The sequence below is a fragment of the Mytilus galloprovincialis genome, chromosome 4 (genome assembly GCF_965363235.1).
Source record: "Mytilus galloprovincialis chromosome 4, xbMytGall1.hap1.1, whole genome shotgun sequence".
Taxonomy (NCBI): Eukaryota; Metazoa; Mollusca; class Bivalvia; order Mytilida; family Mytilidae; genus Mytilus; species Mytilus galloprovincialis.
This window is the reverse complement of record NC_134841.1, coordinates 84,643,167-84,780,507: the sequence shown is the minus strand read 5'-3', so window position 1 is coordinate 84,780,507 and position 137,341 is coordinate 84,643,167. Positions and strand designations below refer to the sequence as shown.

General features: G+C 31.9%; 1 protein-coding gene and 1 long non-coding RNA gene across 6 annotated transcripts in view; both read right to left on the bottom strand.

Annotated features, from left to right (window-relative positions):
- Nucleotides 1-29,118: 29,118 nt before the first annotated feature.
- Nucleotides 29,119-121,711, bottom strand: LOC143073200 (thrombospondin type-1 domain-containing protein 4-like). 4 transcript variants are annotated; one of them, XM_076248555.1, is made up of 16 exons: nucleotides 121,539-121,711; nucleotides 104,199-104,265; nucleotides 103,809-103,909; nucleotides 103,075-103,126; nucleotides 99,729-99,831; nucleotides 97,204-97,337; nucleotides 63,841-64,045; nucleotides 48,820-48,995; nucleotides 44,731-45,478; nucleotides 38,894-39,023; nucleotides 36,653-36,857; nucleotides 36,062-36,232; nucleotides 33,500-33,670; nucleotides 32,952-33,137; nucleotides 32,470-32,623; nucleotides 29,119-31,126 (listed from the first exon to the last, which is right to left on the bottom strand). In XM_076248555.1, exons 1-16 carry the CDS (start codon nucleotides 121,541-121,543, stop codon nucleotides 30,978-30,980), a joined length of 2,757 nt encoding a protein of 918 aa, XP_076104670.1. In that variant the 5' UTR covers nucleotides 121,544-121,711; the 3' UTR covers nucleotides 29,119-30,977. The 4 variants fall into 4 exon arrangements, with proteins under 4 accessions (XP_076104670.1, XP_076104669.1, XP_076104671.1 ...); XM_076248554.1 differs by lacking the exon at nucleotides 121,539-121,711 and adding an exon at nucleotides 111,004-111,038; XM_076248556.1 differs by lacking the exons at nucleotides 97,204-97,337; nucleotides 99,729-99,831; nucleotides 103,075-103,126; ... (1 more) ...; nucleotides 104,199-104,265; nucleotides 121,539-121,711 and adding an exon at nucleotides 90,078-90,541.
- A 14,888-nt stretch (nucleotides 121,712-136,599) lies between these two features.
- LOC143073199 (uncharacterized) overlaps nucleotides 136,600-137,341 on the bottom strand; it is an 8,718-nt gene continuing 7,976 nt past the window's right edge. For both annotated transcript variants that reach the window (XR_012977427.1, XR_012977426.1), the window contains exon 3: nucleotides 136,600-137,341. This exon is cut by the window's right edge and continues 209 nt beyond it. This is a non-coding gene — a long non-coding RNA (uncharacterized LOC143073199).

Below are 137,341 nucleotides of genomic sequence, written 5' to 3'. Positions count from 1 at the left end.
TTGATAAATATTCCGTATCAACTTCACAAATAAAACACGATGGTCTTGAAGTATAGATTTTGCGAACTGACGTTGTTTATTATCTTAAGGGCATACGATACAGTTTTGAACCTGTATTTACAAGTTGATGAAAATTTGCATATAGACTATTTTTTACCTGATTAAATCAAATATGTCATAAAAAATATACCTTCATGTGCTACTTTTTGAGTAAAATGAGGTCGAAATTTTGTATATTTGCTCAAAATTCAGATTTGTGTCCGTATTTTCCTTTTCGAAAGAACGACGTAACTTTTTTGCTTTAAAAGATAAACACAAATTGTTTTTTGTTTAATAATCGGTAATTTCTGTATTTTATAAGTATCATTAAAAATTATGCAATTTTTATTCCGAAATAACTCTATATTTATCAAATGTTCATGAATAGAGGAAAAAACGTCATTTTTTGCTGCATGTTTATTAAAATTAAAAAAATTGCGCTATTTACAGTTTTATAAAGTTTGGGTCACATTATGTCCTTGCAAAATGAAACAAATTGCTGTTTTAAAAAATAGGGGTCCATGCACTCGTTTTCAAATTAAATCAGTTTGAATGATAAAAATCAGTCGAAAAATGCATCTTTTCCCGATATGTCATAGTTTGACGTCGCGAAAATAACATTTTACGTTAGCAACGTCATTACCTTCCCTGTAACTGTATCGTATGCCCTTAATAACGAGTTGTAGTATTCTTGTTTTTGTCTTTATTAATATTACTTTTACTGTTAAGTCTGTTTTTTGAGATATTCATTTGACGTGACTCTGTACTTATGTATACCATCATACTTTGAACGACTAGTATGAAATTCAAAACAGTGTAGCTGTGGCCATTGATTGACACATTAAAATCATTCATTGACTGGGACAATTTAGGTGAACGTTTGTATGTAACGACCAATGCTCACTATGTACTTTTAAAGACACTTAAACTATGGGGTCACCAAAGGTTCTCAACACCTAATTAAGTAATTCGAAAAATTAATCAGAAATAACACGATATTTTGATTTATATCAATTATATAAATCAAAACACAAAGGTTATTCCTGATTAATTTTTCGAATTATTTTATAATTAAAGGCGTTAAGAAACCTTTGGTGACCCCACAGTTTAAATGTCTATCGTAGGTACGTCATGAACAGTGGTTGTTACAGACAAACGTTCACGTAAATTGTCCCAGTCAATGGATGATTTTGATGGGTCAATCAATGGCCACAGCTACACTGTTTTGAATTTCATACTAAATGATTTTATTTATTAATTTTACTTTTACTTATGCATCTTGTCATACTTTGAATGACAAAACTATTTTATCTTTTAGTACTACTTTTACAGTTAAGTGTTTTTTTTTCTTTTTTTTTTCTTATCAATCCATATCCAGTCACGTCTCAGTCATTACAGCTGAACGGACGTGCTGGGCCAGCCCTCCTTTACCCGCTATCTTCGATGAGGGTTTACAGTTAGATGATCAACGACTTACTACTTTAGATGACAGTAACCAATCCAACGCCGTACAGTAAACGTAGTAGTTGGCCGTATTCCCGCGTTAACATGCACTCCAAAACCCATTGTATCATGGGGGAGTATTATGCCGATTAACGTCCGAGGGCTGTATCCTAGGTGTTAGATGATTGACCTTCATTTCACTGTTTCACGGCTTTGGTCCTGATAAAGCTTCCTGTCATCTTTAGAACTACGTCCATGACTCATCTACCAGTACTCCACCACCGAGGTTAGCGGGCTGCCAAGCTGACCAAACTGGCCCTGAAAGCAGCCGTTGTGAAGAAATAAGATCAAAATAGTCAACAAACCAAAACCAAAATGGCGACCTCCAAAATGGCGTCCTCTACTACCTGTTCCTGACCCACGACAGAAAATATTTAAACGTTTACCAATTGCCTTCGGGCATCGAGCCGACCGTGCGAGGGCTGAAAAGCCAGTCAAGGTCGTTAAACACTTCCATTTGTTTGAGTCTGTTTTTGTGATATACGTTTGATGTGACTCTGTACTTATGTATCCCGTCATACTTTGAACCACACAATTATTTTATTTATTAATATTACTTTTACTGTTAATTCTGTTTTTTGTTATATCTACTTTACGTGACTCTGTATTTATGTATCCCGTCATACTTTGAATGACAAAATTATTCTATGTCTACCTGTGCGAATTTCAAACGCGCAATTTTACACCAGTACTTAAAACCTTCCATCCTTTATGGGTGGATTTTACATAGATAATAAAATCATATAATATAAGCAAAATGAGGATGTTAAATTTAATGTATGCCTTTTGTGCTTCTTCGTTACATTTGTTGTTTTGTAGTGATTAAGATGATAACTTAATGTTGACTGCTGTACCCCTATTTTTGACATTTTTACCTATTGTGTTTATTTGTTTTGTTCACGCATCGTTGACAATATAATGGAATTTGATACGACTGTCATACAAGTTAGAGGTTTAGCTAGCTATAAAACCAGGTTCAATTCACCATTTTCTACATAAGAAAATGCCTGTACCAAGTCAGGAATATGACAGCTGCTATCCATTCGTTTGATGTGTTTAAACTTTTGATTTTGCCATTTGATTTGGGACTTTCCTTTTTGAATTTTCCTCGGAGTTCAGTATATTGTGTTTTTACTTTTTATGTTAACGGGATTCCAACCCTCCCCTCACCTGAGACAGTGGTGTAACCGTACATCATAATATGAACGATCTATAAAATCAGTTGAAAAAGGCTTAATTCATCAGATGGATACAAATAGAAAACATATAACAAAAACAGAGTGGACGTGACCGGGTACTTGTGTATCTCAACAACAAAAAGACACGAAGTACTGATCTGAGAATACTCGCAGTTTCTGATAGCTAGTTCAAAGCCACTAACAACTAATCATGCTTCTAAGGCAAAAATGTCAACCATAAAACCATATTGCAACCAGAAATATAGTCCCCTTAAATACATTAAAAACGTCATATTTTAATTGATTTGTTTTACATCTTACCTGTTTATGTATAAATTAAGAAACCCTATGGTTTGACCGAGGTTCAGAAATAAGGCCCCGCACGGATTTTGCCACGACAATAAAACTCATTCTTAAGAAGGATGTCCTTTTGACTGCAGGATGTACAAATACGGAGCAGTCGCGTCCGGTCAAAATTTAGAAATCATAACCCGATTATTTGTGTGTCGGGCTAATGTCATGCTCTCTACAAGTCAAATATTATCTGCCGCCTATCTATATTTCAAAGGGGTCAGTTGGAGACCTTATTTCAAGAAGGAATGTTTGAACACATTCAAGAAGTCCTCGTTTAGTATGCAGTCTACATTTCCGGTCGAATCATTTTGTAGATCTATATTGTATTTATTGTTGATTCACTTTCGTCTTAATGGAACATTTGCCTCTCGACAATAAGCTAACAACAATCGTTCAATTTGTAAATAATAACCTACAATCAACCTATTATAAACGTCAACACATACAATTTTCAAATTTTATCTGTTATACAAAGGGAGATAATTCTAACTAGATATTATTGATTATTATGTACAGATAATAGTTACCTTTCTTTACATATTACCTGACCACATTTCAGTTGATGTTTTTGATTTGAAAAATCATAGTCTGAAACTTGGACAAGAAACAGGCGTCTTGAACACGAACATAAATCATATGATTTTGCGTTCTTTCTCGTACAATATGTAAGGTTAACAACTAAATAAGGCTATTATTAATATATACGGTCATGTAAACCTTGAAATACAATTGTGTACGCATAAACATCAATAGATATAATCATGGATAGACGAGATAGTACCAAAAGTATGCATTCATGTTGCATTTGAATATTTGAATTTCATTTTTAACCTCTGTAAAAGCTTCTTATCCTCAGTTTGAGATTAACATAGTTCTGATCAATTAATACTTAAGATGCTTTTAGATTGGAGTCACCCTGGGTTAAGTGATAACATTAACGGTACCAATTTCACTGCCCCAGATGTGCATTTTGACTAAAACACATTTAATATATTAAAATTAAAATGTATCTAGGTAGGAAAACATGCGTTACTTTGTGCCTGTCTCAAGTCAGGAGCCTGTTATTCAGTGGTTGTCGTTTGTGTATATATGTGTTACATTTTTTTTCGTTCATTTTTTTGTACTTTAAGAAGGCGTTGGTTTTCTCGTTTGAATTGTTTAACATTGTCATTTCGGGGCATTTTGATAGCTGACTATGCGGCGTGGGCTTTGTTCATTGTTGAAGGCCGTACGTTGACCTATAGTTGTTAATTTTCTGTATCATTTTGGTTCTTTTGTGGAGAGTTGTCTCATTAGCAATCATACCTCATCTAGATATGGATATAAAACATATCAAAGTTGTTTACTTTTATAATCACAAGTAAGAGTTTGAGTACGGCTATATAAAAAAAAGTCCGCTATACTGTTCACATCTTTGTTATTTGAACTCGGTTGGATAGTTTGTTGTCCTATAACCACCTATTCTGCATCTCCTTATTTGTATATACGTGGTATTTTTTCTAACTAGACATCTTGACTTATAACATCAAAAGACTAGAATGTGAAAATCTAAAGATAATTATATTACTGGAGCTAAACTCTGATTTCCAGACTTAGCCATAACACTTTTCATTCCAAACAGGTTTACGAGTATACTATTAAGGAAACTGAAAAGTGCAAAAATATAATGAGCTTAGCTGAGGATCTTAGATAAGCCTATTCTCAACATATCTTTCACATGAATTTCATTAATTAAAATTGGGATTCTTCACAAAAAGGAGTAATTTGTAATATAAGACAGCTATAAATCAACACAACACATAATTAGCAAAGCGTATTTCAACGCTTACTGTAGGTACAGGAATTCTAAATTCCAAAAGCTAATGAATTATCTGATTGTTCCGGAAGTAGACTTCGCTTATCAAGCAGAGCAGCATTTACAAATTGGATTTTTCAAATTTTAATTTCCGGCCATTCTACTTAGTACAATAAGCAAGAGGTCAAGAAAACATAGAAGCAAAAGAGAAATTTTAGTAATCACTAAACGGTTGCTAAAAGATCAGATGCATCATAAATGAAGTGAATTGAATTGAGTTTTAGAAGAATAATATAACTACACCTTTACTGATAGTATCGTACACGTCTCTGTTTCCCAGTCACAATCAAACAATTCAACCAATAATATGAATTTCGTTAGAACTTATGGTCACTCGTATGCTTTCTGTTGCTTAAGGTCTTATTAACAATTTTCTTTTAAGTTTCGGTACTTATGCCCGAAAATGTGTGGTTTATAATTGCTTATTTCAAAATCAACTTTCTTCTTGTAAATGATAAATACTGAGCATCCACTTTAACATATATTGCTCGAAATAACATCATATGCTTTTTTTTTTATCAGAAACTATACCGTATTTTTTAAGGGTATGAATATGTACTTACACCCAAAGACGTATTAATAATAAGAATATGTGGTATGAGTGCCAATGAGACAACTCCATCCAAGTCACAATGTGTAAAAAGTAAACAATTATAGTTCAAAGTACGGTCTTTAATAAATTTTAATCATACCACATCTTCCTTTTAACATGTATTAATTACTATACAATATAAACATTATTTGATACCTTCTGATATTGATTCAGGTGTTTTTGATTCTAGTTTGGTCATGTAATAACATGTCAGAGATAACCAGCAACTGGCGATAGGTACCGACAAATTACAATATTTGACGTCTATCAAATTGAATGATAATTTATCACAACGGACATTGATTTGTTTTCGTGTATTTCATTTGAGAACATTTATATTGAAAAATATGTTTTCCTTATTTGTTGGGGTAACTATAGGAAAAACACATAGTGTTTTATTCTGCAACTACACGTTTATCAAATACTGTAGCCTTGTATAAGTCCTCGCATAACTTTGAGCGACATGTCGCTTAAGATAGTATAATCATATTTTATAAGCCTGGTAAGTTTAGTTTTTGAGTTCCTTATTCTCTGCACGGTCCTCAGGAAGACACACCACTTGATTCTGTCTCCTAGCTGACCCGTCCGACGTTGTTCCAACTTCTAAATTACCCTGCAAAAACAATGTTCATGTCTTTTGTTGGACCCGCCCTGTGATCGAACTCACGTTCCCCGAAAATCCGTACTCAAATTGATGCATGATACACAGATACTAGAGAAATAGCGACACATTTCAACAGGTAATCTCAGGACCAAACATTTTAAAGTCAATCACAGAAAAAGTTTGACAGCATTAAATGCAAACACATTCTTAAAAATTCCTTCCACAGGTGTCCCTGAGGTTATCATCCTATCCATAGTCAGTGCTTCGGCACTGGCATGATTTATGTCATATCTTTTATTAATTCTCTGTTGATAAGTTTAGACCATATATCAAGGAAATAAAAAGGAGCTGTGAGGTAAAAATAAATATAACCAAACGACACCAAGAGGGCAACACATATGCAGTCTTCAACAATAGACGTCTACACAGTATGCCAAAAATTAAACTATAACTCGAAAGTTATCTAACAATCGTGTGCTCCTAACGTATCTACTTATTTTACAACATTCATGGCTTTCAAAGGCTTATGTTTGATTGTTTCCGAAGAATATAAATCCAGAAAAGCGTCATGCATGGAATTTAAAAAGTTTATTTTCATTGAACAGCTCTAGATAAAAAAAAACACTACTGGTGGAGTGTTAGTCCGCGATGGTATCATCCGCTGGAGTAGCGCGTAATATATAACGTACATCTTTTTTTTTTATTTAAAGCCATCTTTGATGAAATAAGAAATTATTAAGAAACTTTAAAGTTAAAACTTTTTCAGACAAAATTGCCCTTATATTAATTTGTGTATAAAGATAAGATGCAACGGTGGTATGATTTCCAAGTTAAACAGAAATCGACTACAGGTCACCGTACGGTCTTCAAGAACGAATAAATCCCATACTGCATTTTTTAACTGTTAAGGCTTCGTATAGTCGTATAACGTTTCTATGAAACCATACATCCATGTCTTTTGAATGTCTTGGTTTGAGACTCCCTGATGATGTTAAATACACAAATGAGCTTCGGACGCACGGAATTTGTAAAGTTTTATATATATATGTCTGATATAGTTTTGAATTCATTCACTGAAAAATATATATTTTACAAGTTTACATGCAAACCAGTATCATTAAAGATAGACATAAAGGTATTTGCTAGTATTGTCATTGTATCTGATGGTTCATTAGTATAATGTTTATAAAGTGGAATGAATAGACTAATCGTTCGGAAGAAATTACTTGACTGTAAAATCTTATAAAGATACCGAAATCTTCTTGCTTTCACAGGGACACCTTTATTGTCTGTCCTAACGAAATTCATATTTGTTCAACGGTAATTAATGTTCACTGAAGATGAAAACTCTATTTATGGTGGAAAATCTATCGTGCTATCACTTTGGTATGCTACTACAAAAATATATATTCATGAGGAATAATTAACACCTTTATAAAGTCATTTAAAGAGTTGTTTCGCATTGTGCTTTTTTGATCAAAGACACCTGTTCTCTGCTTATATTGATATGGTTAGTTAACGATAATCTTGAAAGCGTGAAATATGTACATGATAATTTTACGTATTAATTTTGATAATACCTACTTATCTCCACTTTTTGATTTACTGGAGAACAGAATTTAAATATTTTAAGATAAATACGATATGATATCTATGAGCACAACAAAGAACAACCTTCATCAGGTATACTCGGAGCTTTACCAAACATTTGGAAATGTGAGATCGAGTATGCATATCCAATACAACGGCCAATCCTGTCATACATTACAGGTCATCTTTAAGTGTTATAGATGCAATGGTATTAGCACAATGACACGTACACTGTTTTGAAACCCATATTTTTTTGTATGAGGTAATCTTATGCAGAAATTGTGATTTCAGTTTTCATCTTTCCTTCAGAACCCATAAATTGTAACGACAACATTATTTTTGATTTTACATACTAACGCGATATTATATATATTTTCATGAATGAATTCACAGTCAATTGTTCAAGAGCTTGGAAAAACCACAATATCCGCTGTAGTTTTCCTTTTCTCACACGGAGTTTAAAATTAGACATTACACAATAAATGTGCCTTCATAAATAATGTAGAATTACATGTATTTGGCACGATACTTGGACCACAATCTTTCTTAATAATTATCGCTATTACGCCATGTCAATCCGAATCACATATTTGGTTCATCTTGTGGTTTTTCTGGATTTGAATGTTAAAGGTAAAATAAAAAGTATCCTAACTACCTGTACAAGTAGTTTTTTAAAATGTTTACACGAAAAACATCAAAGAAATTGTGCAAACTTTTTTGTTACAAGGTAAACTGATAATTAAATGTGAAGTACAGAAAAACGTCTTTGAAAGTTGACATTAATTAGAACGCGCGGTGTTTAAGTGGTTGTATTTGCGTTTATACCAACATTTACATTTTAAACCCTTGACTTGTTCTTACAATAAAACATCTAGCAGTAAGATTTGAACTTTTTTGCGTTAAAAATAAATTAAGTGCATAAAGGTATTTTTCGAATCCAGTATAATTTGAAGTCTTACCACTACTTTTCAAAATTCTACCAATTAAAAGGACAAGGTTCATTTTAAGCCAAATATGACCATGACTTTCAACGTTGATATCATAAAAGTTCAAATGGCGATGATTTGGTCCTTGAATGAATCTATTTCAAAATCCTTACTTCTAGGTTAAACAAATCTCTTCGTTATATTACATTTAGGTTTCAAAATCAGCACATTTTGGATTGTCAAAAACAATGATTTTGTGCATTTTAAATCCCTAGACATAAAAAACGTTCTGGATCTGGGTCGGCTTATAAAGTAAATTATGTTAAAACTGTTTCGAATTATTGAAATTTGACCAACATTTAAGTTAAAGGACAACCAATCCGTACTTGAGGGGTCATTTCTCCATCATTGGTAAACATGTGATGTGTCAAAAAGAATGTTTTTTTTTTTGTATTTAAAGTTATCTCAACTATTTTTATGTGAAATTTGCAGTATTAAAAAAAAAACCCAGCAAAGTCTTAAGAACAAATATTAGTCTTCGTGAACTTATTCCTTTGAAGTACTTTGCGCCTTGTTATGCACTTAAATTTGTGTTTTAAAATGTGTATAATGCCGAGTAAGTAGGATCCTAGTTATCCTTATCTATAGCAATATATATTTAGTAATGCATTAATTTATTCAAAACAAAATCAATGAGAGTTTGATGAAAAAAATATACAATATTTTACTTTGTGTTGCATTTATTACAATTAAGAATACGTTTATGCAAACGATCAATGAGTTTATATGAATCGTATCTTACTTTTGAGGCTCTATAAACAACATCAGCGTAAGATTTGTCACCGACACATAAATATCGAATATAATGGAATTTGATGCTAGTGTCATACAAGTGAGAGGTTTATAAAACCAGGTTCAATCTACCATTTTCTACATTTGAGAATGCCTGTACCAAGTCAGAAATTTGACGTTTTCGTTTGATGTGCTTTATCATTTGAATTTGCCATTCGAATATGGACTTTCCGTTTTGAATTTTACTCGGAGTTCAGTATTTTTGTTATTTTACTTTTTATTCTATACATAGTCGTTTGTTTGAAAAATCGAGGTTTGTTTTATATGCTCTTCACTCATATGTTACTTCTAAAAAGAGACATATAGCTTGTCTCACAAATTACAGGCTACATTTGATGTATCATATTTTGCCTATCTTGTGGACATTATCTTTACTGAAGGCGGAACACTTGTGAAACGATTTGAAAGAACTATGGTAATACACATCCTGAATGCATATAAAAATCGAATTATGATCCGTGTAAATGAAAGCGTTTATGGTTTTAAAGAGGTAAAAGTGTCAGCATGTGACACTTTAGTTTATGTATTAAAAAAAAACTAAGATTTACATGTAAAACAAATGAAGATATGTCGTTACTCTATTAAATCTCTGCCAAATATGTCGTGAAAAAAAACTGACAATTGCAGACGTTGTTGTATCTTAAATTTCCGAAGTCTCTGCACATAAATTCAAATATGAGACAAAGTAAGGCGATATTCTTTTGTTAAAGATTGCTATAATTGTATATATTTTTTTTGATAAATTATTTAATTTTTGTAAATACATAACTTTATATGATATTTAACATGATTGTCGGGAACACCCATGACAAACATATTAAGTAACAGAATTTGACATATCTGAAATTGAAAAAAAAGTGGAATGATGTATAAGGCAAGAATAAATTGCATAGCATACTGTATAGAAAAGAAAAAGAAGTAAAACATGTGGAAGTAAGAAAAAGGTAGCAAAACATCAAAGTAAAATAAATATGATCCTTGGACACCACTGACACATGTCCGTGTTTAGCGAAATTCGTAATCTTGACCAAACCATCATTTGGCATTTGTCAAAAAAATAACTTCAGATCATAATAGAAATTATGGGTGCAAAAATCCAAAAGAGAATCTGAACTGAATATGCCGATAGAAAAAAAATGTCCAAAAGACAAAACAGTATACAAAACAGAACAAGAATCTCAGCAGACATCTGGGTTGATCTCGGGTGCTACGGAAGGGTAGGCAGATTCAGCTCTATATGTGGTACCGTCGTGTTTCTTATGTTTATGTTACTTCAGCGTCATGATAAACTACCTTAAACAACAATGTTAACTATATTAAGGGTTTTTTACTAATGTATGCAAATCAGACGAAGAAGCATGACCAAACGTAGGAGCAAAAGTGTTGCTACTTATTGGTTATAATGTTTACCTCATATATTCATTCACCACAAAGAGGGCTAAGATAAAGAAACACATTGGAAAACGGTCGATGAGTAAGTTGTTGCTTGGTAGGAAAGATATTATAACATTTTCATAAAATATCGTTTAATTCAGACCAGGTTTTTTTTTCGTATAAATATACACCTAAAACGGACCGTTTTCCAATGTGTTTCTTTATCTTAGCCCTCTTTGTGGTAATCGAATACTTGAGGTAAACCTTATAGCCAATAAGTAGCAACACCTTTGGTCCTGTGTTTGGTCATGCTTCTTTGTCTGATTTGTATATATTAGTAAAAAAACCTTTAATATAGGTTAACATTGTTGTTTAAGGTAGTTTATCATGACGCTGAAGTAACATAAAACATAAGAAACACGGCGGGTACCACATGTAGAGCTGAATCTGCCTACCCTTCCACTGCTGATGAACGTTTCGTCCCCGAGGGTATCACCAGCCCAGTAGTCAACATTTCGGTGTTGACATGAATATCAATAATGTGGTATAAAAAACTTTGAATTTTTCGAAAAACTAAGGATTTTCTTATCCCAGGCATAGATTGCCTTAGCTGTTTTTGGGCACAACTTTTTAAAATTTTGGATTCTAAATGCTCTTGAACTTTGTACTTGTTTGGCTTTATATATTATTTGACATGAGCGTCACTGATGAGTCTTATATAGACGAAACGCGCGTCTGGCGTACTAAATTATAATCCTGGTACCTTTGATAACTATTGTCACCACTGGGTCGATGAAACTGCTGGTGGACGTTTCGTCCCCGAGGGTATCACCAGCCCAGTGGTCAACACGTCGGCGTTGATATGAATATCAATAATGTGGTCATTTTTATAAATTTCCTGTATACAAAACTTTGAAATTTTCGAACAACCGTAAGGATTTCCTTATCCCAGGTATAGATTACTTTAGCCGTTTTTGGACACAACTTTTTAGAATTTTGGATCCTCAATGCTCTTCGACTTTTTATTTGTTTGGCTTTAAATATTTTTTGACAAGAGCGTCACTGATGAGTCTTATGTAGACGAAACGTGCGTCTGGCGTACTAAATTATAATCCTGATACCTTTGATAACTAATTATGCCAAGAGCTCGAGAAAACAAGAAAAAACCAAAAACGACACTTGAACTAGTTTTAATCGACAGATCTTAAAAAATGACAATAACTCTACTTTAAATGAGTTGTCATCGTACTATCACCAGATAATTTGAATGTAATTGACTATTAAATCAGACCCAAACACTTAAATAACCAAACAATTGTAATGATAATCCTCATACATCTGTTAGTGTAACATAAACTTTAGTTTATTTCCGCACAGCTTTCTTGTTGGTAGGTAAATTTCACTTTCACCTTGTTTGATTCTGAGATTTATCATTATATTGTGTCCCTTGATTGATGGGCAATGTTCATGTCTTGTAAAAAATATAGTTAGCAACATAAGGATATCTATACTTAATGCTGTAAATTTAGATATGCCCATGTGCATAATACACTCTGAGGAAAAAGAAACAAGTATTGTCAAAAGAAGATTTCGAACAACCACAATGAGACGATGATCTAAAGCGATCTCCATGAAATCTATGAGATATACACTTTGATGAAAATGATACACATATAATCAAAAGCGACATAAACGACAATCATGGCAATCCCAATGATACAATGATACATGACATACAAATTTCAATAATATTGATCCATAACAAATCCATTTCCTTTAACTTTCATCAAGTAAAGTTCATCTCCAATGCTAGCAAAACAGTATTTCTTTTTTTCTTCTCTGAAATTGAATCAAGATTTAGTTACTTGCTTGATTACCGGTATGTGCATAAGAAGTATACTAAATTATGTAAATGGGTTAGCTAATTACTATAAAAAAAAATAGAGTTTTGTTTTGTCCTACTGAAGAAATTTATTATTCCAGATGTTCTATATACCGTCCCTAAACCAATGTTAAAACAAATGCATAAAACTACAAACAGAAAATGAGAGAATGTTTGGGATCTTTTGAAATTTTGCAGACATTGCGATGGAAAAATTACCAGAACTCTCATTGTATTTTTGGTACATTCTTTGTATTCATGATGTTAGTGAATAACATTAATTGATCTCACAATTGTGTCTGATCAGAAATAACATTAATGATGCTTCCAATAGTTTCTGTAATTCTAGTAGGTTATCGAATATCTGTTAATCAAATATATATGATTATTTTTATTCAAAATAATAAAGCTGCTGAAAGAATATAACTAAGGGAATTAAAATATGTATAACATGAACACTAGAAAACCGAAAAATAAACCCGAACAACACTTGAACTCGTTACAACTTTTAAAAATTACAATAATAATCTTTAATTGAGTTGTCATCATATTATCTTCATATAATTTGAGTTTAATCGACTATTAATTCAGACACAAACACTTAAATAACAAAACAATTGTAACGATTATCCTCATGCATCTGTTGGTGTAACATACATTTTATTCACAGAGTTGTCTTGTTGGTAGGTAAATTTCATTTTCACCTTGTTTAGTTTTGAGATTTATCATTATATTGTGTCCTCTGATTGATGGGTAATGTCCATGTCTTATAAAACATATAATTAGCTGCACAAGGATGTTTATACTTTTAAAATGCTATACATTTAGATATGTATGAGTTTTTTTTTTTTTGTTTTTTTTTTGTGTTTAAGGTGGAGGGGTGGTTTGATCCAGATCAGTTATATCAATTTATAATAATTAGATTATGGCATTCACTGTGCCTGATGTATATATGCGTTGTTATATCTGGTCAAAATTAGGACTTAATATGTTCTCTGCGTTTAAAGTGTAAATAACTGGATAGCAATACAAAGTCAAATAATATAAAACTTTAAAACATCTTTGTTGACCTACGTTTTATGGCTTTAAATTATGTTTAATCACAAATATTTAACAAATATAGATTCAATAATATCAACCTTTTAAAATATTTTTTCCCGATAATACATTTTTTTTTCATGAGAACAAAGAACTTTATTCCATCAATGGACCAATCGCCCATGAGGCAGACCAATTTTAACAGACTCGTTTTTGATGGACCTAACCGAAAGACATGTGTAAATAACACTTTATATCCAAATAATTACATATATTTATCTGTATTTAATAGATGTAAATTAGGTATGAACATCAATAGAAATTCAGCCCACCACGGTGGACCTACATGAAACCTGGTACATACCACATTAAATCAAATCGAGAACGAGGGTCTATCTTCTGGAATATAATGCATTTTTCATTTGTCCTTTCGCAGAAAGATTTTATTTCATTTAAATAAGAGGTACATATAATGTACTACATATTTAGATAAATTAAATCATTCAGCAAAATTATATAGTTATAGATATAAGGGACATGTAATTTACTCCGACAAAATCGGCTGAAAAAAAAAAGAAAACGGTTTCGCGCAAGGCTAGCTACCAAGCTACGGTATACACTATACTACAAAATCAGAGAAAACGAAATATTTTCAGCGTAGACATTATATAGTATGAAAGAAGAGACACAGGGGATTGGAAATGTTTAAAAGGGAAATGAAATTTTAAAACAATTGTATAAAGTATAATGATTGTAAACGAATTTTTGCAGAGGAATGTTACATTGATTAACAACATGTTGCTCACTAAAAACTTTTCAAAACAATTCAATAATGGTAATAGTTGGCAAACTGAGAAGCGTAAAAATTATTGAAGCCAAATAATTATATTAGATTTTTTTTTGTTCACTGTTCTTATCCTGATCTTTTTAGGCAAATTGATGATTCTTACAAAAAATCAAAACTACAAAAATACTGAACTCCGTGAAAAATTCAAAAAGGAAAGTCCCCAATCAAATGGCTAAATCAAAAGCTCAAACACATCAAACGAATGGATAACAACTGTCATATTCCTGACTTGGTACAGATATTTTCTTATGTTAAAAATGGTGGATTAAACCTGGTTTTATAGCTAGCTAAACATCTCACTTGTATGACAGTCGCATCAAATTCCATTATATTGACAACTATGCATGAACAAAACTATCAGACACAATAGGTAAAAATGTCATAAAGGGGTACAGCAGTCAACATTGTGGTATCATCTTATTCCCTACAACAAAGATGTAACAAAGAAGCACAAAAAGTCATACATCAAATTAAACAACCTCATTTTGCTTTTTAATTATACGGTTTTATTAATTTATGTAAAATCCACCCTTACAAAAGAGGGACAGTCAAACTCATAGATTGAAAATAAACTGACAACGCCATGGCTAAAAATAAAAAGACAAAACAATAGTACACAAGACAAAACATATAAAACTAAAGACTAAGCAACACGAACCCCGCAAAAAACTGGGTGTGACCTTAGGTACTCCGGAAGAGTAAGCAGATTCTGCTCCACATGTGGCACCCATCATGTTGCTTCTGTTATTACAAATCCGGTAAAAGGTCTAATTCGGTAGGTCACAATCTTGAAATTGGAAGGGTATTGTAGTTACGAGATAAGGAACATATCCGATATCATCTGTGAAACGGTTATTCCATAACGGTCAACCAACTCGTAATGGCGTCCGTAAAATTTACGAAGGGATGATTTCAATTTCACCATTCGGAACTCTTGGTTTAATAGCCTCCTTGTGAGCAACAATTCTCTATCAAGGAAATCTTGATAGGAAATACAAGCCCAGGAATAAATGTATTGATAAATTTAGGACATCAGTTTTTAGACAGGTTTTAGAGACGCAGTATTGTCTATCTGTAGAACGCAAAAAAATCCGACTTTCATTCATCGTCTTTTTACTTATCATCATGCATAGCACGACTTATACAAATGTGTTTACATGTCGTTAGTACTGCTTATCCCTCAAGCGCACATGAGTTCGACATCCTGGATTTTATGGGTATGTGATGCTATTTCTTGGTAATTTATGCAGGTTATATTGACTACCGTTTGTCTGTTTGCACCCTGCACGTGGCAGGTGCATTCGACTCCAATCTTGCTTGACTAATGCATTGCCAGTTTTTGTACCGAAGGTTGTTTGATCGGTCTGGACATTTAAGCTTCATCCATTAAAACTGATCACCCCGATAGTGCCAATAGAGCTGAAAGTAGCATTAAACACCAATCAATCTGCTAGCCGTCTTTTTCTATATATGTACTGTTTTGGTTTTTTATCCGACATTTTTTACACCTTTATATCCGCTTCATATCTCTACTTTGACTTTCTTCACTCATTTTTTAATACTACGTAGATTATCAGCAAATACAAGTGTTTAGCCTTTTACTTTGGTTAAAAACTCAGTCTGGATCGAATCTTTGTTATTCTTAGTTTATCAATTAACCTATCGGAATGTTTGATAGATATTTATGAAAATAAGTCAGAATTTTGGAGTCTATATTTGGTATGAAACAAAGATGCATTATAATTTAAACTTAAAAAGAATAAGAGAGGTCAATGGTTTAAAGGACTCCCGCCATCTTGTTAAAACCAATTTAAATGATCCATCAGACAATTCTAAAAGCATTTTACAATATGAAATAAAAGTAATGCCAAACCGTTTAACTTACAAATGAGTGACTATGATTTATATGTCTTTGTTAGATATGATTGTAGGAATTTAAGGTTAATAACTTAATAATACACACTGATAAGATTATTATGACTTTGTCCGTCTCTGTTGGTACGATATAATCTTAAATACGTATGTTTTGAAAACTCTGTCTTGTTACACCATCAAATATTTGACAATTTGAAACTTGAATATCTTAATTACCCTTGTTGTACCAAATACAATTTTGAATACATCAGCATTTTTCATCTACTATTAAATAGAATCCTCACAAGCACAGGTATTATGGACACTTTTAAATGGTTTTTTTTATTAATAAAGTTTACAGAGAGATTATTTATAGAGATGGGATGGGTATTGGTTGATAAAGCACAGACGCCATACGGATAAAGTTTTAGTAGCGGATGTTGGTAAATGCATAAATAAAATTAGTAAACATGATTTTATTTCAAAAAGATTCACTCCTTAAGTTGTAAAAACTTATCTTCTAGAGTGTCATTAAAAATCCCAAATATACAAATAAAAGATAAAAGTATATATCTATATCATATTTTAAAAGTTACAACAACAACAAAAATAATTCAGTCAGATATTACCCATCAAAAAGGACTGAAAAGGTTTGGTAGTTGTGTTTGTTGATAAAAACACAGACTGCATGTGATTCGGATAAAGTTTTTAAGTTGTTGGTGTTGGTCGATAAAGTTTTCATCAATATGAAAATAAGGAGATGTGGTTTTATTGCCAATGAGACAACTATTCACCAAAAAGTTCAAATAAAGTAGATATAAACAATGATAGGCAATCGAACGACCTTCAACAATGAGAAAAACTTATACAGTATGGTCGACTTTAAAGGCACCGACAGAAAAAAATATAAAACAATTCAATTGAGAAAACTAGCGGCCTAATTCATAACAAAACAATTTAAGAAAAACAAATATGACAGGACATGATCAACAACCACTAAACTAAACCTTCTGAAATGGAACAGACACATACAGAATGTTGGTGAAATGGAACAGACACATACAGAATGTTGGTGAAATGGAACAGACACATACAGAATGTTGATGGGTTAAACATTTTTATTTGTTGGTAAAAGTAACGACGTTGTGTGATATGGATAGCATTTATTTTGTTTTTTTGTTAATAACATTTATTGGAGGTATGATACGGATACAGTTTTGATTGTTTTGTTGGTTGATCTAACTCAATATGTCGGGATATAAGGATAAAGCTGACGGCGTTGGTGTCTGCTAAATCATTAAAGCACACACAGCATTCTCTAAGTCTAGAGTGAGTATCGGTTAATAAAAGCACAGACGTCATTTGGCTGGTATTTCAGTAGTGGGTGCTTTTTGATAAAAAGACACACGTCATTATTTACTTAACATGTATATTGGAATTGCACAAGATCGGGTTTTTCTCTGACTGCTTATGACATTTTTATCCTAAACCCAATGCATTTTGGATATGCACAGATTGGTATTTTAGTCTTAGATGCATGATTTTTTTCCAAAGTTGTTATTAGCTTTCAAATTGCTGTCAGTAGTCATTAACTGCGAGTACTCTTAAATATTTACTTAGTGTTTTTCTGATGCGAGGATATATAAGTATCCGTCCATGTCCACTCTGTGTTTTTGTTGGATGCATTTTTTATTTGTATCAATCTGATGAGTTCAGCCTTTTTCAATTGATTTTTTTAGTTTATTCTTATACCATGTTTCAGGTTAGGGGACCGTATGATTGCCAATGAGACAACTCTCCATCCATAAGAGATCCATCGACACAGAAATTAACAACAATAGGTCACTGTATGGCCTTCAACAATCAGCTCAGCCTATACCGCATAGTCTGCTATAAAAGGCTCCAAACTGACATATGTGTTTTGCAATTAAAAACAGTTTGAATCATTAAATCGGCGGAGAATGACAACAAACAATATTAATGATGAAATAGTAAACTTTTTTGAAGGCGACAACCCTCCCGGGTTACCTCTTCTTTTTTCTTTTTTTTTTATTTAAGGAATGACTGTAATATTTTTTCTGTCTATGAAGAAATAACATTAAAAAGTTGGTGCACACTGAATAACGCGCGTAGCGGGTTATTTAACAGTGTGCACCACATTTTTTTATGTTATTTCGAAAAATTTATTATGTTAAATTATGTCTATGGGCTCATAACAAAATAACGTTAGCCAATCAGAAGACGCGTTACATCCAAAATTAAATTATATTTTATTAGTTTCAGATGTAAATAACGATTGATAAAAGTACCGACGTCATAAGCCAATGATATATAGTATTTAAATAGTGTGAATTTTCTGTTTTTTTTTTTTTTTTTTTTTTTTATAAAAGCACATACCTTCTACTATGAAATTTTAAAAATGAGTGTTGGTTGAACAAAGACAATGTAAGGATGGAGTATCAACAGTAGGTGCTGGATGATTAAAGCACATTCGCCATACATTTGGCGTTTAATTAGAATGGATATTGACTGCAAACAGCCCAAACATAAAACGTACTGTTTAAAGGACAAGAAGTTGATTGGTAAACGGGTCTGTAATTGGCTTTTACTATGCGGTATGGGTTTTGCTCTTTGTTGAAGGCCATACGATGTCTTATAATTGTTAATTTCGGTGTCATTTGATCTCTTGTGCATAGAGAGTTGAATAATTGGCAATTATATCTCATTTTCTTATTTTTATATTAATAAATTAAGATGTGAATGACGGTTGAAAAAAGCACCGACGTCAGAAGGATGGTATTTAGATAGTGGGTATTTTTCTATAAAATTTTAAATCATGGTTGAACAAAGACAATTTATTGATGGATTATCAGGAGTAGGTACTGGATGATCAAAGCACATGCGCCATACGGACACACGTTCATACGTTTGGCGTTTAATTAGAAATGGATATTAACTGAAAACAGCACAAACCTTACTCAACATTGCTGCAAGTTTTGTTAATTTAAAATCGATTTTACATATATCCCTATTGGTCAATCAATTTTTCCCAAATTAAGTTAAGAGGGGGGTGTGGGGGTCAGGGAAAAAACCATGTGAATTAAGTTTTTTATCCTTCATTGAACTTTTGATGTCGTCCCTAAAGGACGTAAAGTTGGTTGGTGAACGCACATACGTTGAACGGTTGGAGTTTTAGTAGTAGATATTGCATTGGTTGCTAAAAAGACATACATGCACGTCTTATGAATGAAGATTTTGTATATTTACAATGATGCAAAAATTGGTCTTGAATAAAATGACGTTTTTGTAATTTCATAGGTTTTGTAAGCTTTTAATAAATTTATGTAGTATGAACATTCTTAATTATGTGGTTGTTAAATGCAGTGTGGTTACGATATCAATAAATCATAGTTAGTTTTAAGGTGTAAATGAAATTAAAAAAAAGTCATCTGAAATTTATTCATTCTTCACAACATGTTAACCGCAGTAGTTTTGTTTCTTTATGTTGAAATTGTACTCCATCTTCTTTTAATAAATTATCAATTTGAAACTTTACAACTGAATTTGCAAATCGTTGTTAGGTACATATACTAGTATAATAGATTGAAAACTAACAATCATTAATTTTATTATAAAGTTATTACTTGAAGCCTTTCAAATCAAAAAGTTCGACACTCTATTAACTTTATGTGAGAAATGATTAGATCTTGGCACTAATTCTAGATTAAACAGCCAAATCACCAATAATTGATACATACTTTTAACCCCATCAACACCTTAAGTCACTTTTGTCACTTGATACAAATAAATAAATCTGAAATAAATTGTTTTCTTTCTTATAACCCATAAAAGCTTTTCTGTGGCTGATTAAAACTGTAAATTGGATGCCGTAGATAACCTCTACAAAATGCAGATACTCGTCTAGAAAAGATCAAATTCATCATTCATATTTATATTAAGATTGTCTCGGCATACACGTAAAATATATAACACAAATACTGAACTCAAAGGCAAATTCAAAAAATCCCTTATACCTTACAAAATCAAACTTAAAAACTTTATCAATCAACAGAACAAATAGAAAACTCTGACATATTCCTAAAATGACACAATCATTTCCCGTAGAAAAATGGTGGGGTAATACTGGTTTTATAGCTAGCTAAACCTCCAACTTGTATAACAATTGTTTTTAGTTATGTTATATTTACAAAATTGGGTAGGTAATCCAAACAGACATAAAAGGTTTAGAAATATGATAATAATTGAGACCCTGTCCCAACAGGACCTTAACAACGCATCAACAACACTCAACAAGTTAACAAATAAATTAAACAAAATTTGGGTAAATAACCAATCAAGATTTTGAAACAACCACACATCACAAGGGTCTTTTATTAAATTGGTCCAATATTTGCAAAACACATTGGCAAAAAAAAAATCTTCACTTACATCTTTACAAAATGTACTTTTAACTGTTGACAATAAGTCTTGAAAATCCATTTCACATGCCCGCGATTTAGCAGGTGTCTTCTAGTGAAATAGATAAACTAACAAACATGTATAACCTTTCGTATTAAAAACATTTAAAAGCTATATGTCATAGTGACAAATCACTTTTGGTCGTAATACAACTGCAGGAAAACATTCCATCATTTCTGTTGGTACTGACCCAAGTAATAGGATACCAGATGAATTCTCTTAAACAGATAACGATGGTGTATTTCATAAACACATAGTAAATTTATGTTAATTTCTTAATTTATATAAGCAATAATTGAATTTTTGTGTGGCCTAAATACTCCCTCTGCCAACTTGTGTACAATGCAATGGCAATAAATGTCAAAAGATTATTTCACACGTTGTCAAAGGTTCAGATCATATCTACAATTACGAAGCATCGTACCATTTTACTGTTGTCAGAATACCCGTATGTAAATTGATTAATTGTCACTAAAACATCATGATGTGATATAAAGTAAACGAATTTCCATCAACCTGAGAATAATATTGCTATGTAACATACAGAAATTTTGTTAATATAGGCTACAGTTGTTAAAAATGTTCATAACTGCATCGATTGTTTGTCTCGTGGTAGGACTCTCGTATCAAGTGCGAGAGGTTGTGGGTGAATTCGATCTCCGTTGGGGTCTACTCAAACATTTTGAAGTCAGTATTTGCTGCCCCTCCATTTATTTCCCTATAAATAATGGACCTGACTGTATTAGGAAATTAGTACAAAGAATGGTCAACTTGGAGTCAGGATTATGTAACAGGCCTTCCTGTGGACTAATACCTTGTTAGGTAGAACTGTAAAATTTAGACGTAGTGCATAGGTCTAGTACAGAACAGGGGATCTTCATCTAACATGAAATATATATGTAATCGCCCTGAATAGCAATGTTATTTTCACTGAAGAACATAAAACCTTAATCAAATGAATCCATTGTTTCAGAAAAAACCCACATAACTCGTCTTGTTTTTATTCTTGAGCGAACTTTTTATCAATATTTATTACAATTAAAAAAAAAAAAAAAAAAAAAACAGGATAAGATTTAAGTACATAACAAATACAGTCATTAAAATTGAAGCTGCAGTTCAAGTTCCGACATATAATTCCATTTTAAATCACGAAATCTTCGAAAAACTTGTTACAGTTTAAGCTGATATTGCTAGTATATGATTAAAAAACATCAGTTCATTGCAAGATTATATTCTAATAGACAAATTGTCAATGCCTTATGAAGAACACTGTTCCAGTACTCATGCCAAATTTTGTGAAGAGCGAATCCAGACAAAGGAGAGATGGGCTGTGTCCAGTATATGTCTTGTTGATTTTTTATGTTGAAAAATGTATAATCATGATCAATTCAATTAAATAAGCGTGCAAATACTAATGTTCAAATTGAATGATTCCGTTTAAATTAATATGGAACATATTGCCCCAGCACTTGTTATAAACACCGTTTTCATTTAGGGTAGATTTGCTCAAATTTTAAAATGACTTAGACCATGAAGACAGGTGCTTATACTCAAGTTTGGAACATTGGAACAGAAATGACAAATTTCACCAACACACGGTCTTGCTAGACATTATAATTATTCATTTATTTAAGAATTATGTAATGGTTCAACTTGAGATGATAAATTGGAAGATATTATTACATGCTATATACGTACGTTTTAAGTGATCAATTTTCACTCATTGTATACTCGAGTCGAGTTTGTATTCACTGAATGTTAATTTTAGTTTTTAATGAAAGTATTAAATTCGTTCTAAAAAAGGTATATACTATCAAATAAACGCATTCCAGAATAAAAAGAGAAACGGAGAAAATAAACATTTCCAACAGACAGTGTAATTCAGGATTCGTTTATGTCAAGCACTTTTAAAAAAAATATATATTTATTTTTCTATTAATATTTTAAAATTATTCAAAACAGTTTGAACAATCTTTCGGATAACTTTTTTTTAACTTTAGCATAATTTCGAGATATAATTCATCAATCTTGTTACTTCACTCGTTATTTAAGATGCAACAGAGGGCTTGAAATACTGATTAAACATTATACATCATGAATATTATTCACAAATATAAAAAAATAAACCATAGAAATTGTTATTTAATCCTGTATATTCATGACTGTAACCCTAGGCTTGGAAAATGTACATGAGTATCTCAGAAATAGTAAGAACTACATGTAAGATCCATGGTTTGATTTATTACGACCAACCCATGATACTCTTTAAAAAAAAATAACCAGATTTCTGTCCATAAAATCTATGCTTCCCAAGGTGTGCTTGTGACCTACAGTTTTGAGAGCCAAATACACAAAAATTTGAGAGCAAACAAAAAGTCAAGGACGCTGCAACCTTACATTGAACTAATATAAATAACGGCAAAGAACATATGCTATTACTCTGGGAGCTCTACATTTTGTTGATAATTTGATAAGTGGAAAAAGCACCAACAAATATTGCTTTAAAACAAATGTGTTCCTAAATGTCATTCCCTATTGTTTGTTTCTTCTAATTTTGTGTCTTCATCTTATACGGAAGAAGTTAAACGTACAATCCTCCAGAAACCACACATTTTCACATATATAGGCATGCATATTCTACAATAATACGGTAATTAAAAGAAGAATTTGATAATAAACCGGAATTTTATCGTTGTAGGGAGTACTTGTCAATTTTGTATAATATATTTATGACAGGACTTTAGTTACATCGTAATAAATATGTATTTGAGTGTAAACTTCATATGACACTTTACGTACATGTAAAAAAGTAATTTGTAATTATGTACATATAGTTTTTAAAGCCATTTATCTAGTCTGTGCAAACTATTAGATTTCCAAAATGTCCACCCATCACCAGATGTGGGCATGTGATGCATTATTGTAAGGGGACATTTGATAACGAGGCGACGAACTAGACTACTCAATCATGGTTTCATTTCCAACTTTAGGAATAAAATAGATTAATGTGAAATATAACATGCTTCTTAATAAAGGCATGAAATGAAACGTTTTTTGTTGGGGTTAACTTGCTAATTGGACAACCTGATAATTGTAAACCCAGCCCCTTTTAACGATTGCATGTCAACAAAAAGTATTATTATTTCTCATACAATATTAACATTTCAGTTATTTTGTAAGACAACACAATTTTCCTACTTTCAGTTATTGTTCCTACTATGTTAGATAAATGATGATGTACCACTGAATCCCAAGTCATTAGAAAGGGCAACTCGGTTGCCAATTTAGTACATGCTTCGATGTTATTTGTTACTAAAATTAATGGATTCGGTGCTCATATTTTACCTGTATCACATAACAGAAAACTAACTGGAAAGGCCCGACTTCCTTAGATTAGTGTCCGTCGAATGCTAACGCCAATGTATACACAAATGAGTAAGCATTTTCAGTATATATATATATATACCTCTTTTCTTATTGTGATAGTTTACTTAGATTCAATATCAGCCTTTACAAGAGGACTACAGATCTAGATGTTAGCTAATACAATTCAATATAACATGGAAATAAAGACAATTATGCTATCGTTCGGTTGCTGTATTACTGACGCAGATCATTGACGAATGTCACTGATTTCTTTTTATTCCTGTGTATTCATATTTAAACTATTTCAAACTAATCATCTTTTCGTTTTATAAATTTCAAGGTTCAACCGTTTAAGCGATTTATTAGGTGATAAATGCAAATATTCATTTAAGATGATAAATTGTCATAAAATTGCTTTTACTTCTACCACAAATTTAAGTTAGTCTTCTATTAAGGGTCGTAATTCATTGGTTTTAAATATGTGAGGAATTCTTTATGTAAGTAATATCTTTTTCAGTTATGACTGAGTTTTAATAATTTAAAAATACAATGCAGCGACGTCTTTCTTGCGCGTCAAATTGATATTTATATTCTTATATAAAAATGATTTTATTATACATAGAAACAAAATGTCATGAATAATAGATATGAAACAACGAGGCAAATATGTTAAAGTTATAACCAGACAATTAACCAAGGGTTCTGTCTTGTATAATTAGAGATCAGGTAATATTGGCTGATAGTTACTTTTAGGAACTTTGGTCCTCAATGATTTTCAACTTCGTACTTTATTTCGCCTATTAAACTTTTTTTTTTCGATCGTCACTGATGAGTCTGTTGTAGACGAAATGCGTGTCTGGCGAAGATACATCTATGATGATTTATTTTACCCCACAGCAACCAATACCTTCATTCTTCATCTACATACAAGACTGTTACCGGTTAATGAAAAAAAAAACCACACTGAATTATACCCTGCTTTGTTCTATATCATTATGCCGAGTCGGATGTTTACGTTTTGGCTATAACATTAGGCCACTCTGGGTCGCAAAGATCAAAACGTATTCAGCCATTGTATTCATATAAACGTAATTAGTCCTCCAAACTTTGGGTTTGAATGTATCTGAAAAAGGTAAATCTAGACAGCGCATCGGACGTACCAAATTAAAAACTGTTGTGTTTATTTTGTATAAGATATACTTGCAACACCAAGTTCAAACGATTATGACATAAACACAAATTAATATCGACTCAACACCTGAGGAAATTGTATTTACATCGAATAAAAAAAATATTACCAAAGAATAAATTAAATGTGGACCCAACACCTAAAATAATTTTATATATCAGTTCAAGTTTAAAGGAATATGGTCCAAGTACACACTAATGAGGACCCAAAAGCTAAAATAATCATATCTGTGACAAGGGATTTATTTGTTTTGACTTCTGACAAATATTTAAAAGACGACTTTGTAACATGATGGCAAAAAATACCAAAGGGATATTCAAAGTAGTTAGAATGAAATTCAAAACAGTGTAGCTATGGCCATTGATTGACACATTAAAATCATCCATTGACTGGGACAATTTACGTGAACGTTTGTCTGTAACGACCACTGTTCACGACGTACCTACGATAGACATTTAAACTGTGGGGTCACCAAAGGTTTCTTAACGCCTTTAATTATAAAATAATTCGAAAAATTAATCAGGAATAATCTTTGTGTTTTGATTTATATAATTGATATAAATCAAAATATCGTGTTATTTCTGATTAATTTTTCGAATTACTTTATTTAGGTGTTGAGAACCTTTGGTGACCCCATAGTTTAAGTGTCTTTAAAAAGTACATAGTGAGCATTGGTCGTTACATACAAACGTTCACCTAAATTGTCCCAGTCAATGGATGAATTTAATGTGTCAATCAATGGCCACAGCCACACTGTTTTGAATTTCATTCTATATAACATTATATGGTTACATTATATGGTTATATACACAAACGAAGATAACTTATATAAACGACTTTACGTCACCCTTTGAATGGCAAAACAGTATGGATTAAAACAGTATTAAATTGTTTAATATTTGATATATTATGATATCTAATATAGTGATACCTCCTTTTATAATCTGAGTTGACAAAGTATTTTTATTTGATAGCTATGAATGTGACCACATAAAAGTTACAAAAACATCAGACAAATACAAATATGTCTTGTCTCTTTTATTCATTTTTCATATAAAGTCAATCAATGGCTACAGCTACACTGTTTTGAATTTCATTCTACTTCAAAACAAACTAACAATGTCATGACTAAAACCTATCAAAAGCAAACAACGGTCACCGTAAACACTGAGCAACACACAACCAATAAAACAACGGTCACCGTAAACACTGAGCAACACAAAACCAATAAAACAACGGTCACCGTAAACACTGAGCAACACAAAAACCAATAAAACAACGGTCACCGTAAACACTGAGCAACACAAAGCCAACAAAACAACGGTCACCGTAAACACTGAGCAACACAAAACCAATAAAACAACGGTCACCGTAAACACTGAGCAACACAAAACCAATAAAACAACGGTCACCGTAAACACTGAGCAACACAAAGCCAACAAAACAACGGTCACCGTAAACACTGAGCAACACAAAGCCAATAAAACAACAATCACCGTAAACACTGAGCAACACACAACCAATAAAACAACGGTCACCGTAAACACTGAGCAACACAAAACCAATAAAACAACGGTCACCGTAAACACTGAGCAACACAAAGCCAATAAAACAACGGTCACCGTAAACACTGAGCAACACACAACCAATAAAACAACGGTCACCGTAAACACTGAGCAACACAAAACCAATAAAACAACGGTCACCGTAAACACTGAGCAACACACAACCAATAAAACAACGGTCACCGTAAACACTGAGCAACACAAAGCCAATAAAACAACGGTCACCGTAAACACTGAGTAACACAAAACCAGTAAAACAACGGTCACCGTAAACACTGAGCAACACAAAACCAATAAAACAACGGTCACCGTAAACACTGATGAGCAACACAAAACCAATAAAAACCGGATGGGAAAATTCCAGATTGTCTGAAAGGGTAAGCAGATCTTGCTCCACATTGTGGTACCCATCTGTTTGAACATGCAAGACTAACCTGGTGATAAATCACATTCTAGGAAAACGGGACTGGATTGTGATTACTTTTGGAATATCACTGTAGTCATTTAACTCGTGAATTTTGAAAGGGACGATTTTGAATGTCCTAACTTGGATTTTTGGTTTAATAGCTTCCTTGATCACAGCAATTCTCTATCTAGTTAATCATGATAGGAAATGTAATCTTTGGAATATCAATTTAACTGGGAGACATATACATCGGAGGCAGGCGCTGTTGGAATGTTGCTACATAGAAATAGGTAGTTCACAATTGGGAAACTGAAATCATCTGGTTTGTCGTGAAATTTTGTTCCCAACATTTCATTGTTAATTCTCGATGTAAGTTACACGCTAGTTTCTCTTTATTCTACAAAAGATGCGCATAAGAACTAAGCCTCATGAATACAGGAACAAATCAACAAAAAGAGAAGCACAGTTGGATTCAAAAACACGTCCTCGTAAAGTAACCACTGGGTTGACAATCTAGAAATCAAGTATCTTGGCAATGTCAGTTCTGGCGAATTTTTGTTTGAATCAGCACATTTTTTGAAAAGTATGATTTTCCCTAAAACAAGATATTAGTGTCTAAGGAGACCATTCTTTCAATCTGGCCTTTAATTTTTGAAAGGGGAATACTTTGGTAAAGGGTAGAAAAGTAAATTACTAATGCAAGAGGGGAAAAGAGTTTTCGTTGAACACTTTAAATACCCAACAACATAACGTTGTTTGTATGGACACTAATGTAATTTAGATATCCAAATACAGGGAAGGAAGATATATGTATGCTATAAAGTTTCTAGACGGAGCGACATTTTGCCATAAATTCTAATAAATAAAAAATGCTTTGGTAAAACAAAGGAAACCTTTGTATACCGGTGTTCATAAACCGATTGAGAGAAAACAAATCCGGGTTACAAACCAAAAAGGAGGGAAACACAGTCAACTATATGAGGAAAACAAAGGAACACATGAACACTTTAGTGCAACAAAAACAAATACCAACACACATATAAACGAACTATTTGATAACAACTGCCATATTCCTGACTTGGTACAGAACATTTCAAGAAAAAACGGCGAGTTGAACCTGATTGAGTGGCTAACCAAACATCCCACTTTATGAAAATTGAATAAAAATTATGCAAACCGTTTATTCATCAGTGAAAATATCTCTGTTGACTACCTACCATTTTAAAGAGCCAATAAGACATCCAGTCGAATAGCCCATGATTCTTCAGTGTAGTTGCTGAGACGAATTTGGCTATCATTATTATTTCCTTTTTGATCATAAAACTCTTCCACTGTTTCAGTTTTTATATATAATCCTTGGTTTTCAAATGTTCGGCTTTGAGCATGAGAAGGTAAGTCCAGTAAAGCGCTTCGAATGCATGATTTGTTTGGATTAAATCTATAGTAGAGTTTTCCTAGTCATTTATACTTCTAACAAATTTCGATACAATGCTACAGTACTGTTATAAATAATCAAAAGGAGATGCTAATTCAGTTATAAAAGAGGAGCGAAAGATACCAGAGGGACAGTATGAATTACATGATATGTACAAGACATAATCTATGGAAATAATTGGACACACATATTTTGAACACATTTATTCAACAGATATTACATGATTGTCATGAATGTTAGATGAGAATTAAAACAAGTTTGCTGAATCAACATGACAATTTTGTATCGACAATATCGATGAAAATAAGGCATGCATGTATAAAGACAAATATCTGCAAAGAGTGTTGACATTGTATCTTGGTACAGAACATTTGACATCGCAAAAGGCCATGCACAGATGTTAAATCAACACCCGGCCATTATGAACCAAAAATTGCTATATAATTGACCACTGGTTCTAGAATGCAGCTTGTACAAAATTATGTTAGATCAGTTTGGAGCAAATTTTAAAATATTGCAGTAACGTTTCCAGTATTACTTGATTTTACTGGTTATTTCGAAGTTTTGCTAGAAAATACAAAAAAAAGGAAGGAACAATTATTAATTCAAATATCACAACTATAAGGAAGAATATACGAAACGAGGAAAACCATTAAGACTACCAACATAGTTCCCGTTGTTGGACAACATAAAACATTAAAAATATCTAATATTCTATCAACTGAATAATACACATATTCCTGCATTCTCATTACATTACAGAAATAATCTTATGAATGTACGTGATAGAGGTAGATAGAAAATAAAGTCTGCACTGCGTAATAACAAAGTATCGATATGTAGCTAACAAGCTCGCCATTTTATCAATTATGCCCTATCGATATATTAATTTGCCCTTCATTAAAACGTATTTTGTAATGATGATGAACGTGATGATTTCTATGGAAAATGGAAATGAATGACCCTAACATCCACAACCACTAGTGTTTTATGCTTAGCATAAACTTTTATATAATACCAATACATTTCAGATATACTTACTTCATAATAGGTTTATTCTCGTTAAAGAAGTGAAAATATATATGAAAAGTTATGTTAAAACATTCATACCCTGTTGTTTCATATACAAAATTCAGATTACATTTAATATTCTAGAGTTCAATCAAATAAAGTAATACGATCCAAATAACAAATTCTAAAACTCAAGCACAACAGATCTAAACGAATTTTTCCTCTATTCAATATTGTGTCTTTCATCTTTTTGTGTGTACCAAAAATTATTTTATAAGGCACATATAGATCATTAACAGTGCATAAATGCAAAAACAAATAGAAAGAATAACCAAAAGCTATGCCAAAGGCTCCATTTTGCAATACATAGGTATAAGTGTTGCTAAGATGGGTGATTTCGACTACTAGTAGTTCTTAATAAAAAAAAATACGATCAGACAATTTGGCCCCGAAAAAGACCTTTTGAATGTTACTAACTTCAGCATTCTAAAATATAACCGGCATCCAAGAACAAGTTGTTTGAAAATCAATGAATTAGAAAAACAAATCATCACCTGATAGAAAATTAACAGATTTTTTTTTGTTACAGAAGAAATTCTCTAAAAACATTCATTCGGCGAACTCAGAAAATATACTTGACTAGATAAAGAATAATGGAAACGTAAAAACAAAGCATGTACTACAGTTATTACTAAACGCCTCAAATAACCATAATCATACACATTACTGTACATTGTATATCATTTATAACAGCGACTGTGTAGCTTCTTTCCAATCATGCATTCATAATATTGCCCTACACTTTTGTTAACGCATATAAAGCACTTAAAAGAGGTTTTTACACAAAATTACAACTTAAGTATTATATAATGTTTCTATCATGACTAAGCTCAGCGAGGAAAAACTTGCTCAATTTTCCACATTGTAATATTAAGTCAGCACTAGCACAGTTATATCACAACACTCATTAACAATGCTGTTTTAATCCTTGAACTAATTAGACGTTCCTCACAGTAAATACACACTTTACATATATCCTCATGAATGAGTTCTGTTGACATGTGTTATGTGTTCTCGCTTCTTGCAAGACCGACAACATGCAGTCTTGTAGAATGGATAATCACAGAGTTCAATTTTTGCTTGTGGTACTAATTTACAGTTTGAAAGTTTATCTATACATGTTGGATCTGTAAGCAAAATGATAATAATATATAATATGTAAATTCATCATTTATACTCTGAAAGACAATTCATAATAAGTGTATATATGTATGTCATCCTACATCGGTCTGGTTCATAGCTATTTAACATTTGACAATCGAATGTGCCTTTCTTTAGTAGATCAAAAATTCGTAAGGGTTCCACGGAACCCAGTGTCTCGCCTACTTTTGCTGTTAATCGCAGACTCAACAAAAATGAGGAAAAACATCAATAAAAATTTTCCTCTCGATACTGTCTTTTGATTGAAAGAAGCTTCCAAGTTTGGTAAAAAATCCAGGATAGTTTATGAATCTAATAAATGTTTTATAAACTTTAACAGCAGACTGTATGTAATGTTAACTGGAAGAAAAACCAAGTCCATTTATAAGTAAAATACGGAAAAAGTGAATTTTTTTTTACAAAATTTCCTTCTTGATACTATCTTATGATCATAAACAAGCTTCTGTCCAAGTTTGGTACAAATCAAGGATAGTTTATGAAAGTTATTAAAATTTTAAAAACTTTAACCACAGAGTGAATGTAATGTTTCCTCGCAGAAAAACTAAGTCCATTTATAAGTAAAATACGGAAAAAATGGAATTTTATTTTTACAAAATTTACTTCTGGATACTTTCTTATGATCATAAACAAGCTTCTGTCCAAGTTTGGTAGAAATTCAGTATAGTTTAAGAAAGTTATTAAAATTTCAAAAACTTTAACCACAGAGTGAATATTTGTGGACGCCGCCGCCGACGACGACGCCGACGACGACGGAATGTAGGATCGCTTAGTCTCGCTTTTTCGACTAAAGTCGAAGGCTCGACAAAAAGGAAATCAAAGACAAGAAAATACTTTTGCTTTATAGAGAAGAACGGACCACAGAACAGTACATAAAAACTTTTAATATTCACTTACACTAATCGGAACAAAACAAATGATTTACTCATGTTCTTCAGAAGGGTAAACTCTCCAGGTCAACTATTTGTACCCGTCTTGTTGCTTATACTAAATATTTCTGAGTATTGATTTCATATAGCGATTTTACCAAAAAGTACGGACAGGATCGTTATTCATGGAACATATCCATCGTCGAATATCGATGTTAGTTAAACGGAATGATGATAGGTTTCTGATGAACATCCTTTTAAATAATAGAAGTAGTCAAACGCAGCAGAAACAGACAAACATTTAAATAAAAACGTTGCCTTCGATATTTACAATTCATGTTTTTTTTTGTAGGGATATACATTTTTGATTCAGATAGTTTGCTAATGTTATTTTGTCGTCGACGTGATATTTTTCAATGGTATAAGATACTAATAAGATTTACCTTCATCGAGTTGGGGAAGGTCACATGAATCAGTATTACACACGTGACGTGCAGTCGGACGATGATCCTCAGAACATGTTGAACTCGGACTTAAATCTTCGTCTAAACACTTCACCAATCTTGATTTTGTTCCAGCATCACAAGATTTTGAACACTAGAAATAAATCAAAACGTGTCATTTATAAAAGAAATGAAGCAAAAGGGAATTATAAAAGCACAATTTTGAGGAGAAAGAGAAAGAATTGTTTCAGAATTTTTTTTTGAATTGAAATGGTTAAAATTTCCAATAATTTCTTTTTTTACATTCGAAAATAATAATTTGAAATAGAAAAAATAAAATTTAACATTGGGTAGATGTCTTTATTTCAAGCAGTCGACATGTTTTTCTCTTTTCAACTGATCTTTTCGCACTTTTCCATGAAAAATGCATTATATTATTATTACAGAGGAACATACATTCAGAATAAAATTATTTATCTTACCTTTGACCAAGAAGTCATAAACCATTCCGCTTGACAAGGCGGCAAATCTTTGCATGGTTTAGTTATTGTTGGTTTTTGTTTTGATAAACAGTTTTCATCTCCTACCACGGTAATTAGTTTTTCTCCTAATTTTTTCATGCATATAACATCTCTTTTCTTCATTCCATCTCCGCATGTCACAGAGCACTGTATTAATGAAATTGAACGATTATTACATTATATTTAACACATTTACAGTACAATTTTGTCGATACACTCTGTTGTTTATATCAAGCACCATATGTGTGACCTTTTCAACAAGTACTTGTTTTAAATGAGGAAATGAGATAGTTAAATTGTTTCAATGACCGTGGAAGTGATTAAAATCGTTATTTCAAATCAACTACTAGTATTTAACTGTTGCTTCTGAGGAGATATTTCCTCCTTTGTAAAGAAACAAATTGGTTCGTGCATACTAAGAGTCAGTTTTATTATTTATCTTTTACCTAAACCAATAGCAAAACGACCCATTCCAACTCGGTATTGATTTTAAATATACACTAATATACCTTTGACCATGGACCCGTGAACCATATGCCGCCACATGGAATCCTATTACGACATGGCCTCTTTTCCCTCGGTTTTGACTTGGAGCATTTGCTTTCAGGAAGTGGTGCACCGTCTGCTGCTGAACAGAAAACCTTCCTTGTTACGTATCCAGTGCCACAACTAGATGAGCACTGAAAAATAAATCGTCAAAATATTGAATAACATTTATAATATTATATAATTTTAAAAAAACGAGTTTGAAATTTGGATTTTTTGTAACGGCACACTAGTCCGATACGGTAACAGTCTGTATGAAAAAAAGTTATTTTTCGATTTAGACTTATATGTCTCTTTACAAACTATAAACATAACAAACAACTTTATAGAAAAAAAAACTTATTATCATGAGCTTCCGAAGGTGCCGTGAAGTTTAGTGTAGAGATGTAAATTATTTGTTATAATAAAAGTGCTCTGGCTGAATAAAAATGTTTCTTTTATCAAATTCTACTACTTTTAGAATTTCTGATCCGAAAAAGGAGAGAATGAAAATTAAAAATGAGAAAGTTTGATTAACTTTATTTCTTGCCATCCTGTGGTGCACACTTTTTACCGAAAAAATTGCATTATTTTGGTTTCTCATATCCCATGAAAACAGCTCATCTCACAGGTCGTTATTTGCCCTTAATTTTCGTCTGGGATAACATGATTGTGTTATTAGTTATTACCCATGAACTACCTTTAAGTAACGGCGAGTACTCGAAGACGGTTTTAAGTGTCGTTTGTGTTCATGTTATTTGTTTATATTTTGCCCCGTGCCATTCTGGTGAGTCGAACCTTTTTATTATGTTGTGCTGTTACACCACTGCTCCATGTAAGTAGAGTATTTGGAGTTTATAAATAATTTAAACCTCTCCACATTCTTTATGTGGCTTTCTAAAGTCAGGTAAATTGTAATTGTCAGTGTTTGCTGTTGGTTGCTGTTATCTTATAAACTTGGGTTGTTATATTTTGTTCTTCGGTTGAATTATTTTACATTCAATCATGAAGAGGCCTTTGATAGATGACTATATAATAGTATCAGTTTTGCTGCAGTTACTTTAATTCATATATTCATATCATTTGGACGTTGTTGTTAAGTTGTATCAATTGGAATTATACCACATCTCAGTATTTGATATAGCGATTTCAACTTTAAACTTAAGGTTAGCCAGTCAGCAAAAAATTTACATCCGTTTTATTTTTTATCACTTTACTAACATCCATAAACTACTTTGTGTATCCTCTGGGTTTGATAAAAAGTCGCCTTTATTAAAAAATTGTGGCAAGATTCATCATACATATATTTTAAAATTCCAGCGTAAAAGCACCCTAGAGAAAAAGTTGTCAAAATGTATATATTTAACACACAAGTAGGTAAAATTAACAATTTAAATGTAAATCTTATTTATCATTCCGATAAATCAATTAATAAATTATAAGTAATCTTCTTTAAAATCAGATAAAAATCGTACAGAAAACATAACTTCATGACCAAGAGATAAAAACATATGACACGGCGGTAATAGAGCACCTGTCTTCAAGCTTAAGGGTGTAGTGCACGCATTCTTCAGACACAAAGATGACTTTATATGAAAAATGAATAAAAGAGACAAGACATATTTGTATTTGTCTGATGTTTTTGTAACTTTTATGTGGTCACATTCATAGCTATCAAATAAAAATACTTTGTCAACTCAGATTATAAAAGGAGGTATCACTATATTAGATATCATAATATATCAAATATTAAACAATTTAATACTGTTTTAATCCATACTGTTTTGCCATTCAAAGGGTGACGTAAAGTCGTTTATATAAGTTATCTTCGTTTGTGTATATAACCATATAATGTAACCATATAATGTTATATAGAATGAAATTCAAAACAGTGTGGCTGTGGCCATTGATTGACACATTAAATTCATCCATTGACTGGGGCAATTTAGGTGAACGTTTGTATGTAACGACCACTGCTCACTATGTACTTTTTAAAGACACTTAAACTATGGGGTCACCAAAGGTTCTCAACACCTTAATAAAGTAATTCGAAAAATTAATCAGAAATAACACGATGTTTTGATTTATATCAATTATATAAATAAAAAAATAACGGTTATTCCTGATTAATTTTTCGAATTATTTTATAATTAAAGGCGTTAAGAAACCTTTGGTGACCCCACAGTTTAAATGTCTATCGTAGGTACGTCGTGAACAGTGGTCGTTACAGACAAACGTTCACGTAAATTGCCCCAGTCAATGGATGAATTTAATGTGTCAATCAATGGCCACAGCCACACTGTTTTGAATTTCATTCTATACTCCTAAAAATAATAATGTACAAACAATGGATAAAATTAATAAGACTCAAAAAAGTGTTCCAGTTATACCATGACACTTTATGACGTCATTTGATAAGTAAATATACAATAATTATAAAATAAATATAAGGGGATTTGGATATGTGTCAATAAAACCACAACCCAGCAACCCCGTAGAAAAAAAATCTAACATTTAATGAGCAATATACGTTTTAAAAACCTTACCCGTCTTGACCACTTTGAGTAAAACCAACCAACTGCACAAACACCCATTTCACAACTCTTTACTGTTTGTGGTTTGGAACCTAGGCAAATTGACTCTGTGGTATTTTTTCCATCTACATGCTTGCAGTAAACCTCTCGTTCTTGTTTTCCCCGACCACAATTCACAGAACACTACAAATACCGAATTATTATCGTAAAATAGTGTTACAATATAATTTACAACAAAGTTGCACTTGCATTTTTATAGCTTTCAACACAAGGTTAATTATATAACTAAATAAAAAATACTGTCGAAATTTGTAAAGGATACTATGCTAGTTAAATAATACGTGGATCAGATAACGTTTCATTTGATTCAAGCTGCTTTAAATAAGAGGTTAAATGTTCTTTCGAATGTTATGTATCTTTTGAAATAACATAATTATTTGCATATTTTATCGTTGATTATAATATTCATATATACACCAGTTTTATTAAAAAAATGAAAGATTTGGCTAAAAGACGGTCTATGCATTTGTTGTGTTCCTCATTCAACACAAACTGGTCGAACTTCAATAAAACAGTTTTGGAGGCATTGATATTCATAATAACCTTTCCCCATTCTCCATTAGTCCATTCAGCACAAGCTCTGGTGTTGCAACTCCTGGCTGATTCTGGCCTGGTTCTTGAATCGCATCGGGAAGTTGGGACGTCTAAATGTAGCTCAGAATCTATCAACTGTTTGCACAACACTGGTCTTGTCTGCATCCCTTGTCCACAGCTTTCACTGCAATCTGACCAGTTACCAGACTCCCAACTATCAACAATGTAATTGATAATAAAAAAAGTGTATCAATTTTTGCTGACAATTGGACACTTTGAATCTTAATATCTCTTTAATAATTCTAAAGGCCAAAATATTCGAAAATCCATAGCATTCACCAAACTTTGAGAAGCTTATGTGCTTATTATGGTAGAACAAATAATACGCAATAAACATTTACGTATTACTCTTACACAAAATATACACCTGGAAAAAAATTACCGCACCACACCGATTATTCTTACTACCAAACATAATATAACATATGAGTTGCGTTAGATAGGAATCCACCTAATGTAAATTAATATAATACATCTGTTCACCTAATTCGAGTTAAACAAATCTCTATGGAAAGTATGCAAATCTTTGAAAACTGCGTTGGTATAAGAACCCTACAAAACAGACCAACATTCAACTTTGAATGTTCCAAAATTCAACCAAAGTTTTTAACTTGTACATGTATACGTGCACTTGCATAAGGTCGATTCCTATGCGACGGAGCTCGGTTATTGAATTATTATTTATGGCCCTAAAAATATAAAAGTAAGCCAGTTTTTTACTGACAAGACTTGAAAGGTTGAATAAAAATAACGAATACAATTAATTTCACTTTTGAAAAACAATTGGTTGTCTTTGGTAATAGAAATGGATAATGTTTAACTTTTGATGCTTACAAATCAAGAATTCAATTTGTTTGAAAACAAGACTATGCGGAATTTAAAAATATCGAGTTAAAATATCATTTAAACGAACCGCCGATGTTTACTCATATAGTTCTGTATTTTATTCCATGAACCAAACAGTGACATTTGTGTTGTGTTGTGGAAGTCTTTGCCAATCCTGCATCAAAAGCTGAGCTTGTTCAATACTCTCTCACTAACCACGGCGACAAATTATGTCTCAGACACAAAGTATTAAAAATCGATGATTTACTACGCTATTGAACTATGTTACCTGTAAGCACAAATAGTCTAACATTGTCCATTTTAAGTTCCGAAGCTATCCTCTTGTATGACAAAAATTGTACCTTTAGATCAAATTTTTTATTTGTCTTCAACCTTTTTTTATTTTAGTTGTGTCTGTGGTGTTGTCAATTAGAGAATTACATAATTTATATACTTGGAGCCATAACATTATTAAATGTTATAAAAGTTTGGTTTGTGAGAAATTCAGGGTGGTGCTAAATTTTACCCAGGTGTATATGTAATTTTTAAGTCACTTAAACTAACATTTAATAATCAAAATACTTTTGCAAATATTTTTTAAGCTCCTGAAATAATTATTATATTACGTACTAAATGCTAAAACCGTTAATGTGTCAGGAAAAATGTAACTTTACTGACGCTTATTAAAAATCAATTTCCTAGAATATGAAATCTTAATTAATAAAAATTAAACATGTCTTGGTTTAAAATAGGGATTGGCACTTTTACATGCAGCGGCAAATGTACATTCATATCAATAAAATGAAATGAAATGAACATATCTTTGTACTAGATCATCGAGAGGAGATGATTTTAATGTGGTTGTTCACGTTATAGCAGGAGACATACGCATTACTATGACACATTATTCTTCCAGTCCTTACTTTCATTTCATAAAGGTTTGTTCTTAAAGAAAACATCAGAACATTTCAGTTTTCAAGACCATGTTTTGACCCATCCGGGAATCGAACTAACAACCTTACGCACACCAGCCGAGAAAGATGTCATTAAAGTGATCTAGCAAAAGAAAGGTACAGTGGTCAAGGCATTCAAAATGTCTTTGCGAGACACTGTACACTTTCATGTTCTCTATAGACATTAAAAGCTATTTTTTTACTCGAAAGTTCAGTTTTAGAACGAATATTGTAATTTTCTAATGATAACTTTAGAACAAACGCGATGATTTTTTTAATTCGTCAACTACACTATATTTGAGTTTTATTTGATTGGAACACTTAATTAGGGAATAGATATACAGGTAATTAAAAAAATACGGACATCTTTCTTGTACAAATAATTTGAACAGTGAAAGTAGATTATACTTACTTTGGTGGACATATGTTGGAATTACATTTAAGCACTTGTGACTGTGGTTTCAATCGAGGATCGCAATTTTCATTAGTGACCATAACGTTGGTATCTTTTTTCAAACATATAATCTTTGTTTCTTGTGCACCTGTTAAAAAAACAATAGATGACCAGTCATGATACATTGCATTCGAGTTTTATATTTCATACGATGATAAGTATTGATTTATAACTTTTGAACACCGGTATAATACTGTTGCCTTTATTTCTTACAAATCCGACAAGCAAGCGAGTCACGATAAATCTACATTTTAATAAGTCATTGTCCCCATCAAAATAAATGTCACATAAAAAAATACAATTATTATTAGTATTGTACCCCAGGATTATGATAAAAAGGACATTTTGTCTGAGGGTGCCTAATCATGTTCACAGGAAATTCGTCTCTCCTGTATGGTCAATTGTTGTACTGTATAATACTTTTTGGTGCTGATTTGATTTGGAGTGTAATAATTAAGTTTAATATAGTCTAATAAAATACATCTAAACTATTTCAATTTTAAAGCCCCAAATACTATTTTGAATTTACTTTGTAGAAGTTTTGAAATTTCGATTAAAATATCAAATATGGTTACAACTGACAAAAAAAAAACAAAAAAAAACACCGAAAAAATATGAAAAACATTTGAAAAAAAAATGAAGTTAAAATATGGTCATCAATGAAATGATAATTTTTTCGATCGAATAATTTACCTTCATCACGATACAAGGATGACTACTCAGTTTAATATAAACCATATCTACTATACGAAAAAATATTAAAAAATGCCAAATATTCATATTATCATAATTCATAGAACATCCCGTTAATCTTCCAATATTATTTTAAAGATTAACACATATCTCTAACAGGGGGTAATGAGAAATATCCTGCCAACTCGGATGACCTTTCTCGGTGTGTTTATGTTCACACATCAAGAAAAGAATAAGAAAAGGTGAAAAAAGTCATAGCAATCTGTTCATCTCTTGTCAAACAAGATAAACAGATGTCCCCAATCCTGTTGCACCTCTCCACAGGTGCTAAATCACCTGTCCTACTGTTTGATTAATTACACAATGTATCTTGGAACTTAACGGACACATCGATCACTAAAATTTGAAAATTATCATGAAACAGGTGAGGTGCAAGTATAGCCTTATTGCATCTAAAAAATAGAGTATTTACGACTTGTGTTTCGTCCACTGATTTCACCGGTAGCTCTTTCTTTTGTATCGCTTGAATTAATAAATAATTGCTAGTCTTAACATCATTGCAAAAATCTGAAACTGAAAACGTTAAGTCTTGCTCTTCAACTTTGTACTTGTTTAGCTTTATAAATATTTTGATATGAGCGTCAATCATCAGTCTTACGTAGACGAAACGCGCGTCTGGCGTACTAAATTATAATGCTGGTACCTTTGGTAACTATTTACACCACTGGGTCGATGCCCCTGCTGGTGGACGTTTCGTCCCCGAGGGCATCACCAGCCCAGTAGTCAACACTTCGGTGTTGACATGAATACCAATAATGTGGTCATTTTTATAAATTTCCTCTTTACAAAACTTTCGAAAAACTAAGGATTTTCTTATCCCAGGTATAGATTACCTTAGCCGTATTTGGCACAACTTTTTGGAATTTTGATCCTCAATGCTCTTCAACTTTGTACTTTGGCTTTATAAATATTTTGATATGAGCGTCACTGATGAGTCTTATGTAGACGAACGCGCGTATGGCGTACTAAATTATAATCCTGGTATGTAGACGAACGCGCGTCTGGCGTACTAAATTATAATCTTGGTACCTTTAACTATTTAATAATTTATCGAAATTTACTGGTAGTGAATTAAGTACTGTTCAAACGTTTGAGTGCTGTCAATCCAGATCTGTGCAGTATACCTTATTAAGCATTTTGTTGTTTCGTACAGGATAATTACTGCTACTGAGCATACACTGATAAAATCGCGATTGTCATTACACTATACAAAAAAATGAATAGGACATACAAACTTTTGTTTAGTCTTATTAGAGCTGTTCAGTTCATATTGACAGCTTTAGATTAAAAGTAGTTTACTAGTGTTGGTACAAGTAAAGACATTCCCGAACAAAATGATTCTGTCACATGTATTCAAGTATAAAACGCGCGTCTTGCGTACTAAATTATAATCCTGGTACCTTTGATAACTATATACTCTAACTCAAAGATGTTTGGTGTGGGCGAATTCTATATAAATGCATTTGTATAATACATATGTTTTCATTAGAAAATTGACTACATATATAAACTCTGATACAAAAATAAAACTTGAGCGATACGAGTTTTTGAGAAAAGTTTAGAACTTTATATAAATATCATAGGTAGTTCCTTTGCCAAACTTTTTCTCAATATTTTTCACTCGTTTTGGCCTTCAACTGGCAATACATCACAAATGTTAATACAAAAGATAATACATTTGATTAGGGATTTTCCGTTTTGAATTCTCCTCGCAGTTAAGTATTTTTGTGGTATTACTTTTTATAACAATATGAATTCGGCACCTCTATATTCAATGTGAGTTTGTCGCGATTAAACCGTAGTAAATTGAACCTACCTAAACGTTAACATTTAAATTCAAATTTTATTTAATCCAGACAAACCTAACTGGAACCTCTCGTAAGGTAATAAACTAAACCCAACAAAAATTCAAGAACAGTGGAAAAGAATTTTTAATGTGTAATTGAGCTGCATCATTTAAAATTCCAGTTCACATGTTAGTCAATACGACCATATAAATCATCCTTAAATAGGTCTTGGAACATCATTCATCATTATAAAAAGAAATTGCCATCATCACTACCCGCCCAGTATAAATCCCACTGTCAACTTTGTTTCAAAATATAAAAAAATGAAATATATCTTTTTTTTAAACTAAAATTAAATTGGGTAAAAGCAAATCATTGATTATATCAGCTGTCATTTTGACAAGCAAGAACATTCTTTTGTATAGAATGATTAAGCAGGTCTGCATTTAAGGCTGCAGTAACAAATAATGTATGTGTTTGACAGCCACAAGTGTGCTGTTCAAAAGGCAATTATTAAAATGTATGAAACTTGAACTATAAATTCTACCATCGATATAGAAAACATACAACACTCATTTATACGACTTCAATTGAACCAAGATAGAAATGTGGGATAGAACCGAGTATCAAGTATAATTCAAAAGGAGTAAAAAGGGTCAAACTAAATAATCAAAATTCAAAGAAATACCTTAAATGTTTATTTCTACACAAATATCAAACATATGCGTTGCATTCTTCTTTGTTTAAAAAGGATCTCGGTTAAATGTCAAGTAAGTAAATAAAAAAGTGTTATTAAAATCTAAACATAACTGCAAGCAAATAGTTCTATTAAGGAAACATTCCGACCGATTAAAGCTGATATAACAATCCATTAGTTTAATGTAAAAATGAAAATGTTTGAACGTTACAGAAAGGATGGCCAAATTATCCAAACTGGTGTTTTTGTTAAAAAGCCGATGCAGATTTGATTGGGTATGTACCCAACTTTACATTTATTGTTACTTTAATAGATTTATTTATCGTGTTTTGCGTTATACCACAGTATAATGCTGGATATTGTAAAGCCCATCTAGCTATAAAGTTTCATCGGGATTTTAAGAGAATGTTTTTTTTTGTTTCAAGTATATAATTGTAGGTGAAATTGTAGTTGAAAACGTCTTTCAAAGCTGTAGACAGACAACTGGGAAAAAGAAAACTACAGTCCTGATCAAATGTATTTTGTATATTAGCTAATACTTTTCCAAAATTTTACTGCTGACATGGCAGTATAGCAACATCTTTATGTTAAGGGTAGTATTGGGGAATTAAGACGACGTAGCTTCAAAAGTCATACTTCATGAATGTACAAATTTTTTTTAACATATTTTCTAATAACGGCGTCTCCTCTGCTTGTATGTGCAGTTTTTGGTTTTTAGTTATCAAGATTATGTTTTGTATACTATTATTTGTCAATTTGTCTTACCTTTTTTAACCGGCGTTGTCTGTTTATTTTCGACACATGAGTTTGAATTATCTGGTATCTTTTGCCTCTCTTTTATTAATTGGTACGATTGTTCGGTGTTTTTTTTTCAAAAATACAGATGCTATGTTTTTATGTGACAAAATATAATAACTTCAGTTAAAAATATAAAGACCATTGTTAATTAAATGTGGCAAAGCTGTCAATTACACTAACGATTAAAATTTATTCTGTGTATTTCATCTGACACTAAAATATGTAATTGAGGACTAAATTTAGTCATTGCCACACAAGCACGGTACTAAACGTGTATTGTAATTTGTTTGTTGTCATATCATAGACTTTCAAGTTCCTAATTATATATTTTTATTATGTGAATTTAAGGTGAACGGACACCAAGGTTTTCTTCACAAAGAGTTCCTTCAACTTTAATATTTCAAGTCTTATCAAACAGTTAACGAAGCGATGACAATTGTACTGTTAGAACCAGGACAGACTAAGAGGCACAAATGATAATTCAGTTTTAACGTTTCATAACTTAAATCAATAACAAATTTACTGTTTATACGAATAAGAGGGTACTCAGATCCAATAAAAACAGACATTCAAAAAGAGACTGACAAGAGTAAAGACAAAAGAGACGGACAAAAAGTACAAAGAGCAGTATGGAACATCTAAAATTGTAAATTATTCTCTTTGAAAAAAAATCCAGCAAGTAAGGAAGGTTTAGAATTAATAATGAAAAACTAACGGGAGACATAGTTAATAACAGGACAACATACGAATTTGACAAGAGACATTAATTAAAAAAATTATATTGTGTATAAAACTACGAAATTGTGCTATAGCCTACACCTATTATAATCTTCGATGTATACCATGAGATAAAATGTATACCATGAGATAAAAAAAGCTGTTAGTGCAACCCCGACCTGTCTATCAATCCTGTTTTGTATGTCGTTTTATGTATTCTTTTATGAAAACAAACCTTTACATTAAACATTCACAGTCGCAATATCGATTTTGAGTGGGTTTTTTTTTTATATACAAATTCGAAATTTTCCCGCAATGATGCTTATTTTCTTTCTATTATAAGATCACCATCAGTTCTACAATAGGTATCAAATGAAAAAACAAAATGTATAGCCTACCATATACAGGGTTGATTGGCTTATAAAATTCTCCAAAACGGGTTTTAAATTACAAAATATTTGCCCTTAAACCTACAATAAATGCAAAACTAACAGTTTTCGTTGGTTCACATTTTTTAAATTTTTATCATACTCGATCGTATTTGGAAACGTTGTGATTTAATTCTCTATCTTTCTTACATGATATAAACACGACAAGTAATGTTTATCGATAGACAAAGAGTAGATTTAAGATCTAAAAACCTGTTTCTAATTCAAGTATCGCATTATAAAAAAATGTTTCAACCGATAATTCTAAAGATCAAAAATAATATTGAGCCTCAGTTTGAACTATTGAAGACGTTTATAATCGTAGAATGATCTTTTGTTGATACAATAAACAGTAAGATACTATCTTGTTTATTGTTGTGGTTGCATAAACTGACTTATATGTACATGGTACATATATTAATATAGATGTTGATACTCTAGAAACAAAGGAAATCATAAATATCAAATTGTATTTCAAAATTTGTTTAGAAAACTAGATTTTTCTTAATTTGGATGTTGGAAGCAACAAATTATAATAAACAAAAGGGTACATAGAATCGAATGAATTATACAAAACTGAACTGTTGCAAGTATAAATGTACAATGTCTACCTACCTCCCCCGCAAGTTCTTGAACATTCTGTAAATCCTGATATTCTCCAAAAATAGTTTTTACTGTCAGGTATATGGTTTGCAATTACTAAACGTGGTTTCTGTACTGTTTCACCGAGAGGGACACCATTTGAACCTCCACCGAGAGGAATTCCTCCCTGTGATACCCTATTTGCAGAACCGCCAAGCGGCACACCATTTGCAGATCCGCCTAGTGGAATGCCATTACTATATACCGGATAACCCCCCTTGTTACCGTAGAAACTATCTTGCCCTGATAGGACATTATTATTTCCTGGCGATTGCTGGCCGTAGTCGCCAGTAGCCGCTTGGTTGTACGCTCCTAATCCTCCTGAATAGGAATATCCACCTTGGCCGACAGGTTGCTGTTCACTTTTTGTTGGTCTAACACGAGTATTACCTGTGTCACTATTTGTATTCCTTATATTATCATTAGTGTTGTAAGTGTTGTCAAAACTAGGTCTAGACTGAACAGCTGCTTGAGAATTGACATTCCTAGAGTTCTGGTTATTATTTACTTGTGTTTTATACTTATGAAGTTCATTTGGATTTGTTATCATATGAACGTCTTTTTGTTTACTAAGATGTGCATTACGATTAGTTGGTTGTGCACTTGGATTTCGTCGGTTTTCTCTCAGATTAGGCACCATATTTTGCATAAAATAGTCTGTTAAATTATTCGGCACGGTAAATTGATACATGATACCAGTATTTACTTGGTAAAACAGCAACTGTAAAAAAAATAATAGGATAAAGAATTTCACTCGTCTACATATGATAAACGCGTTTATATTTGGCTTTATAAATATTTTGATATGAGCGTCACTGATGAGTCTAATGTAGACGAAACGCGCGTCTGGCGTACATAATTATAATCCTGGTACCTTTGATAACTAATTATAATGAAATCGATGAAAAAGTAAAATCACAAAAATATTGAACTCCGAGGAAAATTAAAAACGGAAAGTCCCTAATCGAATGGCAAAATCAAATGATAATACACATCAAAAGAATGGACAACAACTGTCATGTTCCTGACTTGGTACAGGCATTTTCAAATGTAGAAAATGGTAGATTGAACCTGGTTTTATAGCGCTAAACATCTCACTTGTATGACAGTCGCATCAAATTCCATTATATTTACAACGAAGCGTGAACAAACCAGATGTAATAGGTAAAAATTGTCCAAATAGGGATACAGCAGTCATCATCGTGTCACAATCTAAGTTAGAACAAAAACAAACAAATATTTAACAAAGAAGCACAAACAAGCACCTATCAAATTTAACAACTACATTCATTGCTTTCTTATATATGTATTTTAAATCAACCCATAGAGGATTGAAATATTTGAAGTAATGTGACTGACTGGCAAGGTTCACATCATATCTAGTGTATACGTAGTAATATAGCATGATTATAAATTAAATTATACATAAGACTGGTATCGAAATGACACTTGTAACAATGTTATGATATATGTTTGGGATGACGTTGTCATTATGTCTTGGCAAATATGTGATGGTTTGACAATAAGATCAGCGTTTTCCAAATGTGGCGTTATACATTAACCAGAGCTTTGACCAAGCGGGATATTTTGATACATTCTTTAGACATAATATCCTTGTGACCATTAGGGATACACAGTTCGTACCCATTATAATACCGACTCAAGTTAAATAACAATCAACCAAACTCAACAAATATGACGCCAATTAAAAGGTTCAGCATATTCAAGTTATCATCTTGTATGTATTTACATATATATGAAGTAAGAATCGGTGTTGTTACACACAAACTTAGATTTATCATGACGTTAAACAAGGAACTCTTTTCACCATGAAATGAGATAACATATTAGTGATGCCCACATTCTTAGTATATCTCAATTCATGCATGATGGTCAGTCAATTAATTCTTTTAATAATTCAATTAATCCTTTCAAATCCATTGCTAATTTGCACATGTACCATGATACATTGTGATATTATAAAACAAAATTTGAAAAACCTGTGGGACAATGTACAATCATTAGTCGACAATGGAATGAAAACAACATTGAATAGAGAAAGTTTTGACTAAGAAAACCTAACTTGACATTGAACAACATCAATGTCATAAAAAGGAAGGGTGACATTTTTGAAATTTTATTTGGCTATCCATAAAACCAGGTTCAACCCACCATTTGTTTCTAAAAATGTCCTGTCCAAAGTCACGAATACGGCAGTTTGTATCAAATAGTCTGTTTCTATGTATATTGGCTTTTAATTCAGTGGCTGTCGTTTGTTTATGTGTGACATATTTGTTTTTCGTTCATTCTTTTATATAAATAAAGCCCTTAGTTTTCTCGTTGGAATTGTTTTACATGGTCATCATATCGGGGCCTTTTATAGCTGACTATGCGGTATTGGCTTTGCTCATTGTTGAAGGCCGTACGGTGACCTATAGTTGTTAATGTCTGTGTCATTTTGATCTCTTGTGGACAGTTGTCTCATTGGCAATCATACCACGTCTTCTTTTTTATATTTTGTTTTTGTAGCAGTTCAATGTTTCTGTTGTTTCGCTGTTTTCCTCCTATAGTCAGTATAGATGATGTGTTCCCGTTTTGTTCCGTTGTTTTCCTCCTATAGTCAGTATAGATGATGTGTTCCCCTCTGTTTTGGTTTGTGACGCGCGTATGTTTTCGCTTAATCGACTAATGACTATTGAACAGCGTATAACTACTGTTGCCTTTATTTATTATAACAAAAATATTTCTGTCAATATTGTGGTATAATATAACTCTGTTAATCTTTTATCTGCAAAACAGACACACTTATGGTTTTTAAGATGCGAAGTCTCAACGGGGCAACGTAAACCTTGAACTAGAGCCTTGATACAAAGAAAATCACGACCTAGAGGCCAAATATTTAGTTTAAAGTCGGTCTACGTTGGAAAGATATCTGTAAATTTAACGTCCGTTCATGCACACTCCAATATCAGACAGTAAATACTTATAGCCCATTTAAAAACAATACAAGTAATATTTTACCAAGGTCTAGATATCTTAATAATTCTTTTTCTGGCAGCTGAGTATATGTAGTTATACTTTACATATTGTAAATACTTAACTAACTGTATGTCAACAAGGTAGCATACCATGTTCTAGTTTACATAGGAAGGTGAAAAGTCAATTACATTTATATTGTTAACAACAAGAATTATGTTGTTTTATGCCAGTTATGACAAATGAACAGATATATGACAATAGTAAAAACCATAATTCACTTAACTGTTCTCATGAATGATAATAAGTTACAAAAATATATATCTACTACCGTATAAACCTATCGAAATCGTTTTTTTCTTTTTAAATTATCATGTATAAATTTGTATTTTGATGTTCATTTTTATGAATACTCTCAATATTGTAAATTCTGACAATATAAAACTATTGAAAATGTTTGTTTTTTTTAATGTTTGCTTACTTCCCAATATTTATGTTATCATTTAAATAATTCAACTCAATTGTTTAAGTGTTTTAAATCAATGGCATTGAAAATAGTTTGAAAGAAAATTTTGAAAATAGTAACAAAGAAAGTGTTCAACATTAAACTTGTTTATTGCAGAAGATAGTCACACTCCTTTTATGAAAATCAATTTCTACAAAAATAAAATTATTTACTACTCCAAAATGCATTATTGTCCCCTTTTAGAACCATGTACAGTCAAAACTTTACTTAATATGAATATATGCATCTTTTAGAAAACCTTCATTTAACCTTTCCACGAGAGTTACAGGAACAGTAGGTCATTTCTCGCCAATATTCTTTTACAAGGTTCGAGATATCTGTGTGTAAATTTGAGTTGACTGTTTTTGTGTATTTTCACAATGGTGTTATTCGACATGTAGTTTTTAATTGACTTCCTATAGAATACTTCTTGTTTCAAATGGGCAAGGCAGTACACTAGAGGTACTCGCATTGAAGCAAATATATGATGAATTGGAGATATGTAATTATTATAGTTTCGGCGGATATTGTAACATAAATATGGAAACCTGTGTCACTTTGATAATAAGCTATTTTAATACCTCTAAGTCAATGGATTTCGTGGTAGGACCGTCGGCCATAATACACTGCGATCGGCAGCCTTCTGATCTTTTATTTCTATGATACGTAAAAGTTGTTCCCGCTTCTCTGAAAACTTGGTTTCTAGTAAGTCTATAATTTCCATTGATAATGTAATCACCATCTGTTTGTCTTAATGCTGAAAAATTAATACAAATGTGTCATTTGAAAAGTTTGATTTAATGTACAAACAGTCAATAACTTTAAGATAATGCAGGGTTATATTCAAGCATCAACTAGGTCGCACAATCGTTTTCAATAAATGAGAGTGATAAAATCTAGTTAAGGAAGGACGTCATCAATAAAATAAAACATTAGAAAATTTGAGCATTTCGAAACGCTTTTCTCGACCAGAAAAATTTTTCAGCCAAAGAAGATAAATCTTATATTGAGTCGTTTTCAATATCTAAATGAAACTACTAGTATATTCAAATAAGTTAAATATGAATTTAAAATAATATGTACATTTAGTAATAAAATGACATTGCTACACTAAGTAATGTAAACTGCCTTAAGATAAAGCTGACTGTCGTATTTGAAATTAATGAAAGGAGGCTAATAGATTTAAGCCCGTCTAGTCAATGGCGAGACAAAAGAACTATTTATCCAATAAATTACATATTTTTGATCACAGTTAGCTTTTTATGTGCATGTACCACTGTGTCATAAGTCAAATATTTCAACACACTACAGAAGGCCAGTAAAGGTAAAACAAAGAAAATGTAAATATAACAACTATTATGTAATATTTTCGTATCAAGATTTTTCGCTTTACCGGATATGAATTCTTTTGATGTGCCCGACAATGTGTATCTAATGTGAAAAATAAAGTTAAATGTTTTTATTGTGAACTTTAAATTGTTTTTATGTACAAACAGTACAATGACGTGACAAAAGGACCACGATATTGAAAATAACGTGATGGCTTAAATGTACCATAACAACAAAACGGGCCATGGTTACCATTTTATAATATTTTTTTTTTTTACAGAAAACAAGACAAACAACTTAAATTACACACTTTAAATAATTCGCACTAAGCACTTTTCTTGATTTGCCTTCACCAGACCTCTCGAACCCAAACAACGAAAAGCTACCCATTTACCTAATTAAAGCGCGAGGAGCTTCAGGTCCGAGACCACAATTGTCGTCCCTTGATTTTCGTTGTTCGATTGAACAACGAATATAGTCCCTAGTGTTGACAGTGGGTTACTTTCCAATGTTTTTTTTATACCCCTTCTAAATTTATTTCTCTTGTGTTTTGCCTCAAATTGCAAGTAGGGGGGGGGGGGGGTGAAATTACACTGTAAAAAAAATTTAGTCCAGAATTTTAAAGAAAAGTAGTGATTTGTTCCAGCTGAAAAAGGTTAAAAATTAGCACTTCGGAAGCTGTCAAAAGATTTCAAGACGCCCTAAACATAAAATTGTCCATATTTTGAGTGAGAGCCGATGAAGTTTTCTATAACGTTGATATAATTTGTCCCAAAAGTAGTACAACACACTGTAAAAATTTTATTGAGAAATCGCTGGTGGAATTTTTTTAATTTTCATTTATGTTCTAAAAGAAATGCACTACGAAATATTTGTGGTCTCGGACCTAAGATGACCAAAAAGGGATATAACCATGGTCACCTAAGTCAACATTGCCTGAGGGAGTTTGAATTGATAGTTTCTTGTTAATTTCTTAATTTCCCAACGTAAATTCATAAATAAAAAGTTTGTCATAACTCATGTCAGTACCGAAGCACTGACTACTGAGCTGAAACACTTGATCTGAGCTTACTTGTTCAAAAGATTTTCCCTATATTTCAGTCAGTAGATTAGATTTTTCTTGTAACATAGTAAAAGTGCTCCCTTTTAAGTCGCTGTTTTATTTATATTACAAAGTCATGGATTGTTACATTTAATCAACTTGTTCGATGCCACTCCTGGGGAATGCTTCGTCTCCGAGGGTATCACCAGCCAAGGAATTAGACCTTCTATGTTGACATGAAATATCATTGATACGCTCATTTTCTGTGTACAAAATACTTAATCGGTCGATACATTAAGTTTTTTAGAGATTTATTAAAATATTTTCATTTACATCGTTAGAAAAATAAGTGTGCCAATGTTGGTTTTAAATAGATTCCAAAAGAGGTAGGGTCACATTTTCTGGTATTTGTTTCCTTCTAAAGGTAAAATCAGAAAGTTGATAAAACCTAATGGAAGTCGAATACTCAATCCATTATAGTTAAAAATGTGATCACAATTTTATTTATTTCCATAGAATCAAAATGATATTCACCGCAACATCGCAATTAAATACAATGTTGGAATTTGACATGTTTTGCTAAAATTTTGCATACAAAACATTTAATTTACAATATGAATTAATATGTATCTGAAATAATTACTTTACATGTGTTTTTGGTGTTGGTTAAGACTGTTCACGTTTAGTTATTTTACACATTTTCCCAAAACCTGTTCAAATTGCAGTTTGGGGCAATTATCTTTTAAATTAAGTGTTTATACTTGCTCACATGTAAGAGTTCAAAATGTTGTTTTTAAAAAAAACTTTTAAAGTATGATCAATTAATTTATGATACTGTGAATTTTAGTTTAGTAGAACTGAGGAAAATTACTATATTTCAAAATAACTTCAGGGAAAATTGGCCCTACCTCTTTGAAAAGACCAAGCTGTTGGACTCATATTGATGATATATTCTTCAATTGCATGAGCTCAATAGGGAAAAAAAAGAAACAAAAATAAATGAAGAAAACCGGAAAAAGGCTCCTGCAATTATGATGCCAGAATTTATAGTTTATTAATAGCAGACACATTTATCATTTCAAGAAAGTTTAATCATGAAAAATATCTGATATTTATGCTTTATATAAGACCTTAGGCGCCTTTTCAAGATTTACAATAGAAATGTTCACCATGCTGTAGATTTTTAATGATAGTTGTTATAGTAAATATAAGACAATTTATGTCCATCGGTTTATACATTTTCGTTTACAAAAACTATATAAGTCTTATAATGTTCCTACTCAGACAAAAAAGTCAGCGTTGAAAGATATGAAATCCGGAATATCTATAAACCTGAATAATATTGGAACAAGTCTTAAATACCCACTCATTTAAGTTGTGATTTGTGTTATTTATTTGGTGATAAAACATTCATAAATTGTTAATCGAACAAACACAAGGATTCAAACTATGTTTAAAAGATATATTATAATTTATTGCTGTCTAAACGCGACTAAACACACCTTAAGAAAATATTGGGATATCTAAATCCTTTACAGAAAGTTGTTATTTGGTACTAAGTACACATCACTTGCCCTACATTTTTTGTCTGCAAAGAATTGACACAACAAGACCATTTGTAAACTTTAAATATTTGTTAAATTAAATATATTGCTTCCGTATCCGTTCAAGTATTTCTAAATTGTTCAAATTAATTGACCTCGTCTTACAAGTTTAACATATTTTTATTTAAAAGACATCTATGCACAGCTATATAGAAGTGGTTTGAGTGTTTTTTTTTTTAGCCTATTTCATTGCTTGGGTCTTCTAAAGTAAGAACATTAAGGTATACGTTTTCTGATCAATTGTGTAATATAATATGTAACAGTACAATAACCCATATTTTCCAAAAAGGATCGTTGAATCTGCACGTTTCTTTTGGATAGACGAAAAATTATCTTTCTACCAAGCGCGGAAGGTGTGTTTGAAGTCAAAATTGCACTTAATGGTTACGTTCTATACATTTGTTGTGGCTCTAAGGCCTGTGATGTACGATTTATTGGCAGTAGTTATTGCTTTTGATACCTGCTTACTATATTTTTCTAGACTGGAGAATTAATCGCATGATTGTCCCAAGATGAACAAAATATTGTTTGATCAGTCCAAAAATCAAAAGCGTTTTAAACCGAAACATTAAGAGCAATTATTTATTGAGACATTTTACAACAATTGAAAAGTTACTGTACTATTTTAAACATGTTAATAACAGATCTCCGGTGGTTTTCAAATCTTGCTGAAATTCGCAGAACTTTACATATGGAGTAGAGTTGTGTCTCCTATTGAAAGTCATAAATTAAAAATTAAAAATCACAACAATACTGAACTCCGAGAAAAATTCAAAAAGAGAAGTCAATAATACAATGGCAAAATCAAAAGCTCAAACACACCAAACGAATGCATAATAACTGTAATATTCCTGACTTAATGTATTCGTTTGTGTAGTGTTGGTTTTTCTGTAACGTTTACATTTTGTAACTGCTTTCTAATTAGTACCGACAGAGATCAAACCATTTTAAAATTGCGATCTTTCCCAAAGATCAAAAGTAAGTCTTAGCAACAGATAGAAAGATTTTAAAAAATGAAACTTTTTAATATTTCAAATTTGAGTCCTCATTTTTCGTATAATATATTTTAGCTTAAAAAGTATTTCAGTTGTTGCGATTCACCTATTATATTAGTATGCTGCTCAAAAGAAAGTTTGTCGATAAATGGTTTCCAAACATTGATATTAGTTTGCTACCCTGAAGGAATTTCCCGACCATGGGTTTCCACACATTGTAATTCATCTAATATATTAGAGTGTTGCCCAAAAAGACGTTTCCCAACAAATTGTTTTTGAACATTGTGATTAACCTTAGTTTGATATTATATTGCTGACCTGAAAAACGGAATTTTCCCTACCAAGAATTTACAAAGATTGTGATACACCTTTGATGACCGAACAAGACCATTTGTTAACTTTAAATATTTGTTAAATCTAATATATAATTGCTTCCGTATCCGTTCAAGTATTTCTAAATTGTTCAAATTAATCTTACGAGTTTAAAATATTCTTTATTTAAGAGAAATCTATGCACAGCTATACAGAAGTGGTTTGGGTGGGTTTTGTTAGCCAAAACTGGTGTCTACTCATGTACCGTTAAAAATCATATATTAATGTATTTATTTGATTTTTGTTGTGTTTTTTCGTCTTATTTACATTTGTCAACTATTTTCTAATTAACATCGATAGAAACCAATTTATTCATTTTAAAATTGTATATCTCAAAGATCAAAAGTTAGTGTTGGCACAGATGGAAAGATTTTTAGAATGTAACTTTTCATTTTTCGTTTATATATTTCAGCTTAACAAGTATTCCAGTTGTTTCGAGTCACCTTTGATACTAGTTTGCTGCTCCAAAGGAAGTTTGCAGGCCAAGGGTTTCCACACATTGTGGTTCTCACCTTTAATATCATATTGCTGCCCTGAAGGACGTTTCCCGACCAATAATTTTCACACATTATGATACACCCTTGATGTTAGATTGTTGCCCAAAAGGAAGTTTCACGACCAAGGGTTTCCACACATTGTGATTCGCCTTTAATATTATATTGCTGCCCAGAAGAACGTTTCCCGACCAAGAATTTTAATACATTATGATACACCTTTGATATTATATTGCTGCCCAGAAGGACTTTTCCCGACCAAGAATTTGCACTCATAGTAAAAACCTTTTATATTAGATTGCTGACCAAAAGGAAGTTTTCCAAACATGGGTTTCAAGACATTGTAATTCGTTTTTGATATAAGTTTGCTGCCCAAAAGGAAGTTTCCCATCCAAGGGTTTCCATACATTGTGTATCAAAACCACGTTATATGAATGACGAAAGAACAAAGACTGATTTATCTTCGTATCTATGGAACCTGGTAACATTGCAAGCAATACTTGACATAAATCTAACTTTCGTGCACTAGAAATGATAGATTTACAAACAATACGGGGTTATAGGTGATAATTGAAGAGCATCTGAAACACTAAAGAAATTAATGGTGTAAGAGAGAAAAAAAAATCAACTATTTTAAATGTAAGTGACAAGCGAGGAATTTCAATCGTATTCCAATCATAAAATACTTAAATCATGTCTTATTCACCGACTTTCATTTCATCTAAACTATTTCCCCGACCTCACACATATTTATAACTGCACAATTTATCACTCACTTTTCATGTGTACAATATTGACTTAGTAAAGTATATTGCATTTCATGCTACGTAAAGGCACTTTTAAAACAAGTTCAAGTTATTACTAAAAAGTGTTTAGCATCATCACAAATTGTTTGATATTTATTGATGATGAAGCTTTTGTAACTTATTATCGAGACCGTTTGAACTTGTCATTAAGTATTAGCTCGATCACTTGTCAATGCCGACCTTCCGACTTTAAAAGATAAGAACAGTAATGCTAAACATCGCGTATAATGCCAGTTAATTCCTCACTTAAAACCACACATGCAACATGGGCCGTTTAAGTTAGCGACCCCCATCCCATGAGTCGCACTGAAACATAGTACAATTGACATAGTTTAAAATATTCCGATGAAGTGAACCATGCCTGAATGGGCGGGGCCGACTAATCACCATTGATATGAGATTGTATCAATGTTGTTGTTCTCTGCCCATTTGTATCATGATTGTTTCATATTTAGAAGAATTACAGGTTTCGATTGCTTTAGAATGTATTTTCTTTTAGGGAGCTACCATTTGATTTTTATGGGGAGGCTAGGATGAAAAATTTTGTCCTGCATTTTTTTTAGTTGTAATCTCTGTCCTGCCTTTTTATGTTTCACTCTATTCGGTCCTGCCTTTTTTTTTTTAGTTTATCCTGCCTTTTTTTACCTAAATTGTCATCCTGACTTTTTTTTTGCAAGTGTCTCATCCTGCCTTTTTATTTAACTCAAAATTCCTGTCCTGCCTATTTTTTTCAAATTTCATCCTAGCCCCCCCATAAAAATCAAATGGTAGCTCCCTTAGGAAATAATGCATCCATTCAATCCATTCAGTCAATAGTATTATTCTCTTTTAACTGAGCTTGTCCCAATCTATGTCGACGTTGCTGAAAATAGCGGTTCTAAATAAAAAAATCTGTGACTTCGTCTTGGCGAGAAAACTAATTTGATGCATGCATGGTATTATGGGGATGTATATGCGTTCGTTTATATATAGATTAAAACAAGACTATGTTGTTTATTTTCACCGTTTTGAAATTTGTACACAAATGTATGATAATAACTTGGCCCTTGAAGATGATAAAAAAAGTGAAATTAACGAAGATTTTCTAATATAAAATGTTAATTTCATTGATAAATGAACACGTTTAATAAACTCGACACTTTAGTGCAAAAAGGACACTTGTAATATAGTAAACATGTCGAAATAGACATGTTTGACCTAAAAAGGCCATGCATTTTTAACACATTTTTGTTTTACAAAATAAATATCAACCAAGGTCTACCCCAAACTATATTGCTCGTATCTATGCAGGCAATGTAACAAAATCAGGCTACTAAATAGGCTGTTATTTTGCAGATTTAAACTAGATGCAAGCGACTTAAAGTCATAATGCAAATATATAAAAATAAATTCTGATATCTGATGTAGACTAATGTATTATGCACACGAGAAGGGTTTTGTTTGGTAGATTCATGTTGCGTGGTGATCTCTTAATTCAAGTGTCCAAAAAGTGTCGTCTTTTCATAGGTATTCTATTTGTATCAGCAATTCCAACACGTGAATTTGATTTTTTGATTTTTTATTTAGTTAAAATCACATAGTTTTAAACAAAATTTGCATATTTTTTATTAAGTATAACTTCATTTTTGAACTTATCAACTGAGAAAGACCGTATTAAATCGACAGAATACAAGATTTACGGTCACCAACACGAAAATAATAATACATGTCAGTCTGAACTAGACGTCAAAAGACGTGTTTTTGCATCAGATGATCTGAAGATACGAAGTAGTCGTATATTTTGGAAATTCAAAAGGTCTTTATGCCTCCTCTTTACCTTTAGATTCAGTCTGAATTCGTCTAAAGCGGTGGTACGTACCATGTGAACACACCAAGTATTGCTCCATTTATCTCAGTGTTTTTATATTTGTTTTTTCATTCAAAACTTTTTCCGAGATTTGAACACCAGTAAGCTACATCTGTTGATTACATCATTTAGGTTGAAGGCTTTTCCGAAATATATCATATATCTGATATATCAATTGAACACTGTCACATAAATGTCCAAACATAGTCCGTTTAACGAGCAGATGGTCAAATGCGGTTGTAAACAATTTCGTGCATAAACATATGTATAACTATATGTGTCTGTTTCAAAAACTATTACTAGCCTAATCATCGTGCCACTAATTTCATATACATGTATGTATAATTATATTAAAAGAATAAATATATAATATTTGTTCTGTTAATATATATTTATCAAAATAAGTGGTACGTTAACCTATTTGATGTACTGACAACGATGTGTGAACAAAACAAACAGACATCATATGCAAAAATGTCAAAAATGGGGGTACAGCAGTAAACATTAATTGTGTTATAATCTTAATCACTATAAAAACTACGTAGAATCATAATCCATGCATAAAACCCCTCAGAATCACACGTTTTGTCAACAAATTTAAAAACAAAACCAAAAGTTAATTGTTCAGAACATAATAAACACTTGTAGAAAAAAAATTATTGAAAAGGGATGTGGGGATTGGTATTATATTCAGAGGAATACTCGCTTATTAATAACATAATCATTAACAGAAAAGAGATGAATTTAAGCATACACAAATTCCAGGTATTTGCATACTTGTTCAGGTGATATTCGACACAGGGTCAACTTTTTTTAAAACTTCATTCACTCGCACGTTTCAATGGTTTACTAAGTATGAAGCGATCTTTGTTGTATTATTACACAATTAACGTCTCATTTGACAATCCCGCCATTGGGAGGTGTAACGAAGTGGATAATTATGCACTGAATCGTACCCAAAGAAGACCCTAAATAGACATGCACTTGCTCAAAACAGAATTATTCAATATCCTAAATATTCAAATTAAAAGGAAAGTTGCGACAATCATTCGTACAGGTATTTTGTAAGGATGAAAGATAAAAAATGAAACACTTGTATTTAAATACACTATGTGCGATGGCAAACCAGTATTTTTTGCATATTGTAGAGAAATGGCTTACATTCGCCTCTAATAGTTATAAAATATTTCCTTTGGTTATTTTACAGATAAATACTATAAAGCTGTGAAAAATTAATGTCGAAAAGATCCTTAAATAGTTGTTCATAGCATAATATTAACCAATATTTTCAAGATGAATATCGACCCTTAGCTGTACTTCTCTATTTGCATTCGCTTCTTTCTTCTGATAAATGTACAACATATGACATAACTTCTAATCAGTGCGGCCTCTTTCTCTCTTAAGTAGAGTACAACGGGAAGTTTATTAAGTTCATTTTTAAAAATGCCTTAAGTAGCTAGGGCCGATAACTTAAAAATCACTTTTCGAAAATAAACAACGGTAATGATCCCGAAACAGATTTCGAGCACTATATCTTGAAATAAAAGCCAATGTACAACACACAGATTCATCAGTTGTTAGCTTAACCGACAGCGATTGATGTGGTCAGACAAAGCTTCATTATGTGAAGTAGGTTTAGATGACCATCAAGTCTACTTAATGGTCACACAGCTGATAAACCCCATTAACCTTGCTTGTCACCTAGTTTGTTATCTTGTTTTCGTTTAATCGTACATTAGGGACAATCTCAATGATAACACTGCAGTGTTAATACCCATACCTAGAAAGTCATCGAGACACAATGTGTCGTTTCAGAGGTCAATATATGATAAATGGTTTGATATTTATAAAGTTTATTTTCTATTTAATAAGCTCGGACTGCATTAAAGGGTCTAAGTGTCACGTCATACTCAGTAAATACAATATAATATCGTCCAAATAAATCAAATTCCAACCAATAGCAATTTTGATTCCTATATCATAAAAAAAGCTTTGCATAGGTGTTTCAAAATTGGCATGACATATTCTTGAATGCAATAAGACTGTCAATAATGTCAGTAAATCGATAGGTATTGAATGTATAACATTTGATATTGTTTTTTCACGATTTATTGTCAGTTGCAAAAGTCATTCAATAAAATAAGCGATATCCAAAACTGTCAGAAAGCTGATAAAAGGTTTGATTTTTTAGTTTGACAAAGAGGACAGTTCGTAAAATAGAAATGTTTTGTTAGCTTAATTTAGTATGCAAATATTTTATAATACAACTATGTTATATGTCACTTAACAAACTTGTGATTACATTTGTTTTCATTCAACGTATTCGAATATGAAAAAAAAAAAAAAAAAAAATACAGTATCGTTAACGTTGCCGAGGTTAGTTTTATATTTCTGGCAGTTTGCTTTGATCAGAAATATCAATTTCAGAGAAATGTACTATTTATATATAAAATAAGACGGTAATATCACCCCATTGGATATTGTTAAGTATGACTTATCAAAACTAAGATTGCGAATGAGATATAGAATTTATGTTGTTCGTTCCAATTATTTCAAGGACATCTTCATTCATGGTAAGCAAGAAATAAAACATTTTCAATATTTGAGATAAACTTCTTATCATTTCTTATGTTTTAGTATGATGATTTAGAGTATTTGAAGTCAAAGTACTCTATAAAACAGTAACCTCAGTGTAAATACTGAATGAACTTTTTTTCAAACCGTTTAAGAAAAGTATGTAAGCAACTATAATAACAATCTGTTCTCTAAATGAAAATATCCAAACTAAAATAAAAACATGTATATAGCATCCATTGTGAATTAATCATCAAGGAAATACGATTTTTACTATACGAGAATACATTGTTTTTCATTCCATCTATAATCTAATATTACATAAATGGCATTTTTTCGTTATCTATACTCACTGAAAAAAATACCTAGTAACTATTACTAGTTTGGCTAGTACTTCATTAAAAGTCCCTAGTAGATTATCAAACAACTAATTAGACTAGTATGTTTACTATCGTGGATGCATCGTATTACCAGGAACCAGCTGTGCAACTGATAACAGGATTTCCCGCCGGACGAGTATCATATTCGCGTGGCCAAGTTCTGTTGTACATGAAGTGATGGCCCCAATCAAACGAATAAAGAACCTAAGTGATTTTTGGCCTGATTCACTGAAAAGCTGTAAGTATTTTAACTAATTTGTGTTTTATTTTATCGTCTTAACTTGTTTACACAAAAAAAAGAACCACATCATCTCGCCTTTCACGTAAAATAAAATGTACAGAAGATGGTCAAGATAACCCTTGTGACACGTGGAACAAACTTTATCTATTTAAGTTAAGATTTACAAGATGCAGATTTCGTTATTCTAATATTAACATCTTGTCTTCTTTTTTAATACGAAAACTAAATTAATTAATAGGGTATCCTTCTATTTCACCACAGAAAACCGTAACTTAAATCCGAAACGTTTTATGATTATATAATTAAAGTGCGCCTCGTTATGAAATTAATATGGCTGCGCCCATGTAGTGAAAAAATATGAACCTGCCAAAACAAACACAGTCAATACATGGTATATCTTCAATATTTTCACATCAAATATGAAATTGAGAAACATTTGAAAGCACCGCAGAATGTACTTGATGACATACATGCACCATGTAGGTGTACACTTGCATCTTGACTCTGAGTGCACAAATGCATTCAAACAAGTAATAGCTTTTCTAAAAAGCTAGCCGTCTCTTAGCTTCAGGATGAAAGTAGAAAGTGTTAAAATTCATAAAGGCTAATACAATTTTTCCTAATTTACTAATGTTTTTTGGGGGATTATTTACCAACACTGGATTAGAAAGGGTGATGCCTTAACTGTTTTTTTTTTAATTAAATATGAAAATATTTATAAAAGTATATTTTAAACATGGCTCTGGGAAAATTATTGTTTTTGCCAGTATTTTAACTCTCTGTATAGCAGTATAATTGTAGATTTAATATTAATGCATACACATTACACTCGTTAATGTCTAACTTGAAATACTTGTATGCAATTGCATTAAAAAGCTATAAAAAAGGACATAAATGTTCAGTGTGTATCTATATATGTCTGACATGACGACTCACCTATCACACATAAGAAACAAAGTGAAATGTAGTTTTTTAAATACAATGTATTAGTAGAAATTGACAGTAGAGTTCTAGTTAATCTATATTAATTAATATTGACAACACTACATGTAGTTTTATTATGGATTTTTGTATAATTTCAGGTTCTGAAAAAAATCACAGGGGATGATAAATTTAGATAAGAAGGATCGACCACCAACATGCTACACTTACTGGAACTTGAAAAACCTGCAATTCACAAGAACAAGCCAAAGACTAGTATTACCGTACAAAGTGGTTGAGGGTATGGTCCCAGCTATCCAAACCTGACAAATTATTGGTAACAAGCAATCTTTACTAAAAAGGAACATCAAGCCGACACGCTTTGCAGACTTTGAAAGTGATAATTTATAAATTTGGTTAAGGCTATTGAAACAACAAACTGTGAAAACGAGCAATTTAAAAACACATTCTTTGTCAAAACTGTGATTCATTGAAAGAAGACGTAGTGTGCGCCAAGTCAGTTGAGAGCTTTAAAACAGCTCACCAAGGCCGTCAATAGGAGTCCGCTCTCCCGTCAAGTTCAAGCCAGAATTGGGACCTTCCATGTAACAATGCAGATACATATAGCATGAAAAGTTTAAATGAACATTTATATTTATATCTATTGATGTTTCAGTACAAGTATGATTATTTGTTTTTGTTGTGATATAACGTTTAATCCCGCTGCAAATGTTTGCACCTGTCCTAAGTCAGGAATCTGATGTACAGTAGTTGTCGTTTGTTTATGTAATATATACGTGTTTCTCGTTTTCTCGTTTTGTTTATATAGATTAGACCGTTGGTTTTCCCGTTTGAATGGTTTTACACTAGTAATTTTGGGGCCCTTTATAGCTTGTTGTTCGGTGTGAGCTAAGGCTCCGTGTTGAAGGCCGTACTTTAACCTATAATGGTTTACTTTTTAAATTGTTATTTGTATGGAGAGTTGTCTCATTGGCACTCACACCACATCTTCCTATATCTATAGTATAAACAATTTTGAGAAACTCAGAGAAAGTGTTATCTGTATACATGACAGTTCCGTGAAAATGATAACCAACTTTTGTGTCAACTTATTCATTCATCTAAAAATTGATACAAGCCAATATTAGAATTCAATAGGTTAAGACTATAAAATCAGTTTTGACCTAGGCCTGTTCAAGTTTATTAAGGTAAAAATAAGTTTAAACAAAGTTTCATAATATAAAATATCAATGTAGGAGCAAACGGTGAAAATGATTTAGATCCTAGTGCAATATGAGATGGGTGACATGTATTTAGATCCTGGTGCTCTAGAGGGGTGACATTGAGTTGGATCTGTTTGCTCAAACTAAAATTTACAGTGCTTAAAAAATGATAAGTGATCATGCTTTATAAAGTTATAAACTGTTAGGTACAATCTGTATACTTACTTCCTGACAATTTTATTTTTACTTCTAAGTGTTTTAAAATGTAAAATTTGAAGCAAGAAGACATAAAATAACTGATAAGTCTTACTTTGTTCTTTTTTTTTAAATAAATATTTGAGGGATAGTTTATTCATTTTGGTTTTGCAAGGAGAGCTGATTGATTTAAACAGGGGCTGTGCAATAACTAGATGTGTTATTTTATTAACCTGACGTTTTAAATTTTTTTCATCGAAATAACTTTAGAATTGTAAACTGAATATTCTTAATACATGTATGAAATATTGTTAATATTATTAGGGTACAGCTTATTAATAGTTTTGAAACATGAATTTAATTGGTTACTTTGAAGTAAATTGAGAACATGTTACCTATTTGTTTGTTGTTGGTTGGACACCTTTTTCTATACTTGAAATTAACTACTTTGTATTGTCTACTAAAATGTATTTTTACAGTTCTGATGTTATGCATCTTATGTAAATAAAATAGGTATAATTTATCTTTAAAATTATTTTGCTGAACCTGACACACTGACAAATTTTGTTAGGTAACTGTAAAGCTTTCAGGCCTAACATGGCGAAATTTAAGTGAGAATGTGTGAAAGAGAAAACAACAAGAAGAAGGAGTGAAAAGAAATAGTTTTGTCTTTATTGACATTGAAGGTTAATTATCACTACAGATGCAACAAATTTTTATCTGCATTCATTGGCAACCAAAGTATACATTGTAAGTCAATTCATATTGAGGATATTGTGACCTATTGCTGATGTTTTTGCTAGTCTTTTCAGGTCATTGTTGTATATTTATCTTTCACAATTATTGCTATTGTCATTGTGTTCCCTGAATTGAAAGATCACAAACACATATTACTACCTAGAAGCTTCCTGTTGATTTTACTGAGTGATAGATTTAGGAGCCCTTAGGCCCCTTTCATGGGAAAAATTTAATTGATTATACGGTGAAAAATTTAACTATGACTTGAGTGAGCCCCCTTTTATGGCAGTCCCTCTTATTAAAAAAAATTGGATTTATCATTTTGAACTTTGTACCAGTACAATAGAGAAATAGTTATAAGAAATTGCACTGCTATGAAACTATGCATACAAATCAAAATAAAAAAGAATCCTTAATACAGTAACATTGCTACATCTAGGTACGAAAAAGTACCACACGAGGGTGACCTGGTACAAGTACTTATAGCTAGTAAAGTTACTAGCTGAAGGAGGTATTCCTACTAGGAAATGTTTGTAGAGTTACTTGAAGCTAGTAGAATCACTAGTCTTACCATGGATTTGCCACTAGGAGGACCTAGTTATGTTACTAAAAGGTAGTAAAATTACTTATTCAGACTAGTAAAGTCACCAAGCAGTCTAGCAAAATTACTAGGGACTCCTAGTGTAATTACTAAGTAGCCTAGTAAATTTACTTTGATGGCCTAGTATAGTTACTAAGTAGGCTAGTAAATATACTTCTGGCCTAGTAATCTCATGGACAGTAAGTTTACTAGTTTACCTAGTAGAGATTACTAGGTATTTTTTTCAGTGCTATAACTATACCTAAATAATTCCTACTGCGGGACATTTCTGTTATGTTGATGTTACATGCTCCGGAAGGAATACGACTGATCAAGTTATATCCATATTTTAGATATCTCCTGGTGAATATTCCTGATATTAGCTGGCATGATGAACTGTCCCCACTGCATACACCACAGTGATCTAACCTGGCATTCGATCCAGCAATACCATCACAGCCAACAATCTGTAAAAAGACAGAATACTACTGTAACAGTTAGGACCATTTGAATGTTGTTGCTAGATATCCAGTGGCAAATAGTTCATGCATGTTAAGGGTGAATTCGCCTATGACTAAGATATGGTAACTGTATATTTGAATCATAAAATGATCAAACTAACCCTGTCATAAGGTTTATGGTTCGTGTTGCCAAATCTTAAGTTTTCTGCATTGTGTTTGGTGCATTTAAGTGTCTTTTCTGTGTTTTTCGTTTTGGCGATAGGGTTGTGACGTCTTTTTTTTCGACTCGTAGATTATAAAAATAGTCTTTTATTTAGTATAAAAACAAAGGTTACTTGTTATTAAATGCGCCCATTCATATGTCAAATTGTTGGCAGCGATACATTACATTATCAAAGTAAGAAACACTTTCTTCAAAAGTATGACAAAAATGTTTGATATGAAATTAAAATTTGTTTAATTTTGACAAGTGTGTTGAAAATCATAATCGGTTAGTACATAAACTAAAAGAATTTAGATTAAACTAATCTGATGCTGATAGTTAAAACAAATAAAAATTGTTTAAGTCGAAAGATAATAACTGACACCTTAATTGATGGTGTAATACACATTAACAGAGGCAACTTCCGAAGCAAGTTCGTCGGCTCTCCGTACTTTCCCGAAGTCCTGCATTTATGAGCTTCGGTCCTTGCTTGGAATTGCAACAGAGGTTTACAGCTTCTAAGCTGATCGCAAAGCTTCTGAACTGTAAGATGTTCCGAAATATTTAAGTAACAAGGTTAAGAAAGTTATTTGGCCTTTTTAACCTTTTGTTTTTTAGATTCGAGCGTCACTGATGAGTCTTTTGTAGACGAAACGCGTGTCTGGCGCAAATACAAATTTTAATCCTGGTATCTATGATTTATTTAAGCATCTATTGTAAAATTCGTACACAAACATGTTCAAAACAGTAAATTTCTCATTGTATGTGCAATAACTATGACAGCAACTTATGAAACCAATAAAACGTAGTCCTATTGCGTACTATCCCGAATGAATCTGAAATGTGCTGCTCAAATGAAGGATACAAGATTTATTGATGACACATCTTAAAATTCGTGAAATATCAAGCAAACCGGAAGCACTGTAGATGGCGTTCAAGAGAAATTTGGTTATCTGCTTAAGACATGCAAGCTGGTGCATAGAGAGAATGTCTTGCAAACCGTTATAGTCATTACATATAGAAATTATAAGCAATGTAAAGTGCATCCATCAAAAGAATAATAATGCATATTTTGTATCATTGAACTTATTACTTCAATCTATATAACTATTAAGCAATATTTTCAGAATCAAAAGGATTGTGGGTAATATCATTGTTCGTACACCAAAATGAAAAAAAAAAAAAAACGTTACGTCATTGAATGGATTTCCATTGTTTAGAACGTATTGAACCAATATCAACGTTTAGGTGTACACTTTTGAAAATATTACCCAGAATGCATTAGATTCTGAAACGGCGAATTGATCGACAGAATGGCTAATAGAACAGAAAATATGCTCATGGATAATCAGAGGCGGATTTAGAGGGGGGGCCCAGGGGGCCCGGGCCCCCCCTTTTTGGGAAAAAATTTGGTTGCTTATATAGGGAATCACTGAAGCGTGACTGAAGCGGGCCCCCTCTTAGGTCAGTTAGTGGGCCCCCACTTATGAAAATTTCTGGATCCGCCACTGATAATGCATGTCTTATGAGGTATAAACCGATGCAGTGCAATGTTACACTGTTTAGACTATGTCTCTTCGTCGGTTACAGCTTTTCGAATAGCAAAACTATTAACTGATGTTGAATACTGGCGATGGGTAAACTGCATCTCTAACATTTAAATAAAATACAGTACTACTAACAGATTTTTGAAATGATAAGTAGTTACTATTCTATATATAAGAAGAATTGTTTGTGGTGAGCCAAATGAGTCTGAAAAAAAAAAACTATCATTTTTTCCAACAGAACTTGTTTTTGTTACCGAAATACAGCAATTTTCCAGATGTCTAAATGTTTTACCATATTGATTGATGTGCAGATGAAAAGACTTTACGTCACATTTGTCTCAAAATATTCTGATATACAATATACTGTTAAGTTATTACATATAGCCTTAAACAATTATAAAATTACAATCCCCATGTTACTAGTACCTAAATATATAAGTTGGAGCAATACAAACTCCAAAAGTTGAAGACCCATTGGTGGCCTTCGGCTGTTATCTGCTCTTTGTTCAAGTTGTTGTCTCTTAGACATATTCCCCATTTTCATTCTCAATTTTAACTTTGATATGACGATTTTCTAATTTTAAAGGACAAAATATCTAATTAGCTACTACGGATTATTCTTCACTTGTTACATGCAAGTACATAGTATAATAATCTAATATAATAAATCAAAAACCATTACATTAAGTCTAAAATATAAATGAGATCATTTTGTACCATTGGCATTCATAAAGAAAATTCACGCATCGGATATAACATGAATGCTATCATATTTAAAGCAATAGGGTCATAATTGAATTCAGTTGTAAGAGGATCACTTGTAATCATGTGATCTAACAATCAATTGATCAATTGGTATGTATAATATCAACATATCTATTAATATTAAAACTAGGACAACGAAAACAAATTGACACAGTAATAATACATATGTTTTCTTTAAATTACAGAGGACAACTTTTGTAGCTGGAACGCTTTATCAAAAATACCAAAATACGTTCATTTACTAGCAAAATTTGCATTATTACAAGATAAAACCTTATTACAATGCGTTTAAAGAATGGAAATAGAGGATTATCAGAGCAACTTTATCCGAAGAGAACTTCAGAGGTTATGGGGGGATATAAAGTCCCAATTTCCTGATTTGTGCTATAGTGACAGCACAATTAATTTGCGAATTACTTTCAATAGTGTATGTGAATTCGTAGCTTTATCGTTTTGTTAATAAGTTAATGTTCCATGGCAAATATTTCATCAATATTGAAGACGTGAACAAAGAAATCAGACATTAAATGAAATCAAGTACGTCTGTCAAATGGGTCCAATGAGATGAATGATGGTCAAATTTGACTGCAATTGGAAAAATAGTGAAATCAATGTTGGATTTAAAGATTTTGGTTTTGCAACAAGCATCTTACAACCGACAGAGAGTTGTTGTAGAGGTTCTTTAATGAGTGGAAAGTGTTACATTCTCTCAACATAAGTTGCCATATATAATGTTCTAATTCAAACAGGTCGTGACAAGCAATTATTCGTATCCACAAGCAAACAGGTGCCCCTTTTTCCACGGGAGAAGTCAAGTAAAACAAATGTATATGCCCATATCTTCACTAAGCTTAATGAACAGAAACAGATATGGCGTATCCATGACCCAAAATCAGTACATTTTTCTCAGTAACTCTTTTTCTAATCTATTTGTATTAGTCTTAATTGGTTACTTCTCTAACTGGCGATAGGACTTTCGCATCATTCGCCCTGGAATGTAGCCGAATAATCCTTTCTATGTAAAAAGTTTTCATGCTTTCAAGAAATATCGAACCGCATTATTGTTTTTTCTCGAAATTATTCTATTAGTTGAATGTTAAATTTTACTAAAAGATCACACAAACACATGATCATCTATAAAACAAACACACATTTATCGGTATGAATCTTTATACAAACCTTTAAAGCACACACATACCCATGTCGATTTCACATTTTGTAATATTGTCAATGATTAAGAACATTTTACAAACGATAGAGGCATCTGAATCTTATTTGAATTACCTTTCAAATAAATGATTACTGTATAATTTTTAACAAAAGTCTATAATTACAACCAAAACCGCCCATGCACATAATTTGCTACACAATGTTGATATATCAACTATAAAATATGCCGTATCTTTTTTATTCAACGGACAAAACTGCGAATTACCTTTGGTCAAGAAGACAGCGACTATTCAGTCAATTAAATTTGGATTAAATTGGTATATTAATGTGAAAGACAGACGACCTAGACAGGTGTCCGTGCCTTACGGCAAATGACGCTTTATCCTTAAAAGATTTGTGAAGACGGACCTTCATGGTAGATCTTATCTATATAGCTAAATTCGAAGAACAAAAGGTTGTTTTTCAATATTTTAATGACTGTTGTGTCAATACAGAACAATTCTTACGTTTCGCAAGCTTTCACCCTACATACATGTTTGGGACCGTGTGGCAACGCAGGACAGTTCTCATATTTGTTTGCAAACAGATTTCCAAATTATAATAGCTCTGTAGAGACAAATCATTACTTAATCTAAAAATATACCAGTAGGTTATTGAAATAAAACAGTGAAAACATCATTTTTATTTCCGGAAACAAAGTCATTTCTTTGTACAACAGTCACGTACGTGTGTTATAACGTGGATTTAGAAATCTTTTAATTTAGATAAAAGTAGGTGAAAAACCTTGAAGTAAATTTTATCTAACATGAAATGGCTTTATTTCATATTACCAAACATCCAAATACGGGTTTTCTTGTTTTTTTAACAAACACATTATAGATAAGTCAATATTTGCGATACGTCTGAAAACGATTTGTACTTTTTAAATGACCATTTCATTCATAAAACAAGTCGTTATCTTCAATTTTACGTGTTATATATCTTTTGTGTCGTTTTGAGGCTCCACAATCTATACAAATTATGTTTCATTCTCGTGTAGGATGCTATGAAAAGAGGTTTATATCCACAAAACAGCTTTACAATCGTTAATTTAATTTTTGGACCGTGTAACTTTATACGTTTTCGAAGTGGTGGTACCAATCCAAGATTGAAAATGTCCTGACTGTTGCTTTGCCCGTATTTAGCAAATATCTTAAATGATTGGAAAGAATTCGGTCGCCAATTATATCATTGATAATATCAAATGGGGGCTACCTATCCTATATCTAGTTAATAATACCTGATATGTCTATTCTATTAGCTATGAAAAGTCCTTACTAATGACGGTTATTTATTTTTTTTACCACATTTGTAATTCATATCTTTGTCCATTTTACTTAGGATAGAGTTGTTGTGTCTATAGTGACATTTCGATAACCTCGTCAACAATTACCAGTGAATAGGACGGACCATAAATGTCACCTTCCTTTAGTTTCTTGTCTATACAGTATAGAAAAACAATCAAATTATCGGTACAAAGTAGTCCTCGTCACATATTCTTTTTATTATAATTTGATCGGAATTGTAAACACGTTTATATGATCACAATTGACAGACTCAGAGGTTTATATTGCAACCATCATTGACAGACTCCGAGGTTATTCACGATGTACATGTAGGAATGGACCACCATTTCTTAGTTTAAACATATTTATTTATAGTGGATTGGGAAACAAATTTTTCAACTTATATTAATCCCTTTCCACTTTGCGGGTGCGTGTGCTGCCTTGTAGCGGCATTAGCCTGCTCTTTTTCGAAATCTACAAGGGTGTCTTCAGTGGCGGATCCAGAAAATTTCATAAGTGGGGGCCCACTGACTGACCTAAGAGGGGGCCCGCTCCAGTCACGCTTCAGTGATTCCCTATATAAGCAACCAATTTTTTTCCCAAAAAGGGGGGGCCCGGGCCCCCTGCCCCCCCCCCTAAATCCGCCTATGGTCTTTAACGTGCAAGAGATATGACTCTCTGTTAACACGGGTCATGTCACAAATAAAACCGAGATGTTGGGTATATGTCACTGAGATAGGAATAACTATTAAAAAGACTAGTGGCAACATACAATCGACATAAAAGGTTATGTTTTGGTGGGAAAAGGGCGTTATCGTTGTTGGGTGAATACTATATACATGTATGTCTAATATTTGGAAGTTCAAAACTTTAATTAATCCATGCAACATTCTTGTTAAAATAACCTAGCAATAAATACCATTGGGAAAACAAAAAAGCAGGCTATTATGTATAAGTATCTATCAATAGTTTATTTTATCCTTATTCTAAATTGACCTCTTTTTGTTTTAAATTCCAATCTCTCACCATACTTTTTGTAAAACAATTAGTTTTATAAGCTTGTTCTGAATATACATGTACATCGTTTGAAGTCGCAGTAGAAAATGCGTCTTTGACTCTTTTTGCTCATCCCATGGGAACAACACTTTTAAGATTTAATCAAACATCTGTATGTGCAAAATCTAATTTCAAAATAAAAAGATTTTACTCTTCATGTGCAACGGACCATCTTTTGTAATCGTTTAACATTACAAAAAAATATATTTTATATAAAATTTTAATACTTTAAATGAAAACAGAAAATCTATAAAAGCCAATAAACTACAAAACACTGTAGTATTAAAGCCAAAAGTCAACTTTAACGGTGCTATAATACTATAAAAAGGTTTAAATTATTCATATGTATGTGCATAAAGTATTCAATTTAAAGATGTTTACGTTATCTTGGAATGCTCTAGTCTTGCATATTTTAAATACAGTAACTTGCACAATTTTGTACCGGTTTTGAATAATTTAAATTATTATACGCATTATGTATACTAAATAAGCCTTGTGAGAAAGATTGTTTTTTTCGTTTAATACAACCAAATACAGAAGTACAAAAATAACTATCTCCGTCATTAATTTATAAATAAAGTGGAAACATTCAATTTTTTTTTACGGTAACCCTTATTTTTCAATTTGGATGTTAAGTTCGAAAAAAATCTTTTTGATCAGATTGGTTTCATCAAATCGTTTTTGTTTTCAATCAAATGATAATTCTGTGGTACAAACGTATGACTGTTTTATACGTCATTCAGCGAATTCAAATAGTGTAAATGTCCAATTTTCATTTAGAGACTTCCTTAAATGTGAAAGTTCAAAATGAAAAACGAAACTACGTGCATTACATACATTTTTACATGTAACTTAGCAACAGGTTTTTCAATTCAAGTTTTTGTACAAAAATGTGGCACCTAAACTGCATCTAAATTGATTCCTGAATTCCAATTCCAATCATAAATATATATTGGCTGCACTTTTTCTACATACAAAGTAGGCATCAAGAATAAATGTTCATAGACAAAACATCAACGACCCAGCACACGCGGTACAGCGCATGTGGTGGAGATTGTTAATTGTTTCTCTCTCACAGTAAGTGCCTCTAATGCATCATGGTAAGAGTGATACGACATATTCTGTCATTCAAATGACACCAATAATTACATCAGTGATCTTGTTAAAGTTAATGTATATAACAATTAGAAATATGAAAATGTGTTTTGAGATAAAACACAAAAATAATTGGACAATGTGTCAGGGTAATGGGCATTTCGAGTTGGGATATATAAAGACAAAAAGACAAATTAAAGTACGTCGGATAGAAGACACATTTTTTGAAGAATCGTAGCTATTCTATTTTTCATTGTATGAAAGTTTAAATATTGCTACTTACCAATAATACTAGTGCAAGGATAATCCAATTTAACTTCATTATAAAATAAATAAAATAATTAAAATCCCATTATCGTTCATAGCCAAATACTAAATCACTGTTTAAAAGTCTAAATGGATATTTCAGACTTGATTGAGGTACCGTAGTCCAGCTGAGTACGTTATGTGATGCATTAAAGTTACGACACGACCACATGTATAATAAAAAGACTGTTACACCGAAAAATCTCAGGTATATTAAGCAATACACCTTTTTACCTGAGCAGGTAAGCTAAGTATAAAAGGGACGATTGCAATTGTAGACACCCTTGATAACTTGTACAAACTGACGGTATTATAAAATTTTACCTATTCAATTAGATATTTATTTCTAAGTTGACAATATTATCCAATCAGTGGGCGACTTTTGAAAAAAATAGAAAACAAATCGACGACTGAAATATAAGGAATACGATCACAAGCAAAATACTGTAAGCAATGGTGGCGGATGTTACTATGATGAATAATTAATCATAGGATCAAATTAATGGTATTAAAGTGTGATTAAAATTCCTAAATTTACAATAACTACATCATTATTCACGTTAATTGACACATTAGTACAGTAAAATAGATATTAGATTGGTGAATTCTTGAGACCGATATTCTTTTATCCAAGTTAATTTAAATGCTTTCAAACCTATTAATGTAAATTTGTAATATTTTGTATGTAGAAAGACATGAATAGCGTATGTTAATAAATTTCTTTTAGAAATACTGATTTATGATCATGAAAAGGCAAGATCGAGACTACGAATTGAAAGTAGCTAGAATTTTGTCTGCTACGATAACTATTTAAAATTACTGCAAAATATATCAAGACCAAGTATGGACTTGTATCATTGTCAAATAGTTAGAAAGCAGACAGCTTAATTATAAGATTGTTTTCTCTCTAATGTTGATATAGTGTTGAAAATCTCCTTAAAGATGCAATCCCCATCTGTCTACAAATGCAATTCTAGTTTTTTGTTCATTTCACACAATGGATCAAATAAGTACAACTTACATCAACTTTAACGTGTATACATGAGTAATATGATGCATCAAGAAAATACATTATTATAATGACCACAAAATCAGCACACCGTTTATAAATTGAGACAACGCATGTTAATGTTACAGGTTAATGGAACTGTTACAGTGTTATAAGTGGTGTGTAGAATTATATCATCTCATTTTGTACAAATTATGCCTCTGAACATGTGTGTTATCTTCATACAAGGACTGATGTGGCGTTAAGCAATCACCACTCTAACATACAATGATATTCTGAAAAGTTCAGTATATATCCTTAGTATTCAGAGTGCATTTTGTAATAACTACATTCATACTGACTCTGGTCAATTTTATAACCTTTGAATATTTTCCTTTACAGCAATTGCAAACTACGACCAGGGTCAGAACAACTTCACACATCCAAAAACCGTTATACACAAACATGTATAGCTCGTAAAGATTAATTTATTTAGTCAGGCATTTGTTAAGGTTATGTATACTATAGTTCTAATTAAATGTAAAATATTTATATAAAGAGGTTTCAAAACAAGAAAAAGTTCGAACTAGAAAAACCTTTTCACCTAAATACCAGGGAAGTATACACAAGTAAACTATTCGTTTCCGTTCTGTGTATACAAGGACTGCAACTACGCGGTTACGATTTTTTCGTTTCTAAGTTATCTGAAAATCCATAGATTATCCTTTAAAACGATACAAATTAGCTCTAAGTCAGAGCGTCATTAATAGTTCATTTTTATGACCAGGGTAAAATTAATGCGATTTGAAACAGTTATAAATTTGACAAAATATCTTATCTTGCAAAGAAAAATTGATAAAAATGTTAAAGTAGAAGCGTTCTGAGACATTCATTCATAAAGTGTTTGGCATGTTTATTTTGGCAATTTCTGTACATTTAACATGACCTTGACTATAGGGAGCACTCTTAATGCTTCATAAGCAACTTCGTGGTGATAATGAAATGATCTACTTTTTTCAATTTATGTCCTAATTGTTGTTGGGATCTAATAAAATAAAACGAAATGAAATATGCATGTTTACTGATAAAAAGAGTATAAATAATGTTTCATATGACCGAATTCGGAAACACTCGAAATACTTATCATATTGCAAATAGTGCATTCGGCAATAAATACCTGTATTTGCAATATGATAAGTATTTCGAGTGGTTCGTGTTCGTGGTTTTCTGCCCGCCTCGAATAAGGGAGGCCATATTTTCAATCCCCGTCTAAATGTTGCTGCTTCTGGCATCAAGGATCTAGAGTAAAGACTGCATGGTCGGCTAGATTCAGAATTAGTTGTCCTAGTATGGGAAATAGTTCGTTTAAATTCGGTCTACTGTCTAGTACAACACATAATTTATATTCATATACATGTTATAATTACTTCAAGAAATTCTTCTCCTTAAATTGATTTATTATTTTCCACTTTATCTAAACTTCAATCAATCCATTCAATCTATGCATGTTGTACCATTCAAGCCGATTTTAAGGAAAAAGTGGTAACTAAACTCCCTCCCCAAACGAATTATATTCGTAATTAACAATTCTTATCTATCGAAAAACATTTTTGCACTTTAATTTTGCAACAATAAATATTTTCTAATACATATAGTCATAAAATTTAGATTATTCTTATGTTATCCTTTTCCACTTCATTATATTATTAGTTTATCTCTGCAAGGGGTTCTAAACGAAACAACGTTCTTAAAGATATATAAATGTTTCATGACTTGCATGAAGTTCTTATCAACCTCGATGGTAAAATGTATTTGTCAATTTGCATTTTGTTATACAGCAGTACATTCATACGAAGCATTAGTGTTTCAGAAAAATCTGTTGATACAAGACACCAGGTCTTGGTTCCTAGTGCAGACCTTTTCTGCTTACAGAGAGGCCACTGAACAACTTTTTATTGGTATTGAATACAAGTCCCAAACATTTATTGAACATTCACAAATGGACATCTTGAACATTTCGATACAGATGAATTCCGAAAATTTTAATTCTAGGGTAACTGTATGGCATGAGAGTTTCATACGACACCAAATACAATTAAAATTAATACTAGATTATACTGTATTAAAGAATGTTTACAGCTTTTAAAACCAAAATGGAAGTACTTTCTTCGCTGATTAAGAGATCATGTCTTGTTGTACTCTAATATCAGTCGCCGTACTTTCATGTGGATAACATACAGAAGTGTAAGGCATTATCGTGTACAAAAACAATAGAAAAAAACAGCTATACAATGTACATACTAGACCATAGAGTTATTTATAAAATAAAGATCTGGTTTTAGAGGAAAGTATTTGTTTGACTTGCCTATTACTAACTTGACTCTTAGCATTAAGAGTGTCTAGTTCAGACTCAACGAATTTTACTTTTACATTCCTTCTTTTTTCCAAATCAACACATTGTAATCTCTTCTTATCCTTTTATTTGAACCACGAATGAACAATTTCATAATTAGTCACCACTTTTATAAATAGGCTTAAATCTTAGTGTTGTTTTTCGTCAAACTTTCGTACAAATTATTTTCCACCTAATCATCTTAAAATATAAAAAAAATCAGATCGGATGGATGTCGGTGTTTATAATACAAGTATTCAGTTTTTGTTTCAAAAGCAGATTGTCAGGATATTTCACTCAATGCCTCGTCCCTCCATACAATTATATTTTAAAGTTTGCACAGTGTTGATAGTTTCAATAAACACTTCAATATCATAACTAGCTGCCGTATTTCAGAATAATCAATATTTAAGTGCCAATCTGCCTAATAATCAGGCAGTGTTGAAAACATGAAAAACAAAACCCCACTCATGTTGACATTAATTTATGTTCAAATTGTATGATGGGGCACGAATATAACATTCGTTTCCTTTTCCTGTTCTGGTAATGCAAGAATGCAAGATCTAATCTGCAGGGGCGGATCCGGCCATTAAAAAAAAGGGAACTCAGAGTAATGGGAAAGGGGGGTTACAACTATATGCTCCCAATTCAAATGCAATGATCGTCAAAAAAACGAGAGGTTCCAACCTCCTAACCCCCACCCCTGGATCCGCCACTGGATCTAGTTGAAATGCACTATAAATTAATAATTAAAGGGAGCTTACTCCGTAAATTGCATTCATTCTTAATAAAAGTTTTCTGGAGATTTCTCGAATTACCAGACACTCAGAAACAAAAGACTTACCATTTTTAACTCAGAATTAATTGGCAACTTAAAAACGTTGGCTTGATTATTGTCGGCCATATTTTGAGATTTTTATAAATTGCATGATTCTGACTGATTTCAGATTTCAGTATTTGAAAAAATACGAAATTATTTTGTACCCAACATTAATTACTAGTATCCAGTTTTTTCTAGTACACGAAGACAATGATAATGGCAAAAGCGCTCAATAATTATTGCAAATACTTTTAATTAGAAACTATTTTTTATATATTTTTATACATAAATTAAGTTAATATGTTCGTGTTCAAGTTGTTTTATTTCATGGACGGTTTATGACTCCGAGTATATGAGACCCATACACACTGTATAATACATCTATCAACAATTGCTACTTTGCAGGCATGAACAAATATGAGAATTCCTATTTTTCAAGAGGATACAACAGAAATTTCTAAACAAAAAATGTACCAAATATTCATCTGTTTTTGTCCAGTATCAAATACAATTAGTATATTCGACCGGAGAAAAGCCATCACAATGAATGATTTTATTCGCACATACAAAATGATAAATTGACAATAATTATGTACAATGAAAGCCTCTTCTCGTCTACGTTTCAGTTATAATGATTAGATGAAATATAATCATTTTTTACCACTGAGAGAAAGGCATACAATCGTGTACATTCCATCGCCAGTAGTTTTTGTAATTTTTGTCTATGATTAGTTTGATAACATTGTTCAGGAGAGGATTTAATCATTATACTGTTATTTTAAAACCGACAACTTGGCGCAATATCTACACATTGCCAATCGACAAAGTTTGACAAAAACCAATACGAAGCCTAATTGAATTAAATCGAACCTGTAGAAATTGAAGATAATTAATGTTAATAACAGATAAAGAAAATATTTATGTTATTTTTTACTTCTGGTTTCGATTAAAAAACTCAGGCATTACATAATGTAAGAATACATACAGGAATTATACATGTATCTTCGTGAAGCGTGAAGACGGTAATTTTTAAATATTACAACTCTCCAACGGTATCATAGCTTATAATTTGGAACACAAAAAGCATTTTTCTACATAGACCTATCGATGGAGTTCTTATGCAAACAATTGGAACACCAAATCAATTGGAAAGGTTATGGCGTTCTCAGTTTTCTTCAACTTCCCCTTGTTAAAATATTGACTTATTTCGAGTACCACAGTACTTTATAATATCATACGCTGCTGTTACTGCTGTTGATTTTGTCTTTCCGGTCCTAAACGGCACAATTCGTTATCACAATAATAAACCCTTACACCGATCATTGATCATCGTTGATATACATAACAACATTTAAACAAAAACTTAAAAAAGGAGTTCTGTTGCAATTCTAATTTCAAAAACATTTCTATCTAGTTTTTATATAAACATAAAACTAAAAAACCCTATACATTAACGTATGGTTTATTATAAAAGTGTATAACAGTAAAAGCTCTATAATAAAAATTAAAATAACAAAAATCAAATTATCTAGGCCTGGAATTTTGTTTGTTTACCCATTCCCGTTACCTTAATATTAAGAGATAAAAGCAGAAATGCAAGTCAGAATTTAAGCAAAATAAAAATCTCAAAAAAACAAAACGAAAGTTAGAATCTGTTTCTTACTACTTTTCCATGATGATCTAAGATACTTCAATCTCTCATCATGATAAAGCCAATTCAAGGAACTTTCTAATACTTGCATCTGATAATATTTTAGGTGTGTGACTATTAGTCATTTTTTTCACTTATTATCTAGGTTATGACATATGTTTTTGCATTCGTTGGTATGTATTGAAAAGCCAGTCGATTGTTACAGAAATGTGATAAAAATTCTCTGACTGTAGATAAAGCATAATTACCATGCTGTGATTAATGTTAACGCACGACGATGCAACCTTTTACCATAAATTATTTACTCTGCATGTGCTGACGTCTCTAACGATCTTTTAATAAAATTTATGTCGTATTGACACTATTTGACAAAGAAGATGTAAGTACATACACATTTTCATAATTTTCAAATAAAATTCTCCAGTTTTCTTTCATTCATTGTTTTATATTTTAAACGTCAACGATGTCTCATCATATTGAAATCTTATTATTATTGTAAATACTGGCACTTCGTAGTCCGTCTCAAAATAGGAACTACATGTATCTTTTCTAATGGGAAATGTATATCTAACAAATGCTGGTTTATGATACTCTTTTAGTCGTTAAAAAGCACTTTCGCTGTAAAAAAGACAGAGAAAAGATACCAGTGAGCAATAGAAAAACAATATAAAGTCAAATGAGTAGGGCCCATCTCAAACAATATGTGGGTCAAAATCTAAAAGTTTTCAAATCCTACTTGAAACGAATGGATAACAACTGTCAGACTCCTGACTTGGTACATGAATTATAATTGTATATTCAAAAGACACTATATATAAATAGCTTTACATCTAGAAAAATTAAGGTTTGGTTACCGATGTCCTTCTTGTTCAGATTACTATGAACACTAAAATGTTGCCAACATATCTCAAAATTACGATTTTTGACTTTATTCAGAAGTTTATAATTTGATGGCTTCGAGCTCCACTTTATATTCTTTAATGTATTTCAATCTTGGTATACAGGATGACTTTATAGTAAAAAGAAATATAGCCGTAAGGTGAATAATGAGGAATTTCAGGATGTAGTTGCTAAACATTTTTGCCACAAGATTCCTTCAAAAACCGATCGTGTTATTTTTTAAAAAATTTTCCACACAACCAAAGACTGTCCAATTTACTAACCAATTTTACTTGTATATTTTGAGATGGACCTCGAAATGATATTCCAATCTTAAATTATGTAATATGCAAGTATTCAAATTACGCCAACGCATTCAGATTGAAAGTAAACAGAGCTTTATGAACAAAAACAAACTTATGGAGATCATAAATAACTACAATATGTATAAGGAGAAAATTTATCACACACAATCCAAGGGTTTGAATAGGGCGTTATGTAATATCAATGTTCGAATGTTCTCGAAAGAATATAAGAAAGAATTCTAACTATGCTTTGTTAAAATAAAACAAGAATGAAAAAATACAGAGAAATCTATACATGTGTATGCCCAAGTTGGCTTCAACCAATCGGAAGCAATGATTTCACGGAATCGTCATTGAGATGTATAAAGCATATCGCACATGATTTGAAATTTGTTTTTTTGTTTTATTAAACTCGTCATGGTTGATATACACGCAACCATCTATCTTCTATCGCGTTAATCCAGTAGTTTTATCTAAATGAGGTTCAGGTTCTGAAAGGAGCTTGTGGAATTTACGTCAAAGGAGTGGGGGCAATAAGACCCTTATTTGGCCCAAAAAGTACTGCAAATTTAAAAGTTATCATACATATTCTTAAATTACTGAAAACTTGACTAATAGTTATCAAAGGTGCCAGGATTATAATTTAGTTCACCAGACGCGCGTTTCGTCAACATAAGGCTAATCAGTGACGCTCATAACAAAATATTTTTAAAGCCAAACAAGTACAAAGTTAAAGGGCATTGAGGATCCAAAATTCCAAAAGTTGTGCCAAATACGGCTAAGGTAATCTTAGCCTGCGATAAGAAAATCCTTAGTTTTTCGAAAAATTCAAAGTTTTGTAAACGGAAAATTTAAAGTTTTGTAAACGGAAAATTTATAAAAATGACCACATTGTTGATATTCATGTCAACACCGAAATGTTGACTTCTTAACTGGGGTGGTGATTCCCTCGGAGACGAAACGTCCACCGGCAGTGGCATCGACCAAGTGGTGTAAATAGTTATGAAAGGTACCAGGATTATAATTTAGAGCGCCAGACGCGCGTTTCGTCTACATAAGGCCCATCAGTGACGCTCATATTAAAATATAATTATAAAGCCAAACAAGTACAAAGTTGAAGGGCATTGAGGATCCAAAATTACAAAAAGTTGTGTCAAATACGGCTAAGGTAATCTATGCCTGGGACTAAGTGACAAGGTAATCAGAAAAAACAAAACAAACTTGTCATTGAATAAGTTACCATGGCAACAAATCTTGACTTAACTTGTATAATTTTTAAAATTTTGTAATTTTCCTCTTTTTTCATCAAATTTTAAAAATATATTAGATTGAAAAAGTATGAGCGCACCTAAGAAACAACTTTATATTTGGTGATATTATGTCAATAGTTATAATGAAGCTTCTGCTAAATCATTTTGTTGTTTCTTGGCTACGGACTATGTTTCCTCAATGATAATGAAGATAGAAAACTGCATAAATTCTGTATTTTTCATCTTTTTCGTGAAAACAGTATATATTATGACGTAATTGTGATGTCATCAGATAAATTTTTTTAATGTTTTTCATTTATATTTCTTGACCCTCTGCATTTCGAAAACATTATGTGCCAATTGAAATAGTTATCAAACACTTTATTTTCTTGGGCCAAAATCAGGCCTAAATGCCCCTACTCCTTTACTTAGGACAGTGATCATCATAATCTTATAATATCATAAGTAGTGTCACAAAAGTTTATACATTGTATTGAGTTTCTTGACGGGTACAATATTACTTGTGAATAGATTGTATCTTTAAAATGTAAGAGGTATGTACATTAACGTCCTATTACAGGCAAAAGCTAACACTTAACAATATCAAATTAGAGCTTTTATTGTACATATATTTCTTCATACAAACAATAAGCAACTTTTAGAACATCATCTGCTTGCACTTTTGAAGTATTCGTGTCTCTCGAGTTAATTGGTCGTGTAAATCCGTTTTCTGTGTTTCTTGTTGATTTGGTCATGGTTTTGTCAATTTCTTTGATTTATCAAAAGGACTAAAATTGACAAAATTGGTTTAATATTACAATTCAGTCCTCCTAACATGCCTACTAAAGTTACTTAAAAACGTATTGTTCATTCTGCTTGGAAAAAAGAGGTGACATATGCTCTTCTTTTATGAAACCCTTAGTTCAAAATATCGCAAGAATTGTAAATTATTTCAAATATCTGATATTCCTTCAACTGGACGTAAAAAAAAGCAAATGTAAGTTCATACTTTTCTCTTGTTACCTGGTAAAATCAAATGTGGCCAAGTGATCACACACATTGTGCATAATCACTTCAGTTTACGATTTATGTAATTTTAGTTGAGATTAAATCTTGAGTATCCATAATGGAAACTTCGAGACAGGTTCGCTTGTAAAATCTAAAGCAGCGTTACTCTTACTAATGTCGGACTTTAAAAGAGTTAAAAGCTATATGTAAAACCAGATGCTCCGCAGGGCACAGCTTTATACGACCGCAGAGGTCGAACCCTAAACAGTTGGGGCAAGTATGGACGCAAATAAAGGCAACAGTAGTATACCGCTGTTCAAAACTCATAAATCCATGGACAAAAAACAAAAATCGGGGTAACAAACTAAAACTGAAGGAAACGCATTGAATATAAGAGAACAACATTTAAGTTTGATACAGCTCTGAATTTGGATTGTGATTAAATAGTTGACACAACATATGTTTCTGACACGGAATGAATGTGGTCTAAGAACCTAAACTTAAAAACTTAAAAATTTTAAATTGGACATTTACCTATTATGGTCCAATATCCAAAATCTAAATACATGGTTAGATTCAGCATATCATAGAACCCAAGAATTTTATTTTGATGAAATCAAATAATATTCAATTTTAGACCCTTTAGACCTCCATTTGGACCAATTTGATAACCGGGCCCAAATATAAAAATCTAAATACATGGTTATTTTCAGCATATTGAAGAACCCCACAATTCAATTTTTGTTGAAATCAAACAAAGTTTAATTTTGGACCCTTTTGGCCCCTTATTCTTAAACTGTTGGGAAGCTCCCAAAATCAATCACAACCTTCCTTTTGTTGTCATAAACCTTATGTTAAAATTTCATAGATTTGTGTTTACTTATACTATAAAGTTATTTTGCGAAAACCAAGAAAAATGCTTATTTGAGCCCTTTTTGGCCCCTTATTCCTAAACTGTTGGGACCAAAACTCCCAAAATCAATCACAACCTTCCTTTGATGATCATAAACCTTGTGCTTAAATTGCATAGATTTCTATTTAATTATACTAAAGTTAGAGTGCGAAAGCCAAATGTCTTCGGACGACGACGACGCCAACGTCTTAATAATATACGACCAAAAAATTTTCAATTTTTGCGGTCGTATAATAAATCTAGCACAAGTGTAATCAAAAATTTAAAATTCAATTGCAGGTGTTCTATAATGGTAAGTATTCTAAGTTTATTTGTTAATTGAAGAGATTAAAAAAGACAAACACTTATCATAAAATATCAAAAATTCTTCCTAACAATATTGACGTTTTATATATTCTCATCGACATTCCATTCGCAGATTTTCTCCTCTTGAAAGTAATACGATTTCTGATCAAAAAGGCTTGATCTTATGTTCAATCAGATCTATTACGGATTAATAAGTTCGAATCTCCCCTGCAATACTGTCGCGGACACGTCTCTCTTGGAGAAGGACTACATAAAAATCAAATATACAAAAGGTATGTTCTTATCCCGGGCATAAAAACAATGCCGTATTTGGCGAAACCTTTTCAACTTTTTATCTCCAGTGCTGTACAACTTTGTACTTTTTTCTCTTTCGATCTTTTATATCTGGGCGTCACTTGTAAGTCCTGTGTGGACAAGGCGCGTTTTTGGCGTATTGAATTTTAAACCTGATGCTTTTTGTTATCTATTAATCATGTTTTTCTTTGTCTAATATGTTCTCCTATTTATTTGTATTGTAGTCCTGTAATATTATGTTGTCATTTCAATGTTATATTTAACTTTGCCATTAAAGTGCGAGGTTTGGCATGCCACAAAACCAGGTTCAACCCACCACTTTTATTCCCCTTTAAAAGTGTCCTGTACCAAGTCAGGAAGATGGCCATTGTTATATTATTGTTCGTTTCTGTGTGCGTTGCATTTTAACGTTGAGTCGTTTGTGTTTTCTCTTATTTTTGAGATATTGAGATCAGACGTGGTACGGTACTTGTCTATCCCTAATTCATGTATTTGGTTTTCATGTTATATTTGTTATTCTCGTGGTGTTTTGTCTGATGCTTGGTCCGTTTCTGTGTGTGTTACGTTTCGGTGTTATGTCGTTGTTCTCCTCTTATATTTAATGCGTTTCCCTCGGTTTTAGTTTGTTACCCCGATTTTGTTTTTTGTCCCTGGATTTATGAGTTTTGAACAGCGGTATACTACTGTTGCCTTTATTTATGTGATATTTCCGTCTATAAGCAAGTTGGTGCTTTTACATTCCGTATACATTAATTATTCCTAATCCAGTCATTAGATATTTCTGATGGAGCTTGCTTTTACATTCCGTATACATTAATTATTCCCCAATCCAGTCATTAGATATTTCTGATGGAGCTTGCTTTTGCATTCCGTATACATTAATTATTCCCCAATCCAGTCATTAGATATTTCTGATGGAGCTTGCTTTTACATTCCGTATACATTAATTATTCCTAATCCAGTCATTAGATATTTCTGATGGAGCTTGCTTTTACATTCCGTATACATTAATTATTCCTAATCCAGTCATTAGATATTTCTGATGAAGCTTGTTATAAGTAGACTGTGGCAGCCGAGAAGTTAGTTATATTGAATTTAATTTGAAGTGCAAATTGAATTTTGAATTATACAAGCATATTTGCACTGTTTTTTGTTGAACATGAATGGGTTAAACTACATTAGATCAAAGCATTAACATGCCTTAAACCATTTGAAACAGGATTGGTGTCACATATCATGGTGTGTGGCTTTTCCAAACTTAAATATTAGTCTACAATTCTACTCTCATGTCCACTTGAAATTCATTGAAATTTCGTGTCAAGGAATTAGTTTGTATCCTGGTCTGTCAGCTAACATAAATCACCACATTACTCAGATATTTACAATCACCAAAGGTATTTCAAAACTAATTTGAAGCGTATTTCTAATAACCTTTTTATATTAATCGATACGAGTAACATATTTTTTAATTTATCTTTAAATGAAAAGGACTACATGCTCGAAATCTTCCCGATTTTTCTGCTTTTCTAATTTTCAAATCCTTTATGTTGTCTGTAAGATGAGGTAATATTTGGTATAACGCATTTGCCAGCTGTATTTAAACTATAATATTTTTTTTCTGACGCGTTATGTAACAGTGTAAATACGTATAAAAGTAGGTGTGGGATACTATAAAGTCTTATTCATATTTCAGTACTTTTTCTTTATTATAATTAAGAGATAATTGTATTGTAGTTTGATGGTCGCAAACTGAGTTTACTGGCGATTCTGAATTTAACTTTTGCATACGTTTCTAAAGGTTTTGAACTGACTTAAAGATGAAGAAATATGTTTAAAGTATTGGTTGATATGAAACTTGAAAGGCCAATTGGAACAGATTATTAAGTTTCAATTTTGAAATGATTTAATCGATATCTTGTTTCAAACAGACTTTTCCCCTAAAGGTTTATATATGTTTGCAATCATAGAGGTACATAGGGGGAGGGTTAAGATATCTAATATATGTTTAACCCCGCTGCATGTTTGTGCCTCTCCCAAGTCAGGAACCTCTGGTCTTGTTAGTCTTGTTTGATTTTAGTTTCTTTTATATATAGGAGTTTAGTATGAAGTCCATTACCACTGAACTAGTACACATTTTTGTTTAGGGACCAGCTGAAGCACGCCTTCAAGTGCGGGATTTCTCACTGCATTGGACCCATTGGTGGCTTTAGGCTGTTATCTACTCTTTGGTCAGGTTGTTGTCTCTTTGACACATTCCCAATTTCCATTCTCAATTTTAATCAAACATCATGTACACGAAAGAGGACAATGGTATTAATTAAATGCTCAGCCTGGTTATGTTTAAAATAGAAAACTCTTATATTTAACTAGACAGATTAATAAAAAATAATAATGATATTTGATGGGTACCAAAGGTGTACCTATCCCCGTAGATTTATTACATTACTTAATAAAGGAAATCATTCTCAAATTTATAAAAATGAATAAGCAACACTTAATAATTTTGGTGCGTCCGATCCTAAACCTTCATATGATAAACTCCAGTTAAATATGCGAAAGCAAAGAATGCGTAAATACTTGGATACATGAAGAGTTATATAAACAAAAGGGACATAAAAAGACCAATGAAATCCACATTATAAAAATAAGAAGATTATAATAAATATTAGACAACAAACAGCACAAGTCACCAAACACCAACCTTCAACACAAGTCAAAGTTTTTCAATTGTTTGATAGTCAGATGCTTCCAATGTCAAATTATTTATCCAATGTCACTGATAAAAAACAATGGTATGCAGCATAATATATAGCTAGATAAACTGATTTGTGGATTAAAGCTTCCATGTTTTTTCTAACTGCCTATATGCAAATGTGAGTATTTGATAGGGAATACGTACGTGTCTGCGGTGTTCTAGTGTCATCAAGTAACAATAATATTTATTTTTCTATTGATGACACTTTTAGTTAACAATGATTTTTCTGAAGAAATAATACCACCCTACTACAAAATTAAACATATACATGTATATATATATACACAATATAGTAAAAAATATGTAAAGTTCCACATCAAAGATTTAATTCCAATTTATACATTGCATTGCCGTCATTTCATTCAACATACCAACTGGTAGAATAAGATAGTGGGTTTCTACGTATTCAATTTCATTTAAACAGGCCTTGGAACTACATTCTGAATACAAATAACACACTATTTAGTCCCACAGGAAGATAAAAATGTGTTGCTTCTAAAGTACCAAAGGGACGAACAATATCTACGTCCGAAAATTGATTGTGATTGTAGAGAAAATTATCTAAAGTTTGGTCTTCTGTATTCTCCTAGTATATTAACTGTAGCTATGATTTGATTCTTCATTGGGACAAACATTTGTGTAATATGCACTTGTATAGATATAATTTTGAAAAGAACCCTTGACTAAAATATTCCATTTATCAATAGTAATCACATTTTTTCAATAATACACATAATTAGAATGCTACAAAAAGAAATATGCAATAGAGTTGATTCTTTAATTTCCATTTGTTTCACTTTAATCTGAAATTCTCCATTTTATATTAGTTTTACAAGACTAAAAGAGTCTATGTTTTTGTACCAAACAATAATACGCAAGATAGAAGTTTGCTTAAAATTGATTATAATGCCTTTACCATGCAAGTAAAACATATGACAGTTGTTTTCCATTTGTTTGATGTGTTTGATCTTTTGGTTTTGTCATTTATCAAGTAAATTTCCATTTTGAATATTCTCTGAGTTCGGTATTTTTTTATTCTAATTTTTCACATACAATATAAAGATAAGAGAATGTCAGTGGTTTCATTGCCAATGAGGCAAATCTTCATCAGGGATAAAATGACACAGGAGTTAATAACTATAGGTTATCAATAAGCAAAACTCATAACACATAGTAAGCTATAAAAGTCCTTGAAATGTATATCCTATACTATACTCTGCAAACTCAAGGATATATAAAAAAAGACGAATAACATCTTCAACGTCAGGTTCATCTAGGTATCTTGATATATATATCATTAACGGAAAGCTTAATACTAAAATTTATGATAAAAGAGATGATTTCTCATTTCCTATCGTTAATTATCCATTTTTAGATGGTGATGTTCCCTTGTCACCATCTTACGGAGTTTATATATCTCAACTTGTACGATTCGCTCGTGTATGTAACAATGTTTTAGATTTAAACGAGAGAAATTTATGTATTACTGAAAAATTATTACACCAGGGTTTTTGATATCACAAACTAGTCAAAACATTTACTAAATTTTATCATCGGTATAAGGACATCATTCGTAAATATAGCTCAACATGCAGACTTCTTATACGTTCAGGTATTTCACATCCAATATTTTATGGAAATATTCTTTATAAAGCACAAAAATGTCAGTATTCACCTCAGAAGCTAACAAAACCTTTAAATAGACTTATTAAGAAGGGATATAGTTACGATACTGTTGTCAGGTCATTAAAGATTGCATATTTTGGCTTTAATATTGATTCACTAATAGGGTCTTTGCATCGGAACTAAACACATTTATTCTTAATAAACCAGTTGTTGGCATGACACGGGTTATGTTCTTCTCATATATGTTATGATGGTATGATACCAAACCCCTCACGGGGAGGATTGTGCCTGATATTCATATGATGAAGACATAATTTTTCAATCAGTTTAATTGAGGTCCGGAGCTGGCATGTCAGTTAACTGCTAGTAGTCTGATGTTATTTATGTATTATTGTCATTTTGTTTATTTTCTTTGGTTACATCTTCTGACATCAGACTCGGACTTTTCTTGAACTGAATTTTAATGTGCGTATTGTTATGCGTTTACTTTTCTGCATTGGCTAGAGGTATAGGGGAGGGTTGAGATCTCACAAACATGTTTAACCCCGCCGCATTTTTGCGCCTGTCCCAAGTCAGGAGCCTCTGGCCTTTGTTAGTCTTGTATCATTTTAACTTTTAGTTTCTTGTGTACAATTTGGAGTTTAGTATGGTGTTCATTATCACTGAAACAGTATATATTTGTTTAGGGGCCAGCTGAAGGACGCCTCCGGGTGCGAGAATTTCTCGTTGCATTGAAGACCTGTTGGTGACCTTCTGCTGTTGTCTGCTCTATGGTCGGGTTGTTGTCTCTTTGGCACATTCCCCATTTCCATTCTCAATTTTATTATCGTGATGTAGTGTGGCATATAGTTTGTAATGCTTGTAGATCATTTGATTTTTGATTTAGTATATTTGAGAGGATAACACTAGTGACGCAACGCTTTAAATATCATGTAATGATATATGTATTTTATAATGTTTGGCAACTTAATGACATTCTCAATTTCCATTTGATTAGAGACTTCTCCGTTTAGAATTTTCCTCCATGTTCGGTCTTTTTGTTATTTTACTTTGGAAAACCTTTGATTACCTAACCAAATGAATATTTTTACAGAGCCTATTGAGCCAAGTGGTCATTGGTGATGAATAGCTGCTAACCGGCCAGTGGCATTCACAAGTTAAATGCTTTTTCAGGACGAAAACATAATAGTATTTGTGCAATGAATTTTGCACCTTGCCTTGTATTAAACAGATACACTGAAGCAGATTTTTAACGTGCTAGTTGACAAATAAACAGTCCTCATGAGAAGTAACACCCTGCTATAACATATTATTTTAACTCCAGGCCGACCAGTGAATGTTCGGGTTTTTAATGTTTTTTGTTACCATGCCGATGCTGATGAAGTATACAGTGTTGCTAGATGTCACAGAAGCAAATGTTCAAAAACAAAAAATGCAATATTTTAGACAAAGCATATGTAAAAATGATATGTGGTGTCTACCCTGTATATATATTAAGGAAAAGTAATTAAAACTCTACAACGATTTGAATGTATCTCATTTACTAGCGCTCTAACAATCTGCATGTACATATGTTATATATAATACACATGAAAAGTAATCAATAATCTTACTGGAGAAGGTGAATTGTGAGTTTCCTTGTATTGTGTAACATAAAAGCAAAAATACAATCGAAAATAAAATTGAAAATTCCCGTTCTGCATGCTCCAAAATATAAAAAAAATCTAGATTGAAATTTCTCTAATACACAGAACTATATTATCAAAGTATTTTCTAATAAAGTATTACTATTTTGAGTCGATTTGTTAATACAATTGTAATATACAAATAACCATAGTTTACCTCACATATACCGAAACATAATATCATAAGCAAATCTTTGTTGTAAAACTGCGCTAAATTATATAACATCCCATTAAAAATGTGTCATTTCGTCCCCAACTAATATTTATGTATTATTAAATAACCATTTTCGGTTCTATTTTTTTTTGTGGTTATAAAATTACGCAACGTGCCTTCAAATGACGAATTTAATTATGCACAGTTTTGTTAATCTAATCTTGATTTAACATGTGCGGTACATCTTTTTAATTTAACGAAAGAGTTTAATTTAAGAACAGAAAGAGTCTTTAAATTAACGCTTTCAGAAAACTTAATTCTATGTTCTAATAAAAATCATCCACTAGTCAAAATCTGTCACAAATCTGCTCCCAAAATGTAGAATACTAGAATACTCAAAGACAACAATTTAAATTGCTTAGATGAAGCACATTAATAACTAATAGCATAGGGAAACTCTGCATGTTTCAGCGAGTTCTTTGTTACCCATTTTTATATCTCGTTCAGTTGGGAATGAAAGAAACAGCGAGGAATGCAAGGTATATTTAGGTTTATTAAAGCAAATACTCGTATGGTAGAAGTCTATGGAAACACAGTAACAAGTCAAAGAAATTAGAAAAATACTTTATCAAAGAATATTGTCATACCTTGAAAGCAAGACGTATCTGCTGCAAGTCTAAATTGACTGCATACGGCGCAGTATTTATGTAAATAATTGTGTTAACCAAGTTGAATTTTGAAAATAGAAGAATAAAATGATTGCTATCAAAATTTCGAAAAAATTTCGAATCGAGAATGGAAACTGGGAATCTGTCAAAGAGACAGCTAAACGATCACAGATGAAAAAAGTCAAAGGCCACTTATGGGTCTTCAACGCAGCGAGAACAAGAATGTGTCCATAGTACACGAATGCCCCACTCGCACTATCATTTTCTATGTTCAGTGGACCGTGAAATTGGGGTCAAAACTTTAATTTGGAATTAAAATTAGAAAGATCATATCATAGGGAACATGTGTACTAAGTTTCAAGTTGATGTAACGTTAACTTCATCAAAAACTACCTTGACCAAAAACTTTAACCTGAACTTCGCACTGTCATTTTCTATGTTCAGTGGACCATGAAATTGGGGTCAAAACTATAATTTGGCATTAAAATTAGAAAGATCGTATCATGCGGAACAAGTGTACTAAGTTTCAAGTTGAGTGGACTTCAACTTCTTCAAAAACTACCTTGACCAAAAATTTTAACCTGAAGCAGACGGACGAACGGAGGCACAGACCAGAAAACATAATGCCCCTCTACTATCGTAGGTGGGGCATAAAAACACGCAACGAGAAAATCAAGTTTCATCCGGCCCCTTAACAATAATAAATAATAGTTCAGCTAAATGTATGCCACACTAGACTGGGAAGTTCAGGTGATGATGTTATTTTCAAGAAATAAGCTAAAAAGTTTCTGCGATATATAAAACCCGTAGTTGATAAACAAATTTGCTTTATGTCGAGCCCAACTGTCTTGCACGTTTAGAAGAAAGAATAAGCTTACCTGTAATACGAATAAAGTCAACAACAATATCAGCCGATCCATCGTGTTAGATCATTACAATTCTTCATGTAAATTTAACAATAATTTCCAACCTATGTATCCTCTTGTACATATCCAGAACGTCTCCGACCATTGACGTTTAATATATAATCAAAGGTCTATATATACCTTTCAATTTAAATTTAAAAGTAAACAAGAGAATTCAGGTATCTTAAGAAGGCATGTCAAGTACTCTTGAAGAATTTTTTTTCACTATTTGTATAACTGTCTACTGCTGGATTTAATCTTCCTAGCCAGGTGTTTTTCCAAAGGTAAAAACGTTTAGCACCAACTTGTAAAATTGCATCCCATAAACTTGAAAAGAATATTTATAATATTATAATTTTAACAATATAAACCAGTAATAGAATTGTTTGTATCCACTGAGTCACTTATATGAACACTTCATATGTTGTGTGAATTACGTAACAAGTTAAGTTTCGTGAAATGATTACTTCCTATATGGTGATGACATTTACTTTTTGTCCCTTCTGGTTTTGTTTAAATTGGTGTTTTGTATATAATTACTTTTGCAGAACTGTAAACATAAAATATACCGCACCTATTACGAGAAATCAGAATAAAAATAGATTTTGACTTATTTGAGTATTAACAGTTTCAATGATAACCGATTTTTATAGTCTGCAAGACATTTAAAGTTTCGTCGTATGATTATAAGATGTTAGGTATACGTCACAGCATTGACAAAGTCACCCTGAGTCTCATGTATCAACATCAAAGTTTTGATAACAATACCAAAAAAAAAAAAAAAACAGAAATGAGGATGTTCGTGACATAGGATAGGCACATACACAAGTGGTTACGATTAAAAAACCTGCCATTGCAGTAATGTAGCATAATTCCTATTTTTTGCGAGGCAAATACATGATTTGAGGCTTGGGAGTCATGACCTCAGTTGGACGATGTACAAGGCATAAAGTGTGTGTCCCCATTCGACTACACGGGGCTGAGTATTTATAACCCCATAAGACAAACTGCCGATTCATTGGTTTTGCTGCATTTATGGATGACTTAATTTCTATAGGTTATTTCAAAACGAAACTAATCTCTACAAAAATCTAGTAGGTATGTCCTTTAAAATGGGTTTGTCGGAAATTTTAAAGACCGATTTTCAATAATACAGGCGGAAGATATCAAAGAGGTATTCCAACTCGTATGTCGGAAATAAGTTGACAACGCTTTGGCAAGAAACGAAAAATTACTAAAGACAACAACAGTTGAAAAAATGCATTATAGATAACTAAAAAATTGAAGATGATCACATGTGCTTCGGAAAGGTAAACATATACTACTTCACATGTGGCATCCGTCAAGTTGTTTATGAAAGTACGAATTCGGTCCAATTCTAATTCGGTGATGTCACATAAGTTAGTAACAAAGAATACACGAGTAAAGGGTAGAACAGTCAAATGTCTGAAACTGTTTAAATATACACGCCATACGACGAAACACATGTGGTATATTTCATATAACTTTTTCCCTTTTGTTTTCATCCTTGGTTAAAGGAGTCTCACTGTCTCAATGGAATCTCCTTCACTGCACTGGGGACATCATGTTTCGCAAATCATTCATTACACGCATTATGAGGTGCAACACACATTTCATAATATATACTTTTAGTACAGTCTAAAAAAGTGAAGTCATCTTCGGATGCTTTCATTCGCCACAAAGAGAACCAAGAAGAACGCACCGTTTGTACTAGGGTAATTAAAATTTGATGAAGTAATTTTATTTGACAGATTTGCTTTTTAATTCTATAAACAGTTCAAATACATCACACACGTCTCCATCTTATACCACTTATATTTGTGTAAAATTGAACATTGTAAATGCATTAAAACCGAGTTTTCCGTCAAGTATACAAACATTGTGTCGTATGACAACAAAGCTAGAAAATATCTAAGCCAATAAAGAGATGAGTATTTAAGTTCATTTAGCACATTTGCAAGATCTTTTTATTGACTTCAAAAGGAAACAACCTTTTATACAACACCCAGGTTATGTAAACATATATTAATACATTATAAGTCTACTTCAAGAATCAAGACAAGCTAGACTAACTAGAAGGTAGTTTGTCTTCACTTAATTCGTAAGTGTCTATATTCAAGGCTAATTAGTTACTTGAGAACTATCTCCAATACTTTTCCAGACATCGTGCACCTTGTTTTGTTTGACAATTGGTTGTTAAAAACTAAGTTAATACGATGATTGACCTTCAATCGAGTGATCTTCTTAGATTGATGATGTCAAATGATCGATGAAAACATGAACAAATAAAAGCTAGTAATCACAACACAATTGTCAAAGCAACATAAATATAGCCCATGTCGCCTAAAAATTTGTCTCTCACGGCGGGAATAATGATAGTCTTTTCTTTTTTTTTCATATAGAACAAGTGTATGAAGCAGGAAAAAACAGAAATTTTTAGAAAAAGACAAGAAAAAATGTAATATCGGCATTTAACAACCTTTTTTTTCCAACTGGAGAAGACCAAGCAAATTATATGACACATGAATATGTGCTAAGACATACATTAAAATCTCTGCAGCATAAACCCTCTGAATTGTAAAAAGTTCAGGGACTCCAAAAACCGAATACTTGAAGACCAAGGACGTATAAGAACCGAAATAGTTGAATAATAATATGACCAAACAGGACCATCAAAGAATAGCGAAGTCCGTTTTAGGTCAACTGTGGTTGAAAAATAGTGACTGAATTTTTCCTGTAAAAACGTCAGCATTAACTGTTGGTGTATAAATAAATGGGGGTAAAAGTTAAACTAAACTATGAATATGAAGAATCATTAATTTCAACTACATCGTCTACTTTTATTTTTTTATTTTCATATTGATGTACCTGCATGTTTAAGATGTTAACCAGGTATGACGCATGCACAAAGAATAAAACAAAGAATTCAAATGCAAAAAATGGACGTTCTATTCACTCAAGAAAGACAATTAAGTATTAATTAATGTTTACTTTTCAAAATGCCCAATGCTGTTGAACATCAGAATTGATACATGATGATAGTTTAGATACCAATGATTAAATTTAAACTATATTAAACTTTTATCAGTACCTTCAGATGGTCTGTTACACTTAATTCTTGAAGTGTGCCTATTCATGTTACAAAGTTATTTAATGCACGGATCAATCAACCGAATGCTTTAACAAATATAACAAAGTGCAGATTCAACACGTTTCTAAATTTAACAGACTTAATCATCGTAATTGCATATTAGCTCTCAATTAATATAAACTCTGAGATAATGAAAGTATAGTTATACAAGTGCATCCCTGTAGATAGATACAGGTAAATCTTTAATTAACGCATCGACACCTGGAAATCCTCAATTAAATAAAATTTATGTAATTCCAAATGTAAAAAAAGATGTATAGATAGCTATCTTAGCTATCGGTAGAGATAAGATGAGAAATTCGATACTTTTACATGTAAATTACTTTTAAAAAGCCGTATTTCCAATTGGCACAACCTGTCCTCGCTGCGCCTCAACTTCATACTTTATGTGACTATTTTATTTATTTTAATTCGTGCGTCTCTGTTTAGTCTTTTGTAGACGAAAACGAGCGTCTGACGTACAAGATTCCGAGAGGACATTCAAAACACACAAGTCAAAATCTAAAAGGTAAAATCACAAAAATACTAAACTCCATGGAAAATTCAAAACAGAAAGTCTCTAAGGAAACGGAAAACGTTATGACAAAAAACGACGAAAAGATAAATAGTTACATATTTATATAGAAAACCGAAACTTAGCCACACACACCCAATAAAAAGACTGGGCTGATCTAACTACTAAAGGTTTTTTGAGATCAAGCTTCACTAGTGCCACCCATCGTGTTGAGCATGGGAAGTTCATACATTTGTTTAGAAGTCTCATTAGATGATGTCACAATCATGAAAAAGTGTACGGAATGGGGAAAACGGCAAGTTGACTTTTATGTGCGGACATTTATGACAAAGGTATTCCATATCAGTCAACCAACATATGGTGTTGTCCGCAAAAACAAATTCATTATACCAGAAAGTTTACTTTTACAAAAAATATTTCATCTAGACTTCAAGTACATGTTATTCCGAAACTGTATGGCCATCAATTTGGTTGTTTTCATGACATCAACGCTTTTTTGTGCGTTAATAAAAGTTGAAATAACAAAAAATACCGAACTCAGAGGAAATTTCCAAACGGAATGTCCCTCATCAAATGGTAAAATCATAAGCTCAAACACATAAAGAAAGAAAGGATGAAAACTGTCATATATCTGGCATGGTAAATGCATTTACTGACGTAGAAAGTTGTGGACTAAACTCCTGACTGAATTATTGCAACAACTATTTTGGGTACTGTGGTGCTAGGCCAATTTTCAGTCGTTATCAAACACAACAATAATTCTGTCAGATGGTATTTCAAATTCCGCGATTAATCAACTTTAGAAAATCAACTGTAATAACTAAATCTTAATATGCACGAAATAATTGCTGTTGAATGTTTCAAAACAAGATAAATAAATCAATCAAGCACTTGCTGTTTATGCTTATTCATGTTAATTTTTGCTAAATTGTCCGTTTATAATTTATTAGAATACTTTTGGATACTTATAGCATTGATGAATTTTACGACTTAGTAAAACTTTTTGAAGTGCTTTTGGCACAAAAAGTTGTCTTTTTGTTACATATATAAATATGTGTGAGTGTTATAACATGTACTTGAGATCGTGATTGATTATTGGAAGCTGAATAGTTCCAAAACCCATTCAATGATTGAAGTTCAACAAATTAATTAATTAATGGTGATGGCTAAGATACAAATTTTATCCGGTATAGTCAAAATCCATTTAGTAACATTCTAGTAAAATAAAGTCATTTGTCTAAAACAACAATAAATCAATTTAGAATTTTGTATTTTCCGGTTCAGCTGTGGGACAGCACACAGACACGTACAGCTGACTGCTTTCAATTGATTTGTATGCTTCCTTCTGAATAATACTGTCCAATTCGCTTAATGATAAGCAGCTTAGCTGTTAGAATTAGGACTAACTTAATTTAATATAAAGCATCACATCGAAGCAAATGTCAATTAATTAATAATATTAATCTATGTACTTTAAAAAAGTTTGTCAACGATGGGCATTAATTTACTTAATCAACATTTGTCCCCAATTCTTTCAGAAATGAAATAGATACTAAGCCTAGTTAAAGCATAGTGATGTACCATTTTCACATCTTGCATTATAATACTGTCCGATAAGAACCATTAAAGATTAAAAATTAAATAACAAAAATTCCAATCTCCAAGGAAAGTTCCAAACGAAAAGTCACTTAAAAATTGCAAAATCATACACTTAAACACATCAAAACACCTGTCATATTTCTGACTTGGTACAGACATTTCCTTGATAAGAAAATGGTGGATTCAAGCTGGTTTTAAAGCTAGCTAAACCTGTCTCTTATATGACCGTCGTTAAGCAATTACTTGCAATTCCGATTTGAAAAACCCTTCTTTTTATGTGTAATTCAGAAATTTATTCTGATTAGAAGTTAAACCCGACTGAAAGAATCGTGAGTCACAACACTGTTTAATGTCAGGTCTCTCTCACCTTGAGCCATGACGTTACATATATCTGGGAAGAGATATGTATTTTCAATCTGCTGTAAAATTAAGATTAAAAGGCACATCAAGACTCATCTTATGTAAATAGATTTGAAACTTTTACTCTTTCGGAAATGAAATAGTTTGATTTCAGAAACGTTAGGTATTTCTTATTAAAAATGTGTGTGACTACAGATCTGTAGTAGAAGAATTTAATAATTCCTCGTTCATAATTTTGTTTTAATTTCAACGAAGTCAAATTGTGGATGTAAAAATTTCATCAATATTCTTGATTATAAACTGCTCGTTATTGAACTTCTTATTTCAACAATATATATTAAATGAATCTGCAGCTGTTTTTACATTTAGTTGCAAATAACTTATGCAATATAGATTATGAAATAGTTTTGAATGATTCAAACGAAGTCGGAACGCTTTTCTGCAATCTTGATTGAAAGCGTTTAATGTGTTTCGTTACATAAATTAGTTCCGAGTCATACAATAACAATGTTAGATATACTCCTTACTGAAGTTAGATATTTATTGTTTCCATTTTTACCTTCAATACCCTTTTCGACGCTTGTCGTAAAATTGTACTGTGGATGAAATAATTATTTCAATATTAACCGAAATATAAACGTTTAATTTACACCGAATATACTCTGTGTATTGGTAAATATTGATATATGAACCTCGACAAATGCTAGATTTTTAGATTTTTTACTCTATAATATAACATTATAGATCATATTATTGAGACTTGAAACTTTCCAAACACATATTCTATGGCAAAGATGTTTAGCAATACACATGAAGTCTAGTATGAATATCAAACACCAAGTCAATATTTAGGACAAGGAGATACTAGACTCTTACAAATGCTGTTGTTTTCCTATCAATTTATGGCAATGTATGATTTTTATGAGTAGTTGGTTTAGTAATATCTCAAAATATATATTTACCAAAGCAATCTGGAATAATTTGAATTCACTCCAAAGATAGCGACTAATAAAATTAACGGTAACAATTTTCTTGCACCAGATGCGCATTTCTACAATACATATCTCTTCAGTGATTCTCGTGGCCAAAATATTTGAAATCTAAAACTTATATAAAAGACGAAGAGCTATAATCCAATAGGTCCAAAAAGTATAGCCAAATCCGTGAAAGGAATCAGAGCTTTGCATGAGGGAGATACATACTAAAACTTGGTCACGTTTGTTTACCACACTCCAATTTTAGCTTTAGTGTCTATAGCTTTCTTTGCTAGGAGTCTGGTATGTTTATCCATTAACTATATCAAAAACTTAAATTAACTAGCATGTTGATTATTGAATGTTCTCTTTTCATACATGTTTAGTCTGATATATTCAATAGCTTTTTAATAACGCTAATACCTTTTAGTTTCCTCATATTACATGGAGCTACATATGTTCTTGTAATCAAGTTCTCACCTGACAGCGCCCGCTAACACATATGCCATAACTTCCAGAATCTTTACATGTGGTTCCATCCTCAACTTTATCCCCAAACTTCATATAAAATCCATAATATGAAGCTTTACAGTATAATTCACACTGATTCCGTTCTGAAAATTAAATTTTCAGTTTTAGATTAAATAGACATTTCTCAAAAATTGTCACAATACCGTTCAAAACATGCCCCCTTTTTACTTGAAAGCATTATTTTTTTCAAAATGTTAGACGTCTAAATGATGAACCGAAACAATAATAAGTGCTTGTTACTACAATAAATACCAACCCATAAGATATATAAATGTGCAAAGACATCTCTAGTATACCGATAATCGCAAACTATAAAGTTATTATCTTTCAATTCAAACTCCTTGGTTTCTACAAGTTTTTAAAAAGGTCATACACATATATGTGGCAGGATGTATATAAAAATTAGAGGGTATGGGTATTACTAATGAGACGATTCTCCACTAAAAACTAGAAACCAAATGAAATTTGGTCACTGTACGACATTCATCAAAGAGCAAAACCTAAACCATATCATAAGCTTTAAATATAGCACGCTTTAAAAGGCTTGAAAATTAAGAAAAAATGTAAACTGACTGTTCAAATGAGAAAACTAACGACCTAAATTATTTAAAAAAAAAACAAAACAATATGATATACAGTAACAAATGACAATCACTGAATAACAGGTTCACACATAATATGCATGGGGCAAACAACATGTTTGCTGATATCAAATTCAATTTAACTGATAATAATAATCATACTGTTATTATTTCGTTATGTCTTGCTTTTACGGGATAAAACAAATCCATTCTCCGTACAATTAAGCAAACTGACACTTGAAGCAACGACAAAAAATAAATAAAAAAGTATATTTTTAATTAGTTGTCGGTATTATAATGTATTATATTTTTTGTTAGCTTTAAAAATCAAATTGATTTAAAATATTTTGATAATTATTTCTACTTCCACCTATCTGTAACCGAACATCATTAGCTGCAATTTATAGCTTTTGTTGCAGAACAGACACAATATTAACGTAATATCACAGCCGCACAGATCTATTTCAATCTTTCATGATGACTTTCCTGTTACTTTGATATTTAAAATCGTTATTAATGCAAATATAAATAATTTTCAACAAGAATGTGAGACCAAAATGTGTGTTGCATTACACCTAGTTTTTGTACAATATATAAATAGCACAATTCAACTGATAGCCAAAAAAAAAAAAAAAAACGGTTTAAAAAAACACAGTATACAATACTGTGCAGCATTGTTGTTTGTAAAAATGATTGTCCAGTATAAAAATTCTTGAATTTCAGTGAAATAAAAAAATTCTGGAATTTCAACATTGAATACCCCACTATCATGGAGTCTCCCCGATTTCACGATACTTAATAATCATATTGCATTAACGAAAAGCATGCGGGGACTCTTGATTAGATGTACCACAAACTAAAAAACGATTTAAAACGAATTACACGTTCCACAATGATCTTATGTTTAATACATTAAAGTTTCATATTTTGCACTTGAAAATCAGTAAATTCATTTCTGGAAGTGCAAATTAAATAGGCTGAAACGTTTATTATAAAATAATTTAATGTTCCGAACGTAATATGTATTTTGTAAATAACGCATAAAAAGATAATGGTGGATGATAACTCTGTAAAATTTATAAACACTTTTATTATATGACTCAAGTCACTGTTATATTTTATGGCATCACTTTTTTTCAATTAATGTGTCAAGTTTTGTAATGTCAAATTCATATTACATACAAGTAATGTTCATTCATTCTGAGGAGATACAATTCCACTGAACTGAGACAAAAAGCTAGGAGTTTATGTTTTGACAAGTTGATTACTACCCGGTCGTTATTTGACAAGTTTTAACTTACTAATACTTGTATATCCCAGTAAAATGCAGCTTTTAGGAATAGTTGATCTCAATGCTCTTCAACTTTGTACTTTATTTGGCTTTTTTAAAAACTTTTTTGGATTTGAGCGTCACTGATGAGTCTTTTTGTAGACGAAACGCGCGTCTGGCGTATATATAAAATTTAGTCCTGGTATCTATGATGAGTTTATTTAATACCCCTGGAACTGATCAGGACATTAAAATGAATAAAATTATATTTCGAGTATGCCAGACTCATTCTTGGTATTTATTCTTTACAATCTTTTTGAATGTTAGGATGTATAAATACACAGCAACGTCCATGTGGTTGTGAAAATACGTAACCCATAATGATAATTCATATTGGCTCGAATGCACTTAATAAGAATTGGCGTTTTCCCAAAATTAGTTAGTATATATGGACAATGCTGTTTTAGAATATACATACGACGTTGGGAACTGAAAAAAAAAAAATATTTTCAAATATTTCAATTCCAAACCGATAACATAAATTATTTATAACTGTATACCATTTATAATTAATTCTATACATCTATGATCTTAACTTCACTAAAATAAATATCCAGACATACCATACGTATATCCAAACCAATGATGCCTCCTTCCATGAACAACCTTGCTACTAAAATGTTGACATTGAAGATCTCTCGAATCTCTTACTTTTCCTTTGCATTCCTGAAATTAAAATAAATCATCTATGAACTTAACGTGTATGGAATATGCAGAAATACATGTATCAAACTCCATTGTAAAAAGGTGGAGGAGTCCATCAAAACCTGGCAAAGCATAACAGGGTACATATCAATGAAATTTGTTTGGAAAACAAAGGTGTTATTCCTGACTTGGTACACACATTTCTGAAGAAAATGAAGGATAAAACGGGATTTTAGCTAGCCTAAATATCGCACTTGTATCCATTTATGATTTATAATCTTTTTGGCAACCATAATTATATTAAGTATAAAGGTTGACGAAAAGACCCAATACAAACATTATGCATGTTTTTTGACAATTTTGAAACTAAAAATAAATATTCAAATTAAGTAGGGAAAGTAGGTACAATGTACCAAAGGGCGACCTAAACCCATAAATTGGAGGAAAACGATAAACACAATTACCAAGATAAAATTAAGTCTAAAAAATACACAATTTTGAAAATGAAAACGTATAATCAAAATGTACGAGGATAATGTATTAAAGGGGCGATCAAAAGCCATAAACTGAAGGAAAACAAAATTACCCAAGAAAAACTTCAATCTAACGAGTACGTAATTTTGTAACTGAAAATTCATAATCAAAATGTATGGGAATTACGTACCAAAGGGGCGATCGAAAGCCATAAAATGTAGGGGAAGTTTGAACCAAGTACCAAAGTGGCGATATAAAGCCTAAAATTGAAAGAAAACGATAAACCAATTACCAAGATAAAATAAAACCTGAAAAGTACACAATTTTGAAAATTAAATCTGATCAAAATATACAAGGAGAAGGTAACAAAGGGGCGATCTAAAGCCATAAACTGAAGGAAAACATAATAACCAATATAAGCTGTAATCTTACAAGTACGCAATTTGGTAACTGAACATTTATTATGAAAATTTACGGGAGTAGGTATCAAAGGAGCGATCAAAAGCCATAAACTGAAGAAAAACACAATTTCTTAGATAAATTTCAGGTTAGATAATGAAAAGATTACATATTATCCTTTTATGAATAATCAGGAATAAAAGCCCTGCTTCCACTTTTTTGTGTGAGAGACAGACACAAATAAATAATAAGCGTAAATCAATGATGCGTAATAGTAATCAATTTATTTGATAATTTTAACGCTAGGCCTTAATTCATGAGTCCGGTTCACAAAAAAAAAAAAAAACAACTCCAGGATGTGTTTTCTATGAACATAAATTTTGTATTTATCCAAGCACAATATGTTTTGCGGCAGTTTTGTGAATAGCGGGACCAAATCATGTTTGACACAGGGAATCAATGTGGAAAGGAGTCTTTTTTTGATTACCACAACTAAAAAAATATATATGGAACTGGTTGATTCAATCTTGACTTGACAACAAAGAAGTGCTGACAAACAGAATGAAAGAAAAACAGAGTAATTACCATATGACCCCACCTACTGGTCGACAGCGCCCTAATTGAAGGACAAGCCTTAATGACATGGCATTTTCAGACGAAAAAAAAATGACAAAAGCACGCATAAAATCATTATATAGTTTGGATTATAAGCAATCGTGGTTATCAGAAGAGATGAAAAATCGATAATGGAAGCAAATGTTATCCAAATACTGATGTCTGATCAGCTGTTTGTTCATGAAATACCATTTAGTTCTTGATATAAACAAATAGGAATGTAATTTGAATTTACTAATAATATCCTTTCAACATTGTCAGGGAAACAATATGTAGGTATATGTGAAAAGTAAAATAACAAAAATACTGAATTCCGTGGAAAATTCAAAAAGGAAAGTGCCTAATCAAATGGCAAAATCAAAAGCTTCAAACACATCAAACGAATGGATAACAACTGTCATATTTCCTGACTTGGTACAGTCATTCTCTTATGTATAAAATTGAGGAGTAAACCTAGATTTATAACTAGCTAAACCTCCCACTTGTATGACAGTCGCTCAAATTCCATTATATTGACAACGATGTGTGAAAGACACTATTCAATATTAAAGACATTAACTGGTCACCACATTAATATCAATGATGGTGAAAAGGGTAGGGGTGAGAAAAAACGAATCCGATCAAAACTCTGTAAACTAATGGTTAAAGGGAATCAAGAAATATGCTAAAAGAAAACATTTCATGAAAAACTAATGGGTTCCGATAGGGTAAGAAGATCCACTTAAACCTTCCAAATAAAAGTAGACAAAAGTAAAATCACAAAAATACTGAACTCCGAGGAAAATTCAAAACGGAAAGTCCCTAATCAAATGGAAAAATCAAATGATAAAACACATCAAACGAATGGACAACAACTGTCATATTCCTGACTTGGTACAGGCATTTTCAAATGTAGACAATGGTGAATTGAACCTGGTTTTATAGCGCTAAACCTCTCACTTGTGTGACAGTCTCATCAAATTTCGTTATATTTACAATGATGCGTGAACAAAACAGACATCTTAGGTAAAATAGTCAAAATAGGGTACAGTAGTCATTACTAACACAGAAAATGAAAGTTCTTTACGTAGTATTATTCTTCACACATACAAAACGTGAGCAATAACTAAAGATCAACATAAACACTTTAAATCGTGATGCTAGAAACAATATATATGACTGAATAGATACGAGTTCTTCATAGTTTCTACATAACAATAAACTTGAATTAAGGCTTGTTTCATTTTTCAGTTAAGAAATTACAAAATACATTCTACTTCTAACGTGGTTTGGCAGGGGTGTTAGATAAAACCACCAAATCATGCAAGTTAAATGAGGAACAATAAATATTTTTAAACACTGTATTTTCACAAGTGTATGAAGATTAAAAATAATCAGATTGAGTTTTTATTAATAGTTACTCAAATGTTTCGTGACAGATAAAGTTATGAATGTGAATGAGACATCTAAACCCATAAGACGTATATAACAAATAAATTTTGTATACCAGACGAGCGTTTCGTTTACAAAAGACTCATCATCAGTGAACTCGATCAAAAAAAACTGAAAAAACAAATAAAGTAAAATTTTGAGGATCATTAATGACCAAATATTTCGAAAAGGTTTTGCTAAATACAACTAAGGTAGGTAACTCTTAGCATATTGAACCCTTCCAATTCTTGTACAACTTCAATGATAATTAATGAAAACACTAAAATGATTACTTTGTAACTCACAGGCAAATTAAACAAGATATATGCAATTTATTTGTTCTTTAATTGGTATAACAATTCATACCTGTTGCTGACAAACTTTTAGTTGCTTCTCAGTTTGGTTGCAGTTTTTATTTCTGTAATTAAAACAATGTATATGTTTATGAATGATAATTTTTACTAGCCCATCGTTAGTTGAAGATTTATGAATCACTGAGAGTTAAAATAAAACAGATGACGGTTGTATACAATTTTTAATTCCTATGATATGTTTTTAGTTGCAAAGCTTCTTTCTATTGTCAATAAATGAAAATCAGAGCTACAAATAACACCAGGAAATTTTACTACACATCTGAAATAATTGTTTATAGATATGAAATAATGAAATCATAAAACGCACTTGCTAGAAAAGTAATGAAACTAGCATATGGATTGCAGACTTATACTTACGCGTCTGTTTATGTATTATAATTGCGGAATATACAAAGGAGACATTCAAAACTTATAAAGCCATGACAAACAACGAAAAACGATGATAAGACGAAAAAGTGAACAAAACATTACATAGAAAACTCACGATTGAGTAACACAAACCCTACAAAACACCTAGGGTGTACGCAAGTGATAAGCTAAGTAGTTCTGGTTCCACATGTGGAAACCAGTTAGAATTTAACATTTCAGCTTTACATGGTAGAAGAAGTTTTTCAATCATGATTTTACCTTGGGCAAAGAAAACACCCATAATTGTCGTTCAAATAAAAAAAGAAGTGATTATTGTGCGATTTTAAAGGTAACTGACATTTAACTATGACAACTTACGTATTGGCACAATCTCTCGTCCTCATTTGAATTCCTTGATTGCAGGTTTTTGAACAAACTGTCCAAGAGGTCCATTCCATAAATACTGATCTTTGAGAATTCTGAATAAACATACTCAGAGTGATATCATATTATTTATCTATATACATGTACGTATTATGAACAATACTGGAAATACATGCAGTACTTCAATCTGGTTTTATAATACCACGAATAAATTCATTATTGTGTAATTGTATTATATGCTGTAATTCAAAAGAGGGGGTTGTGGACCATTACAGGCATATCCATTATAATTAAATGTTAAGTTCCAGAAGTTTTAAACATTTAAATCACTGCCAATTATCATTTTTGTCAATCCAGATATTACAATGTTTAAATTCAACTCACTTTTTGTTCTGCAAGAACACAGCTGGCCATTAGTAGTAATGTAAACCATGACGTGGACAGGCGTATCCTGAAATATAGAAAACAATAATAATAGCAACCCATTGTGAACAAGATTTTAACATAATCCTTTTTATATGAAAACTCGGTTCCTTGGTCCGTGGTCATGTATGTTTAGAATTTGGATTTATATATAAAAAATAGTATTAAAAAGCTATTTCCATCAGCGCTTGCATATGGGGTATATATCTCCAAGTTGATACGAAATTCCAGTGCTTGAATATTCATTCATGATTTGTAATAGATAGAGGGTTGCTGCTATTACAATTCGAAAATTTTACAAATGCATCACGAGTTGGTTGGTCGTTATGGAATATCTGTTTCAATTGTCAACCTCAGTCCTCTTTTTGTGGAATGTGACCTACCTAATAAGACTGATCGCCTTGGTTGTATTAATAAGAGCTACACAACAGGTGTCACATGTAGAGTTGAATCTGCTTATTCTACTAGAGTACCTAAGATTCTACTGGCATTTGATCTGAAATGCACTACATTTTTTTACAGAGTTGTCTCATTGGCACTCATAACACATCTTCCAAATAATGACGACGACCATTAAACTTTCAAGGATATGATTTCAACTTTACTATTATGAACCCTTGTTTATAGTTATCAAAGGTACCAGGATTATAATTTAGTACGCCAGACGCGCGTTTCGTCTACAAAAGACTCATCAGTGACGCTCATATCAAAATATTTATAAAGCCAAACAAGTACAAAGTTGAAGAGCATTGAGGATCCAAAATTCCAAAAAGTTGTGCCAAATACGGCTAAGATAATCTATGCCTGGGATAAGAAAATCCTTAGTTTTTCGAAATATTCAAAGTTTTGTAAAAAGGAAATTTATAAAAATGACAACATTATTGATATTCATGTCAACACCGAAGTGTTGACTTCTTGGCGGTGATACCCTCGGGGACGAAACGTCCACCAGCAGTGACATCGACCCAATGGTGTACATTGTTATCAAAGGTATCAGGATTATAATTTAGTACGCCAGACGCGCGTTTCGTCTACATAAGACTCATCAGTGACGTTCATATCAAAATATTTATAAAGCCAAACAAGTACAAAGTTGAAGAGCATTGAGGATCCAGAATTCCAAAAAGTTGTGCCAAATACGGCTAAGGTAGTCTATGCCTGGGATAAGAAAATCCTTAGTTTTTCGAAATATTCAAAGTTTTGTAAAAAGAAAATTTATAAAAATGACAACATTATTGATATTCATGTCAACACCGAAGTGTTGACTACTTGGTGGTGATACCCTCGGGGACGAAACGTCCACCAGCAGTGACATCGACCCAGTGGTGTACATTGTTATCAAAGGTACCAGGATTTTAATTTAGTACGCCAGATGCGCGTTTCGTCTACATAAGACACATCATTGGCGCTCATATCAATATATAAATAAAGCCAAACAAGTATAAAGTAGAAGAGCATTGAAGATAACAAATTCCAAAAAGTTGTGCCAAATACGGCTAAGGTAATCTATGCCTGGGATAAGAAAATCCTTAGGTTTTCGAAATATTCAAAGTTTTGTAAACAGGAAATTTATAAAAATGACCACATTATTGATAGAATGAAATTCAAAACAGTGTAGCTGTGGCCATTGATTGACACATTAAAATCATCCATTGACTGGGACAATTTACGTGAACGTTTGTCTGTAACGACCACTGTTCACGACGTACCTACGATAGACATTTAAACTGTGGGGTCACCAAAGGTTTCTTAACGCCTTTAATTATAAAATAATTCGAAAAATTAATCAGGAATAACCTTTGTGTTTTGATTTTTATAATTGATATAAATCAAAATATCGTGTTATTTCTGATTAATTTTTCGAATTACTTTATTTAGGTGTTGAGAACCTTTGGTGACCCCATAGTTTAAGTGTCTTTAAAAAGTACATAGTGAGCATTGGTCGTTACATACAAACGTTCACCTAAATTGTCCCAGTCAATGGATGATTTTAATGTGTCAATCAATGGCCACAGCTACACTGTTTTGAATTTCATTCTATTCATGTCAACACCGAAGTGTTGACTACTGGGCTGGTGATACCCTCGGGGACGAAACGTCCCCCAGCAGTGACATCGACCCTTAAATAGTTTAAATAGCTGCTATGTGAGCTGCAACCATCTATCAAGAAAGCAACTGCATGGGTCATATTTCATATGCAGGTTTTATTCGAACTTGGTTATTGCGTCATTTAAAACAAATCTTACTTATTTAATACAAGATTAACATTGGTGTCGGAAAATCCGGATTTCTGAATTAAAAGAAATGATTTGCAGTTGAATCAATTAGAATTTTACGATCACTCGTTCTGTATGATAAGGCATTTCTTACTATAATGCGATATGCATTTTCCGCAATCTTGGAATATATTTCCTGGTATAATACGCTTTACAATTTCCGCAAGATTGGAATATTGACCCTATGAGACAAAAATCATGTTTTGTTTTAATTTCCAGTAAACTGTCACATTGCTAGCAGATTGTTTTTCTCTGTGCATTGTGCAGAATATGAATATCATTAACTATTTCTCAGACATATTGCTATTATTTTTATAACCAAAAGATGTAAGAAGATGTGAAGGAGTGTCAATGAGACAACTCCCCATCCAAGTTACAATTTGTAAAAAATAAACCACTAGGCTAAAGTACGGCCTTCAACCTGGAGCCTCGGTCACACTGAACAGCAAGCAATAACGGGACCGCAGAATGACTAATGTAAAACCAATCAAACAGGAACACAAACGGTCTTATCTATATATAAAAAACGAGTAACGAGAAACACTTATGAACCATATCAGTAAACGACAACCTCTGAACAACAGGGACAACACTTAGGATAGGTGCAAATATGTGCAGCGGGTTTAAACGTTTTAGCAGGCACGAGTAATATAGCAAGTTAAGTCAGGAGTATAGAAGTTGTTATCTTATTTTTCGTGTCTATGTATGTTGTATTATTGTTTGTTTTTGTTGCACTTCAGTTTTCTGCTGTTTCGTTGTTATTCTCTTATAGTTGATGTGTTTCTCTCGGTTTCAGTTTGTAACCCGGATTTGTTTCCTGTAAATGGATTTATGACTTCTGAACAGGGGTATACTATTGTTGCCTTTATATCTTCATTAAGTTTCAGGGTGTATTTGACGGAAAGTACCGCAAACGAATTGTTCTAGCTGTCCGTTATTTATTTATGTTGGTTGGTACCCTTCTTCCTGAGGTATGCCCCATATCTCCTTTTATTAATCTTTTCTGCACTTGTTATATGTGTTTACCTTTAAAGGCGTTTTCAATAGTTTTAAATAAATTCATATCTATATAAAACTACAGGCTTATAGTGCAAGATGCTGGTATTTTAAATCAAATACGAATATGTTTCGTAACTAAAGTGGCCGAGTGTTTTTTCAGTGTTTGATTAAACGGAAATATCGCCTTGAACTTGATAGTGTTCAAAAACTAGTTAATAGTTGCTTATCATTCAGGCCATATTTCGCTGTTTTGTGTATGCTTCCTTAGTTGTCGTTTCTGTATAGTTGGGTTTCCAAAATGTTGGTTTAAGATGTACGTAGTACTGACACAGGTTATGAGTTAAAAGCTACCAAAACAACTGACACAGGGACGGTACGGCTGCTTGTTACATGTAGTTATCAGTTATCTGGAGTACATGTATCTTTTCAATTTTATAAATATTTCACACAATTTTACATAATTAAACACATTATCAGGCAGTACACATCAATTAAAAAACAAATATTATTCAAAAACATTTTTTTTGTATATATTTGGTAGTTATTATTTTCTATCATATTATTTAGTTTAAAGTCAAAGTGAATATTACACTTATACTCAATGCATTGAAAAAAAATCAACATAAAACACGTGTGCTTTCTTTAAAACTTATGAGATCTTTTGATTTTAAAGTATCTAATTTTTTTAAAAGAACCATATGGTCCTACCTTCCCATGCCCGGAGACTTCAATTAACTCTATTCCTTCATATAAAACTAAATCTAACTTTATTTTGTATGAATTGATGATTGCCAAGTACGTATTAATTTTCTGTTTTAATTAAATATCTCATTCCATTATTTGCTGTATTGATTTATATGGTCAACCCTGTCCACTGGTCAGTTTCAGGTATTCTATGATTGATCGATCCTGTCTCTCTAATTTGTCTTATAGGGTCAGTTCCCAACGGCACGATATTTGTATTTAAATACATTTGTTTATGAAATAGGTTATAAGATAAAACAAAATCCAATTTTGTTCAAGACCCGATATAAGATATGTAAAAATTAATAGTAATACTTGTTGAAAGGTAGATACTAATGATAAATATATGTAACTTTAATTTTGAAATTATGAGGATTGATATATACCGACTTAGTTGAAGTGTTGAAAGAATCACTATTGTCGTAAACTTGTTCTTATGTTGAATTCTTGAGATCGGAATTTTGAATTTTGTCCATATTTTTGAGACAAATTATATCGAAAGTTTGCGGTGTATGTACATTATAATAAATAATAAATTATTGTTATTATATGGCGATATACCAATATATCTATGTTTTCAGCAATAGTGGAATGTATAATAAAAAAAAAAGATCGATTTGTCTTCTAATGTAAAGAAAACACAACAAACATCTTCTGTTACGAAGTGTGTTAGTTATCACTTAAATCAATTAAACAAAACTATTGGAAAACTATCAAATATTTGATGTGAAGCAGTCATTAAAAAACATCAAAAGTCGGTGAAATTTTAATGGTGCGTCTAACTTTATATTACAAATGTAACCTGACAAATGTTGTCCACGAAACACAAGATCAGTCATCAGACTTTCATTTTTTAAGATCAATTGGTTCAATTGACAAGTGTCAGCTTTAAATATTACTTGGCGTCCGACGTCTGCCGTCCGTCAGTAAACACTTTGTTTTCCTTGCAACTGCTGGTCAAGTTTCACGAATAGAAGGCCAAAATAATTTATTTGGTATGTACAATAAATATACTTTTTGTAATCATTTTATACCGCCAACTATCCAACATAACCGCCATTGTCATAATTGGCCTCTATCAAATCAGTACAAATCTAGTTATATCTAATTCTTATACATACAATGACTTCTGACATAGGTTTACGCCCTTGAATGACGATTTTTGACCAACTTAAGTATGCTTCAAACAGACAGAAACTGTAAACTGCAAATTTGATCCTTTGCATTCAAAACACAGACTGAAACTACCCATTTGCTCCTGGCTTAACGGGCTTAAATTACTTTTGATCAGTCTTAAAAATTTTGTCTTTTATCTTGATAACATTTGCAGATAGACCCTTTTTCAGACCATGGGGAGATTTAGAATTTGACTTTGTATCTGTTGTCTAAGTCTACACTAAACTTCGGTCTTATTTTAAACTATTAAGAATGACAAGTTTGATCTACATAAATACCAGAGGAAATCATGAAACAACAGCATTATTGTTTGTTAAAATGGGTGATAATGACACTGACAGAAAGTTCTTCAAAATGGTTTAAAAGAATATCGACATCCTCTTTTTCAATTTAGAATCTCCCATTACATCCTTTCTTCTTATTATATAATTAAATATTGGCTAACTGCTTTTATGGGGAAAATGTATACACAGATACACAAAATAGACTTTTGCATTTGAATGTCCCTTCCAAATTCATTAATCATGTTAATTGTTTAAACGAATGTGTGTCTTTGTATGCACGTATGTGTGAAGTAAACAAGTGTTGTTTTAAATGAAACGGTCGCTTTCAGGCAAGGTAAGGCTAAAGATTGTGGATTTTGTTTTAAATCAGATTTTCAAATTGCCATGCACTTGTAAGCTTGACATATAAATGAACACAATTTACAATTTCTATCTGCTCTTATATAATAGGAATCTGAAAGGTGATGACGTTGAAAAAAAAATATACGACGTATGAGTAAGACAAACTAAACTTTAGAGATGAATCAGTTAAATGGTAGCTGTTTTTTTTTTCTTACATTACGTATCGTTATGTTATATCAAATAAGAAGTCAAATACTTTAAGAATTACAATGTAAAACATTAGTCACATTATGGTTTTCCCGTTTCAATGGTTTTACACTAGTCATTTTTGGGACCCTTTATAGCTAACTGTTCAGTGTGACCCAAGGCTCCGTGTTGAAGACCGTACTTTGACTTATAATGCTTTTTCTTTTACCAAATGTGACTTGGCTGGAGAGTTGTCTAATTGGCTCTCATACCACATCTTCTTATATATGTTACACATGATTACAATATGATCATTTCAATGCAACAAAAAATGACTGGCAATTTCATAGTTGTAAAATTTATCTGTTCTAGCATTTAAGAATTTCAAGCGAAAACACTTCAGAAACATAAGTTATATTTTGAATGCATAGGGAATGTTGAAGTGGAACTGTTTTAAATGTAAGCGTTTTTCTACGTGTGGTATTAAAACTTATACACTAATTCTTTTTCAGGATTACATTGCAAATAAGATTTTATTTTAGATCTTTGAATTGGTGTTTGTATATTCATTAAACATCTGGCGATGGTTTAAACAAATCATACATGTACTTATTACCACTGAAATATTATTGTTTAGAATTTAATAACGTACATTATACCTTTTCATCTACTAGAATTTATGATCTCAATACAATCAAGTATAAAAAGAGAGTTACTGAGAGTATGTCAAAAATATAAAAAGTAAAGAAGATTACTCACAAAAACACAACTGAATACATCCTGTCTATAAAGAAGGGTTGTAATAACTAAAATATTAAATTGGGAATTATTTTTCAAGTGGCGAAAACGATCAGTTTACTTAAATGTTCAAATAAAACTACTGGTCATATTTATAAAATGTATGATTGTACTAATGGTACTTAAAAAACTAAAATCTATTTTCTAAGTCAGAAATAATACGGATTATAAACATACTCAATTAACCAAATACAAGGTTACGATTGATATGTTTAAATGGAGCTACTATTAATACACTAAAACATCAACTCTGTTCTCTAAGCTGTGACCATTGTCGATCACTTATGTCAATATATACTAGGTCTGTAATTGTAAGTCATCGGTCAACAAATGGCATACAGACCAGTATCCGATACCATTTAAACGTTTTCTGAATGTAGACTTTAGGTATACGGAATATATGAATTATGAATTAAAAACTAAGAGGTTTTGAATATACTACACTATTTTATCAAAATTGAAAATGCTTGCTAAACTTGAAATTTCAATAATTGATAACAAGGAATCAAACAAATCAGCACGACAACATCTTACATGTAGATTTATCTGTATGACAATTTCTTACATGTAGATATATCTGTATCGTAAATACAATAAATACAAATACGTATATGAAGATATATTTTACACGCTCGATAACTATTAGGTGAAACTTGTATTTTCCTGGTATATTCATATCTTCCAAGCGAATACTAGGAATCATGATTCTTGGCATGTCAGTGTTCTAAGGTTCTAGTTGTATAGCTGATGGTGTTTAGACTAGAATTATGTTTAGTTTTCACAATTTTTTTATTTATACTTTTTTTACACGCATCGTTGTCGGAACAATTCGGCTACCAATAGCTCAGCATGGAAATGCACGACGAGATATCGTTATTTTACATTTCCCTGAACATTTTTTTTTCTGCGAACATGTTTCTCTGAATTCAAGAATACTATTGAAAGATATATGTTACCCTATATCGTTTTTCTTTGAAGTTACGTCCTTTTATTAAGACTAGCGTTAAAAAAAGGGTTGAACATTTAATTTTGATTGTTTGCTCTCATCGTACATTGTATATACCCTGAGAGAGGATACATGTGTAGCTACATTGTATATACCCTGAGAGAGGATACATATGGAGCTGCATTGTATATACCCTGAGAGAGGATACATATGTAGCTACATTGTATATACCCTGAGAGAGGATACATATGTAGCTACATTGTATATACCCTGAGAGAGGATACATATGTAGCTACATTGTATATACCCTGAGAGAGGATACATATGTAGCTACATTGTATATACCCTGAGAGAGGATACATATGTAGCTACATTGTATATACCCTGAGAGAGGATACATATGTAGCTACATTGTATATACCCTGAGAGAGGATACATATGTAGCTACATTTTTTTAACTATGTCAGATGTCATTACAAATATTAATTTGAACAGTCACTATGAATGGTAACGTGCTAGTTTCAAAAGGTCACAAAATATGTTCAAAAAGTAGCGCATGAGAACACGAAACCCTCTCTGGAAACATTATTCTTTATGCAGCGATCTAAGAATAGAAGCAGCAAATACCAATTGCATAATCTTCAGTTTGAACCTGCCGGGGTTCGAACCCCTGACCTCGAGTACGCGAGACGAACACGCTACAACCGAGTCGGTCTTAAACATTCAAATAACAGTCAATTTGTTTGTTACAGTGAATAAATAGGTAATCTAAAAGTATAAATAAGATATTCCAAGTTAATGAGCCGATTCCACTTGAGATGAAAGAATAAGTGCAAATTGTGTAATTTCTTTATTACAGCAATGGCAATTGAAAATATCTATATATATCACCTAACAAAATGCTAAAATGATTACCGTTTTTTTTTTATTATCCCAGGGGAACCCTGGTGTCTGTATGTATACATATATATGTTTGACAAATAAATCCCCATTTGAAAATCAAACAGTTCCAAGCACTTACAATGGTTTCTATACAACATCTATCTTTGATGTACAAAAAAATGTACAAGAATATTCTGCCCCTACCGAGCTCGCCATGTAAATGTAAAATAGTGTTCCTCTCTTGTTTCCCATCCCCACTTCTTTTCTAAATCATTTTCATTTTATACAGTTTCACGTTCATAGAATAGATCTTGCAATTTGTGATACTGGAACTTAAAATGCCAACCAATAAGCTTATGACATGGCTATATAGAACAACAATAAGGCCAGGTATCATGAGTACTTGACTGATCAAGATGAACATTTGAAACTCCTAGAAAAATAGGCTAGAAATTATAATTTTCCGTACGCCTATTTGATATCATTATAACAAACATGGGACATTGTCAATATGTGGTCCCTTTTGGTCTATTTTTCTTTAAGAACTATTATTAGAATGAAATTCAAAACAGTGTAGCTGTGGCCATTGATTGACACATTAAAATCATCCATTGACTGGGACAATTTAGGTGAACGTTTGTATGTAACGACCAATGCTCACTATGTACTTTTTAAAAACATTTAAACTATGGGGTCACCAAAGGTTCTCAACACCTAAATAAAGTAATTCGAAAAATTAATCAGAAAAAACACGATATTTTGATTTATATCAATTATATAAATCAAAACACAAAGGTTATTCCTGATTAATTTTTCGAATTATTTTATAATTAAAGGCGTTAAGAAACCTTTGGTGACCCCACAGTTTAAATGTCTATCGTAGGTACGTCGTGAACAGTGGTCGTTACAGACAAACGTTCACGTAAATTGTCCCAGTCAATGGATGATTTTAATGTGTCAATCAATGGGCACAGCTACACTGTTTTGAATTTCATTCTATTGTAACCTTTGCATTCATATAATGACAGAAATGTAATACACTGTTGTGCCTTTTGTAAAGCATAGAATGTTAGATTTACAAAAAAATAACTTACTCTCAAAAGAAAAAAATGGTAATCTATTAAGGTTCTGAATATTAATACTAGTTCATACTGTTTTGAATATTTTAAATACCAGATCATGGTAAATACTGTTCATAAACGAATATTTTGATAAATGTTTCGCTCGATTTAAACAATTATGAATTTGAATAAATAAAATCTACATAATTATAAAAATATCTTTACTTGGACACCTTTTACTAATACGAATGATATAATGCATCTAATATTTAGATTTTAATGGATGTATATTCGAAAAATAAAGTAATCTAAAAAATAAATAATAAGTCCAGGATTGTATTAATCTTCGATGAACAAATATATTGCTATCTAGCTTATAGTTTTAAATTTTTATGGTGAAATTGTATAAAGGTGGGTGGTTGTTCGGGTGGGTGGATTGTTTTGTTTTTTTAGATGGGAGATATAGGACAGAGATGTGACTTGTGTAATCATTATAAACATTTTATTTTGTATACGGAAAGTTTAGAGAGAAATATTTAGTAGATAGAGGAGAGACGAAAGATAGAAAAGGGATATTTAAACTGACAAGTAGAAAACAAACAGACAATGCAATGACAAAAACAACCAAAAGACAAACACCAGTTTACAAAATATAACATAGAAACTATAATGACTGACCAAAAACAACCCTATCAAAAACCAGGGTTGGCCTGAGTTACTCCGGTAATTTGACAGATCCTGTTCAATATATTATGATACTAGTCGTGATACTAGTATAACATACAGTGTAGTTTTAAGCTAGTCATCAGGCACCATGCACTACATAGTGGGTTGTTAATTGACTATTGTCTAACCATTAGACAACACCAAATTCAAAAACTATCAGTCATAGAAAATTTCTAAGCCTGAAACTTGATTGAATAAGAAAGGAGTAGGTCCAGCAAGTATAAAAAAGAAGATGTGGTATGATTGCCAATGAGATAACTGTCCACAAAAGACCAAAATGACACAGACATGAACAACTATAGGTCATCGTACGGCCTTCAACAATGAGCAAAATCCATACCGCATAGTGAGCTATAAAAGGCCCCGATAAAACAATGTAAAACAATTCAAACGAGAAAACTAACGGCCTTATATATAAGACCCCTTTTTGGCCCCAAAATATAGCAATTTTACCAAATTGTTTAAAATGTAAAATGTTAGTTATTTATTGGAAAGTTATATGCTTCTGTTACATAAACATTGGCTGTTTTTGACAATATAATGCACATATATCGGGTACTAGCATCATTAAATCATGCTAAATTACCGAAATCATCACAATTGTAGCATTTTAGTTAAATTTTTTACGGTTTCCGTCTTAAATGAAAGTGGCCGCATTTGTGTTCATTCTTAATATTGAAATGTAAGTTGTATTTGATGATAATACATAACAAATATAAAGGTTGAGGATGAACACGGATGCGGCCACTTTCATTTTTGACAAAAACTATCTGAAAAGTGACATTTTTGGTCATATTTGATATATTTTTCATATTTCAGCTTGAATCGGAACGTTTTTAATGACTAATTCAGTTAAAATCTTTCACATAAACTAATTGAATCAACTGAAATAGACGCTTAAGTGTTTAAAAAGTGTCAAAAATCTTTCGTTAGAAGAAGTTGAAATTTGAGGCCAAAATTGGCCCTTACCGGACCTACTCCTTTTGAAATTCGAACAACTTTCCATGACAAAGGATAACGAGACTGTTACTAGTATAAATATTATAGACATTCAAAAATAAAAAAAACCCCTAATAAATGCAAATTAAATATTAAACCTTCAACAAGAGTAAACCAGGTGCTCCGCAGGGCGCAGCATTTTATACGACCGCAGAGGTCGAACCCTGAACAGTTGGGGCAAGTATGGACAAAACATTCAAGCGTGATACAGCTCTGAATTTGGATTGTGATCAAATTTTTGACATTATATGGTTTTTTTTACACAAAACAAATGTCAAGATTTTACAAATCAATTAAAGATTTCTTCTTCAAACTTATTTAAATCTAAAATTAAATAGTTGACACAGCATAGGTTTCTGACACAGAATGAATGTGGTCTAATGAACTTAAAAATTTTTTTTTGCCTTTGAGCAATTCACTATGCTGTTGAATATTAATCCTCTCAAAAAAATGTTTGAAGAAATTTTCTTTTTATTAATGAAATCTGAAATGAGAAAAATTACCCCCCTATTTTTTTTCACATCCCCCTTTCCCTTTTTCCAAAACTGATATCAATTCAAATTTCTAATGGAGTTTGCAACAATAACTAAGATACATCATAAAATATTAAAATGTAAAATAAAGTGCTTGTTATCACTGAATGGTAAAGATTGGTTGGTAGTAAAAGTGAATATACATTGTATACTGTATAAAACAATGATTTAAGTTGATTTAACTACTATTCTGAACAAAGAAAGATAACTCCAATTGAAAATTTCTTGCTATTGCACAATATTGTGCAATTAGATATTTCTTGCTATTGCGCAATACTGTGCAATTGAAAATATTTGCTATTGCACAATACTGTGCAATTGAAGATTTCTTGCTATTGCGCAATACTGTGCAATTGAAAATTTCTTGCTATTGCACAATACTGTGCAATTGAAGATTTCTTGCTATTGCTGAATACTGTGCAATTGAAAATTTCTTGCTATTGCACAATACTTAATATAATAATTTTGGATCCTGATTTGAACCAACTTAAAAACTGGGTCCATAATAAAAAATCTAAGTACATGTTTAGATTCAGCATATCAAAAAAGCCCAAGAATTCATTTTTTGTTAAAATAATACTTAGTTTTATTTTGGACCCTTTGGACTTTAATGTAGACCAATTTGAAAACGGGACCAAAAATTAAGAATCTACATACACAGTTAGATTTGGCATATCAAAGAACCCCAATTATTCAATTTTTGATGAAATCAAACAAAGTTTAATTTTGGACCCAGATTTGGACCAACTTGAAAACTGGACCAATAATCAAAAATCTAAGTACATTTTTATATTCAGCATATCAAAGAACCCCAAGGATTCATTTTTTGTTAAAATCAAGCTAAGTTTAATTTTGGACCCTTTGGACCTTAATGTAGACCAATTTGAAAACGGGACCAAAACTTAAGAATCTACATACACAGTTAGATTCGGCATATCAAAGAACCCCAATTATTCAATTTTTGATGAAATCAAACAAAGTTCAATTTTGGACCCTTTGGGCCCTTATTCCTAAACTGTTGGGACCAAAACTCCAAAAATCAAACCCAACCTTCCTTTTATGGTCATAAACCTTGTGTTTAAATTTCATAGATTTCTATTTACTTATACTAAAGTTATGGTGCGAAAACCAAGAATAATGCTTATTTGGGCCCCTTTTTGATCCCTAATTCTTAACTGTTGGGACCTCAACTCCCAAAATCAATCCCAACCTTCCTTTTGTGGTCATAAACCTTGTGTTTACATTTCATTGATTTCTATTTACTTATACTAAAGTTATTGTGCGAAAACCAAGAATAATGCTTATTTGGGCCCTTTTTTGGCCCCTAATTCCTAAACTGTTGGAAGCAAACATCCCAAAATCAATCCCAACCTTCCTTTTGTGGTCATAAACCTTGTGTTAAATTTTCATAGATTTCTATTCACTTTTACTAATTAAAAAGTTAGAGTGCGAAAACTAAAAGTATTCGGACGACGACGCCGCCGCCGCCGCCACCGCCGACGACGACACAGACGACGACGCCAACATCATACCAATATACGACCAAAAAATTTTCAATTTTTGCGGTCGTATAAAAATGGAAGATAAAATTGTTGACTGGTGTTTGTTGCAAGTTTAGCGTAGATAAACCGCTAGATTTCTGTTCATTATAAAACGATAAATATTTGCATAATTTCTTAACAATTTTTCATCAGTTTGCCCGAACATTGAATTTTTAGATAATTTGTGTTCCTTTTACATGTGGCGTTTTAGTTACAAATGTTACAGGTATCCAACAATGTATAACAGCATTAAGGTTTACATGACATTCGACACATTGGATTTTAGTCTTTTATTTAGTCTGTGACTTTTCTTATAATCACCATGAACAAAAGCAGATTAGTTGATAGATTAGTATTAATGTGAAGAGGTTAAATAAATTTGTTAAATAATCAAATAATCTTCTCTAAGCTTTGTCAGGTATAAATGTGTAAACAACAGCTGTGTTTTACTTTCTAATTTTCTGACCTACAAAACCAAATAACTCAAGAATGATAAAAGTGATGCTACCTAAATTTGTACTTGATCTGATTTTGTAGTAATAAGTATTCTGTATAGGTTTCATAATGTTTGGTTTGTGCAAACTTAAGCTAGAGAACGGAAACTAAAAAAGTATGCACTTTTTTCCATTTATACAGGGGCATAACTCTAGAACTGTATTTATAAAGGAGCATAACTTTAGAAAGGTTAAAGTGACGCCATCAAAAAATTCTAACTTAATCTGTGTTTTATGGTAATAAGCATTGTGTATAAGTTTCATAACATTTGGTTGAGGCAAACTCAAGTTAGAGAACGGAAACAAATTTTAGGAAATACGGACTTGTGTACGTACAGACGTACAGACGGACATGGATAAAAACTTAATGTCCCCTCATCTACGACGGGGACATAAAAAACCAAACACCAAGGGAATCCCAAGAATTCTAAAAGGAGCGAGTTCGTGTAAGAATATCTTCTGTCACTAGAATTCACACACAAAAAAACTTATCACAACAGGTCACAAGCAAAAAATTTGTATGCCAGACGATTATTTGGGAATCTAAATATCTAAGACCGCGCGAAAACATGTCACAAGTGAGTCGTATCGGTCAACCAATTCGTAATTGTGACCGTATGTAGTGTCGAATTTCGTTGTTTTCTTTCATTGCGTTTTTGTTGTAAAGAACCAACCCCTGTCAATGAAGACTATATACTATATAATGTGAACACGTTTGAGCGTATCGAAATAATTGATATACGTGTATGTTAACACCGTGCTATGAAGCCAGCATTTTTTTGATTGTCCCTCTTGTATCTTTCGCCCATCTTTATATGTTATTCAAGAACGACTGAAATTCAATGCATTCTAAGAAATTAAAAAGATAAAAACTTTGGGTATGACCTTCCCAGTATAATAAAATTATTATTATAAAAATTCGGTTCAACGTCATATGTTGAAAGTGCCCGAAACCAAAGGAAGTTCTGACTTGTAGTTCTTGAGAAAATACATCGAACATTGGGGGCATTCGTAAATATGTTTGACCACATTTTGTATGAGAAGTCAGAATAATGTAATTTAGTCCTTTTCGTTTAACGCTGTATATCATATTTATTGTTTGGTTATTGTTTTGTACATAAATTTCTGGGCCTTTTATAGCTGACTATACGATAAGGGCGTTGTTCATTGTTGAAAGCCGTACGGTGACCTATAGTTGTTAATTTCTGGGTCATTTGGTCTCTTGTGGAGAGTCTCATTGGCTATTATACCACATCTTCTTTTCTATATTTGCTCATTGTTTAATGCCTTAAGGCGACCTTACAGTATTCTTTCTATTCATTTCATCTCTAGTGGAGAGTTATCATATTGGCGGTTTTGAGAAGTAGCGATGTGAATAATAGCAACAACAAAACAGATCTAATAATAGTTTTTAGAAAATTAGCTGTGTGTAATGTTTGCGATTGTTTATTTTAACTGCTTCAGATTCTTTGTGATTCACATTCTCACGACATAGGCGTAACAATCTTTTAACTATAAAGGTTGAAACTGGGACACTTATAATGAATTTATATTGTATTTTGTGATATGAAGTGATTTAATTGACACTCGCATGTATTTAACACTAGTAAAAAGGGTGTTAAAAATAGATTCTTTGTAAATCATTTTATAATGAGACACCCTGTTTTCATCGTCGTGTAAATGTTGTTTAAATATTCTACTAAATTTCATCTGCATTTGAAACTTAAGATATTCTTTCCCTAATGATATTTTGTCGACATGCATCTTTTAACAAATCTTTTGAATTACTGATTAACTTTCATTCGTCTTCGTTCACTACGCTCATTGCATAATTTCAAGTATTTAAATCACAGCTCATTAAGCTTATCAACTTTTTATAAACACGACCTTTGACTTAATGCGCTTTCTTAACATTAAGTAAGCGAACCAAGCAAAAGAAAGGACAGTTCGATAAAAGTGGTGCTATGAGAACAGTTTTTTTCCATAGATGATCTTGTATAATATCGTTTATAAGCGTAAGTTTTTTTAAACTGAAATATAATACAAATATGTACTAAGTTCTAAAAAAACCAACAAGAACTTGTATATCAGCCAAAAATCCCAAAAACTACTAAATATATAGAGACACTATTTATATTTGAACTCTGATGAATCAATTTACATGCTTAAGTCATTACACTAAAAAAAATGACACGTACTTTTAGACTCATTGATTGATTGCTTAATTTAAGTTGCAAATATTTTATACATTTTTGGGACGAAAACACATAAGAAATGAAAACAATAGGTAGGTTTTGCCAAGTATGTCGAGCGGGATAAAACACGGGAAATTTATACTACAACTGGAAGTAGTGGTTATGTAGGATAGGCGCAATCATTTTGCATTGTAAAAGGCCACATGCTGACCGCTAATCGAAACGTTTCAAAGGTATGTTAACGTATAGGGAACGTGGTTCAAGGATCGGATTTAACGTCCACATTCAGAATGAACGTAGCTTTATCTTCATGCATCCTACACAAACAAACAGGCGTCGCAAATCATTAAGGGTTTTACTACTGGACGGAAGATGTCCAGTTACGAGAAAAAAGAATCTCTGCAGTGGCGGATCCAAAAAGAGGGGGGGGTCCGGGGGTTGGAACCCCCTTTTTGGACGATCAATGCATTTGAAAGAGGACATGTGGTTGGAAACCCCCCTTTTTAAAATGGTTGGATCCGCTCCTGCTCTGGACACGTTTACTTCTTCACTTCTAGTCATTAGTACGATTAAAAGTTCTGATACACTCATCGAATCACCACAATTGTGCCATGTCCTTCACAAATATAATTAAATAAGTTGAAGACTTAGTTTAACATAACTATTTTACGTGTATAAAGTTACAACACAGTTTTTCAATAAAGATCTCTGTAAATGTCAGGTCTGTGACACTGTGAAGGCAATAATCAAATTAAAACGTCGCCGTTACGTATGAAAGTCACGAGATGAAGATTAGAGATATATAAAAAAAAACAGCACTAGTGTCTGGATAATATCAGCGCCTATTCTAGAATAGAACATTTCTGCACAAAAAAGATAGATCTGGTATCGAAATTATATATTTGATGATAGGTGGTTGCTTCGAAAAAACAAATAAGCGTGTTGTCTATACTTCAAGCAGCTAACGAGGCTTTATACATCTATCTAACCAGATTATCAAATAGTCGCTCTGAAACTGCAATATGTTTTGCAATCAAACGATGGTCTTACAACCAATACAGTAATATCGGGTCAATATAATTCTCCCATAATCAGCCCCAATTTACATGCTTTACTTACCACATTGTTCTTGTAGAAATCCTTTATGAATAGGTCCAATTCATATCCAAATACAAGAGGAAAACTTTAACAGTGAAATTGCGACTGCATGTTATTTAGGTTAAAAAGTAAAATGTGTAGACGATCATAAATTCCTATGCTATTATCCCAAGTCTTACTGTTTCAAGCATATTGTTTAATTTTTGTGACATAATTATAACAAAGTTCAAATCCGATTATAAAAGTGTGTATTACCCAGGAACAATCAGGGCATGCGTAAGTCATGACATATTCTGCGTGTTGACTTTGAAAAAAAAAGATTACATATATTAAAAGCGAGTGGAAAAATCATCATCTTTTTTCTTATTTCAATAGATTTTCCATGATAACGAATTAAGTATACATAGAAAAAGAATGCTACAACGGCGAGGTTTATTTATTTAATGTTACATAAAATCTGCTATTGATATCTTTTCTTAAGATTTTTTCCAACTGAGTTAATCGTTTTGAAATTCAATTTCAGTCTACGCCTACATTTACTGGTAATATCTTGTAAATATTTGTGAATACATGTAGGACAATCTGGCATATAATTTCACAAAACCTTTACATTTGGTTATAAAAGATTGCATATTTTTTTTAAAGAATTTAAACTAAACTTGTTAAATGATCAGCTTGATGATGATGCTCGCTTTTATGTAGTTGGGAATTACCTAAACGATTTAGAAAAAAAACCATCGCTAATACATTCTTATATTCTTCACCTTCTTTTTTTTATTATACATGTATATACGTAGTAAAAATCATCGTTCTGACTTGTGAGAGATAGAATGAAATTCAAAACAGTGTGGCTGTGGCCATTGATTGACACATTAAATTCATCCATTGACTGGGACAATTTACGTGAACGTTTGTATGTAACGACCACTGTTCACGACGTACCTACGATAGACATTTAAACTATGGGGTCACCAAAGGTTTCTTAACGCCTTTAATTATAAAATAATTCGAAAAATTAATCAGGAATAACCTTTATGTATTGATTTATATAATTGATATAAATCAAAACATCGTGTTATTTCTGATTAATTTTTCGAATTACTTTATTAAGGTGTTGAGAACCTTTGGTGACCCCATAGTTTAAGTGTCTTTAAAAAGTACATAGTGAGCAGTGGTCGTTACATACAAACGTTCACCTAAATTGTCCCAGTCAATGGATGAATTTAATGTGTCAATCAATGGCCACAGCCACACTGTTTTGAATTTCATACTATTTACATTTTACAAGTAATCTTGCAGCCCCGAGAAGCAAGAGTTCCAATAGATTCAAAAACAAAAACAACAAATCAAAAATGCTAAAGCCACTGAAATGACTAATCACCTTCCCTTGAGAAGTTTCAGATATAAGTAACCTTACCATGGAAGCAACTAACGTTTGTAGATACACTCTTCCTTTTCAATCAGTATATGATAATAGATTGCATATCATATATACTGTTTGGCGTTTGATATATTACACAAGGACAACTGTACCTAAGAGAGGCTCTTGATTTATCAATATTACAAAATATTGTGAGTGCAAAATGTGGAGAATGAAAGTTGTATGGTTACATTATGCAATTAGATTAAAGACTTAAGTCATCATTGAATTCACGATTTGTATGAGTTGAGTTTTTATTTTGTTTTTAAAAAAATAAATATTGCTTTATTTATGATGATCAAGATAACTTGAAAGCTTCCGACTGGTTAGCTCACTCTTTTCTGAAAGGAAGTGTGAGCTTTTGTCATCACATGTCGTCCGTCTAATGTAAACTATATCAAAGATCTTATCCTCTCAAACAAGTGCACCAATTCCAATCAAAATTTAGCTGAATGGTGCTTAGGGTATCTAGAATAAAGTGTGTGTTTAATTTTCTGTTTCGTGTTTCGTCAAAATATGGCCGACATGGATAAAAATTGAACATAGGTGTTAAATGCAAGTTTTGGCTTATACCTCAAAAACTTAAGACATTTACAGATGTCTTTAAAATGTTCATTAGGGCCTGCTTTTATCAGCCCTGAAATTTTCAGATGAATCTAATAGCCCATTGTTGAGTTGATGCCACTAAATTGGTATTTTCTTTGGAAATTTTGCAGTTTTTGGTTACTATCTTTAATATTATTACATATAAAGATAAACTGTTAACAGCAAAAAAGTTCAACAAAGTAAGATCTACACAAGTTTATGTGACCAAAAATGACAAATGGTCCCATAGGAAGTTAAAGACAATTTTTCACAATTTGTTTATCATGTTTTCTAACTTTAAAATTTTTCTATGAAACTACTGCATTAAATTTTACCAAACTTAAGCTAAATGATTCTTATGTTATCTAGAATAAAGGTTTAGTTTTAATTTTTGTTTCTCAGTTCTGCAAATTATACAAGAAGTTAGGAGTATTCATTAGGTCAAGGTTTACCGGCCCTGAAATTATCAGCCTATTTAGGTATCTTACTATTAGGTTATGACCCCTGAATTGATGATTTTAAGGAAATTTTGCAGTGTTTATTTATTTTTTTTAATGTTATTTTGTTCAGCAAAGTAACAATCTACAAGTAAGTTTAATAACCATAATTGTCAATGGACCCCTTAAGGAGTTATAATAATTGTCCTTTAAAGACATTTTCACAATTTGTTCATCTAGTTGCTTACATGAAATATCATTCTTCTCAATTGAAACTGCTGAATCAATTTCAACCAAACATGGCCTGACTGAGTTTCAGAGTATCTAGACTAAGTATAAATTTTGTACATGTATTTTATTACTTTGTACGTCAAGAAAAATAGCCACTATAGCTTAAATTGGACATTGGGGGTAAAATGCTTTTTTGCTTTTGAAGAAAATTAAAATATGACAGATACAAAGAACATTTAAATTGCATTTTTAAGCCACTCATTAATATGAAAGTATATATACATAAATATGTAAATATAAAAATGAAGGTGACCGATTTAGACTCTTGAGAGCCTCTTGTGTTATGACCGTTTAGACCTATCTTTTGACCAAAGATAAGTTTAATAATAACAGATTTGATTGATGGTCGGTTCCTCCGCGAGGGTACCACAAGCCCAAAACTCTTTTGTGTTGACATGAATTATCATTGATAGTGTTATAATTAAAAAATAACTGTTGTCAAAACTTTGAGTTTTTCGAAATACTAAGGTTTTCTTTCCCAAAATAAGTAACCTTAGCTGTATTTGGCAATGTATATCGTAACTTTCGTTCTCAATGCTCCTCAACTTCATACTTTATTTGGCCTTTTATAATGTGATGATTCTAGCATCACTGTCGAGTAATTTGTGATTGAAACGCGATTGTTTCGTACACAATTTAAGTCTAGTTTCTATTATGAGTTATATTTAAAACCGCTAGCTGCTTGTACAACTGTCGAAAAGGCTAACTTTTGGAAAGCCCGCTTTCTATTCATCTTATATTGGTGTTATAGAATAAAAATAAACAGTCTGGTATAAAGAGTGATGACCTATCACCAACTGACATATCCCCAGGACTGTCCTAACGAATATCGGTACACGGGACTGGCAAAGAGTAAGCAGATAAACGTTATCATTGGTCTAGATGACAGACGGCTTTTTTTACCTGCTTGACTGCTCGAAATATATAACATTAAAGTAGAGAAACATTTTTTATTGTAAGTACCGTGATTTTGACAATTCTAAATATGCGGTACTTCATAAAATTCCCTGATGTTTTAAAATGCATAGGACACAATAAAATTAACGGTACCAATTTTCTTGCACCAGATGCGCATTTCGACGATACATGTCTCTTCAGTGATGCTCGTGGCCAAAATATCTATAATCCAAAAGGTCCAAAAAGTATAGCCAAATCCGTGAAAGGAATCAGAGCTTTGCATGAGGGAGATACATTTCTTAATTTATAATAATTTCTATCATTTTGTAACAGCAAATATTAATAACACAAAAAAATCCGTATTTTCATGCCAGTACCGAAGTACTGGCTACTGGGCTGGTGATACTCTCGGGGACTAATAGTCCACCAGCAGAAGCATCGACCCAGTGGTAGTAATAAAATTAACGGTACCAATTTTCTTGCACCAGATGCGCATTTCGACAATACATGTCTCTTCGGTGATGCTCGTGGCTAAAATATTTGAACCTGTACCTCGTTTAATTAAAGAATGTATGTATATACTTTTTTGAATTCGTAAAAGAAAAATAACTGGCAAATAAGTAATAGTTATCAAAGGTACCAGGATTATAATTTAATACGCCAGATGCGTATGAGATTTATAACACATTTATACTTTTAAAGACAACATAATCTTTTAGCTCGATGTGTAATCCTGAAATCGAGAATGTGCATTGCAAATGATAACAGACAAGATACATCGCATTAAGTAGTATATATGACGTGGAAATAAAATTCACCCATTGACACAGTTTCCCCTTCAAAATAACTTAATATTTGTCAAGTATCACAAAAGAACCATTATTCTATCTTCTATGTTGAACGCATTTATTTAATCGAACTTGAGATAAAGGATACAACAGATTCAGTTTAGTCTGCCTCATATCTTGACTTTCACCTAAAAGATGACAAGATGATCGGTTAAAAACAAAACTTTACGACCAAAAAGATGAAGTTTTATTTCTATTTAGCAGTATTTAAACAACGTCTACATACGGACACTGTATGTTCCAGTTGATAATCCAGTTCTTCATTTCATTGAGCTTACAGAGTTGCTGCGTACGAGGCAGTTAATAAACCAACAATTCCAAGTAATGTAATTGATATCCTCCCTTTGGACAAGGTTCACTTATGACCCAAAATGGTCTAAAATATCAATTTTATCATAAAACACCAAAAGTTTAAAAATTGGTTCGTAAATAGGTCTATTTCAAAAAGTCTTGATGCTCAATAAATCAGTTCATTTCATAAAAGTACATAATAATCTCCAAATTAGGCCCATTTTGGACATTTTGTCAAATTATGATGATATTGGGCAATTTGCAGACCTAAAACCTTTAGGAAAATTTTGCCGTCACCTACAATCAAAAATGTTTTGTAACCAAAAGATTCCAAATGTGATATAGAATTCATCAATATAAAAACTTTTTGGATCGTGGATGGCGGCCAAGGTTAATTATGCTAAAACAATTAAAATTTTTGACAAAATTGTCCAAAATTGACCTAAAATACAAATAATGTATATTTGAGGGGTCATAGCTTCAAAAGTTTTTAAGGAAGGTGCCAAAAAAGTATAATTTAGTCTTAAAAGTATTTCTTTTTGAAATTTGTAATTGTTTACCCCGATTTGAAAAACATTAAAAAATTAGAGCCAATTTAAACCCTTCGTGAACACGAGTTGGTTTACCTTTATGGAATCCCTGGTTTATTAACTGCCTCGTACGCAGTACTAACTGGAACATGCATTGTCCGTATGCAGTCGTTATTTTAATGTTGCTGAATTTAAATGAAATTTCACAGATGACGACCGATATGTTCCAATTGTCGTAACTACAATCCAGTCCAACTTTCCCTGAATTTGACATACCGAATTAGACTGTAATGGTTTTAAACAATTTGTTTGTGATGATAAAGGTAAACTGCCGCCCTGCTGTCTATTCCTACAAGAATAAAGGCAGCAGCAGTATACCGCTGTCCAACAGTCATAATTCTATCAAACAAAACAAATATGGGTAACTGACCTCTGTATGAACCTTAACAAAAACTACACTTGAATTAAGGAAGTTTTTTTTGCACTGACGTTTTGTAGTTTACATCTGCTTTGCCTAGGCTAAGGCGATTTCAGATCTAGTTATCGCTTGATTCCATCCGTCCGAGAGAATGATTTTATGTCAAATCTGAAGCTGCTGGGTTGTAGCGGTTAAGCGTAATTTTTTTGGCCGATAGTTTAAAATTCATTGTACAAGGAAAACTTTTGCCAAACATTTCTTGGATTCTTTCTAAATTATTCAGCAGCTTTAAAATACTGAGTTTAAGCCGGTCAGAAACTTTGTAGATATGCCGTGCAGTCATTTCACATTCGCCGAAAGTATGAATTTTACATTATTCATTGTACACGAAGAAATTTAGTAAACATTCTTCATTTTTTTTTTTTTTTTTTTACATAAATAAGGCCGTTAGTTTTCTCGTTGCATTGGTTTACATTATTTTATCGGGGCCTTTTATAGCTCACTATGCTGTATGGGCTTTGCTCATTGTTGAAGGCCATATGGTGACCTATAATGGCTGTGTCATTTTGGTCTTTTGTGGATAGTTGTCTCATTTGCAATCATACCACATCATCTTTTTATATTGACTTCTATAAAACGGAATAAATGTATATTTGGTCTGCAGTTTCACAAGAACAAGTAGGCATTTCAATTTGTCGGTAGTTTTGGATTGAATTGTAAAAGGGAACGAATAGTTAGAATTCGATATTCATGTCCTCCTCAATCAATTGGATGCAGCGATACAGATTCGATATTGGTCTTCTTACTTACACGGTTTGTGGATAAATTATTCGAATATAAACCAAGTTTTTGATATTGCTTGAAAAAAGAAAGAGTAACCTAAATTGCTTTCAAACATTTATTCTGTAAATTATTCAGCTGAAACACTTACATGCTTGCAGCAAAATAACGTCATTTGTTTAGTTGAATTCATTTTGTTTGTAAAAGTCTAGCGCAGAGACTAAAATATTAACGGAGCCATCTTGGTTGTTATCTACATGCATTCTGATTATGGTACATATACCAACTGCATCATATTAAAAAAAAAAACCCAATGATTAACTCTTTTCATATTTGAATTTGAATGGTATTTCAGTGCCTTGATATATATATATATGAGTTCGAATTCTCCCGGCCAGGGAAGAACAACCATTTTCGTCTGTATAGATCTAACATTGTTGGCCTTTTATTTTGGACGAACTATATATATATATATATAATAATTAAGAATGGACATGGGGAATGTTTAAAATAGAGAAAACAACCCGATCAAAAGCATAAGCACAAAAGAGCATTGTTTCATGTTAGGGTGAATGTTGACGCCTATTTAAACGTTTAAACCCGCTGCATTTGTTTGTCCTAAGTCCAGAATCTGATGTTCAGTGTATGTGGCTTGTTGATGTGGTTTATAAGTGTTTCTGTTTTTTTTTTTAAATATATATTAGATCTTTGGTTCTCCTGTTTGAATAGTTTCACAGTAGTAATTTTTGGGCCCCTTATAGCTTGCTGTTCGGTGTGAACCAAGGATCCATGTTGACGATAGTCAATAATCTTGAACTTGCCACTATATATTTATGAATGAACAAATAGCAAAAGGATTATTTAGATAGACAACTTACAACTGAAATTATATAGACTTGTATACTGATGAGTCTTTTGTACTGACACTAGTCCGATACCATAAACTGCATATTTGACACCAAAGATCTGCGATGTTTAGCAAATGCGCGTCTGGTTTATAAAGTTATAAGCCTGTATTTTATACATATTGTTTTATTAATACCATCAGTGAAATTATTCAATTTACATACTGCTTTAAATTTGGGCTGGTGTTATTAATTTGCATTTGTTAAAATGACATACTCCGACACCAATAATAAAATAAATGGTAAATTTGAGAGCATTAACCTGATGATCATATGAAAAAAAAATGTGTGGCGCTAATACGCTTCCGTACATATAACTATAATTACTACCATAACATCTATACTATTAAAAGAGAAGACCTCATTTTGTGTGTCGCTTCTCTTCCTTCCACAATAAACCAATCATCATGCCTCTGTGTCCTATAGGTAACATGCATAGGCGCATTTGTCATCCATTCTTCTGATTATTCAGATTGCGTTATTTTGGGAGAAAAACGACAAAAAAGGAGTCCGGATATGATTCCGTCATCAGACTGACTTTTAGTCATAGATATGATTTCCGGTTTGAAACATGCATAAATACAACCAATCGTATGATAGATAACAAAAATGAAAAATAAATAAGCCAATCAGAGCGTTCTCCATATAATGGTGTTTAGATCGCAAGAACCACAACTATTATACCTCCTTATAGAGGTCAATTATTTTTCGCTTTTATCTACATGTAAACCACGATTATACTACTTTAATATAGTAGATACTCTCTGTATTCTGTCTACTGTTTTCTTTGAAATGTTTGCTATTTAGGGGGTCATACCAATTGCATATCATATTGAAATAAGTAAAACATGTGACACAAGTACAACCAATCGTATGATAGATAACAAAAATGAAAAAAAAAAAAAAAAATAGGCCATTTAGAGCGTTCTCCATATCATGGTGTTTAGATCACAAGAATCACAACTAATTACCTCCTTAGAGACGACAATTATTTTTCGCGTTGCATATATATCATGGTGTTTGAATCGCAAGAACCACAACTATTATACCTCCTTAGAGAGGACAATTATTTTTCGCGTTTATCTACATGTAAACTACAATTATACTACTTTAATATATAGAGACTCTCTGTATTCTGTCATGGACTTTCTATGTTAGTATAGAAAGTCCCTGATTCTGTCTACTGTTTCTTTGAAATGTTTACTATTTAAGGGGTTAATATATATATTAAAATAAGTAAAACATGCTCAACTTCATCTAAAACTACCTCGACCAAAAACTTTAACCTGAAGCGGGACAGACGGATGGACGGACGACCGAACGCATGGATGCACAGACTAGAAAACATAATATTGTTGAAAGGGAAAATAGTGATTTGACAAAAATGAAAGTAAGGTAGAGATTAGAGGGAGGCAGGACATTTTTGGGGGGCGTCGGGATCGAATGTTTTTAAGCTCGGGATTTGGGGATTGATCCTTACGGGATCAGGGAATATATTTTTCGATTTTGGGATATGAATTTCTTTAAATTCTGCATCTCAGGATTTCATAGTTATAAGCGCGGGATTTTGGGATCAGGACCCCTCCGACCACCCTTCAAATTAGCCTTAGTCGGTCTTAGTCATTTATACATGATTCTTATCCTACCAATGGCATGTTAATAAGGCTCTTAAAAGAAAAAGCACTGATGGATTGTCCTAGAAGCATATTTTGTTAGACTCTTAATGGTCTATATACAAGCAGTTACATTTATTACATGTTTGAAACGGTGCAAATTTTTAATCTGATTTAACGAAGCATTGTAGCAAAGGAGAAGAATAATTGTGGTCTGACGCCAGAAACACGAAAATGAATTGAATTTAACAGAAAGGAAACAAATACCGGACTTTGGAAAAAGGGAGAGGGCCTTGGTACCTTTTATGAAATTCTTCATACATAATATCTTTTACAAAAAAATCATCCTACAACAGTTCACAAGCTGTGTTCCCGCGATTTCGCGGGTGTGTTCTAGTTTATTTTATACTAAAACTAATTAAGGATTTATTAAAAGTAGGTATTCTTACACATTTATACAACCCTAAACTTTTGTACAGATCTAAATTAATTTGCAATGCTATTTTGTAATGTAAATAAATGTTATGAACACTGACACTCTAGACTTTGTTTTAGGAAACATTCACGCATTTCATTCCTGCTGTTTTAGTGTAAATAACACTCTATAGGCTACGAGAGATGCATTGATTTCAAAGGAATGTTTAAGACGACAATATAAAAAAGTGGCAGAAGACGATACTAACGGGACAATGAAATATCATAAGTCAAACGACAGAAAGAAAAAAAATATCAATTCCATGGCAAACAACGAAATACATGGAAAGACAAAACCAATCTACTGGTGAACGGTTGAAGAAAATGCTTATACCAAATCAGGCATATGACAGTTGTTATCCATTCGTTTTTAGTGTTTGAGCTTTTGATTTTGACAGTTGATTAGGGACTTTCCTTTTGAATCTTCCACTTTTTTTGTGATTGTGATTTCATTTTTGCCAACGATTAGTTAACATCTACTTCATTTGAACTTTCATTTTTGGTGAATGGTTGTCTGAATTGGCAATCAATTGTATACCACATCGGCTCATATTTATATGCTTTATCAAAAAGTAATTACCAAGACTTGATCAATAAATAAAACAACACAGACGATATCGTCAGTCGATCCCTTGTTTTTGTTTGTTTTTTCTTTTATACTTAATCAATAATAAATAAATAGAAAAATTAAGAAACAAACATAACCAGTACGTCAAGATCTCAATAAGATTTATTGTCAAAACGATCCCCGTCTTATTTGTATTCGGGACTAAGTCGGAGTCATATACTTTTTCAAAATCTCTTATGGTGGAAAATTTCGTTGGCATAGGAGAACCTATAGGTTTATATTCAGAACTTTCCAAAACCATGAGGTCAATGATATAGAATTTTCCTCAATCCATGGAAGTGAATGGATCCAGTTTTTAGTGTTTCGTTTAACCCATTAAGAATTACTACCTTTTATGCACCTATATTGTTGACTAAATATCTGTTAAAAAATATTTATAAAAATGTTATACAGTACTAATCAACAGAGAGGTAATGATGATTTTTCTGATGCATCGGAAAACATAATGAATCCATTACACACACTTAATTTAACATTTCCAATGATTGTAAACACTAAGTCTTCTTTTGGATATAAGTATGCATTCAGAAAATAACGTCAAGATAAATATGTATCATTGAAACCTATTTGATATATTTGTAATTATAACAGGATATATAATAATTAAATATAGTAGGGACTATATATCATCCCTTATATCCAACAAACGCATACTATATCATCACAAATGATTAAAACACAATTATCAATAATTTTGTATTTTTCAGTTTACATTCCACAAGGCTCATGTTGCATGATTGTCTATTAAATACTAATCTTGACGTCAAATTAACACAAAGCCGATCAATTAAAGGAAAATTCAAAAATAACAATTGTAATATTTTAATGTGATATACAGTTCTTTTAGCCTTGAATCTGTTGATTGCAATTTACTCTACGATATCTATTATCGTTAACGCAATGAAATGTTAACTATCCGATTTTCTACCCTTTAATACACCAATTTTCACAATTCCAATCTTTAACACCATAAAACAGATGGGCAACACATTTGCAAGTATCTTGTAAAATTATAAAAAATACTCGAATTCAAATAAAAAATTACTACTTAATTATCATATACTACTACTATGTTGTTAAAAATGAAATCACAAAAAAAACTCCGAAGAAAAAGGAAAGTCCCCAATCAAATGGCAAAATCAAAAGCTCAAACACATCAAACGAGTGGATAACTTGTCAGATTCCTTCCTTGACATTTAAAATGTTCAATTTAAAAAAAAAAAAAAACACCCGTTTTGACAGTTATATAGGTCTTATAACCTAATGGAATATTTTATGTATATTTGTTAGACTAATTTGAAACAGCAAAGGGTAAAGTTTGCATCTTTTTTTACTTTTGTTCATCATACATGAATGTCGCATAATACTTGAAAGCTAATCACCCAGCTGTCTATTAGGGAAATCAGAAAAAAAAAAAATTAACACAACATAGACACTATAGTCTTATCTTGCTTTACGGTTATCCCGATAACAAATTAGTTCTTTATGTTGCAACTTGAGAAGATGTCGACAAAGAATTGAGATCACTTGGTTTTTTTGTTTGTCTTTAAGCTATAACTTAAGCTTAGATTTGCATATTTTAATATTGATGTTTTTATCTCTAGAAGAAAAGGTATGATAATGTCATATGTTTGTCTCTTGAACTTAAATTTCAAAAAGTATTATTCTATCCAGAAACTTGCAAGGCACAATTCTGTCAGATATCAATCATTTATATTTTTGTATTTTGTCAGACATATCACTTGAGGGCTGGAAACTTTTTTCTAATCCATACCCAACAACAATTTAAATTTTGCAGCTTTAACTATGCAAAACATCCCACCCATATGAACTCCTATATACCATCCTTTTAAATGGTATTTCTTCCGGTTAAATAGATTCCGTTAGATATCAGTGAATGTATATTATACCTACATCCAAAGGCCATGGGTCATCATGATGCTGTTTTGTTTGTTTAAGATGAAAAATAAGATTTCTGTGTACACGTAGACCTACTGGTAAGATTTGTCTGAAGTATTAATTGTAATTAAAGCAATAAAACTTTAATGCGCATATTTTGACTTATGGTGATTTTTTAACATCTTTTTAATAAGGTATTTCAAAGCTTAGATGCCTCTAGCATAATATATCTGATTTATCTATGTATCTTTTCATATATATAATTCGTTTATATATATACATAAACATAAATACATAATTTATCAGTATTGAAATAAAATTGCCTTTATCTGTATTTGCACTATTATAAATCGCGAGATTTTTCAGTGCAGAATAAATGTACTAGTATGTTGATCTATCCATACAGTCCGTACAAAGCATAACAATTAGGATCTTAAGGTGGTAAATAGTTCTACAAGGAAATAACTCTGTAAAATCAGCTGAACGTTTTAATCACGTATTATTGTTAAGAAAATATTATACTGATCAAAATTGGTGTTTGTCCGACTGCTATATATGCAATTAAATATTTCCGATACAGTGTGTGGTATATATATGTGGGACTCAAATCTATGGTGGGTTCCAAATCTATGGCAGATTCTTAATCTATGGTAAATGTGACGTCATGCAATCTCAAATCTTTGGCAGATTTTTTACAACCTAATCTTTGGCAAGTTTTGTAATTTCCTAATCTATGGCGGATTTATTTTGTTTCCAAATCTATGGTAAATTTTGTGCTAATGGAAAACAATGCAGTTCATTTTCGACCAATGATTGTCTTAAGTAAGTGGAAATATACGGGAGCATGTCTATAAACAATTGTGAAATAAACATATCATAATGTTCAACCCCCCAAAAAATTCTAGATGATTAATTCATATACCTTAATACAGACTTCAGGATTAAAATGATGTTCTCTGCAAACATAAATTTCGCAGCGATGTTAAGGGCATTTCAAGAAATTTCCAATTTTTATACACAAGAAACATCATATTGAACTCAGAGATATTTTTCTCTGTCTAAAAGTCAAAATACACGTCAAAGGAGTAAACGGATGGAAAAGGGTCTATTCTGATTTACATTCCAAACTTTTATTTTTAGAAAAATATAAATACACTAGTGTCACGTGACTTCAAACTGAAAGTAACGACATTTTCCAAAAAAGTCAAAAGTGCAGGTTGAAGATGATATCGGATCACCCTGATTTTAGTCTCCCTGTAATCGGCATACATTGTTTTACTTGAAAAGTGCTGCTACTAGTTTTTTATTAGATGTTTTGTAAATAAAAAACAATAAAACATTGAGAATTTTATCGATTTATTGACTTTTTGGCACTTCGGGTTGTAAAATTTCCTTTACACGAACGCTATATAACTTGTAGCAGCACTTTTTGAAAAATATGAAATGTGGCCTTTCTACCAATATCAGAATGTAGTGGGTTGGTATAGCTCTTGTACCTGCACTTTTCAATTAATTTAACGTGTAGTAACATAATCGCCATGAAATGCAAGAAAAAAGCGTTTGAAAGACCCTGTAATACTCGGATCGGCTGACGGAAAAACTATGTGTATATTTTGTTTTCACCGGCGTTTTATGTAATAATATAATTGAGCGAATAAACAAATATGCTCTTATTGCTTGCTTTATCATTTGAAGGAAACAAATTCAGAAATATTCAGGTCATTATTATGTTCATGTGTAGCACTCCAAACGTCGATTAGTGTTGGGGCACACAGCCCTCCCCCTTTTTTTATTTCAAATTCGCCATCTGGTGTGCTTGTATTATAGGTCCGATTTCACAAGTGTATGTTCATAATATAAATTCATAGATTCCCCTACTATGTCTCTTCTAGTGTTTGTGTATTGTAAACCATTAACATTTTACTGAAAACAGTTGCATTTTCATAAAGAACTCAGAATTCATTATTTTTTTGTTTGATCGGTGTCATTGGCAATTTTAAAATTTAAATAAAATAACCTACCTGCATAAAAATATACAAATTTTACTTGTTGAATATCTGCTGTTAATCAAGTGATGGGTATCAATTTGTTAATCATGATTTGGAGGTCTTTTTGAATTTATTTTCATGGGGGGGCATACGCAGGGTGATTTTTTTTTGCCTCTAAATGTTTGATTTTTCAACAGTTGTCAGGCTAGTTAATTTTGTATGGTTTGCTTTTTTTTTATGTCCCTTGTTATTTCCTGTATTTTCTGTATTTCCTTGGACAGAATTTTCCTTTTCAACCCATTCATTGCTATTTAGGGCAAAATTTTACTTATTCAACATTTTCAAAAGTTTTAAAAGTATACATTTTTACCATGACGTTGGAAATAGTGACTTATTTTTTTATGTCGCTCATTTCGTATTAAAATCCTGCCTACTGTACAAAGTGGCCACCAATACAAATGGACAGCCAAGAAATAGCTGCAAGTGCTTACGTGACATTCAGCACAATCAACATGATCAATCGTGTTTTCATTGCTGAGATTGGAGTCAACTTTTCTGTCAGAATAAAAGAAATTCTATGTACCAGTATATATAACCTATCTTTACCTGACCCAATCACAAAAGTAACACAACTTAATTGTAATTGTTAATCAAAACTTCATTGGCAATTTATTTATTATACCACATCATCTTATTTTTGTATCAAATTCTAGCTGTACAGTCTGTACTATGTACATAAATATGATACATGTAAATTTAAAATAAGAAGAAAGTAATTTCTGTCTGTGTGTTGGGAATGCTCTCATTGCCATACATGTATACATTGTAATGTGGTAATCAAATGAATGAATCATGATATAGGGGACTGGACAAATATAATATAATTCTGATTTCCCAAGTATACATTTTTGTACATGTACCTGTAGAAAAGTTAGATACGCATGAACATGTATGTAAATGTACATATGTACAAAATAGCAGCTACATGATATAAATGCAAACTAAGAAAAATACCCATTTTTTTTTTGTTCAAACATTGTGTGGCTGTTACACTTGTAGTCTTGTACAGAGGTCTTGCTCAGTATTGAAGGTCAACATCAATATGACCAACAACTGCAATCAAAACACTTTATTATGCTTTTGAACCTTTTGTAAACCTGTAGTTTGTGTGTTATGAAATGAGATTGAAATATAAATAATGACAAAATATGATTTTCTTGTTCTCTGGTGGCCAATACATAAATGTACATGTATAGGACAATTTGTTCCCTGATGGAGAGTTATTTCATTGGCAATCATATGTCATATTCTTACTTTTATTATTACATGTACATGCAACTCCATTAGTGGTGCATCAGTGAATTGCATGCATACATGTACATATCTCATGAAAATGTACATATCTGTAGGTTTACTGGTATGATTAATATTTATATTGAATTGCCTGTAATCGCCATAAAAATAACAAAACACTCATGTAAGTCTTATATATGAATATTTCAAAATTCCTCTTTACCATGTTTACAATTCAACTGAATAACATGTCTATTTGTAGATCTCTCACTCGTCTTGGTTAGATATTGCAGATTTTTTCATATATTTCATGAAAGAGACAACAAATTACATTTTTTACATCCATGAAATACAATTTTTTAACTGAAATCCTTTTTGAAGCTCCTATTCTAAGAATATTCACAAATCTCCGAACTGCTGATATCATGTATATTTGGAATTCATTTTAACTGAGGTAATAAAATCAACTTCAATAATGATGAAAAATAATATTCCTTGTTTTTTCAGCATCAAAACACTAAATTCCA

Excerpts from the sequence above, each read along its gene's own strand:
- LOC143073200 (XM_076248554.1), bottom strand. The coding sequence starts at position 111,023 with ATGTATTCAGTTGTGTTTTT. Across the intron at positions 104,266-111,003 it reads ATGTATTCAGTTGTGTTTTT|GATACGCCTGTCCACGTCAT; the intron begins GTGAGTAATCTT and ends TCTATATTTCAG. Across the intron at positions 32,624-32,951 it reads TTATGACTTCTTGGTCAAAG|TGTTCAAAATCTTGTGATGC; the intron begins GTAAGATAAATA and ends ATTTATTTCTAG.